The sequence below is a fragment of the Typopeltis vanoorti genome, chromosome 10 (genome assembly GCF_054136105.1).
Source record: "Typopeltis vanoorti isolate ZY-2024b chromosome 10, IOZ_Tvanoo_1.0, whole genome shotgun sequence".
NCBI classification, from domain to species: domain Eukaryota; kingdom Metazoa; phylum Arthropoda; class Arachnida; order Uropygi; family Thelyphonidae; genus Typopeltis; species Typopeltis vanoorti.
The window spans coordinates 36567363-36711541 of record NC_143558.1 but is presented as its reverse complement, the minus strand read 5'-3'; the positions used below and the strand labels follow the sequence as shown (position 1 = coordinate 36711541).

The window sequence follows — 144179 nt, the reverse complement described above, 5'->3', positions numbered from 1 at the left end:
GAAGGATTTGTTCTAGCAGCTCAAGAACAGGCATTGCGAACTAATGCAATCAAAGAAAAAATTTTCAACATCAATAATAACAGCAAATGTAGATTATGCGATCAGAAAGATGAGACTGTAGAACATCTAATCAGTGCCTGCAGCAACAAATAGCTCAAACTGACTATAAATACCGCCATGATCAAGTGGCCAAAATAGTTCATTGGCATGTATACAAAAAATATGGCTTTCGTACTTCTGATAACTGGTGGCAGCATAAAATAGAGACAGTATCGGAAAACGAAACAGCAAAAATTCTCTGGGACTTTAGAATACAAACTGATCGGCATTTGGAACACAATAGACCTGACATCACAATTATCGAACATCGACAGGTTTGGATTATCGATATCGCAGCATCCAGTGATAACAACATTAACAACAAAGAACTGGAAAAAATTACTAAATATCGAGATCTGGCGTACGAACGCAGACAACAGAGGTTGTCTGCGTTCGTACTAATGTCAGCAAAGGTTGTATTTCGGAAATGCAAGGTTTCCGAATTCATGTTTCTTAGTTTTACCTTTGTTGTTATTTATTTTTTTATTACATAGATGGTAAGCAGTTCAGATGGTTGTTCCAATTTTTTACCTGAGAATAAAAAAAAAAATAAATAAATAAACGAAACGAAACATTGAAATGGATAAAATACAGTATCATGCGGTTATAAAATTCTTTGTAAAAGAAGGTTTAACGCCAAAAGAAATTCATTCGATGTCCATAAAAGTTTATAGGCACTGTTCTCCATCGTCCTTGAAAATTAGGAAATGAGCTGATGAGTTTAAATGTGGCCGTACGAGCCTTGAATATAATCTACGCGAAGGACGTCCAAAGAGTATAGCACACCAGAAATCATTGATCAAGTGCACGGTAAGATATTGGATGACCGGCGAATCAAAAGTGAGTGAAATTGAAGAGACTATAGGCATTTGAAAAGAACGTGTAAGATATATTTTGCATGAAGAATTGCAGATGAAAAGGTTTTGCGCAAGATGGGTGCCACGTTTGCTCACAGCAGATTAAAAACACACTCGCATGAAAATATCTGAACAGTGCTCGGAGCGTTTTAACAAGAATAAAATTGATTTTGTGCATCAATTTATTACTCTGGATGAGACTTGGATTCACAATTACACACCAAAATCCAAACAGCAGTCAAAACAGTGGACAGAAGCCGGTTGTTCAGCGACAAAGAAGACAAAGTCGTTTCCATCAGGTAAATGTCATGGCATCGGTGTTTTAGGATGCTAAAGGCATTTTGTTTATTAATTATCTTCTGTAGGGTAAAACAATAACCAAGGAATATTACTCCGATCTTTTAACCAGACTAGACGAAAACATTCGTGAGAAAAGACCCGGTTTTCAGAAGAAAAAAATCATCTTTCATCAGGACAATGCACCTGCCTACAAAGGTGTTTTGACAAAGGGAAAATTAAGCGATCTGCATTATGAATTGTTGGAATATCCACCCTATTCCCCAGATTTAGTTACCTCTGTCTTCTCAAAACTAGAACTCTTCCTCGCTGGTCAGCGTTTTTCTTCGAAACAAGAGGTGATTGCAGCTGTAGAGGGGTATTTTGCAGATCTTTTGCAGATTTGGTTGATAAGCGGAAAAGGGGTGATATGATTGAGACATTCAAATGACTGAAGGGTTTCTATAAGATTAATTCATAGGAATATTTTTTTAGAACAGAACTGGTGTTAAATTAAGAAGAGTGGAACATAATCTAATTTTTCTGGATTTGGCAAAAGCACCTAACAAGTTGCTGATGTTTATATTTAGTTGTAATATATGGATATAATATCAAGCTAGTAGATTGGATTAGTAATTGATTATATGACATGACTATTGATATTTATGATATACAATATCCAGATACCCATATATGCAAAATAATAATGTTGAATAAACTAAATGATCTTTACATATATTATTTTGGTCTGAAAATAGCAGACCATCCTCATTGAAATAAGGTAAAGGAACAACTGAAACTTATAGGAATGGATTTCACCTTCATTGCACAGACTGTGAGCTAGAGATAGATAGTTTGACAAAACTTCTTAATGGTAATCCCATACTGAGCTGTGGTTTAACTTATAATACATTAGTGCCATGAATGAGTAGAAAGGTAAAAAGAAACGAAACATTGGATTTCAAGACTTGTAGATAAGGATGAGTGTTTCTAAAGACAACAGAAGAAGAAACGAAGATGATGAACAATTTGTTCTGTGAGTTTGGAGTTAAACTTTAAATGGATATTGTTATACAGTAGTTACTGCATGCATTTTAGCAGATTTCAAAGCGTGAGTGAATTATTGATGCCAGTGCAGATATACATATAAAGTGTCCGTGGAAATCTTTAGGTAGGTAGCTCTTAAGAGTGCACCCAGATGTTTTAGAGCAGTATTTAACAGTGTGACAGATTTGTGATTTGTATAGAGTTAACAAATGTTCAGAGGCAGAAGTAATGTTTTGAGCGAAAGAGAAAACCTAACTTTTTGGACGATTTGGAGATGATATTAGAGGAGCTGACCTGGTTGGTGAGTGCTCTCCAGCTCAAAGGCTGCAGATTTGAATCCTGCCATGGACATGAATGTTTGTGATTGTCTGAAAATACTAGTGGTGGTGGTGGTGGGCAGTAGATGGTCTTTGTGTAGATGATGATGGTAGTTGCGATTTGTTGTTAGTGGTGGAGACAGTTGTAAAGTAGGCACCCTCCCTCGATGAGTCTTTGGACTTCCTGGAAGTGTCATGCAATAATAATAATATTTGTAATGTGTTTTTTCCAAGAGAGATTTGAGGATAGAGTGATCCCAAGAAGAGAGATCCCATCTTGTCCAGAGATTTTGGTGGTGTCGAAAGTAAAAGTAGAAGCAAAAGAGTTATTTTTGTGAAGTAAAACATTTAGTTGTATTAGCATTGAAATTAAGAATGTTATCAGAAACCCCATTGAAGTATGGCTTGGAAATCAGAATTTACAATTGTAGAAATTGGTAATTTACAGAAGACAGATCATATGGTGGAAGCTGACTTTTGTAAATTACCAAACTTTACCACACCAATGTCCATCTGGATGAAATATATCACTCCCAAGGCACTTCATATTCATGATATATATTCACTGTAATATCAATGGTTATGGCATGTTTAATATGCACTTTGTCCAATGCAACTTTGATATATACGTGTCAGAGCCAGATGAGTTTAATAGTCTTTGCAAATCCAAACGAATGCCATAGAAATCAAGAGCAATCACTTGGGAGTTCGCAAACTTTTCTGTGGCATTTTTCTAAAGGTCGTGACATGAGCAGGGAACGTAACAAGATCTTCTGTTGATGAACAGTGGTAGAATCCATATTTGCAATAGTTTATTAGCTACGAGATTCAATGTGGTTCAGAAAATTGAGTTTTTTTTTCATTACTTTAGATAGAAAAGTGTTTGATATTAGGCAATAATTATTGTAGATGACAAAGGTATTGCACTTTTTATGAATGGATTAAGTATTGGCTAATTACAGGCTACAGGATAGAAACCACTGGAATGAGAAAAATGCAATACAGAATGGGAATCAACTCGAGAGCAGAAACTTTCAATAAAATTGGAAAAATGCTGTCAGGGCCAAGATGTATTTTGTCATCGTGTTGGACACGATCTTCTGATCTCTTGGCAAAATATCCAGGCCTTTATCAAGATGATCTATGCAAGAATTAGAAGAAAAGTAAAAATTCAGGAAACTGTTTTTTGTTTCTTCTTCTGAGGCCAGTGTATTATGCCGTTAAATGCATGTATTCTAATGGCCACTTTGCCTGTTTTTGTGGGAGGAAAAACACTGCCACATCCATATGAGACCAGCTTACTCAACTTCAGTTTAAAAGCCCTGATAAAGGTTCTTTGCATCCTAGATGGGATTTGAACCTAGGTCTTTAAAACCAAAGGACATCCTCTAAACTGACTAGTTACAATTTTTCCATAGTAATGCAATGGAATCACCCAAGTGAAAAACAGGTGGAAGCACTGTTAGGAAAAAGTCATGGGCAATAGTTTTGTTAAGAGACCAGAAAGCATGGTCTTTAGATATCATGCAAGTTCCCTGCTCTTAGCCCTTTAAAAGTCACTTCAGTGACTTTTAAAAGGGCTTGCACCAATTTTGCTTGCACAAATTTTGACTTTGAAATAAACAGAAAAGGAAGATGGAAACTTCAATGAAAATGAACTATCATTTCTTTTGAAAAACAAAACTATACTGACGGTGTTTACATGTACTATATAGAGAAGAACTGTGGTATTACAGGCTCTTTGCTGGAATCGGCTGTCAAAGAGTTACTAACGGGAGGAGAGTATGTTATTATTATCACAACCATCACACAGGTGAAAACAACACGCTACCTTGGACTTCACTTCGATGCAGATCAAAGTTGGAATAGCCATACAAACTACCTACATACCAAGCTTAGGATAATAGCAAGCAAACTATACAGATTAAAAGACATTGCCCCAACCCACATAAAAATACTAATCCATAAAGCATTATGTGAAAACATTTTAAGATATGCAATCACATCATACGCATTCTGCACAGACTACAGACTTAACAGGCTACAATGGTTGCAAGATAAAATGATAAAACTGATATTCTGGGAACAACCCACTCTTATGCAGGAAGCATGGACAAAACACAAAATATTTAAGGTGAAACACTTACGCCACTACACAGTCATGTTAAAACACTACTACAGTCCAACATATAGAGTAACCAGAACAACATATCAAATAACAAGACCACAGTCAACAAACTACATAACATATAAGTACAACAATCACAACGGCAAAGCCACCCGAAACTTCTACGTACCTGACATGATAAACAAACTGCCGTTCGACAACAGAAACCTACGAACATACAGAGAGCTGAAACAGGCACTATATAAATATTATAGCGAGAATGAAAATTAGAGCAATTCCTGTTTCTCTCTCCCCCACCACACATACACACACACACAAACCACGACAACCTCCCCTCTCAAAAAACTACCACTACAAGAACACAAAGAAACAAACACACCATGTCTAAATCCAACCCTATTTGCACAAAAAAAAAAAAAGTTAAACTGTAATAGCAGTCAAAGTCTTTCAAACACGTACCAACAAACAGTAAAATCAACACCTGGCTTGTGACCACCATAGGAACACAACCATGAAACCACCACCCTCTGTCATCTATTATCTTCCTCAGATAAGCTCTGCTAAGCTTCGAGGAAGAAAATTACTAACTTGCAAGTATCTGTTATACACACTTGTAATGCGTTATAAATATTATATACATATAATTACTCCAGCAACTATGTATGCAATTCATCTGAGACATAAAAAAAAAAAAAAAAAAAAAAAAAAAATTCTGTATAATCCGTATTGTAAATACTGTAAATATTATTATTGTATGTAACTTATACTGAGACAATAAAATGTAAAAAAAAAAAAAAAAATATTATTATTATTATTGAATTATGTGTGTATGCTGCATTACTGCATTGTATCGTGAATTGTGTGCACATTGGTGCCAATCCATATTTAGCTAGTTTAAAAAAATGTATATTCATATTTATAAAATGTACTCTGCATTTTGTATATCGAATTTTCGTACTGTACAGAAAAGATAATGTTTTTCATTGTGTGTGTGTGCAGATACTCTGTGTGATAGTAAACCTTATCATTTTCATTGTAAAAACAAATAAGTCGTTTATAAAAAAAAAAAAAAAAAAAAAAAAAAAAAAAAAAAAAATTATTATTATTATTATTATTATTATTATTATATTCTAAATTTTCAATAATTCTGTATAAACCTTATTGTAAATATTGTAAATATTATTATTGTATGTAATTTATACTGAGACATAATAAAATGTTTAAAAAAAAAAATTATTATTATTATTATTATTATTATTATTATTATTATTATTATTATCTGAGACTATCAAGAGTCAAGTATTCATTGAGAGAGGCTATAAATCACCCAAGCCAGCTGTCATACCTTCCCTTAAATTCATTCACACCAGAGATGCTCTCACTAACCCTAAACAGGGCCGTCCCATGCAAAGGTATATCTTGCACTGTCGGTAGAGCCAGCCCTGACCCTAAAGGTAAACTATTCCACTCACTGACTACTCTGTGTGAGAAAAAGCTAGCTCTTACTCCTTTCTTGACTGCACACAAACTTAACTTCCATGAAAGTCCCTGTGTTCTCTCTCTCCACCTTCCATGTAACGAAAAATTTCATCAGTTGGTATTCTATAACACCCATTCAAAAGTTTACAGACCTTTATCATATCTCTCCTCTTTCTCCTGTTAACCAGTTCTATAATCCACATACTCGCAATCTGTCCTCATAATCTAAATCCCATAATCCAATCCCATAAATATAATCTTTGTGACTCTTCTTTGCGCCCTTTCCACAGCTTCTTTATCCCCTTGGAATCCAGGAGACCAAATCTGCACACAATAATCCAGGTGTGGTCTTATCAAAGCCTGTTAAAGAGGAAAAATGACTTCCTTATCCTTACATGTCAAGGTTTACTTGAACATCGCAATTATCCTCTGAGTTGTATTCACATCTATTGCTATGTGACCTTTGAACTTCAAATTCCTATCCACCATTAGAGCAAGATTCCCTAGCATCATCAGTTTCCTGTAGCATAACCCCACTAATATAATATGCCACTGGAAATCTCATCATGCCAAAGTGCATAACTTTAGACTTACATTAAACTGATAGCATTTTCGTTTGTTCAAATTTCCAGCCTCTTAAAATCATTCTATAAGTGCTGGATATCAGTAGCATCCTTGATTGCCCTCCTATCTTCGCATCATCAGCAAACAATTGCACATCCCCTGTTAGACCCTTCCTAATGTCATTAATATATAGATTGAACAACAATGGCCGAAGGACAGAACCCTAAGGCACAAGACAACCAAATATTTCCTTCATAATCTCGAACGAACATAATTGCGATCGGAATCTGTCCTCCAAAGGATAATTTTGTAGTAACCTCGAAACCAAATATCGAAACCAATAAAATATAATTCAACTTGTAAATCGTCTGATGGAAGCACGTATAATAATCTGCAGTTTCTCAGTTGACTTTTGATAAGTTAGCAGTTTTTCTAAGCAGTGTGCAGTGTGTAATCTTGTCCAGAATTTTTTTTTTTCACATTGACGTTCTTGCTGGTAGCTTTGGATGTAATTATTCCAAAGAAAAGAGACAATGTGATCAAAGGAAAACAGATGTGAACGACAACGATTTTTATTTATTTATTTATTTATTTATTTTTAGTTTACCCCGAAAGATTGGAAACTTCATACTTCATCATGAATATAATCCCTCATTAGGGATTAAGTATTTTATGACTGTAGATCCGTGTGTGTTCACAAGCCGGTTTGTGTGTTCTGAGAGATGAAAAACCCGAGTTTCCAAGTGACAAAGCCCTCTACCACCATATGAGACTGGCTAATTCAATCATAAAAAAGATTCCTCATATCATGGATGAGAATCGCACCCAGGTTTTTCCGACCATACCGACATTTCGTCTATACCGACTGAGCTACGGAGGCTCTATATCAACCAATACATACATTTCGTATGGGTTGGATTTGTGAAAATAGAAAGATTAAAAACAAAGAACAAATCAATTAATACACACACACACACACACGCACACACACACACACACACACACACACACACACACACATACACACACACTAAAACTAGATACTAAAAATCACAAATTTAAGTTCAGATTGTCTATAATCCATTGGACTGCATCCGGGGTAGCCTGAAACAGGTCCATCACTCTGCCCTTAAAACTCTGCAGTGGGCGGTCCTGGATAGTATGATTGACGGTCTGTTGATCAGCACCACAGTCACACGTTGGGGATTGACACAAGCCCCACTTGTACACCATGGTTGCACATCTGCATAACCTGTCCTCAAGAAGTTGAGTGTACTCCATTGTCTTCTGCGAAGGTCAAAGCTAGGGGCCTCTGCTGTGGGTTTTGTATGAGGTGTCCATTTTTTATTGTCGAAGTAAGCCAGGATTAGATATAAATGCAAAAAAGACAAAATTTATGAAAATCTCAAAAGAAAGCAGATCCTAGCTAGAAATATTCATAAACAATATGAAAATTGAACATACAACAGAATACAAATATTTAGGCACCTACTTTACTACAGATGGAAAGCAAGATAAAGAAATAAAAATAAGAACAGCCATAGCTAAAGATGCATTCTGGAAAAATAAAGATCTCAGAAATTCTGTGAGTATCGAGACTAAGAAAAGAATGATAAGAACATTAGTGTGGCAAATTTCACATATGGAAGTGAGACCTGGATATTCAAGAAGAGAGCAAGGCAATAGATAAGGCCATGAATGTTCTAATGGCCTTTGAAATGTGGTGCTATAGGAAAGCTCTGAAAATCCCATGGACAGAACATGTGACAAATACAGACGTCCTACAGAGAATGAGAACACAGATCTTTATTACAGGAAATGATCCAGAGAAAGATGAGATTGGCAGGACATGTACTGAGAGGTTCAGCAGGACAGAGGATATTAACAGTTTTAGAAGGAAAAATTATGGGAAAAGGATCTAGAGATAAAAAAAACGAAGGACATGGCTTGAAGATATAAAATCATGGACAGGATCACATGGCTATGCAGAAACAAAAAAGAAAGCCACCGACAGAGAGAACTGGAAGGGCATGGTGGCGCACCCAGGATTTAATCTGGGGGGGGGGGAACCGAGTTGAATGGATAAAAATATTTTTAATACAATGATTTTGCATTAAAAATATTTTTATCCGTTCAACTAAAATTCGTTAAATTTCATTCATTCAATAAAATCCATTAAATAAAATTCAGGTAATTATAAAATTATTTAAATAATAAAATCCAGTTTTCTTTTCTTTTTACAAAGATCTTGAATTATTTCAGTCGTGGTTACATTAATCTCTCTCTGTGTGTATATATACACCAAAGCCAGTCCGTTCAATCTTGATTGTGTCATGGTAGATCTTAAATAGGTTTTTAAAAGGCGTAAATTAGAAAATGACCTTTCACTGACGCATGTTGTTACCGGAAGCGTTGCAAATATTTTTAATAAGTTATCGATGTTAGGATATATCATTTTGTCACACTTTGCAACGGCATTTTTGCATGGAGCTATTGGAAACAGTTTTTCAAATTTCTTATACCACAACTTGAATCCGGTGTTCAAAATTGCTGGATTTGTATAAAGCAAATCACCGGCATGAAATTCACATAATTGACGAAAATCTTCCATTGCACATGCTGTTGAAGCATCTTTTCCATTTGGTAGAAGAGAAAAACATTTACAGTATTTCAAAATGTTGCGGTGCTGAGTGAAACGTTTATGAAGTTGAGTCAATATTTGGTCAATAAATGGAATGAAATAGTTCTCCTGAAATATCTACAGAATCAGCTCTTCTACAGAATCAGCTGAGACATTGGCTTTTTAATGTCAATATTAAAATTATTGGCTTTTATACATGCTTCATCGTAAATATGTTTAAGTGAAGAATCTGTTTCACAAACGTTATTTAATTGAGCCATAGCATCATCAACAAAATTTAGGGCAATTAAGAGGCCACTGTCAGATTTTTGCATTATTTTAGACAATGGTAAGGTGTACGCAAATAGTTTTTGCAAGCTAAATAAGGATATTATAAATCTTAAAAGATGTTAATATTATAATATTATAAACAACAAGGACGTTCTGTCTTTTAGGGGTATTCAAGAAATTGTGTACCTCTTCAATTATGCCAATGCAATTTCTTATTTGTCACAGATATAGCATTTCCAAGTGCCAAATTCAAACTATGTGATGCACAATGAACATATAAAGCTTGTCGATATTATTATTACATAAAATCTCCAGGTAGTCCAAAGACATATCGAGGAAGGGCACCTACTCTACAACCAGGACCGGACATCTCGGGGGTACAGTGGGTGAAATGCGCCTGGGCCCCACGATCGAGTGGGCACAGTCGGTACACATTTGCGGAAACGTATTATATTTCGAATGTGTTTTTTTTTTGTTTGTTTGTTTGTTTGTTTTCCTGTGCCAAAATCATTTGCAGGTAAGAGGTTTTACAATGCGTTTATTTCGAATCCATTAATTTTTACCTTTGAAAAATATTATAGGGCCCCAAAAGGTTTCTTGCACCCGGGTCCCTTCATAGAGAAGACCGACCCTGTCTACAACTCTCCGTCTTCACCAACCAGAGCTACAATCATCATCATCATCTATACCAACACAGTCTACCGCCGACCACTACCACTAGTATTTTCACAGACAATCACAAAGATTCATGCCCACGACGGGATTCGAACTCGCAGCTTTTTGGCTGGAGAGTCTGCCAACCAGGACGGATATATAGATAAAAAATTAAATTTTGTGGATGAATTTAAAACAAAGTTTTCATTTTTATTAAACAAATAAATAAAATGATATAATTATGTTACTATTTACTTTTAATGAGATGTATGAGCTTCTCAACCTTGCAGAGGTACTGAATATCTGGCTCAATATTGGTCAACTTCAGTCGAAGATCGGCACTCACACTAAGACGAATTCTGTATTTTGTTTTTATTTGAAGGAGCGATGAAAATCGTTTCTCGCAAAGATAGGTTGTAGAAAACTGCATGACGATTTTTGACTTTTTCAAATAATTCGGGAAATTCACTTCTCACTGAAGGCGAGATCCAGAATCGAGCCAAACCACGATCACGGAATTGCATTTTAAGTCCACCGTCACTTGAAAGCTCAATTAGCTGCTCTTTTTTCGATAACGAAAGGTCGTTCTCGGGACTGCAAGCCTGAAATGGATCGTGAAATCACAGAAATTTCTTATAAATGTTATTCGGAAAATGTTTCCAAATTCTGTTTCAGAGTTTTGAGGTGGACACAAATCCTTTCCCAGTAGATAAATTCTAAACTAATAAATTTCGGGGCCCTATACAAAATAACCAATTGTATTTACCTTTTGAATACTATCTTGGGAAGCTCCACACCTTCCCGTCCCTTTCATCACGCGTTCGTAATCAGGCGACTGTTGATATTGACTTTTTATACACATTCAAAACTGTAAACAATTGTTGAATGATAACACAGTAATGTAGGCATAATTACCGTAAAGGAAGAAAAGTCACAAAACAGAAAAATATTCCTACAAACTAACCAATTGTATTTACATTTGAATGCCATCCAGCAAATCTTTCCTTTCGTTAAGCATATTAATATTATCGCATTGCAACTGATGGGAATTCTGTGTTTCTGTGGATTCGTTACAGACTTCTTTCTCTTCAGAAACTACACACAAACTGTCATTACGAACTCCTTTTGTATTATCACTGTCATCCGAGATATTTTTCCGTTTAAAGAAGGCACCATCGTACTTATCCATAATTGAAATACCGTACTTACTCGAATATAACTCGCCCTCGTACCCCTGATTTTAGTTTTCGAAAAAAAAAAGAAAATAAAACGTTTCGCATATACCTCGCAAATGAAAAAAAGCTGAATCACGTTCAGAGTGGGGAGGGGGGGGCTTAGCCGTGGGAGCAAGTTACTATGTAACTTGCTCCCACGGTAAACAACACACTTTCCCCAATAGCCATTATATTGCAGAGGCAAGAAAAACAAGTACTTTTATTATGTCAGTGAATAAGGTATAAGCAGTCGGTGTAATATATTTCTCAACAAATAGTGCAATTAGAGACAACTGGGATAAAAACGACATTGATTAATAAATCACATGTCCCCTCATACAGAAACTATGCTGTATATAAAGACTCAAGCAAAACCATATGTTGCACAGCCAAACACAGTATCTAACTAAACACTATTGTTATTAATTAGATGTGTGTGAATTCGCTTGGCAGCAATAAAATTCAACTGGAAATGTTAAAATAAAGATCTCAGAAATTCTGTGAGTATCGAGACAAAGAAAAGAATGATAAGAACATTAGTGTGGCAAACTTTCACATATGGAAGTGAGACCTGGATATTCAAGAAGAGAGTAAGGCAAGAGGAGAGGCTCTGGAACTGTCGACCTGGATAAGGGCTGGAAGCTCTACTACTCTGGTGTGAGCCCGACAATGTCTGCTCAGGCTGATGTGGGGATATTCACAAGCCCCCAGCTATCAGACTGTGTTGCTGAGTGAATCCCATTGGGGGGACGGGTGTGTGTGTTAAGGCTTCAGATGAAAAACCATGATTTGGCTGTGGTACAAGCCTATGCACCTAATCTGGATTCAGAATACTCTGCCTTGCCAGAGGAAGTGGATGCTGCTTTTGACAGGGTGGCAGACATGGAATCAGTCCTGCTAATGGGTGACTTCAATGCACATGTTGGAACAGCTGACCAGACATGGAGGGGTGTGGTTGGGAGGAACGGCGCCCCTGACCTTAACGCGAATGGGTTGAAATTATTGGACTTCTGCTGTACTAACAGCTTGTCCATAATGAATACCTTCTTACAGCACCGAGAAGTCCATAAGTATACCTGGTACAGTGATACACTAGAACAAAAGTCTCTGATTGACTTCTTTATAGTCTCAGCAGGCCTATTTTCTCAGTGTTGGACGTTCGTGTGAGAGGAGGAACAGAACTGTCATCTGACCACCACCTTGTTGTGTGCACTCTACAGCTTCAGATACCAGATGCTACCATCAACGCTAGTAGGCCTAAGCAGCTATACCGCGTGAAATGGGAGACATTGGAAAATGAGACTGTGAGGAAGAATTTTGCAGATGACATTTCCTCCAGGTTCAAAGAGATTCCCAAGCACATTGCAGATGTTGAGGAGGAGTGGAAGCTGTTCAGAACAACTGCAACTGCCTATGCACTCTCATGCTGTGGAAGAAAGCGGCTCAGCGTGGCAACGGGCAGAGAGAAAAGGACACCTTCTTGGTTCCAAGGTGGAACCAAGAAGTCCAAAAACCTGTTCGGGCAAAAAAGGAGTCCTACCTAATATGGCTTAGAGTCAAGTCATCTGAGATGAGTTTGCGGTATGCTGAGGCACGAAATGCTGCTGCTGAGACAGTAAAGACAGGAAAGCAGAAGGTTTGGGAATCCTTTGGAGTATGATTAGACTCATCCTATGCAAATGCAAACAAAGTATTGTGGCAGACCATCCGCCGCCTTCGTGGGAGGAAATCGTGCACAGCAAGGGCAATTAAGGCCTATGATGATGCACTTTTAACAACCGAGAAGGATATCCTCCACAGATGGAGGGAATACGTTGAGCCTTCTTAACCCGGGTGGCCCAGCAGTTGTGGACATCCAAGAGGTGCAGATCAGTGCAATGACTAGTCTCACAGCAGAAGAGGTCCATTTAGCAATAAAATCGCTAAAATCGGGCAAGGCTGCTGGCGATGATGAAATTCGGCCCGAAATGCTAAAAGCCTTAAATCGAGACGGTGCTCTCTGGCTGCTTGGATATCTGGGAGAGCACCAAAGCAATGGCAGACAGGCATAATAATACCAGTCTTTAAGAAGGGAGACCAGAAGGATTGCAGTAACTATCGTGGCATCTCTCTGCTCCGCCTGCCTGGGAAAGTGTATGCTAAGTGCTTGGAAAGACGGTGAAGGAGCATAGTTGAGTCAAAGTTCCAGGAAGAACAATGTGGCTTTCGTCCTGGTAGAAGCATAACTGACCAAATCTTCACTTTAAGGAAAGTCTTTGAGAAATCTTGGGAATATGCCAAGAATGTCTACACATGTTTTGTGGACTTGGAGAAGGCATATGACCGGGTTCCTCGGGATAAGCTTTGGCAAGTAGTACAGGAGCATGGAGTTGATGGCCAGCTATTAGCTGCCATCAAGTCCCTATATGAATGCCCAGAGTTTTGTGTCAGGGTAAACAGCACAAAATCTGAACCTTTCACAGTCTCCGTTGGCGTCCGCCTAGGGTGTGTTCTTTCACCTCTCCTTTTCATAATATTTATGGACCGGATTGATAGGCACAGCCGAGGCAGTGAGTGTGTCAGAATTGGAAGATGTAACATTGGACATCTGCTTTTTGCAGATGACCTAGTTCTGCTTAGCTATTCCACAGATGACCTCCAGCGGACCCTGGATAGGTTTGTAGCTGTTTGTGAAGACGCCGGAATGAAGATCAGTATGGCCAAAACTGAAATATTTTTGGTCTCAAGACAACCATCCCAGTGCACTCTAAATGTAAGTGGAGTCCCAATGAGGCAGGTGGAGAAGTTTAAATATCTTGGATCCATATTCACGAATGATGGAAAATGGGACGTAGAGTTAGATACTCGAATTGGCTTAGCAAGTGCAATATTGCGGAAGCTTGGCTGTTCAGTAGTATTGAAGCGGGAGTTAAGCCAGAAAGCAAAGCTGGCGGTCTTCAATACAGTCTATGTCCCCATCCTCACCTATGGTCATGAGAGTTGGGTAATGACCGAACGAATACGGACACGAATCCAAGCGGCTGAAATGAGGTTCCTTCGAGGGGTTGCTGGGCTGACAAGACTCGACAGAGTCAGCTCTGCAATTCGGGAACCGTCAATACTCAACCGCTGCTTCTCCGTGTTGAGAGATCATAGTTACGTTGATACGGGCTCCTGGGCAGAATGTCACAAGAGAGGCTCCCTCGGCAGGCACTCTTTGCAAAGCCAGAGGGTGGGAGGCCACATGGAAGGCCAAGGACTCGCTGGATAGATTATATCCAAAACATTGGGAGGACACGTTTGGGAATCCCACCAGAACACCTGAGCTTGGTGGCAGAGGATCGTGACCGCTGGAAGTTCCTCTTGCAGCTGCTGCCCCCACAACCCAATTAGGAAAGGTCGGTCTTGAAGATGTAGGTATGTATGTATGTATGTATTTTGTCTTGAACACCACAATTTGACAAAAAGTACCGCACAACGATTGGAAAAAGTTGGATATCTTTAAATGCTTCTTGTTTTATTCAAATCCTCTATTACTTCGCCCAATATGTGTGGTAATAAAACATTGCTAATCATTGCTTCTGATTTGTTACGTGCCGATGAAAATTTTGTATCCCAAATTATATTTGTCAATGTCTACAAGCAATCATTTGCGCGAAAACTTTGGCCCTGACGCGCCACAAGGGGTTCACTTGCTGCAAGTTTATCGCTTTCATCATCTCTCACCATAAATCAGCTGATGTTTTTAACTGAAGCCAGAGTCTTTTCAGCATTCTTATGTTTCTGGCTACGTGGATGTTGTTTGAAGTTGCTTCTGCCTCCGTGAGCAACGGAAAAATGAACAATACAATGTCAGCATACCACTTTTGTTCCATTGCTACAGTGCTTGTCCAATTTAATAATTTTGAATGCTTTCTGGAGATTGTCATTAAAACTGCAGTTTCGCATGTTTAACATTGCAAGGAGTGACTTAAAACTTTAAAAAATATGAAATTTAAACCACCGGCATTGAATAACAATGCCAATGGTTAGCATAAGGAAAAATAAAAACTAACACTGCAGTAAAACAGAAGCCGCGTCCGAAACTCTCAAGTGCCGATATGCATTTTGTTTTTATTTTATCTGAATAAACCACTGCAGATATCGATATTTGGTATCGAACAATGCGACTCTATGGTTATACAAATTACTAGGATCCGTGATATTGACGTACGATTATGGGTTATGAATAATAAGTTATGATTGTCCAATATTGAAGTATATTTACAGTTTTTATTAAAACAGGACCAAATTGACATTTTTATTAAAACAACGGGACAGACGGGAAATATGAAAAAATACCATACTGTCCCGTTCAACAAGATAGTATGTATGGTCAGCCTACATATGCTGTATGCGCAATGAAATGTTATATCAAGTCCCGATGATGTAACATTGTTTTCTCCTCTGTGCTAACTATGATAACGTGACTACATTTTTGGGTAGGAGTGATTCGGTTACCGGCAAATTCATCGAAAAACAATTAATCGAAAGACAATTCACCGAATGCAATTCATCGAACAGCAATTCATCGAAAAAGCAATTCGCCGAATAAACAATTCGCCGAACGGCAATTTAACGAATGGCAATTCGTCGAAAAGGCAATTCATCGAATGACCAATTCCTCGAATGACAATTCATCGAACGACAATTCGTCGAAAATGCAATTCATCGAAAAAACAATTCACCGAAAAATTTTCGATGAATTATGAAAGAATTCATCGAAAAGTCATTTTTCTTGCAAACTATTGTTTAGAAAATGTTCAGTAACAATGTGGAACGTTACTCATGATACAGACATCATATGGAAGCGGTCATTGAAACGTAATAATTATTTTCTTGCATTTTAGAGCATTTAATGTAAGTGTACATCCTGCTTCATTGTACAGTTAGCGATTTATCTGTAGGGAAGACAGGAGTACCGCATGCACTTATCTCCCGAATAACCTCGAAAACATGTAATTGCAGTTAATAAGGGGAGGAATAGGCTAAGAAATTCGTTCTACCAAATTTTGCACTTGACATCCTTGATAAACGTAGGATGCTGAAGTCCTTTTCAGCAATTTCATTAAATGAGCTGTAGAATTTTTCTCTTCTCGGTTTCTGCAGTTTTGATGAAAATAAGTTTAGGATGGAGAACTTTTTTTTATACATTCACGCCAAGTTTTTTGTGGTCTTCCATTTTCCAGAGATGAGATGTTTCTTAAAGTTGAGTTTTCTGATTTGGAATTTTCGAGTTGGTTCGAAAAAATGGCTCAACAATGCGATCATGCATGATCGCATTGTTGAGCCATTTTTTCCATGAGGAGACGATTACGAGAGTGGCATACCTAAATATGCTAGAGAAATTTGTGTTTCCCCAGATTGAGAATGTGTAGGGCCTCATTTTCCAACATGATGGAGCAACTCCACATTATGGTGACTGCGCGTATCCCACTGCTTGTGGCCACCGCGCAGTCCCGATTTGATTCCGATGGATTTCTTCTTTTGCGTATATTTATATTTGTGTATAAATAATTAAGTAAAAGAGTTATTTTCCCAAATGATTACTTTTTCCGATTTTTACATATGGCTATGTTCGTGTCCGAACAATTCATCGCGAGGAAAAATCAGAAAAATTCATCTCGCGAACTATTGATTGCAGAAAAAATTCGCTGAAAATGTTATTCGCTAGAAAATTGAAATGATATTGCATTGATACCGATATGAAAAGTAAATGCAGTGAAGATAAATTTCGTAAAGGCGTAAACTTTTACTAACGCATAAACTGAACAAACTTATTTGCCATCGCAATACATAAATGTCTTTTTACCGTATTCAGTGTTAAACAAAGCCACCTGTTTTCTGGCTTCTGCATTATAGCATCTGTTGAAGTGAAAGTTTCTTTAATGGTACATGGACATTTTCATCGGACAAAACAGAAGTAGTAAAAATTTATCAATTCCTGAGTAAAAATGAATACTTCTCTGTGTTATAAGAAGTTGATTTACAACAAAATATTAGCATTTTTTTATTTTTGAGATCTTCTATTATTGATAAGACATAAGCGCTGCTGACAGTAAAAAAATAAATAAATAAAATAAAAAAAACCTAATGTATTGAGATTAACAAATTGTTCAATGCTAGCAATGTTGAGTTCATTCCTCATATCATTGTTTTTAATATGATGTTGCCATTGATGCCCTCTATTCACGCTTCTAATCTTTCTCTCTAATATCTGCGGTCTCTAGACTGATAGTGTTTTTTTTTTCTAAACCAGCTTTCAGATCCATAATTTTTTAAAACTGGTTCGAACACTGTCTTGTATACAGCTAGTTTTAGTGTTTTGAATAATTTCTCTAATTCCATGAAACTTTGTTCTTTTTCCTTCCTACCATACCAGTTTTGCTAATTCTGTTGTCTATTTCCATATTTAAAATTTTAAATTTGCCAACTTTACTAAAAATTGTGCCTGAATAGCTGAAATATTATGCTTCTTCTGTAAGTTCTCCATTCAGGATGCAGTTCACATTTCGTCTTTTTATTGTTGATTGTTATACCAAATTTAATACAGCATTTATTCAGTTTATTTAGGCAAGCAGACTTATACTGGATTTATATGAGAGTATATATATATATATATATATATTTTTTTTTTCTTGTAGGATGCATATTACGATAATATCCAGTGCGTAACCATTGTAGATATGTTGAAAATATAATATGAAGGATATCATATACAGAATGATTCAAAATGTATGCTTATTTTGAAGAATTTCTAATGCTTACGCCCCTCTCCCCTCCTTATTCTCTCCTGCAATTCGATTACATAACCACTCTAAATTTCTACAGGTTTGAAAAGTTTCCAGATAGTATTCAAAATCTCTTACTTCATTTTACCATTTTGACAAAAGAAATAAGAGAATAATATTGTTGTACCGTGCAGATTCTAATTCTGTACTCTTTCTTTGCCATCTAAAATCAACTGTTCTACTGTCTGCTGAAATTATTTGAAATTTTAGAAACACTATGCTATTTTTTCAACGTGTAAAACTGCTTATATGCATACCACAAAAGAAAGTTCAGTAGAAAGTTCAGATTTTTGTTTCTTTTTCTTAAAATAATCTAAATATTTTTACTTCTACTTCAGATGCTGGTTGCTATTTCTGAAGTAAAATACGTCTTAGAAATATTTGATAGTAATCCTCTTAGCTGGAGGAAAAGGGTAAAGGCTTAGATTACTCTGGGTGCTACTGAGAAAGAAAAGAGAGGACACTTAGCCAGAAGGGACACTAAAGTGCCTCAAGCTGTAGTGCGAATTACATCAAGAATGTCGTGTTTTGTTTTCAATTGTTGATTAGTAGACATCCTAACATAGAAATAAATATAGACATTTCTTTCACAGGCTGATACAGTATTTATCTAAAATAAGTTCTTAATTTATAATGATCAGTTTCATTTTTATTATCGAAAAATTATAAATTATTTCTTTCAATTATCTTGAAAAAGAAGATTTGAATTGTTTTTGAAAGAAAAGGAACATATGCATAATCTTATTTTTTGGTGGGGCGGGGGGTTATAGACTTATTCAATCTGCAGATATTTCAGAGAATTTATTTTATAAATCGTTCGCAAAACAACTGTTACAAACGTAAATCACTTGGGGAAACATGTCCAATCATTTTAATGTAAATACAACAATGCCATGTATCTAAACTGGAAGAAAAAAATATTTATACAAGAGTAATAACGTCTAATAAATCTGCTGATGCTAGAACTCTTTCATAAATAATTTTTTTCTGACATATCTCTATTAGTTATAATGAAATCAATCTACAGATTTTTGCCCTCTTGTATTCTACCATCTTATGGGCAGTAATTTCTTCTTTGTATTACAAAAAAAAAAAAAAAAAAATCAGTCAACAAGAAAAATATGTAATATTTTCTTTTTCATTGGGTGAATTTACAATGTCCTTTCTTTGTGTTTTGGAAGGAAAGTGTAAATGATTATTTTCTTACTATTTTTGCCATTATAACATCTGATACAATTAGTATATCTGAACTAGCAGAAAATACATACATATCAATTTAAATCATAACCTTTAATTTCATTTTGTAATGACCAATTATACAGGGAAACCAAAAAGATCACAATATAAAGAAAAAAATTAGTGATATGATTAAAGAATTTCATTTTATTCTCTATAAAGCAGAGTCGCTCAAGCACGTCCTTCAGGAAATCTTCGAAACATGATTTTGAACAAAAATATAACATAATCTTGAACCTCCGCAGCCTGTTTTTTTCAAAAATAATTCAAATATATCAAATAACTATCGTGAATTATTTTTTTTCGAGAACAAAGAAAATGTTTTGTGGAGTAAGCGATTAGAAAAAAATTAGCAAAAAAATAAAAATAAATAAAAATGAAATTAGTGTTCCAAGGTAAGGCAATATTTAAATGAAGAAACTATGCAAGAACCTTTATTTTGTCCAGGCATTAAAATTGCTTTGTACAATAAAAAGAGAAAATAAAAATAATTTCTATATTTTTAGTTTATCCAATATAACTAGGATTCAGTTACCCAGCATAGAACGAGGAACTGCATTCCTTGTTATAGACAACTGAGATGCAGCTATGAGCGTGAGATAATCCCATTAACTGTTCTCTTCAGCGGGAGGGTTTATCACACCTTCTAATGGATATGCTGGCCGAATTGCACTTCTTATAACTTCAACAGATAGCATTCATCGTATCCAGATTTATCTGGACGCCTATAGACGTCCTGACCGTTGAGGGGGGGGGGGGTTAAACGAGGAGGAACTGGTACAATTAAAAGATGACGTCGAATCAAATGGCGGGGAAAGTTCTGCCAAAGATTATGATTGTGATGAGTCCGTTAAAGAATTCAGTTTAAAGAAATTAGCAATAGGATTAGACTTGGCAAGAAAGTTATTTTATGGATAATGATCTCTCAATGGAGCTTTCCAGAAAATTTACGAGACAATTGGATATTTGTTTAGTTCCGTATTATGAACTTAATAAAAAATTGTAGCATAGTGGTAAGCAAGGTCTTATTACTGACTTCTTGAATTCATAACTAAACCAGCCGAAGTATACAATAAGAACTATTGCATATATAAATAAAGAACATCTATGAAGTATACATACAATTTATAATTTTTATAATTTTTTACTATGTATTTGTTGCATAGTTTATGTTTTCTTAACTTACATGAATTACCTGAATATGTCATTGTTTATAATCTTAAAAAAAAAGAAAAAAACGATTTGGGAACCTAAACCTACTTTTTCTATGTGATTTGAGTCTCGCATAACGCGATTTATACAACGCGGTATTTTTGTGGAACCTAACATCCGCGTTATACGAGAGTTACCTGTACTTCAATTTGTATCTTACCTTCCAAGTCAGCAGACTTCATTCCTGCCCAATGTGGAACTTTAAACTATTTAAGAATATGCAAAAAAAAAAAAAAAAAAAATTGACCTCTACTGTAAGCCGAAATTGTTCTATTTTTTTTTTTTCATTTTTATGCAATTTACATAACTGTTTACTATTAATTTACAAGTATACATACACATATCATTTGTAGAGAATTAGCCAAGAACTAAAATTAGACAAGATATTTGCATGCGCATCTTAAATATTTTTTATATTATTTAAATATTTTAGTTATCATCTTTATGCTAAGATCAATATTGTAGATAAAAATTCCTATTACCAACAAATTTATCATTTTTGTCAACAAATTTATTTACCAAGTATTGAAACTAATCGATTTTCAGTAATAATAATAATCGTATGATGATACACGGCCGTGAGTCCCCTTTATGAGGAGGTACGGTACCATCTCATTCCCCCCAAAATTTTATCCGGGCTCCGGAACAGATGAGGAATCAGACCTATGGCTGGGTCAGTATTCCTGACTGTAATCCGTGTATGTTCACTGGACCGGTTTGCCTGCTTGCGGGATGAAAACTACCAGATAAACTGGTGGAAAAAACCCTGCTGTCCACGCCCAAGATCCCTCAATGGAGCTTTCCAGAAAATTTACTAGACAATTGGATATTTCCTTAAGCTCCTCACGTCATTGACGAGAATCGAACCTAGGACACTCCTTCCCCAGGAGTACGGTTGCGAAGCGCATAGCCACTAGGCTAACCGCGCGGATTGATTTTCAGTGATATGATATTACACTGTAAATGAATCATATAGTTTATATGTATGTTATCTGATTTTGCTGAACTTTTTTTTTCCAAATAACTTTTCCATTTTCATTCAGTTTAAGTGACTTATTTACACTTAGGCTGGTAGTGATGCATTTTCTCTTGCTTTTATAATATGTATAATGTAATAAACTTGCCCTACTTTTATATTCCCGTTATTTTCCATATGTAATTGCAATTACCAGCAACTTTCGTATACTGATAATAAATTAATCATATGAGAATTAGTAAGGAAATACAATTATTCAGTGACATATATTATATATATTATTATACGTATTATATTATACATTATGTTACATTTCAATTTTTGCAATAATGTGCATTTATTTTGGAATACTATTCAAAACATAACACCGCAAGTTTCTTAAGCAGTATTACTCTACATTGTAAACTGAAGACAGTCGTTTTTGTTGTTTTCTATACTTCTTTTTATTATCTATTTTTCTGAAATCTAGTCTTCTAGTTCCCGATAATCTTTGTTAGTGCATCCTTATTTATTTATTCATTTTAATTTACTCATTTTAAACAATGCATTTGTATACCAATTCTCTTTCCTGTTTTGGATTATTACATGTGGTCATTAGAGGATTATTATCATTAGGGGAGATACTAAGGGAAAGTGATCAGAGCTTACTTCACCTTTACGACGAGCTGCCTCAAACCTGAAATTACCTAAGGCGCAAACTTCACTAATCTGTCTGTATGCTTACTTGCGAAAAAGGATTAAAACCCAGTTTAGAAAATTGCTTGGTATCTTTAACATAGTATATACCCAAGTTAAAAAACTTTTCACATATATATTATTATATTATATTACATATAATTATACTATATTATATATATTATATTATAAGCTGTTGATTATCCGCCATGACAACTGGAAAGTGTAGTTCACAAGTTGAAAGTGTAGTTTTAATAATTTTACAAATTATTAAAAATCAAATCAAGCTATAAGATACAAACGGGCGTGAAATCCGTCGCATTAAATTAAACATTCAAGATTTCTGTTTGTGTTAATTATTTTGAGTTTTGTCTGCAGCTTCGTGATGCGACTTTTTTTGGTTTCTTGTTTTGTTTGTGGTTGATCGCTCTCAAACTGCTATCTTAGGGTATATTCCTAAACAACTAAATGTTTTCGAGGATGCCATATGTGTAGTTTCTTCATTTGAATTTTATGGGTTTCACACTAATGTCTTTCCATATGCAAACATCTGTGGCATAAATATGCTTCGGCCGAATGGACTAAGCCTTCGATGACTGTGTAATGTCTAAGTGAATATTAAATATGTTCTTCTGGCCTGCTTGCTTTTAATATAATAAATAAATAAATAAATAAATATATGGGCCACACTATGGAATCTGTGATGCTTGTAGCTTTCTAGTGAAAGCTCTAAGTGTATTCTACAAAAATTCTGAATTCTGAAGGAACTTCGACAATGGAAATAACTTCAACCTTAATACCCCATTAGGAGATGGAAATGAAATTAAATGTTAAATATATTAAATATCTGTGATAACTTCAGCGTTCTCCTTACGATTTCTTTTAACTGCACAGAATAGGATATGTAGTTGTATCTCATTAAAATCTCAATCTGAGCTAATTTCATAATTTTTGATTACATTTCTTTCTTAATTGCGAAAAGGCGGCATGCCCTAGGTTTCCCATTGCTATTGACACTATGGAAAACTGTGATGCTTGGAGCTATCTAGTAAAAGTTCTAAGTGCGTTCTACAAAAATTCTTTAAATTCTTCGTTTACGATGCAACTTTATATTCAATGGTGAAACTGTTGATTTCAGCCATTGATTTCAAAAATGTGATAATATAAGAACTTTTAAAAGATAAACCAGAAAGAAACACAAATAACAGTTTATGAATAATATATTATCTATTATCTACCTTTTCCGCAACATGAATAATTATTCACTTTTAAGTGAATAATTATTCATATATAAACAATTATTCATAAATAAACAATTAAGCTGACCGTCAATTATAATTGGCGGTCAGCTTAACAGCACAATGCAACTTATATCTGAGACTTCTCAACAAAACTAACGGCTCCGGGGGCCGCGCCCACAGTTTGGGAAGCGCTGGACTAAAATACTCCACATCTGTCTCAAATAATCAAAACAACCCATAACGGTCTTTCCAAAGGTCGAAGTTCTCGAGGTAGCCAGTCAGCTAAAATACCTAGGATAACAAGAGATTGAAAATTGAGATTGAGGGATTAGGCCAATGAGCCCTGAAAACAATATATACAGGAGCTATACTACCATTGATAATTGACGGTCAGCTTAACAGCACCATGCGACTTATATCTGGAACCATTAAAACAACTCCTATTTATTGGCTTACAATGCTAAGCAACATAATACCACCAAATCTAAGAAGTGATGCTTGTTCACGAGAACATGACAAAGTACTCAGAAATACTGTATTGCCTATACATAATGACATATCAGAACTATAGCTTAACAGATTGAAATCAAGAAAGCTCACTCTTCGTGAAGATAAACATCTGAGAATGATTAATTAAAATACTAAAAATTAATGGAAACGAGTGTGGAGCATAAATACTAATGCTCAACTCAAAATTTAGTTTGATAGTTGCTGCCTCAACATCCCGGCAGGGGCGCGCCAGTAGTGTCTGGCGCCTGTGTGCAAAACTTTAATTGGCGCTCCTATCCTCCCCTCCAATAAAAAAATCACTTAAAAAAAACGTTTTTTTTAAAAGTATTTCCTCCTCTTTGGCGCCTTTACTATCCTGGCGCCTGTGTGCGTGGCACACATTGCACATATGGCCGGCGTGCCCCTGTATCTCGGGTGTGGAATTGGAAAGACATGGATAACACTGAACATGATTCGTACGCAATAGAAGATGTGCAAGCTTTCTGTACAAGTGGAGGAAAATTCCCTCACCGGAGTGTGACTGTGGACACCCGAACCAATCAATCCATCATATTTGCATTGAGTGCAGTCTTCGCGCATATACAGGTCAAAGGAGCGACTTCCTAGAGGCGACACCGCCTTCTATAGACTGGATCAGAGAACATGATCTTAACTTATAAGTGCGTTGTCCGTCAAACGTGTAACTGCCTGTTTTATTGTAATTATTTATCATTTACACTTTTTTTTTATTTTACTTTTTACATATCTGTACCCATTTTTGTAAATGTACTTTTATAACTTTACACTTACACCACACATACTTAATAATCTACAGTTTATTCGACATCTGAAACAACTATCGTTCAAAGATTTGAACCATAGGTCAGATGTCCACAGAAACTGCACTTTCTCGCGATAGTTGAGGGCTCCTGTGCAGTCATTCGAAATTATCAATTTATTGTTTTTTCCCTTAACACTAGATATCACTCCTTCTAGACATGTAGAATGATGCTAAGCTGCAAACATAACTTTAACTAGGCAAAATAGCTGAAAATATCACAACATTTTCTGCAAAAATGGTATGGCGCCGTAAATGAATTCATTTTTTATATTTAGAAAGACATCCCAACTAATGTAATTCTGATTTTTATGTGTGGTCTCTTTGAGTTTACTTAGATAGGGCGATATCGATGTTTATTCTTCTTTCCGTCAATTTACTATTTCATAGCGAACACTCTCTCTCGTTTCGTTTTGGTTGCCTAAGAAATATCGATGTTTATTTTAATTTTTTAAATTTAGTAAAAAAAAAAAAAAGATTACAAGCATTTATACGTCCAGTCTATTTTTGACATCCGTGCATCATGGTACGTGAAGAAATTTCATAGTGAATGCTTTGCTTTCTCTATGTAAAAAAATGTGGCTAATATTCCTTTCTTAATTAAGTTCATGTATTTCAGTAATGTAAACTTGCGTACTACAGAACTATATATATATAACGTTTTTTAACTTGGGTATATTATGTATTCAAGATACCAAATAATTTTATATAAACTTAGTTTTAATCCTATTTCCCAAGTAAGCAAACGGACAAGAAAGTCAAGTTTGCGCCTGCAAGTAGTGCAAGTCCAAGACAACTCTTGGTAGTGCCAGTCGAGGCAACTCTTGGTAAAGGTGGATAAAGTTCTGATCACTTTTCTTAGTGTGTATAATACTAATAACTAATTAACTAATATATATATATATTATGCCTCGACTGGCACTACCAAGAGTTGCCTTGGACTTGCACTACTTACAGGCGCAAACTTGACTTTCTTGTCTGTTTGCTTACTTGGGAAATAGGATTAAAACAAAGTTAATATAAAATTACTTGGTATCTTGAATATATATATATATATATATATATATATATATATCTTCTTTCTTAGCATAAACGTTCATTTCCTGATAACATGATCAGGATATGAAACTGTCTACCAGCAATTTATTCTTACAATTCATTTATTTGTAAATATATAGGCTGTGTATTTTTTAATGCCTGGAAAAGAAACTTTTGTTTTTCCTGGAATCATTCATTCATTATTTGGTGCCACAAGTAAACATGTGGAGAGCAATTAACTTTTCTTAACAATTAACTAGAATCTACACAACTCTTAGTGACTGATCTTCAGGGCCGTTCCGTGGGTTTGCGCCGCCTGAGTGCAAAATTTTTGTGTCCCCCCCCCCTTTAAAAATTAAAAGATCCCGAAGTACAATAACACGTTTCGAATCATTTTATTATACTGCACATTAAGAGCAAATCTCTCTCTCTCTCTCTGTAAAAAATATAGTTTATGATCCTTTTTCATTAACGTATGAATTTTTATTAGCTAATGCTGCTATTTAGAATTTATGATCAGAGATGTTGAAGCCTAGATTAATATCATGGCTTTTAAGACGTCATTAAAATAGTTTTTTTTAAGGGGAAGGGGCGGAAAAATATGCTACTGCACGTGGCGACAAAATTTCTAGGGTTGGCCCTGGGGCCAGTCCTGGTGAATATGGTGTTTGAGGTAGATATTGAAATCCCAAGTCGTATATTGTCTGTTGGATTTCATAAGCAGGTGCATTATCCTGCAAAAGCAACACGCCTCTGCTTAGTTTCTCGAACCGATTTTCCTTCAGTACCTCCTTCAATTCCTTCAGAGCTGCTGTAACAGTTTCACCTTTCTTGAGGTAAGGTAAGGATTACACCATCCATATCCTAAAAGACAATGGCAAGAACTTTCCCTGCTGACTGTTTGGTTCGAAACTTCTTTGGCCATGGAGAACCTTTGTGTCTCCACTCCATTGACTGTTGTTTGTTCTCTGGGTCATAGTGACGAAGCCATGTTTCATCAACGGTTAGAATATGAGCTAAAAAATTTCACGAAGATGAAATCCCTTTATGAAATGTTCTTTTAACATCTCAACTATACCCGCCTCAGTGGATATCATTCACTGCAACCAGTATGCCCCGCCAAAAATTCGCTTTCCGAACGAAGTAGGATAAATAATAGTTATAAATAGTAGGATAATAAAAAGATATATATACCTCTCAAATAATATAAAATACCTCTCAAAATAATCCAAAACAAAAAAAAAAAAAAAAAAAAATTGCACACACATCTTTGCCCCCACACGCCTTATAATTCATTTTTCGGTGAACTGTATATTCGATGAATTGTGATTTTTCGATGAATTGTTGTTTTTCGATCAATTGCGTTTCGATGAATTGTCTTTTCGATTAACTGCTCATCGGTGAATTGCTTTTTTGGGGAATTGTCTTTCGATGAATTGCTTTTTCGATTAATTGTTGTTCGATAAACTGATTTTCGATGAATTGTTTATTCGGTGAATTGCTTTTTCGATGAATTGTTGTTCGATGAATTGGCTTCGATGAATTGTCTTTCGGTAAACTGTTTTTCGATGAACTCTCCGGATACCGAGTGATTCGTATACTGGAATCTTTCTGGATTTTGCAAAGGCATTTGAGAGACCACCACATAATACATTGGTGTGCAAGTTACCGCAAATGGATTGGATAATTAGTTGGTTGATAGGATAAGAAACTGGCTTTCTGATAGATAAAAAACGGTGGTGTACAGAGGCGCCTTGTCTCTGAGGAGGAGAATTACCAGTGGAGCCCCACGCGGTTCTATTCTACGACACACACTTGTTTATTTTGTTTGTTAATGATATCGCGAGTAGTTTGCAAGTGGATCTTCAGCTGGTCGTAGATGATAAAAAGTTGATGAAAATATAAAAATTATTAGGAATGAGGCAGATGTACTGGTGGTGGTAAAGAGCAGTTTGAAAAGATTGGCTATGTGAATTGGCTATGGGAAGAAAAGTGAAGATTTACTATACATTAAAAGTAAATGTGAATAAATGTAAGGTTTGCACCATGGAGCTCGGAAATGTAATGCTGTGTATCATATTGGAGGCACTGTAGAGAACTAAAGTCTCAAGGATATATTGCAAAAGTGATAAAAACACCACAAAAAAATTAAAATATAATTCCCACCGGCCACTGAATGAGAAACTTTTATTTAATACCGGGTTGAACTTCCTTTACCCCGAAAAACAGCACATATGCGGTTTCGCATAGAATCCACAAGGTGTTGGATTGCACCTACATCTACAACGTAGCAGGTGTTCACCATACAGTCCTTTAACTGGTTCAGATTTGACGCAAGAGGACTTGTTTGCAGATCTATTTTTCTATCATGACCAATATATTCCCAATAGGTTTCATGTCTGGGATTTGTAATAGCCAAGGAAGATGATGGAAGTCACTGTCATACTCGCCGAGTCACTGTTGCATAACTCTTGAGCCATGGATAGTATCATTCTTGTACATGACTCATACTGTACAACTCTGTCTTCATCACCACACCGAGTTCATCACTGAGCAAAGACTTTTTGTCTTCAAAAAACTCTGCAAGTATCACAAAGATCATGAAAACGTCTCAAACAGTTGCCTCTTGACAGCCAACGAACTTCACTATGGAGAGCAAACGTTCAAAATGTTCATCCTTTTCATCACAGAGCTCTCTCGACAAAGTCTGTCATTGAGAGCATGGGCTTTAATGTTATTCACTGCAGTAATGAGTGTGTAGTGAGTTGTGCAAGCGATCGCTGAGGTTTTTTAGAACCAGATGTTGCGTTGAATGACACAGTGAATAGTACATACATTTGGTACTGCTTTTTTCAAGTAGGACACAAACCCACTGTAGCGACCTGTCATTGGTGCTCCATCACTTGCACAATTGAGTATGTTAGTAAGTGTGATTTCCTTATCTTTGAAGAACTGCTCAACAACACGAAATATTGACTCCCCTTTAGTATATGTATGTAGTAGCTTTGCAAATAACAACTCTTGGACCACACTTTCTTCCTTTACAAAGTGCAAATGAGCTAAAATCAAAGATTCATTGCAACGTAAAGTTCACTCGTCCAGTTGTAATGCAAATTATGTTGTTCTTAATATGCAGCATAACGTTTCGTCAACATTAGCATCCATTCATCTACTCGCCTTTGCACAGAATTATTGCTGAGAGATTCACGATTGCTGAGAGGAATCGTCTTAATTATATCAAATGGTGACTTCTGTAAAACAGTACTCACAATCTCACTAACAGCTAGCAGGAAGAGTTCCAATAGCATGTGGTTTTCCAGACTTTGCGATTCAACAATGAATGTTGTACGACTCGCGCAAACCATCGCTGTTTTGTTGTGAAGTATTACAAAACATGCTTAGCAAACCCACTGATGAGGCCTCAATAAAGTTCGAAACAGGTCTGGTTAGTCGCCCTTCCCTTAATACACAGTATTATACATGTCCGCAAGGAGGTGTGCTTTGCATTATGGGAGATACTAAGACAAGTGATTAGAACTTACTCCACTTTTACCAGGAGTTTGCCAAGTCCCAAAACACCTCAGGTGCAAACTTTGTTTACTTACACTTGGAGAAAGGATTAAACCAAGTATATACTGTAATTGGTAGTTTTTTAGTTCTTGCAAACCTTCATATCACCCTTCTTATGTAGTGATATGAAAATCGACTTCTTCCTCTCTCTTGTCCATAATCCTGTCTCCCATATCATTGTAATCAATCTATGAAACATGCTAATCCCTCCATCTCCTGTGGCCTTAATTAACTCTGCTGGGATTCCATCTGTACCTGAGGCCTTATTGCTGCTAAGCTGCTTAACTGCTCTTTCGACTTCATGCGTAAGTGGAGGTGGTTCCGAATCGGAATTTTCCTGGTGAGAGGGCTCCTTCATATTTTATTAATCCACTCAATTGTAGAGTTCCTCACAGCATTCTTTCCATCTGTTTTTCCAATTCTTCTGTTATTAATGATATGCTGATCGGTCGGTAATTTACAACAGCAGTCTTGGAACCTCCTTTATGCAGTGGAACTATTTTCCCCTCTTTCCATCCCCTCGGGACAAACCCAAACCGAGACTCAAATTAAACAAAATGGTCAAGAGCACTGACAATTCCTTTGTCGCTTCACGTACGACACGAGCTGGTAATACCATCCAATCCCACAGATGTATTGACATTGAGGTTTCGTAATAGACTATTCACCTCCACTTCATTCACCACAATTCCCGTATAAGCTATTTGTTCATTCATTCCTGCAATGTCACCACCTGGATGATATATTCTTGCAAAGTGCTCACTCAGTAACTCAACTATCTCAACTGATTCAGTTACCTCCCTACCATCGGCATTCTTTAAAATCATTCTGCCGTATACATTTTTTCTTTTACTTGCAACATATCGAAAAAACTCTTTGGGATTCTCTTCAGCCTGCATGGTTAATGTTCTTTCATAATCCGCTTTTGCTTTTCTTACCAAACTCGTTACCTTTCTGGCCTGCGCTTTATACCGTTCAAGTGCCTTTCTCCTTAAATTCCCTCCATAGTTGTTTCTTTTTTTTTTTGCAGCTCAAGCTTAATGGCGTTATTCATCCATTTAACCCCTACTTGATTTATTATTCGGATTCTAGGTATACAGTCAGCCTACAAACACTTCTTAACCGCCTCCCATGCACTATCAACATCTAGCCCTTGCAGTTTTACATTCCATGGCACTGAACCAATCAAATTCCTGAGCTTGTCATACTTACCAGCCCGATAATTCCACATGTACCATGTCTTAATTGTAAATTCCACATCTTTAGTCACCTCCCAAGTCACGATCCTATGGTCACTGATCGCATTGCAGGTTGTCAGCGTTCGTACTACTGTTAGAAAATGCTGTATTTCGGAAATGCAAGGTTTCCGAATTCATGTTTCTTAGTTTTATATTTGTTGTTCTTTTTTTTTTTTATTTCAAAGATGGTAACAGTTCAGATGTTTGTTCCAATTTCTTACATGAGAATGAAAAAAATAAATTAATTAACGAAACCAAAATAATAACAACAACAAAAAACAGCCACCAGGTAACTAATATATATATATATATATATATATATATATATATATATATATATATATATATATATATATATATATATATATATATATATATACACGCGGGTGGTCTGAAATGTTCTCTGCCTCCACCATTGATGGCAACACTATCGGCAAGATTTTTTTTTCTACGTTGATACATCTCTCATAAGCATCCAAGTGAAATTGCAAGTCAGTCTATCAAGTATTTTTTTTTATATATATGCAGCTGCCTGAAGCAAAAGTTGTCTGTATCCCTTGAAATTAATGAAATTGAGTATAATGCGGTTATAAAATTCTTTGTAAAAGAAGGTTTAACGCCAAAAGAAATTCATTAAGTTCATAAAAGTTTATGAGCACTCATCTCCTTCGTTTACAACAATTAAAAAATGGACTGCCGAGTTTAAACGTGGCCGTACCAGCATGATCTACGTGAAGGTCGTCCCAAAAGTGTAACAACACCAGAAATCATTGATCAAGTGCACGATATGGTATTGGAAGACCGGCTAGTCAAAGTGCGTAAAATTGCTGAGACTATAGGCATTTCAAAAGAACGTGTAAGATATATTTTGCATGAAGAATTGCAAATGAAAAAGCTATGCGCAAGTTTGGTGCGAGCTTGCTCACAGCAGATCAAAAGCGCACTCGCATGAAAATCTCTGAACAGTGCTTGGAGCGCTTTAACAAAAAAAAAAAAAAAAACTGATTTTGTGCGTCGGTTTCTTACTATGGATGAGTCGTGAATTACACACCAGAATCCAAACAGCAGTCAAAACAGTGGACAGAAGCCGGTTGTTCAGCGTCAAAGAAGACAAAGTCGGTTCCATCAGCAGGAAAGGTCATGGCATCGGTGTTTTGGGATGCTAAAGGCATTTTGTTTATTAATTATCTTGGAAAGGGTAAAACAATAACCAGATAATATTATTCCGATCTTTTAACCAGACCAGAGGAAAAACGTCTTGTGAAAAGACACGGTTTGCTGAAGAAAAAATCATCTTTCATCAGGACAATGCACCTGCCCACAAAGGTGTTTTGGCAATTGGAAAATTAAGGGATCTCCACTATGAACTGTTGGAACAGCCACTCTATTCCCCATATTTGGCTTCCTCTGACTTGTATCTCTTCCAAAAATTAAAATTCTTCTTCGCTGGTCAGTGTTTTTCTTCGAATCAAGAGGTGATTGCAGTTCTAGAAGGGTATTTTGCAGATCTTACTGAGAACCACTACAGGGACGGGATGATGGTGATGGAGAATAGCTGGAATAAATGTATTTGTCTTAAAGGAGATTATGTGGAAAAATGAAAATAGTGTTGAAAATATAAATTCGTTTTGTCATTGTTAGGCCGAGAACTTTTCAGACCATCCTCATATACAGTATAAGTAATTTTTTCCATGATATAAAAGACAGAACCTCTTTTTTAACGCAATGATCTTATTTGTTATGAAGATGACTCTTTAATTACAGTTAATGAATTGCTTATTTGCAATTAAACTGTATATCAGATCGTAGTTAAAAAAAAGGAGAGTCTTCGTAGCTTAGTCGGTATAGCTCAAACCCATTGGCCGGAAAGACCTGGGTTCGATTTCCGTCCATGACGTGAAAACCTTCATCTGGTCTCTTTCGACTAAAGGTGAGTTAGCCGGTCTCATAGAGGATTTTTTCCCCGCAAACTCGAGTTTTACGTCCCACAGAACAAGCGAACCGCCACAGTGAACACACACGGATCCACAGTCAAAAATACATATTCAAATGTCCTCATTATAAATCTTAATCTCAAATCGGTCTTAAGGGGGGGGGGGAAATCCCACACGACTGACACACAAGATTCAACATTACCGAGGTAATGTTGAGTTTTCAATAGTAGAGTGCATGAATGAATCTACGATTTCCTTCCTCATCTTCTACACTTTCAATTGATATTTCACATGTTGAAACAACTATTTTCAATATTATTATTATTATTCGTGACACCTCCAAGGAGTCCGAAGACTCATCGCGGGAGGATACCTATTGTACAACTCTCCGTCTCCACCACTACACCGAACCTCTACTACCAATCGTCAACATCAGCGCTATCTACTGGCCACTACCACCAGAGCTAGTAATTTTTTTGTCTGTAAATTGCGTGTGTTCTGAAGGGCCGATTTGTCTGTATGCTGATTAAAAACCCGAGTTTTCGGGAGAAAAAACCCTGCTGCCGCAGTATGAGATCGGCTAACTCACCTTCGATTGAAAATCGTCCAGATAAAAGATTCCTCCCGTCGCGACGAGAATCGAACTTAGGCCTTTTCCAATCGAAGGTCGTTCTTCCAATTTCGCTACGGAGGCGCTTAAATTCTTCCCTGGATACCCATTTTAGTCGCCTCGTACGACATGCATGAGCTACATTGGGGCTATTCTTATCCCGGCCACCACCTTTTTGTCAGCATATTAATCGCCAATCCTTGCAATAGTAAAAATAAATGAGACAGGTTACTTGGTGAATGGGTGATGTTTAGAACGACTATTCTGAAAGTTAATTTCGTGAAGAAATGTGTAAAAATGACTAAGGTATTTTCCAATACCAAAGTGGTCTTTGTAAAATTGAAAAATAAAATGTCTTTTTATACTAATTTACAAGGAATTGGATAAAATGCCCAGAATATATCACATTTGTCATTTTTCTTTCCCCAGTTCTTCACATGGCGTTTATTATTTTTTGTTTTCCTTAATTATTACTTCAGGTCTCAGAGTACTGAAATCAAAGATCCCATTATCATGAAGTAATGATGCAATTTATGAATTAAAAGAATGGAATGTCTATTAACACTTGTAATTTTTTTTAACCACGCTACCGGCCAGGACGTATATATACGTTCAAGTTGGCATGGATGCGAAGTGGATATTAAAATTGTAATACTATTGATATTATATTGAAATATATGATGGATATGAAGCTTTTGAGGATGCGTATTTAATCCATAATGGCCGGTAAGTTGGAGTTTAATGAAAACTATATTTGTAACTTTACTGTTTTTTTATTTTTTTATATATTAAAAATTGCATAATGTTGCACATATATTTTATCTTGCGTATTAATTGACGTTTTACCCAAATTTTTACAACAGAATACAAAAGCAACTGTGGATAGAATTCATTTTGCATATTAAATATCCATCGATCTTTCTAATTTTATTTTCAATCTTTTTAACTTTCAAGGTATATAATTTTTAAACATATTAGTTAATTTGTAGATTTTTAATTGGGTTTTGTGATGGTATTTTTGAGAGTGGGGTGAAAACCTACTCATAAAAAGTTAAATGCACTCTACGGCGCTTGATCACATGAAGAAAGGATTTGGTGGTTCAAATCTAGTCACCGACTAGAGGAAATTTTTCTAAGCCTTTTTCAACCGGTTCCCGAGTTAGTCGATCTCTGGCATGGGCTAGCGGGTTTTTTCTCCCGGAAACTCGGGTTTTTCGTCCCGTAAACTCAAGAAAATCGACCGTTGAACCCACACTATTTTCAGACATTAAAAATATTATATTAGGGTTAGGGACCACGAGATGGCGGCACTAGCTTGTCGCCTTCTTCACTGCGTACCGATGAATCAGTGATAGCCTTGGGCCAGCTATCTCTCTGATTGGCTACCAGTGGAGATTGAACTGCCCACTCAGTCTCCGATTTTAGATAGGGTAAACGGCCTCGCCTACTCCCTATACGGGAACAAATAGGCGTTAGCTGATTTTTTTTTTTTTAGTTCCGTGAAATATTAAAAAAATGCAATATAATATATATTCCAGAAAATTACAAACTCTTAATTCCATCATGAAGTAAGATCGTGCGTTTTCATTAATAACTTGAATTTCACATGACGTGGTTCCTAACATCTTCTGAATACGTGAAAATACATTTCTGATTCCTGGCAAGAAGAATTGACCCCTCCTCTCATATAACGACTTGAAATAAGATAAGATTTAACATCTGAAGGTGCATTTCTTCACGAAAGGAGGTAAAATCTTTAGGATATCGCATAACATAGTAATATGAGCATAAACTGAAGTGAGCTTTAAACGCAATGGAGCACTTTTGTCTTCCTTCTGCAGAATGGGATAAAAGTTCTTGGAATCCATGGCGTTGTCTTACATTAAAAATATTCGCTATGCAGTATATTCAGTGGAGACGACAGACAAAAGATCCGTGACTTTCTTGTATTTACAATCAAACTCTGTCGTCAATGCAAAAATAGTACAAATTTCAGTTTGTCTGATAGTAATATTCAGTGGTAAAGAAAGCTTCCAAAATCCCGTCTAATAAAATGAAGAAAGTTGAACGAAAAACGTAACCGTTCTATGTCTTATTACATAGTCTACTACATTTTGGCAATTGCTGCATCTAACTCACTTCGTTATGAGCAATTGAACTGTAAACACACTTATTATGATGTGCACGAAGACAATATTGATAATCGATAACAAATATTCCAATCTCGATCATTCACACCCTTGCTTAGCAAACTAATGTTGTCAGGGACGTAGCTAGAGGGAGCGGTCTGCCCCGTGCGCGCCCCTTGCGGCACTTTGCGTTTAAGAATCTTGCCATACTGTTTATAGAACAGGAACTGAGTAATGAAATACACTTCGACAACTTTGCTAACGGAAAAGGAAGAAAATAACATTTTAGAATGTTTGAATTAAAGTTTCAATTCAAAAATAAACATAGTGTTTCTAATTTATTTCCCTATATGTCGTTTTGACTTTTTGTGGTATTATTGGTGTGTATTGAGAGGGGCGGTAAACTCAGGAATCCCCCCCCTCCATGCGGGAAAAGCTATAGCTACGGCACTTACAGGTTTCACAAAATATTATTATTAAGTGGTCATCTTCATGGAATCCATCTTTATTATGGGAAGCCTACACTAATCATGATCCACAAGATCTTGTGGATCATGATTAGTGTAGTAACTTAGCAACTTGTGACTCTATCATACTGAATTTTGTCAACATATTTCTATCTATGATTGAAATCTGTCGACTCTTGTTCTCTACACTCATATTTCTTCTTCACTCCTTCTTCAGTTATATTTCTTTTAATCTTCAGTATAGGGCATTCCTGATATCATCCCGCCTCTCAATCCCCTACAACTTTTGAACTTCTGAAATTCAATTCCCTCTTCACCATCCCCAAATCCCTGGACTCATCATCCCCATCAATATAGTACATAGATTGGAATTTTTCAATCTTAAGTGCATACTTTTATACTTTGCCACATTAGTATTTTTTTTCCTCCACAAAATCTTTTAACTATTTCTTCCTTAGCACATAGAACACGCTCTCTTCTAAATGACCCGGATGAGCTTCAAAAAGAAATTAATTACCTCTCAGATGTCTTTACATAAAATGGATATTCTGATAGAACCATTGAAAAATTCCTTCTAGATCCTCCTAGCCCGCACTGAAGAAATAACCAATATTAAGGGTAATATCTCCATCCCATACATCAGTTCTCTTTCCCAAGAATTAGCTACAGTTCTTAAGAAATACAAAATCAGGACTTTATTTACTACACTTCCAAAAATCCGTTCTCCAGTAAGCCATACGAAGCCTCATCATCATATTCTGAAATATCATGGCGTGTACAAGATATGGTGTGACTGTAATATCCCTTCTTTTGAATAAATCTATTGAATTACGTATATAGGAGCATAAGAGAGACATCTCTTACAAAAGGACACCCGCCGGTGCCTTGTCTAGTCATGTTCTTTTCTCGAACAATCCTGATGATGAACACCACGGTCATTCAGTCTGCTGGGATAGATCCAAAAACATCTTTCGTTGCCATGATGAGTTTGAAAGAAAAATTGTGCAGTCCAGAGAAATCATCCTTAATCATGAACATTTAAATAACAATTTGAGCTACAACCTCCCAGATAGCCATTCTGCTGTTGTTCAGTACTGGCGTTCACGAGAGACTGCAAGCACGCACTCACCGAACAATGCCACGATTGAAAAAACAACTTAAATGTAAATACAACGTTTTTTCGTGTCAATTATGTACTACAATTTTTTCCTATGTTTCTCAGTTTTTTTAAACTTCAGTGTTTTAATGCTGTTTCCTATTTTTAAAAGACATCTGAAGAAGGCTGTCAAAAGCCGATATATATACAGTATATATATATATATATATAAGAGCCTGTGTAGCTCAGTAGAAATGGCGTTTGTACTCTACAGCGCTTGACCGCACGAAGAAAGGATGGTGGTTCAAATCTAGTTGGGCTAGCTATCTCTCTGATTGGCTACCAGTGGAGATTGAACTGCCCACTCAGTCTCCAATAGTTAGATAGGGCAAACGGCCCCGCCTACTCCCTGTACGGGAACAACATAGGCGTTAGCTGATTTTTTTTATATATATATATATGAAAGAATGATCATTAACTCGGTTAATTCGGTTAACATACATTTGAATGATTAGAACCGAGATTTAAGTAATAAAAAGGTTTTAATATAAAAACACGACTAGTTTCGGCTTATAACAGCTTTCATCAGGTGACATTATAAAACAAAGAAAAAAGAAAAAACACTAAAACACTGAAGCTTAAATAAACTGTGAACATCATAGAGAATCTCTATACATAACTGACATTAACTCGTTGTGGTTGTATTTAAAGCTGATCTTTCGTTAGTTGTATTGTTGGGAAAGTGCGTGATGGTAGCATCTCGTGAACGCTAGTACATGATTACAGCTGAATGACTATCTGGGAGGTTGTAGCTCAAGTTATTATTTAGATAAACAGGATTGAAGATGATTTCTCTATATTCCACGAGTTTTCTCTCTATTTCATCATTGCAACGGAAGATGTTAGAAGATTTTTCCCAGCAGACTTTGTGACTTTGGCTTTCATCATTAGGATTAGCCGAGAAAAGGATATGACTGGATAATGCACTGGCTCGCTGTCTCTTGTAAGTAATGTCCCTCATGTTTTCTTCCATACGCAATTCGACAGATTTGTCTGTCTGCCCAAAATAAGGAATATCAAAATCACACAATATTTTATATACAGCAGGGTATTTGAGTTGATGATGACAAGGTTTTGGGTGGCTTATTAAGAAACGGATCTTTGGAAGTGGAGTGAACAAGGTTCTGATATTGTATTTTCTTAGAACGTTTGCTAATTTATGTGAAACTGTACTTATGTAAGGAATAGATATATTGCCTTTGAATCTATTTGTTTCTTCACTACATCAAGAACACTACAGAATTTGTTACATACATCAAGGATATGACAGTTAATCAAGATGAAATCATGGATAGCTTGGACATAACTTCTCTGTTCACTAATGTCCCAACAGATGAAGTCCTAACATTACTCAAGGACAAGTTATCCAAAAAAATGCTAGCCTTGCTTACACATTGCATCAAGTCCGGTTACTACAGATTTCAAGATACTATATACAAGCAAAATCATGGACTGTCTATGGATAATCCTTTATCCCCTGTACTCGTAAATATTTACTTAGAGGATTTTGAAAGCAAAGCTATCTCTTCCTTTATTTTAACATCTAAAGTTTGGAAACGCTATGTAGATGATGTCTTCATTATTTGGACCAATGGACATGATTCCTTTATGGATTTCCTCGAACATCTCAATAGCCAACATCAAAGTATTACGTTTACTGCCGAGCTTGAAACGGATAATTCCCTGCCTTTTCTTGATGTCAAACTGACCCGCTCTTCTGGTAAACTCAAAATATTGATATATAGAAAGCCCACACATGCCAACAGATAATTTCATAGTCAGTCCACTCACTTCCCTCCTCATAAGCATGGAATGATTTCCACCTTGGGACATAGAACCCGTTCTCTTCTGGATGCCCCAAATGAACTTCTTACAGAAATAAACCATCTCAAAACTTCTTTCAAAGTTAATGGATATTCCAAGAGAATCATTGAAAGATTCCTTCTTAATCCTCTTAGACATCACTCAGAAGAAACAAATAGATTCAAAGGCAATATATTCCTTACATAAGTACAGTTTCACATAAATTAGCAAACGTTCTAAGAAAATACAATATAAAAACCTTGTTCACTCCACTTCCAAAGATCCGTTTCTTAATAAGCCACCCAAAACCTTGTCATCATCAACTCAAATACCCTGGTGTATATAAAATATTGTGTGATTGTGATATTCCTTACTTTGAGCAGACAGACACATCTGTCGAATTGCGTATGGAAAAACACATGAGGGGACATTACTTACAAGAGACAGCGAGCCAGTCTTCTAACATCTTCCGTTGCAGTGACGAACTGGAGAGAAAAATCGTGGAATATAGAGAAATCATCTTCAATCCTGTTCATCTAAATAATAACTTGAGCTACGACCTCCGAGATAGTCATTTAGCTGCAATCATGTACTTGCGTTCACGAGATGCTACTAGCACGCACTTTCCCAACCATACAACTAACAAAAGAATAGCTTTAAATACAACCACAACGTTTTAATGTCAATTATGTATCGAGACTGTGATTTTCATAGTTTATTTAAGCTTCAGTGTTTTAGTGTTTTTTTCTTTTTTCTTTGAAAAAATGATGCTTTTCAATATGAGAGTATACACAATGGCATGTATTTTATTGAATAATATTCAGAAATTTTCTTAACTGTTAGTATGTGTATTTATTATTATTTATGTGGATCTTTGAAATATCTTTCTTCAATCACAAAGGAATGGAGAAATTTGTTTTTATAATTTAATGCATTCGCTTCCTTTCTCTCTCATTTTTTGATTCTTATACTCGTATAACCAGAAAGGTTTACAATTTACCAGAAGCATAAAACAAAATTAAAGAATTTACTGCATGGGTTTTATTTACTCTTTTATTAGAAGAATATCCAAATACTTCAAAACAATACTAGTAGTAGTATTAAAATTTTTTATTAACAGCTAATAAACCCTGATGCTATCTTCTGCTAATAACATTGATTATTATTAAAGCTGAATAAACAAACCGCAATTAAAATATCAACAAGCAAAGATTGAAGCAGTTTTTAGCATTCAATATATGTATTTTATCAAACACCAAAAACATAAATTGAAAAAACAAAACGATTACGAACAGTAAGATATTTATCTGTAAATCAAATCTAGAAAACAAAATGTTTTGTTTCTTTTTATTTTTAGCATTCACTGCTCTGTTTTCTAATCTTTTTGCTTGCAGGAAGAATCAGTCATCGTCCTGAAATGCTCCCAAGATGTTACATATACAGTGACTTTACATACTTCTGCGTGCTGTAATAAATAAACGGTTATTTTATAATATTCTTGTAGCGAACATATTAATCAGAAACACTCCGAGAAATTAATCAGAACATTTCTAATTTTAAAGAAAAATTTTAATTTCGTAAGAAAATAAGTACAAAAATTAAACTCCAACTTTACCTAATAATTTATGTGTTCCTCTGTTCTGAGAAGTTCATTTATTCACTTAGGCATGGACTCTACCAACGTAGAACATTTTTCTTATTTTTGAATCTCGAAACCATACTTTTATGATGGATTGATTAAGTTACCCTTTGTATCACAATGTAATTTCAAATCTCGTTTTCAGTATTGCCCACATATTTTCCATTGGGTTAATGTCAGGAGTGTTACCTTCCCACTGAAGCAAGTGAATGTTGTGATTTTTGAGGAACTCTTTCACATTTTTTTTAAGTGTGGCATGGAACGAGATCCCTTTTGAAGATGACTTCTTTGTTTTTCTGGATCAGTGGGACCACTCTTTTCTCTGATAATACTTTTATGTACTAATCACTTTTCATCATACCGTCGACATGCAGGAGTTAACGTGGACTGTCGTGTGTTAAACAATCCAAGAACTTTTCAGTTGGGTGTTTAGGAGCTTGTTGAATTTTTTCGAGAAGTCTTTTCAGCTGCTGCTGATTTGCGAACATAGGATACCCGCTCCACTTGGCAAAGAACTGACTCTCATCTGAGAATGTGACCATTTATGTCTCAACAGTGCAATCTTTGTACACTTACGTCAACTAGAGCCTCTTTTTCTGCATAGCGTTGGTCAATAGTTGTTTCTTTTTTGGTCTGTGAACAGTCCTCCCTGCTTCCAACAATCTTTGGCAGACTTTAATATCTGAAACATCCCAGCTGCCAAGTCTCTTATCTGCGGCAGACAATATTGGAATCGTTTTGCTTTTCCTTACGAGTAAACGATCTTGAGTAAGTGTAGTTTTCCTTTTTCTCCTTCGTTTTCCTTTTCTGATAGGAGAAAATGTACCTGTCTCTCTTAACTTCTTTAAAATCACATTACCAGTATCCAAACAACATGTATCCATGACTCAATTTGTCTTTGAGTCATGAATATGTGCTGAAAAAGAGTACATATTTTTGAATGTTTTCTTGGAGATGTATTCATTTGAGTACTACACTAAAAATGAATAAAACACTACGAATTGCAGGCTTGTATAGGCTATTAGAACGCACAACACTATTAATAAACATCGTACACAGACAGTAAGAAAAGAAGAAGCACTCAATCAAAATAGTGAACTAAAATCCAAACTGAAAATATCAAATTGAAAACAATCCTAAAATTATTATGAACTGAAATAATATCCAAACCAAAAACGTGCTGAAAATTTCGCTTGTTCGGATTAATTTGTTTCTACTGTATTATGATTCGTGACCTCTATGGAGCCACATGACTAATCGTGGGAGACCCATACTAAAAAATGCAGATTATCATTACCACATCTTAAACTCCATTAAAATAAACCACTCCTCACCCTCTTGCCAAAGACTTCCTTTTGCAATTTCCAGGGATAGTCTGTTGTCCTTGCTCCTTCTCCCTGCACCACCGAAAGAACTCTTCAACCAATCCAGTAGCTACCTGTCATCAGTTTAAAAGTGTCAATCATATCACCTCAAGTATCTACCAAACTTCGCAGCCTAATTCCTTCAGCTTACCTTCATAACTAACGTTGTATTGTCCTGATACCATCTTTGTTATCCATCTCTGCAATATGTTCCCTGAATTTTAGGTTTCTATCAATCATCACCTCAATATCCCTTGCCTCTCCCACTTTCTCCAGTAGAGTTACTGCAACAGAGTGTGCAGCCTCTCATCGATGTATCCCAAAGTTCAAGATTTTATTTAGCTGCATTAAACACAATCATCAGATTACACAGATAGCTGCTGTTTCCTTGTACACACAGTGCCCACTCAAGTTTTTATGTTGAAGCAAATGAACTGCCTCTATCACTTAGAAGGAAAGAAACAGTTGCCTGTTAACTATGCCCTAAAAATAGTCTCATTCAGATCATCTTACGTGGACTAGTATCTTTTCTAAAAAGAGTAGGCTCGATATTTTGATTATTGTGAAATATGGGAAACTGCCATACACCCCTTGGGTCTGTGTGTTAAAGAAATTAATTTCCATTCATGCCAAGCTCTTAGCATGAATGTAGACAACATTACTTGCACCAAACATAACAAACTACCTCCATATCAATCAGCACCTCAATATCCCTTACCTCTCCCACTTCCTCCAGTATAGTTTTGTCTAGTCTGGTTAAAAGATCGGAATAATATTCCCCGGTTGTTCTTTTACCCTTTTCAAGATAATTAATAAACAAAATGCCTTTAGCATCCCGAAACACCGACTGTGATCTTTCCTGCTGATGAAACCGATTTTGTCTTCTTTGGCGTTAAATAACCGGCTTCTGTCCACTGTTTTGATTGCTGTTTGAATTCCGGTGTGTGATGGTGAATCGGAGTCTCACCCAGTAATTAATCGACGCAGAAAATCAGTTTTATTCTTGTTAAAACGCTACAAGCACTCTTCAGAGATTTTCATGCGAGTGCATTTTTGATCTGCGGCACCCATCTTGCTGAAAGCGTTTTCATTTCGTTTCAATTCTTCATGCAAAATATATCCTACACGTTCTTTATAAATGCCTACAGTCTCAGCAATTTCACGAACTTTGACTCGCCGGTCATCCAATACCATATCGTGCACTTGATCAATGATTTCTGCTGTTGTTACACTTTTTGGACGTCCTTCATGTGGAACATCTTCAAGGCTGGTAGGCCACGTTTAAACTCGGCAGCCCTCTTGCTTGTCGAAAACGAAGCAGAAGAGTGCCCATGCACTTTTATGAACTTCATATGAATTAATTTTGGCATTATGTTACAAAGAATTTTATAACCACACAATATTCAATTTCAATATGGATACAGACAACTCAAGTGTGGTCCGTATCCATTTCATTGGATACAAACAACTCTTTTGCTTCAAACAACTGCATAAAACAAATTCAAGGAGTTCAAGAAGTGGTATGATAAACTTGGTATTTCCTAAGAATGACCTCCCACGATGAGTCTTTCTAATCCATGGTGATCTGGATAATAATAATAATAATAATAATAATAATAATAATAATAATAATAATAATAATAATAATAATAATAATAATAATAATAATAAAACAAATACTACTTGATAGAATGACTTGCAATTTCACATGGATGCTAATGACAGTGCTTATTCTTATGAAAGTGTGACTATAGCAATTAAGAGGAGTGAAAAGGTGGATGAGATGATTGTAATGGTAGGAACGAATGACTTGAGAGGCAATGTAAATTGGGCGGCAAGAGATATGAGATTCTTGCTTGAGGTTGTACAAAAGAAAACGCAGAGAGGAAAATTAGTGTGCGTGTTGCCTAGGAATGATAGTGATGTGCTGAGCAGAAGAGCAGTAATATTGAATAACATAATAGCTAAAATGTGTCAGAAGAGAGGATTGGAATATGTGGATGCTTGGAGGTCGTTTGAGGACAGAAAGGAATTGTATGCAAGAGACCGCTTGCATTTGAATGAGAAAGGACGTGAGCATCTGGAGAGAGTGCTGTTCTGAATGAGTCGGTGTGTCAATGCAGGGAAACTAGAATAACCAGAATGGATGGTAGCAGGGGTGGTCTCTTGGGGATGGGTACTTGGGAGAAGGGGGAACGACAAAAGGTAACTTAGGAGAAAGGGGGGACGAAATCAGGTAATGCTGAGCTTAGTGGAATCCAGAGGAGATAATGCTAGGTATAGAAATAGTGCATTTTTATGCTTTATACTAATGCCAAGAGTATCCGGTATAAAGGAGAGGAATTGGTGGCGCTAATACTGAGACGTGCTTGACAGAAGAGGATGTAATAACAGGAATTGAAGTAGAAGGGTACCGCATTTTTCGGCAGGATACGAAGGGAAAACGTGGTGGTGGAGTATCGCTTATGATAAGTGACGACTTATGTCCTGTAAGAGTGGAGGTTTTGGAAGACAGTGACACTAATGATTTTGAAAGTATATGCTGTGAGGCACAGGTGAACAAGACAGGATATTTAGTGGGGTGTTGCTACAAACCAAGGACACAGGGGTGGTGACCAGAAGATGTTTAGATAGTTGAACTTGGCAAGTGCAAGAAAAATGATTGTTATGGGAGATTTTAACTACATCAGTATACATTGGGGAGAGGTAGATGCATGTAGCAATAAGGGAATGGAATTTCTAGAATTATTGAGGGACTACTGTCTTAGGCAACATGTAATACAGGGAACAAGAGGTTCAATAGTTTTGGATTTGGTCAGAGCATCCGAAGAGTTGATAATAACTGAGATGACATCTCTCCCACCATTTGGAGAGAGAAAGTGATCATGTCGTTTTGACTTGGAAGATGAATAGACATGCAGGAGTATCAAAGAAAAGGGAACGTATGTGGAACTATAAGGCAGGTGATTATAAGTCTTAGATATCAATTTGAGGAAGTTTCATGGGGTGAGGAATGCTAGCAGCAATAGTAAGCTGTATTCCACGAGTGAAGAAGAGGACACAATTTGGAGTAAAGTGGATGACAAACAATATCAAAAAGGAGCTGCATGTGAAAAAGAGGTTATGGAATAGATATCAGGAGACAGGTGAAGAGCAGATGTAGGAGGAATATAAGACACAGGCCAGGAGAGTGACTACTATGATAAGGAAGGCGAAACTAGAATATAAAATACACTGGCCCTAAGATCAAAATAAAATCCTTGTGAATATTTTAGCTATGTGGCCAGTTGGAGGAGAAATGATTGTGGAAGAATGACATAGTGGGATAAAATGCTAATAGAGTGACTGATGCAGAGGACACAGTGGAATTGTTCAATGAATACTTTATTGGAGTATTTCATCCTGGAGGAGTAGGTTTTAATACGAAGGTATAGGACAGGTTCAAAGTTTATACGTGCAGGAGGAGAGCATGTTTCAAATACTGAGTACCCTGGATGTCAGTAAAGCTGTTAAACTGGATGGTATTTCCCCAGCTTCTTTGACCGGACTTTTCAATGAAAGTCTGGCTATGGGAAGGTGTCCATGGAATGGAAGGAAGGTAAGATAGTGTCAGTAGTAGTTGTTAAAATCTTGGAGAAATTAGTGAGGGACCATATACAACATTGGGCAGATGAGGGTAATGTTATCTGTCAGAGTCAACATAGATTTCGTAAGGGGCACTCTTCTTTTAGTAATATGCTAGCCTTTTCTAATAAAGTTACAAAGCAGTAGATAAGGGAAAGGCATATATTGCCATTTTCTTGGATTTAGCGAAGGCATTATCAATGACATTGTCAGTGGATTGCAGGGGGATATTTGGTTGTTTGCGGATGATGTGAAGCTAGGAAGGGTTATTAGTGATAGTGCAGAAGTGGTAGCCCAGCAAGAGGATTTGAATAAGTTAGACAGATGGGCAAATGAATCGGGTTTCGGTTTAATGCAGCAAACTGTAAGGTCATGAGGTTTGGGACACATCAACGGGACACTTCATACTCTGTTGGAGAGTGGTACTGGAGGAAGTAGGGAAGACAAGAAATCTGGGGGTTGATGATTAATAGAAACCAGAAATTTAGGGGACATATTGCAAAGGTGGTGAAGGTAACACAGATGATTGCTGCAATACTGCGAAGGACGCTGACCTGCAAAGATAAAAGAGTTATCATTCCCTGGCCATGGTCAGACCACACGTAGACTTTCTAGGCCTGATTTGCTAATTTCTGCTCTTATATTGTAAATTTGCTGTTCTTACCATATGAATCACCTTCCAGGTCTGCTCTTTATACTCTTCGTGCAATTGATTATTATTATTATTATTATTATTATTATTATTATTATTATTATTATTATTTGACACCTCCAGGGAGTCCAAAGACTCATCAAAGGGAAGTGTGTCAACAGCATCGAACGATTGGATCCCTTTCAACTACTAACCGCGCTCAAACTTGTTTAACTGAGCCATTAGTAGCAGAGGTTCTACCAATCGACCAACCTTTGGCGGCAAGATTGCTACCATTATTCAACATGTGGTCCCTCCACAGTATCATCTTCTTTCAGAATTCGTGATCATGCATTTGAAACGTACTTTATTCAGTCTTTTGACCTTTGGAATGCATTTGCATATTGTTGTTGTCAAATACCTTTTGGTCAGTTCTTCCTTCAGCTTAATGCCTCATTTCATGCGATACATGCTCATAGTTCCATTCTGTCTTCTAAGTTTTTCATAATTACCAACCTTCTACTTCCCCGTGTATATTTAGCTCACAGAATTCTTCATGTGGATAGCTGCAACCCAGGTTATCAATTAATAATCACTCTCACCAACTGGAGAGAAGTGCAAAACACCGCTTACAATCACATCCTCTGATGAAATTATCAGATATAAAACTATTGATCCTCATGTGCCTTCCTCCTTTACATATTGCCTAAGATAACTATCTCTCAAGAACTCAGGAAATTCATTTTCATTTATCCCAAATGTTCTCTCTTCATTCCAAACTATACTGCCATAATTAAAATCACCTATAACAATCACCCTTTCCTTGATCACTAACAGAAGTTTCTTATGTATTTCTTCATCACCACTCTCCAGATTCCCTGCCCTACAGCAGCATCCAATTAAATATTTCTTCCTGTCAACCTCCACTTCACGCCATACTGACTCGAAACTATTCCCACTATTTACATCTCGCATCTCTACTTTGTGCAGGCATAATTTGCCAGGTGCTTACAGAAAAAATCATAGAGGAAAACCAAGCAGGATTCAGGCCACATAGATCCACCATAGACCATATCTTCACCATTAATAATGTAGCAGAAAAATGTTGGGAATACAACCTGCCCATATACTGTTGTTTTAGAGATTTTAAGCAAGCATTTGATTCAGTTAATAGAAACAAATTGATCACTATACTAAAAAACATAAAAATGGATTCAGATATTTTAACATTTATTACAAATTATTATGGAGACACCAAAGCTTTTGTTAAAATGAACAACATTAAAACCGAAGATTTCAGAATCGAGAAAGGTGTAATGCAGGGATGCCCTCTCTCACCTCAACTCTTTATCATCTTCCTAGAAGAAGACTGTAAAACCATAGCTGATGAACCAGGTGTAAAAATCAATGGTACCAACGTTAATCACATAAAATACGCGGATGATATCTTTATTTTAGCAGATTCTAAACCACAGCTAGAAAAAACTATTAATATTTTAAATGACTCTTGTAAAACTTATGGTATGAAAATAAATCATCATAAACAAAAATAATGAAGATAGGCAGAGAAGAAGAAAATATTTCTATAAATCTCGAAAATCATCTGCTGGAACAAGTTAATAAATATGTTTATCTTGGCAATCTTATATCAAGTAACCTCAACAATATGGAAACAGTAAAACACAGGCTAAACCTTGGTTGAACCAACATGAATAAACTAAACAAAATATGGAAATATAAAAAAATCCCAACGAGTCTAAAATTAAAATTATATAAAACAATTATTATCCCAACGACTACTTATGCTTCATAAGCTTGGAGATTAACTCAACAAGCAATCAAGAAACTTCAAGCATTTGAAATGAAATGCCTCAGAAAAATTAATAACATCCACTGGATGGAACACAAGAATAATGATCAAGTCAGAACAGATTTAAACTTCCCAGATAATATAATAGACACAATCATTAAGCATCAACTGTGATGGTTTGGTCATATTCAGAGAATGGCCCCTCATAGACTCCCATATTTAGCTCTGAATGCATATATAGCAAGAAAAAGACCTAGAAGCAGACCAAGAAGTACTTGGATAAAGTTGCTGAGAGAACATTCCCATCTACCCAGCTATAGATTCATGAGTGAGATGGCTAAAGATTGCGATGAGTGCAGAACCTTTCTTCTTAGTGGACTCAACCCATTATCAAGTGGATGAGATGAGATGATGAATTTGTCTGCTCTCATCAACAGCCCCCCCCCCTTCTTGTCCTTTCTGTCTTCACAAAAAACATCATACCCTTCCATTTCTATTCCCGTCAGGATGTCATCTTTATCCAACCATGTTTCACTTATTCCACCAATTTTTTTGGTGAATAAACTTAATCCATAAAACCTTCCCCTTATTCCTGATGTTCTTGGCATTTGTAAATCAGCATAGCAATTCACTTTTAGGTCTATTACTAGTCCTGCCCATTCCACTTGTAGATTGCTATTACCCCACATCTAACAATTACCAATTTCCTTTATCACCACTTAACTTGATCTATCTGTTCAGACTCAACTACAACATGTACATCCGAGGCCATCCTATTCCCATACTGATCATATTCTACTACTTTCAACATCTACTCTCCTTATAATGTGTCTCCCTGATTTACCCTATGTCCTTGCCCATCTTCTATTCTCGTTCTATTACACCAGTATCCAAAAGCTAAGGACAAATTACATTTTTACCTGTATATGAAAAGATTTCATGACTACAGCCAACTCTGGACATAAATTTATCGACAGAATATAATGAATTATATTACACAAAAAATGTGTTATAAATTTTGTACAAATTAAATTGCAATGCATTTTGGGAAAAAGTTACAATTTTCCTAAGGAAATAGTTAAGGAATTAGTGTAGAGTCCTTACAGAAAATAACGAGGAGAGACATTTAAGTGTGGAATATATCCACCCTAATCTGTGATGCAGCTCTCACAATGTCATGCCATGCTTAGCACCAACTGAATCAGAAGTTCGTGAGGCAAACTGGCAACTCCTCCTGCAGAGCAAGGATAAGGCTTCGTTTGTTTTCTGGAGGAGATTTTGAGCAGTAATGCATCTCCCTGCATTCCAAACATGTTTTATGGAGTTGAGATTTGTGGAGCATGCTGGCCACTCGATTAGATTAATATCCTTGGTTTCCAGAAGTATCTCCGTTGTTTGTGTATGATATGGTATGGCATTTTCTTTCATAGAAATGAATTCTTTGCGTACAGCACCACTAACTTGTCTTACCATTTTTTGAATGAAATACTTAAATAAATTGCTATCTTTAAAATCATTTTGCTCAAGTAAATGCCAAATTTTATATATATTCTGATAATTTTAATTTTGTTTTTAACTTTAAATAGCTAACTAAATGCTAATATAAAAATTATTTCTTTTAAGTTTAAAATTATTTTACTAAATTCTAATTGTACCTTACTATCAAGGGAATCCAAATATGGTTTGCTACAACACCATAAAGTTTGCGCATGAAGTGAAGTATACTTGTATATAGAGGCCAATGACGTCACAATGTGAGGAAGAGCTGCTATCCAAACCAATTCTGACCTTTATTGAGGGCTCATGAGTAGAAGCTAAAATCTAGATTTCAGAATGGGACAAACCTATTCCTATATTGTTCAATTACGTGTTGTAATACTGGTGCAGCATTCTTTCTCTCTCTCTCCCTTAAAAGATCAGATGATCGAAGGCCTGAAGTGAAACAGTAAATTTCATTGAACAGAAAAACAATCTTATGGTAAGCCATCTTACAACATAAATACTGTATAGAACAAATCCTTTCCCGCTTTAATACTTTTGTGATTCAGATTCAGCAGTGGATTTTTTTTTTCATTTCCTCTCTGTCGCTCTCTCTAAAGATAGGATTTTACATTTTATTGAATGTAAAATATTATTCCAAAAGCCTTCCTTTTTAGATAAAGATATTCATCTAACAGGTTCCAATCTTTTAAATGGCATTCACTAATGAAAATGGATGAATTTTTGAGTGCTCACAACTCTTTCCAACTTTATCCAACATTTCATATAGCAGGCATAAACCTTTTCGTAATGAAGCAATTCCAGTCAATTATCACTCTACAGAACGCATACAGATAATAGGAATATTATTATTATTATTATTATTATTATTATTATTATTATTATTATTATTATTATTATTATTATTATTATTATTACCCTAAGACCTCACAGAGTCAAACATTCATCTGGGAGGTCCTTTTATCACACACACGCACAGCTCATCATACTGTGTCTTATACACACTCAAACTCCTTGCAGACACTAGGCTCTCAGACAAGGTATTCCAATCATTGACCACTCTGCATGCAAGACAAAATCCTGCCTCTCACTCCCCTACTCACACCTTCTTTATACAGTTTCCAGGGATGACCTCTGGTTCTCCTCCGATCTCCCACTATTTTCTGTAGAACTTCTCCAGCATTGATCCTATAACAACCCCTTACCAACTTGTAGGTCTCTATCATATCTCCCCTCTTCCTCCTGTCCACCAGCCTCTGCAAATTACATCTTCTCAATCTATCCTCTTACTCGACATTCCAGAGGTCAGAAACTACTTTAGTCAATCGCTTTTGGACCCTTTCCAACATGTCTTCATCCTTTTGAAAACCAGGTGACCAAATCTGGGCACAATAGTCCATGTCTGGCCTAATCAACGCCTTATACAATGGAATAAGAATCTTCCTACTTCTACACGTCAGTGTCCTCCACATCACTACAGGAAACCTTTGTGTTGTCTTCCCAATTTTAGCAATGTGTCCCCTAAATTTCAGTTCGTTATCCATTATCACCCCCAGATCTCTTATTTCCTCCACCTCCAACAATATATCCTAACCAAGCATAAATTCTGCATCCCATCTTTGTTTTCCAAATTTTAAACCTTACATTTTGCAACGTTGAACTCACATCCCCATTTCCGTGCCGAATCACTCAATTAATTCAAGTTTTCTTGTAAGGCCACAACATCTTCACTAATCTTCATGGTTCGTCCCAACTTTTCATCATCTGCAAACAACTGAATATCTCCATCCAAATCTTCACCTATATCGTTAATATACAAGATACCCCAAAACAGACCCCTGAGGCACTCCACTAGTGACTTTCCTTTTCCTGTGTCGTGACGGACTCTTTTCTGTCGTGTTCTAAATCTATCTAGTTTCAAGTCACTTTTATGAATAATACAACTAATTACGAAATGATCACCGATCCAAAAGTAGGGAAATTTATATTTATACTGCGCCACCCTATTCTTAGATTAGTCTATATAAATAGTAGGATCAGTTCTAAATTAAGTTAACAGTCATCTCATTAGGCCGAATCATCTATTATCATTTTTACTTGGGGTTCCCGCAAGATTCGAATATTTATGAACGGTGCAATAATAAGGAATTCAGGCAAACACAATATTTAGATCAACAAAATAAAACATTTAATATATGATATGGTTAACAAATACAAGAACTCTATTTTAAAATGGAACTATACAATTAACTTAACACTTCTTCTTAGGTCACTGATGCTAATTCAATGTTCTAACTTTCATATACTATTCACAGTCTCAAAAATACTATCTTCTTATTTCAAGTTAATATAACAATTTCACATCTTATTCAGTCTTCACAAATCTATCAGCTCAATGTTTATATTCACAGCAGGCAATAAACTACGTAAGCTATATTCCAAGCAAATATATTCCCGGACCTTGAGCATCGGAGGTATATTACAGTTAATGCTAGAATAGAGAAACTTATACAACTACTCTTACCAGACAAATTCTTCAATACATCAAATTATTGAGAGAGCACTTATGAATTAACTTAATTAACATTAGCGGAACACACATAACAAATATTCTCCATAGTTTAAACTGTATTACTGTAAGTCGCACTTCACTATTCCAAACAACAGTAATTAGGTACTAATATCTTTTCCTGTTCACTTTTCTCCAAGTAACCAATATAACCTTTTCCTAGGGCAACATAGAATTTAATCGTAATCCAGATTAACTAGAACTAATCAGAATTTTCGCATTGACTGTCCGGTTTCCTTTTATCTGATTACGGCATCAACCTTTCTTCATAACAACAGCAGTTTTCGCTTATAACATTAAACTTTATGTTTCACTACTTATAGGTTCACTTCCGAACACTATACTCATAAATCTCTGCCCTGAGGATTATATAATCTTGGTTCCGCAAAACTCTCTCCTCACTCTTAATAATAATTCTTCTCTATCCTTTCTCTTATCTATGACCTTCCCTCTTCTCTATATATCTCTCTATCTCCTATCTATATATGACCTTCCTTCCCACCTTACGTTCGAACGCCACGCTCTACTCCACTCGTGGTTGTTTACGCGTGCGTCTCCATGACAACAGACTGCACGTAAACATTTCGCTAATGTAATGTATGGTCTAATATTATTCATGAGTGATTACATAACATTAAATATTTCACAAAATAAAAACAACAGAATATTCAAGCTACTTCTTTAACTTTTTGATTACGTATACAGTTAAATATAAATTAACACTTTACGTTACACCATATATATTTAGTTATACAAAATTCTAAACATATTATTATTTTATAAACTAATAATAGGTCAAGTTTTGAATAAATATTTAATTAGTAATTCTTAATTAAGGAATAATAAACAATTTTATATAAACCATGATTAATATTTAATAAGCCATGTTAAATGTGAATGAAAAATAATAAATTACATAACATAGCTTCATTCACAATTTAACACCTGGATATCACTCCCCCATACACAACTTGTTGATACCTATCAGATAGCCAGTCTCCAATCCAATGCACTAATCTAATATTCAACCCCATCTGCTCTAGTTTGATTATCAATTTATCATGAGGTACTGTATCAAAAGCATTTGCAAAATCTAAGTATATTACTGTGTATCCTTCTCCTCTGTCCAAGAATGCAGTCACTATATCGTAATAAGTAAGTAGATTACTAAGACATGATCTCCCTTTAGCAAATCCATGCTGTCCATCAAAGATAATAATTGTTATCAACCCAATTCTGGATCCCAGTTCTCACAATCTTCTCCAACAACTTAACCAAAACACCTGATACACACACAGATAGGCCTGTAGTTTGATGCTTGAGTTCGATCACCTTCTTTAGAAAGTGGCACTATCTGGCCCTCCTTCCATTCCTTAGGAACTTGATCTAGTGCAAGACTCATATTAAAAAAATATGTCAAGGTCGGCATCAATTCCCTTGCACATTCCTTCAGAATACATGGTGATATATTATCCAGTCCAACAGCTTTGTTAACATCTAGTTTACTCAACTCCCCATTCACTTCTTGCTCACTTACAGTCAGTCTCTACTCCCCATCATCAACTGCTCTCAATCTCTCCATGAAGTCATATTCACAAGATTGAAATACCTTTATGAACTGCTTATTAAGTACCTCCACCACATTCCACAACAGCTGTCTTTATACCATTTTCTCAAATCAATGTTATCCTTCCATAATCATTCTTTCTTTTGCTGGCTACATATTGAAAGAACTCCTTAGGATTCTTTTTGGCGTCATTATCTAACTGCTGATCATACCTTCCTTTAGATACCCTCACCCTCCTTGCCTGATCTTTGTAGACTTCATGGAATTGGTTATTTCTTCTTCTCTTATGCCACCTCCACAATGCCCTTTTTCTCTGTATCGCATGCTTAATCTCTTTATTCATCCATCTCACACCTACCTTATTTAACCCTCTCACCCTTGGAATACATTTAGACATTGCATCTACTAGATAGTTTTTGAAAATCACCCAAGCTGCATTGATCTCTTTTTCAGCTAACTCCTCATTCCATGCTACACATGCAAGCTGTCTTCTGAACTTTTCATAATCATCCCTCCTCCCCCTTGTAGTTCCACATACACCCTTTTTTCACAGTGGTACTCGCACTGCTGGCAACCACCCAGGTAATCACCTCATGGTCACTCTCACCAATTGGTGGATGATTTGACACCTCATTTATAATTACATCCTCTGATCAGATGACCAAATCCAAGACCCTCAAATCTTGCGTGCCCTCTGTTACATACTGTCTGAGGTAGTTATCCCTCAAAAACTCAAGAAACTCATTTTCTTTAATTCCAGTTGCTATCTCATCATTCCAGTCTGTATTGCCATAATTAAAATTGCCCATAATGATCACCCTTTTCTTATTTCCTTGGCTAATTTGATTATACAATTTATTATCACCACCATCCACATTACTTGGTCAACAACAACATCCAACCAAGTATTTCATTCCATTCACCTCTATCTCACACCATACTGCCTCAAAACCACTGGCACTATTTCCTTCTTGTATCTCTACTTTGTATGGACATAACTCTTTCTCTATCATCAATAGCACTCCCCGTCCCTTTTTACCGCCTTCTATCCTCACAAAACACACCATACCCTTCCATCTCTATTCCTGGCAGGATGTCGTACTCTTCTAACCATATCTCACTTATTCCAACAATCTTTGGGTGAACAGACGCAACTAATGCAACCATTTCATCTGCCTTGTTTCTTATACTTCTAGCATTTGTATACAAACACAACAGCTCATTCCTTGATCTACAGCTAGTTCCACTGATACCACTCACTCGATGTGATCTCTCCCTGCTCGACTGGGGCCATTTCCCTTTCTGCTTCTTCATTTTAGAACCCTTTCCAATTCCAACTGTTTCCTCTTGATCCCAGGTCATCCCATTCCTTTCCTTCTGTCTACATATACTCTCACCTCCTCTTGGAGCATCCACCTTTCTCACGCTGTGTACCCCTGTCCACCCTGAGCCTCCCCGTTTCCCTTCTCCTCTTGAACACCCATTCTCTCATTTTCTATACTCATACCACTCACTTCCCCATTCGTAACCACGTCTTCAATCTCTCGTCTTACTCTCCTGCTCTTCCACATCACTTATATTGGATGCCTTTCTAAAGTGAGTTATCTTTAGAAGAGCATTGTACTTAAGTGTGTTTGTTATAATGTTATAGCGAGAGTCAATGCATTTGCATTATACTGCGATGTATTTGCATTATACTGACAATCCATTCAGCATTGGAATAAAAGTAAGGAGCTCTTATGAGATCTAATGGTAGGAATTGTGTCAGAATATATGCCCACTAGCAGGTAAAGAGCAAGATGAATTGTAAAATGAGGTGAAAAGAAAAAAATTAGTAATAATTATTAGGGATTTTATTCCAAATTTAGAGTTAATTTAATCTGAGTTGGTAAGACTGTGTATGGAATGTTGTGTTTTGAAGTATTTGGGTATGAAGTATTTGGGTATGAAGTATTTTTCTGACATAAATTTCATTTACAGTGACTACCTTATATGTGTTAACTAAGCGCATTGGTTTCCCTAGCCTACGACTGATTAAAGATTATATATTGCGCGTATCATACATGATTTGCTAGCACATTGCACCCATAGCGTGTATGCTCATCATTTAAAAGTGCAGCAAGGAAGAGACGACTTGAAGATAAAGTGAGAGAACAAGGAGGAAGAGATAAAGAGAGAGAGAGGGCGATCCATTTGAGAAAGGACAAAATGGATTTTTTTTTGGAGGGGAGGGGGGTGATATACGGAGATTCAGTGATTTGTGGTGTGCAGAATAGAATATTAGAGGAGTGCTTGTCTGGTAAAACAATGCTTTAATTTTCACAATCTTCATTACCATGGTAATGAAACAATGTGAGAATGTGGATGAGATGATAGAGATGGTTGGCACAAATGACCTGAGAGTTATAGTGAATCAGGTGGCTAGAGATCTGAGGTTATTAGGAATTGTGCAGCAAAAAGGCGTAAAGAAATATAGTGAACACAAATATAATAATGTAGAATTGACATGAAGAGCATCAATAATGAATAACATGAAACAGAAATTTGCCAAAAGAGAAGTCTGGAATATATGGAGGATGATAGAAGAGAGCTGTGTGCAAGAAATAGGCTACATTTGAACATAGAGGGATGCAGGTATCTGGAGAAATTATTATTCTCTGGGGAGGTGAGTGTTGTGTAGGAAACTGGTTGCTGGGTAGGGGGGCGATGGCAACCAGAGTGGACTCTTGATAGCTGCTTGGGAGATGTGAGAATGTGTGGAAAGGAGAGGAACTAATAATAGGTATAGGAAGACTGATAATGCAGTAATGTTTCCTTATACAGATGTAAGGTATCAGGAATCACGGGAAAGAATAGATGGGTCTGATAGCCTCAACTACTCCAAAGATGATTTAGAATCAGTGAAACATTGTGTACAGAAGAAGAAGAGGTTTTTCTGAATCAGAACAGAAATAGAAGTGTGGCATATTTTGGCAAGATGGTGGGGGTAATTGTGGTGGAGTGTTACTTATGAGTTGAGTCCTCTCAGAGTAGAGAATTTTGTAGGAGATGACATTGATGGTTATGAGAGTGTAAGGTGTGAGATGGAGGTATATACAGAAAATGACAGGCACGGAATGTTTAGGGAAAGTATTGACAAGTGCAAAGAGAGAAATAATTATAGTAGATAGGAGCATAAACTGGGCATAGGAAACAGCAACATACAGTAGTAAGGGAATGGAAATTCTAGAACTCTTAAGGAACAAATCCCATTGGCAACAAATAGTAGAGGGAACATAAGAATCATGTTTTGGAGTTTTGGCAGAATAGTATCTGATTGTAATTGAGATGCTATTCTTCCTACACCCTATTAGAGACAGTGTAGACCATGTAATCTACATTGTCTCTAATAGGGTGAACTTGGAGGATGAAAAGACACAGAGAAGTATCAAGGGGAAAGAAATTCATGTAGAATTATAAGGCAGGTGACTATAATAATCTTAGAAACTAGCTTTGGAACAGTTCCATGGGTGGGATAATTTGAAGGGAGAAGTACCAAAAATACAGGGTGTTTCAAATTAAATTACCCCTATTCAGAGCAATCTGTAAAGAGAACCAGTATGACAGCCCTTTGTGACAAAATGTCACATACAGCTGTCATTTAGGTTGACAACAACGGTATTATCTTTGATGGACGGCGTGGATCTGCTAAAAGGAGGTCATGTTTAGTAATCTACATACTTATTACAATAAGGTGACTGCTTCCTTGGACAGAGGAGAGTGATATACTTAGATTTTGTAAAGGCTTTTGATAGATTACCGCACGATAAATTGATAGTCAAACTAGAGGGAATGGAGACTGGATATCTGATAGATATTAGCAAGTTGTGTATGGGGGAGCAATATCCAGGAAAAGGAAAGTCACTAATAATGTGCCTCGGGGGTCTGTTTTAGGACTATTACTGTTTAACTTGTATATTAATGATATTGGCGAAGATTTGGATGGAGATATTCAGTTGTTTGCAGATGATGCAAAGTTGAGACGAACCATGAAGAGTAGAGAAGATGTTGTGGCCTTACATGTTGCAAAATGTAAGGTTTTAAATTTGGGAAACAAAGATTGTTATTATTATTGTTATTACATAACACCTCCAGGGAGTCCAAAGACTAATCGAGGGAGGGTACCTGCTCTACAACTCTACGTTTCCACCACTTCACCAGCGGCAACTACCTTCATCATCACACGAACGCAATCTTCCGCCGACCAACACCACCACTCGTATTGTTACAAACAAATATCTATGCCCACGGCGGGATTCCAACCCGTAGTTTTTTAACTGGAGAGTGGATACGCTAACCACTCGGCCAACCAAGCTGGCATGGTTAGCAGATGGAATGTAGAATTTATGTTTGGTGAAGATATACTGTCAGAGGTGGAGGAAATAAGAGATCTTGGAGTGATAGTGGATAAGGATCTGAAATTTAGAGGACACATTGCCAAAATTGTGTAGACAACACAAAGCCTTCTGGGAATAATGCGGAAGACGCTGACTTGTAGATTCTTGTAGATTGGGGAGATTCTTGTTCCATTGTATAAGGCTTTGATTAGGACACATATGGACTACCGTGGCCAGATTTGGTCACCTGGTTTTCAGAAGGACGAAGACATGTTGGAAAGGTCCCAGAGGTGACTAACTAAGATAGTTTCTGACCTCTGGAATGTCGAGTATGAGGAAAGATTGAGAAGATCCAGTTTGCAGAGTCTGGTGGATATAAGGATGAGGGGATATATGATAGAGACTTACAAGTAGGATCAATGTTGGAAGGGGTTTACAGAAAACGGTGGGAGATCAGGGGAGAAGCAGAGGTTATCCCTGGTAACTATATAAAGAAGGTGTGAGCAGGGGGGAGTGAGAAACGGGTTTTTTGCATGCGGAGCTGTGAATCATTGGATTGCCTTGTCTGAGAGTGTGGTGTCTGCAGAGAATTTGAGTGTGTTTAAAGCACAGTATGATGAGCTGTGTGTAGGATAATAGGACCACCTGGATGAGTCTCCGACTCCATGGGTCTTGGGTGATAATAATAATAATAATAATAATAATAATAATAATAATAATAATAATAATAATTTCCTCACAGAGGAAATATATGATCAAGGGAAGTGATGTTCAACGTGTTGGGCTTTGTGCAAGACCAATAGCCAATACTATTATACAGCATTGTCTACAGCAAAAATGCAACTGATCTATTGAAAGGTTTCATGTACAATTTTGTCTTTGAAATCTGCCAAGTGAAGAATTTTGTCCTCATACACCATGCTTTTGAAGTAATCCCAAACCTAAAAGTCACAAGGGTTAAGGTCTGGTGAATACAGTGGTCATTTCATAGAACATGAGTGACTAATTAATCTATCCTCTGTGAAATGTTAACACAATAATTGTTGAACGTCATGATCTACGTGGGGAGGTACTCTATCTTGCAATCAAGACTGTTGTGTACAGGCACCCTCTTTGATGCAACTGTATGATGATGAAACTGTGCAACATGTCCTAATAGTGTGCTGCGATGACCATGCAGGTGACAGGTCCGGTTTGATAGATTTCGAAGAAAAATGGCCGAATAATGAACTTAGCTGTAAATCGTATCCATAACCTTCAGTGAATGTAAGGGAACTTGTTGAAATGCATGGGAATTCTTTATAGTCATATGCAGCAGATCCGCTTACCATAACCTGCTGTTCCACATACATCAAAATGCTTCATCACTCCACAGAATGTTCCAAAGCCAATCCTCATCAATCTCCATGCATGCCAGAAATATTAACGCAAAATTTTCTCCGATGTTGGTGTAACAATATGCTGTCTGCTTCGTTATTGTTATATCTTCTTTTATTCATTATTATTATTAATTAGCAGTGCGTGTTTTCTCTCTTGTAACCTTTCTCACTTACTCTATTGCACACTATGTTTATCCACCTTCCGTATTTACTAGTCGTATGCCTATGAACACTGGAAAATTTATTTGTAAGACTGCACCATCTAATATATGAATATTCGGCATAAGACTCAATAAAACGTCCAGTAGATCTCTTTCTCTCTCTCTTACTGGCGTAAATTCCTTCAACAAAGTTTATATAAACAGTCGTGGTTCTTAAGTAATTAAACTGCGCTTTTAATGCCTTAGTTGTTTCCCCGCTCACAAGTCCGATCATTTTCAGAAACAGTGCATTGTAAAATAAAAGATCAGGCAGCAGCACTCTTTTAACAAATAATTAAAACGCATTTATTTACATTAGTATGAAATATACATGAATCAAACGACAGGGAGGTTGCTTTCTCTACCCATCTAAAAATATTTAGCATAAAATTAGAATCCTTTCACTTCAATACTAAATAATCTCTTTAACTCAAAACCTTATTTACTCTCTGCTTACAAATTCAAATTATTAAACTTCTAGTTTACTCGCAAAAAGGTTAACTAACTCTCTGCTAAGTTATTTTTACAAATTTGATATCAACTTCTAATATGCCAATTGGTTCTCTTATGGACATTTCTTATTACTATTAAACTAATTTTTAACAGTCCGTCTACAACATATCTCCTAGATTATATAAGAAAATGTACAAAAGGATGGAACTTACAAAGGCTCTGTATCGCCCATTCAGTCAAGAGTCTTGCATATGCTTTTCATGGCATTTCTTTCATCTGAAGTATTAGGCTTCCTTCAGGAGTGTCTTGCTTCAGCGGTATCACGTCGGGATATTGGCGGGCTTTTGGACTGCAATCTGCGATACTCGAATAGCACATGCAAGAGGTTTCAGCATACGGGCAAATGCTCCTCTGGATCCTACTTCGGGAACTTCTACTTCTAATTGCCGACTTCTCTGCTTCTAACTGCCGCCACGTCTGTTATTAATTGCCGATGACTGTGCCTCTAACGGCCGATCGCCGATGACTGTAACTGCCGCCCACTGGCTCTGACTCTCTTCGGTAACTGGATCTCAGCTCTCCTCTGTCGGCAACTGGACCTGGACTCTCCTGCTTAGCAACTGGGGCCTTGCCTCTCCACTTTTCTCTGCCGTCACTGCTCCGGTTCCAACCTCCTCTGGTTCTGACTGTCCTCTGTTGTGGTTCTGACTTTCTCTCCTCTTCCGACGACTGGAAGTCACCTTATGCTCGGCTCAGTCCCGTTTTATTTTGCCATCTCGGGTCCTTTCACTAAGGGTAGTAAACCCCGAAGAATTCGGCATGACTCTTTCATATTCTTTAAAGTTCGACCCACACTTTGTTCTCCTTTGAGCACTCCCTTTTTTTTTTTATCTTCCCGGTCAGCAGAAACTTGTGTGAACCTAGCGGCACTCTTAGATAATAACTATAAAGGTGTTATGCGCAGAGCTCGCAAATAACTTTCTCACACACATAACTGTAAACAACTTTCTTATGCCCTCATATAGAGCTATTATATAAAGTGCCGGAGGCAAAGCATTGCCTTTGTTTTTGACGTTAAAACAGTAAATACAATCACTTCCCATAGGATTAGCTACATTAATATTTAGCAAAATATATACAAAAACAAACAAGGTTATTTACAGTTCTCATGAGATTGACCTATGCAAAAATCGATGTAAAGCGCTTTGGCATTTTTAATCTCTATCGAATTTTACACTGGCATCTGTAGTTTTCAACTCTTGGCTGTGGCTGAGTTTATACGAGTAGCATTCTCATTTGATTGTTCAACTGCAGTTGAAACATTTTCAGTCATTTGTGAATTTCAGATTTACATCCTCTTCCCGGTGTCTGTCTCTTCAAATCAACAAATTATGTATCACACTGCATTTAGTGTCATTTGGCCTTTTTGAAAATTCTTTAGGACATCTGAATACTCGCAAAGTACTGCTGCAGCATTTTCCCCATTCCCATAATAACATTTAAACAAAAAGGCAGGTTTAAGTAAAGTGGGACCCATCAAGCACGTCAGATAACTGTAAAATCATCATTCGTAAAATTATCTTACAGCTCACAGTATGTAAAATTCAGTCTATTTTTGCTTAGATATTTTCCCCCATTTTTTTGAACGGATTTTGTTTTCTTGTCAAAATCTCTTCTCCATGATCTAGCTAGGGTACCCACCACGTCTGAGGGTAATTTGTCTTCTGGTTTTCTCTCTACACTTTGCTTTGAATAGGGGTACTTTAATTTGAAATTAGTTAAGAAATATTTACCACTAGAAATGACAAATTGAGTGAAAAATATAACATGAATTGTTTTAAAGTGAAGGATTAATGCAATCGAACAAGAACTGCAAATGAAAAAAGTAGTTATGCAAATAAAGTATAAAAAATGGGAAGGAGAGTAGATGCGATTTTCTGCTCTCATATTCCAAAAATGGAATATGAGAAGAAACGTTTTTTTAAATAATCCTCTCATTCATAACCTGCTACAGCCATAAGTACTCGGGTTCTCTGGCTGATTTATCTGTTTTGTGAAAACACGAAACTTCAATTTCAAGAACAAAAAAAACTTAATTTTTGATAAGACTAGCTAATTCACCTGCAGTCGATAAGGGTCTTAAAATAGATATTACCATAAATTTCTTACTCTAAAGAGATTCATCATTACTGACAACACATGCAGTTGCCGTTCATGTTAAGAACACAAAGACACAGAGATGCATATTTCTACTATTTCTACAATGAATGAAACTCTTCAAATTAAAAACTTGAAGAGTTTCCTCCCCCTTAGGATGGAGAAGGAAAGGAGGGAAACCCCGTACGAAATATATTGTAGTTGGTGGTTTGAATGGTGGAGGCAGAGAGTTGTAGAGCAGGTGCCCTCCTCCCTCGTGACTATTACGTCACTCCCTGGAGGTGTCACGTAATAAGAATAATAATAAGAATTTCTATCTTGATTATACTCTAATTATTACTTATGCTTAGATGGGCTGTATTCTTTCAGAGTGAAGAACTGAGATGAAAATGGTGACAAATGGTGATTAAGCTTTGAAAGAGTATGGTGTAAAGTGGAAGATGAAATACAGAATACTCAGTCAGGTGTTGCTATAGATCACGGAATGAAGATGAAAGATGTGCATGAGATGTTTTCGAAGATTAGGTCTGGTAGTGCAAAGCAGGTAATGTAGAGATGCTGAGACCTCATTCTCAGAATAAGAAAAACTGAAATTCTTGAGGGATAATTAACTCAATCAAGATGTGGTCGAGAGAACATTATGATGAACAGTTTTAAATTTGGTCAATGAATCAGAGGATAATATTGTGAAAAAGATGTAATCTCCAAATCAATTGTAGAGAGAGAGCAACTGTGCGGTCCTAACATATGGACAGTCATTAAGAATGATGTGAGTAGACATATGAAAGTTTCTATAAGAAAGGAATCCATGTTGAATTACAAGGCAAGTGATTATAATTGGTTTAGAAGCCAAACCATTGAAAAAACACGAAGAAAAAATATCAGTAGCATTTGGGACATAGTTAACAGATATTTGATAACTTAATTAATGTGGGGTTCCAAGGCTGGATTATGATGTTTAAAAGTTAAGAGATATGTCAATGTGGAACATTATTGAAGGAAAAGAAACTAGCAGTGATGGAAGTTAATTGAAAGACTGTGGGATCTATTGCAAACTTCCTGCAACGAGTGTCTTGACTTAATGGAGATCCAGTAATCATAATGGTAATATCTCGAAGAGAGAATAAAACTGAATTCAGATGTGATATTTAACTTATTCAACATTAATTACTCAGTATTTCAAATCCTACTCAAATCTTATCGATCAATCAAATTTCAAATCTCAGAAGCATCACATAAAAGAAAAAAAAATAATGTTATTCACTTTACTCATGTATGTAAAATAATATCTATTTGTTCAGATATGCAAATGATGAAGTGTGGCATCAAAATATATATTTAGAAATATAATAATATATTATTAACTGGAAAGAAATATGCTTACTGCGTCTTTCATAACAGCACAGTTTTTTGCTTTATCATAAGGGACATCACTTTTCTTACAAGTTGTTTCGATAATTTCCAAGGTTATGTAGTAGTTCGTTCCGTCTTTCACCACCTGTAATAATAATATATATATGTATGTATATATATATGTATATATATATATATTATATATTAAAATCCACCGTATTTTTCAGTGAGTCATTAATTAAAAATAAATCTGTTTCCCTATCTTCCTTAGATATATGCTTCTTGTGCATTGCGTCATGAGTTTGGAATGTTTGGAATTTTTCTGGAGTCCATCTGTGTGTGTGTGTGTGTGTGTGTGTGTGTGTGTGTGTGTGTGTGTGTGTGTGTGTGTGTGTGTGTGTGTGTGTGTGTGTGTGTGTGTGTGTGTGTGTGTGTGTGTGTGTGTGTGTGTCATGGTGTGACGTCACGATGTTTGTTTTGTTTTCTTTTTGTTGGAATTATGCGTGATAATTAGAGATAAGGATTCGTGTCGTGATTGGTGGGGCACTTTGTACAAGATCAAGATCAAGATAAGGTAAGGAATCGTGACGTGAATGTTTGTTGTTATCAGATGAAGATAAGTGACATCATTTGTTAATTGTAAATAAGTGACGTAATTGTTTTGAATGGAAAAGGGAGATATATTACTGGATAAGGATTCGTGGCGTGATTGGTGGGACACTCTGAACAAAATAGGGGTAGGTAGGGGTGAATGGGGGCAGCACATCCGTGTCCTGAATGTGTAGATAAGTAAATGGTTTGCGTATGGAATTGTGGGTAATGGTAGTGATAAGACAGAGTTTGGGATGTTTGGAATTTCGCTGGGGCACCCTTCTGTCAGGGACATCACGTGGTGTGTTGGCTCGCGTAAAGCATTGTGGATGTTTTTAGAGATAAGGAATCGTGATGTTATTTGTTTGGAAATTTCTGGGGAACATATGCCTCTCTGTGATATCACATGGTGTTTTGGTTTGCCTATGGAATTGTGGGTGATGTTTTTGAGATACGATATCTTGGAATTTTCCCAGGGTGACACACATTCGTCATTGTCGTTATGTTTTGTCTTTGGTTGTATATAGATAGATGGCTGTACTAATTTTCAAATACATTTTGGGGTATTTTTTTCCTGTTAAAAGACTGGGAATTCTTAGGGTATAGCAGAGTCTAGTGGTGGAAGCGTTTAGGCTTTTCTGAATAATTTAATTATATGCTGGTGTCCCCTCAAACGCACACTTTTTTTTTCTCATATACATAACTCATCGGAATATTTTGATTTGTCTACATTTAAGATCTTAAACTTCATTACTTTTCTAATTAACGTTATCTTTTTTACAAAATGCTTGGCTACTGGAATTTTTTACTTTACAGTCAAGAGAAAAACTAAATAGCATTTAAAAAATAAATTTAAAAAAACGGACAGTTAAATGGATTACATCACCTTTTATATGTAGTCTAGAAATTCTAATGAAAATTTAAATTACTTACAGTCTTTCCAGAATAGCTCTTCTAAATGCGAATATTCCAAAAAAGATATTCCAAAATAGTTGAATTTTATATCTGCAGCACAACACACACTCACACATGGTTTGAAAGAACAATATTTCTGTAAATAACCAGAAAGTCTAGTTGACTACATCCTTTAGATTTTCATTCGTTTGGTTCTGTTCCTTAATTCCTTCACACGGTTCTCATGCTATGTTTTTCCCAAGCTATCCATCCCCAATGACCTCATAGTGTTGAGCTTGCTAGCTACTTCGTGTTTTTGGAATTCTGGTAGATTTGTTATTAAGACTCGTAATTTTTTTTTCTCTATTTCATTTTAAAAATCAGTTAACTACATTTTTCTAGCTAGAATAACTGAGTAATAAATAAATAAATAACTGTGTGCGAATTTTTTCTCCCCCACAGTGTTTATGTTTTCATTAGTCTTTCTTGAAGATTAGACATTAATTTCCGGATCTTAGTTTTCTGTCCTCTTTCAGTTCCCACGGTGACTAGGTGATTTAGCATTCACACGAGTTTAACTATAGTTTTTAATGTCTTTTCCTCACTAAGATCCAACAAATTTGCTCAGGTATGACATACTCTGATTAGGTTTGGAATTCTCTGTTAGTGTTTTCTTTTTGCCACCACAAAAAAATAGTTATTTCTTATTATTTCAAATGAATATCAGCTCTGTAATAGAGTTTGTTAATTTCTATTACACTACAACACACAAAGGTTTAACTTTTTTTTTAAAACCAATACATATAATTCTAATCAATAAATAAATTGTGTGAATTTGTTAGAATTTGGCAGTTTTACACAGAGACAGTAGATAATTTAACCCAAAAACGTGACTTAAACTCCTAAAGTTTGGTATAGAAAAAAGGTTTGCACTCTCCAGATAACACAAATATAAATTTTACCTTATCCCACACAAAGTAAGATAAAAACACATCATCAGTATATCCAGCAGCATGTGAAAACATGTTGTTGAGTCATCTGCACGAAAGGTTCATTTTTGAAGGAACGGTCAGGATAGGGTTGGGTCAGGTAAACAGTACTACAAGGAAAAACGATCAAGTTGAGTGACTTTGGACTTAATCGTTCATCCAGTGCAGCTGCTGTATTGTGTTGTGGTGTTTTGTGTCTGGTAATGTAAAAATAAAGGGTGAGCCACAAAATTCTTCGAAAGTATCTTTGTGAAAAGTTCTAATTGTTTAGAATTTTGTAACAGAAAGTTAAAATAAAATATAAGATCAGGGCTTAATAATCAGCGAAATAATAATTAACTATTAATTTGTGGTGCCATATGAAGTAATGTAAGAAGAATGAAGGAAAACGAATGTGAAAATTCGACAGCTGGTGAAAATACGAATCTTCAGTTATCATTGGTATAATTGATTGTCAATATTTTTTCAATAAGACTTCAAATTTATTTCCTAAAGAAATTTGTATTTCTTATGGAATTATTTTAAGATATGCGTTGACAAAATCACCTTGTAGTTGGAATGAATTACTTGAAAGAGTTAAAAAACAAAATTCTTGGTTAATAAAATATAACCATCAGCTGAAGTGGGAAATTGATTCACTATCTTTGGAAAAACTAAGAAATTGGATGATAGAATCAACATGCAAATATCATATATTACTTGCCAAAGGAAGAGAAAAATCAAAAATATTAACGATGTTAATAAGGAGGCCTGTTCTTGATTTAAATGAAATTGGATGCCCAAAACGTGAAAACATAACGTGTACTTTTAAATGCTTTGGGGAACATAGAGAATGTTTCTGTGCTTTTAATAATTCTCAGAAGTATACGTATTGGATTCAAAGAAATAAATACACAACCCTTAATTTTACTACAGTAATAAATTCCCAACGATCACCAAATGAAGAAATTTGCAGACGATAGTCACATTGTCGAAAACCAGATGATGGCAGTTCCTCAACCATGGGAAGAACCTTTGAACAACAGCACAAAATTAACAATGAGCATATTAAGGACCAAACAATAAGATGGTCTTTTTTACTTTATTAATTTTTTGTATGTTAGATTCAGTAAATACATTGTAAATAATATTTAACTCTAATAAAATGTGTAAAAAGGGTGTCGTTGATGTGTTATGCATTTTAAATAAGACCTGAAAAGTGACAATTTGTTACTATATCTGTAGATACCTCCACCAGTCTAGAAAAAAACAGTCGTACTGAAAGTATGACTGTTAGAATTTGGTTATTTTACAGAGAGAAAGTAGATAGTTAAACCCATCACCTTTCCCAAACTCGTAAAAAAAAAGTTTGGTTTAGAAAAAAAAACCTGATGTGATAGCGAATAATGTAATTGTGTTTTTGGATTCTAAAAGAAAATGCTAACGGTGAGTTCAAAACCTTGTTTGTCTCAATATCAGTTACTCTTAAGAGCACAAGGAATCGAAGGTAAAATTAATAGTCAGAGAAGGACACTCAGTTATTTATTTATTTATTGCTCAGTTATTCTGACTAGAAAAGTGTAGTTAACTGAAATTTAAAGTAAAATAGAGATAAAAAAAATTACGAGGCTTAATAACAAATCTACCAGAATTCCATACTCTAGCCGCACCCTGAATTCCAAACAAAACGGCGTTAAGACTTCAAACCTATGATGTCATTTTGGACAGAACCCAAAACGTACAGTAACTATAAGGAAAAATAGTCAACTGCCTTTTTGTTATTTTACACAGACTTTTTTTTCTCTTTTTTTTCTTGTGAAATTTCTTGCCACAAACTAACCAGAGACTTTTCTTTCTTTCTTTCTTTTTTTTTTCGAAAATCCACTCGGTGAATTAAAAGTCTTATTTGTTCATGCAAGCCCTCAAATATTTCAAGAAACTGTGTCAACTCTTGCAAGCAAAAGGACACAGTTTTAAGATAACACATTTGAAAAATCTACACTGAAGAAATTCACACGATTTATTTATTGATTAGAATTATATGTATTGGTTTAAAAAAAAAAAGTTAAACCTTTGTGTGTTGTACTGTAATAGAAAATAACAAACTCTATTACAGAGCTAATATTCATTTGAAATAATAAGAAATAACTATTTATTTGTGGTAGCAAAAAGAAAATGCTCATAGAGAATTCCAAACCTATTCAGAGGATGTCACACGTGTGCGAATTTGTCGGATCTTAGTCAGGAAAAAACTAACGCTGTAGCGTTAGTTTTTTGTTTTGCTCGTATGCTAACTTTAAAGCTTTTTTTAAACTTTTAAGTCTTATTTTTTAAAGCTTTAAGTCTATCCTTGCAATGTCAAAGAGGCGAAACTGCAGTTTTAATGATCATCTGCAGAAAGAATTCAAATTTATTCAACTGGACAAGCTGTGTAGTGATTGAACACAAGTAGTATGCCAAAATCATAATATCCATTTTTCCGTTCATCATGGAGGCAGAAGCGACATCAACCATCATCTATATAGGCAGAAACATAAGGATGCCGTGGGTCTCGGCCAAAGTTTTCGCGCAAGTGACCGTTTGTCGACATTAATCAATAAAATTTATGAACCAAACTTTTCTTCAGCACGTACCAAATCAGAAGCAATAATTACCGATGTGTTGAAGTTCTATTGTTGGGCATCTGCATGCGTCTGACTTCACGAGTGTGCCAATATCGGATGGCAGAGCTGAAAGAGTCCGGTAGATTATAACTAAGGTTATTATTTATATGATGAGGGTCCATAACAATTTCCTCACACTCGACTATGCGGCCCTCCACCTCGTCACGGCATATATGATGTTAGAAATTGTTGTCCAGTTTATCTCATGTTGACGGCCTTCGTCATTTGTGTTTACTGAAAACAGTAGATGGCATGACAGGGCACTTGCTCTAGTTCTTTTGTAGGCAATGTCCCTCTGGTGTTCTTCCAGACGTAGGAGGATGGATTTTTCAGTTTGGCCATAGTATTGTTTCCCGCAGTCACACGTGATTTTGTACACTCCTGGGAATTGTAGAGGGTTGTGAGCTTGTTAGTCTTTGCTTAAAATCAATCTTAGTTTAGGAAGAGTAGAGAAGCAAGGTTTTATGTTGAACTTTCGTAAAATTCTTCATAGTTTCGTGGAGAGCGAGCTGATGTATGGTAAAGAGATATAACCTTTGGGGTTGTCTTGTGCTTCTGAGTTTTTTTGATGGCGGCGGTATAGATGCTTATTAATAGTTTTGGACGAGTAGCCATTACTTGTGAAGGTTCTTTGTAGATGTTGTAGTTCATTTTTTAGCTCTTCATCATCTGACAGTATAGACCTGGCACGATGTGCTAGAGTTGAGATGATACCCACTTTCTGTGCAGGATAGTGATGGGACGCATGCCGGTATTTATCTGTGTGTGTGTGTGTAGATTTTCTAAAGATCGAGATATTTATAGAATCAGATGTCTGAGTAAGTCGTACGTCCAGGAAGGGAAGAGATCCATTTTCTTCAACCTCCATTGTTAATTTGATGTCTTGTGGAAGTTATTTAAATGAATTAAAAAAGACTGAAGGTTATCGGTGCCGTGATCTCAGATAAGAAATATGTCATCTACAAATCTCAGCCCAATTTTTGGTTTACGAGTAGCTGAGGAGATTGCCTTTTGTTCGAAATCTTCAAAAAAGATGTTAGCTAATATAGAAGACGGGGGGGGCTGCCCACTGCCAATCCCCTATTTTGTTTGTAAACGTTTTTTGAATGTAGCCTTTTTTGTAACGTTTTTGTGTCACGTTTTTTGTGAAGGTATTTGAAACATTTTGAAACTCAGGGGCTAACCTGAGTGTCGAGTCTTCAAAATTCGAGTCATTTGAATTCAAGGAGAACTGGTCTACTAGTCCGTAACTCGGGTGGAGGGGGGGGGCTTCCTCTTCTGCATTTAAAAAGCTCAGATTGTGCAAATTTTTAATTAAAATCAGTCATATTTCTAATGAATGACATTCATTTGTAGATGGTAAAAATAAATAAATAAAAACAATTTTTCATTTAACCTTTAGCAGGTGGAGTTTCTGTAGTGCTAATAACGTTTGAAGACGAGTAGGCAGCCAGACTCCATCCTTCAGGCATTTACTTATAGTGAGTAAAATCTATCAACAAATCAAAATTCTTTGAGAACTTAAGGGGGGGGGAAGGAAAAAAACAAGATTTTCACTAGTTATTCCTTGAATCAAATATCTCCGGAACCAGTGAGAGAAATGCTTAGAAGAAGCTCATCTAATCAGTGACCAGAATCGAACCTGGAACGATCTTTCTGTGAGCTTCCTAGTTCTATGGATTCAAATGCTGTTTCTTCAAGGCTACACAGGCACCTGTTGAAATTGAACAGTCTTGTATTGCATCCAATACAAAAAACGTTTCTAACCGGAAAGTGTTGATGAAACAGCAATTACTAGCTTTAATTGCTTCCACTAATCTAGTAAATACTCTAGCTCACTCATAATATTAAAAGATAGGACAGATTATATGCATAATTGAGCATGAATCTTGACCCTAAAAATTTACAGTTTAAAAATAGACACATTCGTTAAAATTAAAGATAGGGAAAAAGAAATAGAGAGAGGAAGGCTTCTGAGACTTCAGCACTCATGAAAGTGTCACTAATATAACCAGATTCCACCAATTGAAGATATGATGATGATGATGATGATGATGATGATGATGATGATGATGATGATGATGATGATGATGATGATGATGATGATGATGATGATGTTTCTTTCGGAATCAATAGATGAATTGTCAAAAATGTTAAATGCACTTCACTAAGAATTATTATTATTATTGTCTCTATAGAGCCGAAAGAATCTTTGCAGGTCTCTACTGCCGCATGAAAAGATTACTGAACTGTACATTAAAACTCAATTGTTTCTGCATTCGCCACACTTGCATGCAATGCATTCCACTCAAAAACCATTCTCCATGAAACAAAACTTGCCCTTCACCTTCCCTCTAACTCCGCCTTTCTTATTCAGTTTCCATCTGTTCTATGAAAAATATCTCTGATGTCTTCATCGAGTTAAAACTAGTCAACTTATACAACCCAACAACTTATGTCTCAATTATATTCACTGCGTCGTCCTAGTCATGAAACTCTGCAGATGGCATTCATTAAATCGGTTTTCATAACCAACATTCCGGAGACCAGACATTACTTTATGCAATCGTCCTAAGTTCCAAGATATTATCACCATGAAACCAAGTTGCGGAAATCATCTCATCCATATTATCCATATAGTAATCCATTTTCTGCCTAATTCTGCCTTATACAATGGAACCGAAGGTCTTCATTTTTATGCGTCGGTAGATACTCTTCATCAATAATCCATTGTGATGTCTTCACAAATTTAGCAATATGACCACTAACATCCATCAATCCTCTCCACCACCATTCCAGGATCTCTCATTTCCTCACTCACAATTTCCTAAATTCGATGATGGTCAGAAAAGTTCTCCGCTTCGACCATAGATGGCAACACTATCAGCAAGAATTTTTTTTCTAAGTTGGAACATCTTAGTTGTACCAATAAGCATCCATTTGAAATTGCAAATCACTCTAACAAATAGTTTCTTTTATACAATTGTCTGAAGCAGAAGTGTTGTCGCATCCCTCGAAGTGGATACAATTGAGTATCGTGCGGTTATAAAATTCTTTGTAAAAGAAGGTTTAACGCCAAAAGAAATTCATTCGAAGTTCATAAAAGTTTATGGGCACTCTTCTCCTTCGTTTTCGACAATTAAGAAATGGGCTGCGTAGTTTAAACGTTGCCGTACCAGCCTTGAAGATGATCCACATGAAGGACGTCCAAAAAGTGTAACAACAACAGAAATCATTGATCAAGTGCACGATATGGGATTGCATGACCGGCGAGTCAAAGTGCGTGGAATTGCTGAGACTATAGGCATTTAAAAAAAAAAACGTGTAGGATATATTTTGCATGAAGAATTGCAAATGAAAAAGCTTTGCGCAAGGTGGGTGTCGCGCTTGCTCACAGCAGATCAAAAACGTACTCGCATGAAAATCTCTGAATAGTGCTCGGAGCATTTTAACAAGAATAAAACTGATTTTGTGCGCCGATTAATTATTATGGATGAGAGTTGGATTTACCATTACACATCAGAATCCAAACAGGTCAAAACAGTGGACAGAAGCCGGTTGTTCAGCACCAAAGAAGACAAAGTCGGTTTCATCAGCAGGAAAGGTCATAATCAGTGATTTGGGTGATGCTAAACGCATATCGATTATTAATTATCTTAAAAAGGGTAAAACAACAACAACCGGGGAACATTATTCCGATTTTTAACCAGACTACAAGAAAACAATTCATGAGAAAAAAACTCGGTTTGCAGAAGAAAAATCATCTTTCACCAGGACAATGCACCTGCCCACAAAGGTGTTTTGGCAATAGAAAAATTAAGGGATCTGCACTATGAATTGTTGGAACATCCACCCTGTTCCGCAGATTTGGCTTCCTCTGACTTCTAACTCTTCCCAAAACTAAAAATCTTCCTCACTGGTCCGTTTTTCATCGAATCAAGGGGTGATTGGAGCTGTAAAGAGGTATTTTGCAGATCTTACTGAGAACCACTACAAGGACGGGATAATGGTGCTGGAGAATAGCTGAAATAAATGTATTAGTCATAATTGAGATTATGTTTAAAAATAAAAATAGTTTTGAAATTATAAATTCGTTTTTTCATTGTTAGGCCGAGAACTTTTCAGACCACTCTCGGAAGTGTATATTTCGCATCCGAACACTCCCGTCTACCTAATTCTAAAGCTTAACAAGGCGATGTTGCAAAACCTTTGCAACACTGAATGTACAATGTGTAAAAGAATACAAATCTCTTTGATAAAATAAATTTTCAGTGGAAGATTTCAATTTGAAAAAGATCAAAGACTAAATAAATCTTGCCGAAGATACTGAAAGTCAAAATGCCAGTGCCAGGACAATCTTCCCGAAAATTTAATATATATATACACTAGCGTCCGAAACTTAAGGACAAACACTATTTCTGAGGATTGCAAATTCAAACGATTCATCTTGTGGCAATTTGTGTAACTAATGATTTCGAGTACAAAACGGGTACACGTTGAAATTTTTGAATAGAGCCAAAGGAGTGATGTACGGCCGGCCTGGTTGGCTAAATGTTTACTGTATCTACGGTACTCTCCGGCAAAAACACTGTGCGTTTGAATCCCGCCGTGGGCATGGATTTTTTTGATTTTATGTGGATATACTACTGTTCGTGAGTGATAGATGGCGTTGGTGTGGATGATGATGGTAGTTACAGTTCGGTGTAGTTGGTGGATTGAGTGGTGGAGATGGAAAATTGTAGTGTAGTAACCCTCACTCGATGAATCTTTGGACTCCCTGGAGGTGTCACGTAATAATAATAATGTTAAATATCAACAGGATAAAAGGCTTTGCTGAGCGAATTGTGTTTGAAGGAAGCTCTTTTCGTAAAGGAATAAAGTTGCAAACTTGGATGCCTTGTAGTGTCTCAAAGATATCTAAATGATATCACGCGGGGAATAATTAAGTGAAAGCTTGAATACTGCAGAATTACTGATGTTGCCAGACAGTTTGTAATCTCACATAGCATTGTAGCCAGGCTCAGGGGTAGCGTTTCAAACCAATGTAGCATGTTCCAGACGTTTGCTAAGAGGGTCGTTCTCGTTCTACGACAGATCTTTGGCTATAACAGCAATCGACGCATCACGGGAGGGCAGCTTGCAAGTCGGCTTGATTAAAGCACAGGTGCGCCAATCTCTCGACAGACTGTGGTAAGACATCTGCAAAATGTAGGCCTATACACTGAGGGGCTTGTAGTGTGTGTGTGTGTGTGTGTGTGTGTGTGTGTGTGTGTGTGTGTGTGTGTGTGTGTGTGTGTGTGTGTGTGTGTGTGTGTGTGTGTGTGTGTGTGTGTGTGTGTGTGTGTGTGTGTGTGTGTGTGTGTTCGTTTATCCAAAGCTCACCGTAGAGCACATTTTCTGTGGCGTGTGTATTCATAAAAATTGGACAAGTCACCGATTGGTTAATGTACTCTTTACACACAAGGTCGTTTTAGTCTATCATCCGAATTCTCAGACGGAACTTGATCTGGCGTAAAAGTGGTACTACATATGATCGCAAGAAAGTTCTTGAAAGGAATAGATACAGCGGCGCTGGGGTCATTGTGTGCTGAGGCATTATGTTTAATAGACGCACCTGGCTACAAGTGATGAGAAAACCAAGTTTGACTGGTTGACGATATTGTAACGAAGTTCGTCAATGTCATGTTCGATTGTTCCGTGATGCTGTCTGCGAATAATTCATTTTTAACAATGACAATGCGACGCCACGCCACAATGTAGTGGAGTACACGATAGTGGAGATACTTCTGTGACCAAGGATATTAATCGAATCGAGTGTCTACCACGCTCCCCAGATCTGAATTCTATAGAGCAGGTTTAGGATGCATTGCTGCTGGAAATTATCGAATCAGAAAAACAAGGCATTATCCTTGCTCTGAAGGAGTGGTCCAATATGCCTGAAGAACTCCTGAATCATTTGGTGGCAAGCACGGTACGACGTTGTGAGAGATGCATCGCAGTGTGGGGTGGACGTATTCCATACTGCAATGTCTCTCTGCATAGTTTTCTATAAGCACTATATATTCATTCCTTAACTACGTATTTAGCAAATTTTAACAAATTTGTGACTTTTGCAAAAAAACGTATTGCAATTTAATTTGTACGAAATTTATAACACATTTTTAGTAACATAATTTATTAGTAAGCTGCAATAAATTGATGTCCACATTTGGCAGCGGGCTTGAACATTTTTTCATGTAAAAATATGATTTGTCGTTTGATTTTGGATACCAATATATATATAACTATTAGACACTGCAATATAATGTATGGAGGCTGATTTCTTGTCCTAACAATTCATAATTAAATTACTATTCCTGTGTCGAAGAACAGGGCAAAAGATAACGTTTGGAGTAAAAATAAATAAAATAAAATAAAAATAGAAGCAGAAAATAAAATACAATGAAAATGTAACAAACCGAGACAATGAAACATTCGTCGAATTGCACAGAAGTTTCCAGATGAATTGCAATTTTTGAGAAGAACCGTCGAAAAATGCTAAATGAAATCAGAAAAGAACTTCGGATTGTCTGAAAATGAATTCATTTTAACAAAAATTAAGAAAAACTACTCAACAAACATGGATGAGAGTTGGCATAGAAAGAGAACATTGGGGGAGAAATAGGATGGGGGGATATGTATTGAAGTGAGAGAGAGAGAGAGAGAGAGAGAGAGAGAGAGATGTTAGCAGCTAAAAACAATTACATGTAGGCTGATACTTTCGACAAATTACATTCTAACAATAAATGATATCGTACCTCAGATTTTATATCCTTCATCTCTACCATTTTCTTCCAATATAATAACTCTGATTGCTCATTGAGTTTTAGCATAGCAAATTCAATTGCTCTTCGTTCTTGGTCGTCAGTTTTTATAGTTTTCATTCCGTCTGACTTTGTAGATAAACTGAGCGGTAAAAGACTCAGCAATACTATAAAAAGCATGCTGAAATCGTGAATGTTAACCAGAAACAATAACCACACTTATTGCTAAGAGCTTACTCAACTCGAATCTAGTAACTTAACCAGAATTAAACTATTAAACTCGCTTCATGTAAACTAAGCGACTGGATGCAGTGACTTATTCAGTATTAAATGATCCACTGCAGTCAACCAAAAAATGTAACTTGATATGTTACTGAGGTGGCAACATCTCAAGTGAGTTCTTGAATAAGTGCAATCCCCAAGGGAGAGCACTCATTTAAGCGGCACGAACTGAAGAGCGCGGTAACAAGTGCTGCCATCTCGTGGTCTCTAACTCTAACACAATAATTTTAATGTCTGAAAAATAGTTTTGGTTCTACGGTCGATTTTTTTGAGTTTACGGGACGAAAATCAGAGTAACATCGAGAAAACACAGGGAGAAAAAAACCCGCTTGCCACTGTCAGAGATCGACTAATTCAGGAACCGGTCGAAAATAGACTGAAAAAGTTCCTCTACTCGGCGACTAGAATCGAACTATCTCCAAACGTACGATAGGGCAAAAAACGGCCCCGCCTATTCACTATAAGAGAATAAAAGGTGTTAGCTAGTTTAAAATAAATAAAAATAAAAAAATAATAAAATAAATAAAAAACAGTCACGTGTTCACTCACCGTCGACAAGCATCTTCGTAGTAACAATTTTAATCAATGAAACGTTATTATTTATACTTATATACTATGTACGTTTATTATTCATGTATATAATGGCGTGTTTTACATCAAAGTACGTAGGTTATTATGCATCTACTTTGTAATATTGTATATACGTAGGCTGATCATATTTCCTTGAGACAAAAAGGGGACATTGCGATGGCTAAAACGGGACGGAGGGTTACGTAATATTTTGTATTCTGAAAACGTTAGACGATAAAAAAAATTATTACATAAACATATTGAGCTTACCATTATTCTTCAGTGACAGAACTCATACAAATATTTAGGTGGACTCAGAAGGGGACTGCATTTCAGGTAAGGAAATAAAGTCTATAATTTTGTCTTAAACACCACAATTTGGCAAAATGTACCGCACAACGATTGGAAAACGTTTGATGTCTTTAAATGCTTCTTCTTTTTTTTTCTTTTTTTTTTTTCAAATCCTGTATTACTTCGCCCATTATGTGTGGTGATAAACATAGCTAATCATTGCTTCTGATTAGTTACGTGCTGATGAAAATTTGGTTCATAAATTTTATTTTTCAATGTCTACCAGCAATCATTTGTGCTAAAACTTTGGCCGTGATGCACAGTAGGATACGTAATAAAAGCTTCACTTGCTGCAAGTTTATCGCTTTCACTATCATCTCTCACCATAAATGAGTTGATGTTGTTAACTGAAGCCAGAGTCTTTTCAGCTTTCTTATGTTTCTGGCTACGTGGATGTTGTTTGAAGTTGCTTCTGCCTCCGTGAGCAACGGAAAAATGAACAACAATATCGGCATATCGCTTTAGTTTCATTGCTACACAGATTGTCCAATTTATTAATTTTGAGTGCTTTCTGGAGATTTTCATTAAAACTGCAGTTTCGCCTGTTTAACATTGCCAGGATAGACTTAAAACTTTAATAAAAAATATGAAATTAAAACACAGCATTGAATAACAAAGCCAACAGTTAACATACAGGAAAAACAAAAACTAACACTACAGCAAAACAGACGCCGCTTCCGAAACGCGCAAGTGTTCCCGACATGCATTTTTTTTTTTTTTTTAATTTTCTCTGAATAAATCACTGCCGATATCGATATTTGATATCGAACAAAGCGACTCCATGGTTATACAAATTACTGGGATCCGTGATATTTTCTTACGATTATGGGTTATGAATATTAAGTTATGATTGTCCAATATCAAAGTATATTTATAGCTTTTATTAAAAAGGGACAAAATTGACATTTTTATTAAAACGACGGGAAGGCCAGGAAATACGAAAAAAAAAAACGGTTTAACAATATATAGGCTGACCATACTATGTATGGTCAGCCTATATATTCACAATGTACAATGAAAAATTATATCAAGTCCCGATGTTATTTTTTTTATTCCTCTGTGCTAATTATAATAACGTGACTATATTTTTGGGATGGAGTGATTCGTATACTGGAATCGTTCTGGATTTTGCAAAGACATTTGACAGACAACCACATAATAAAGGTGTGAAAGTTATCGCAAATGGATTGGATAATTAGTTGATTGATTGGTAAAGAGCAGTTTGAAAAGATTGGCTATGTGGGAAGAAAAATGTAGATTTACTATACATTTAAAGTAAATGTGAATAAATGGAAGGTTTGCGCCATGGATCTCGGAAATGCAATGCTGTGTATCATATTGAAGGCATTGTATTACAGGAGGAGAAGGGGAGAGGGATTTGAGGATATTAGTGAATAGAGAACTGAAGTTTCAAGGATATATTGCAAAAGTGATAAAACACCACAAAAAATGAAAATATAATTCCCACCGGCCACTGAATTAGAAACTTTTATTTAATACCGGGTTGAACCTCCTTTACCCCGAAAAACAGCACATATGCGGTTTTGCATTGATTCCACAAGGGTTCGATTGCACCTACATCTACAACGTAGCAAGTGTTCACCATACAGTCCTTTAACTGGTTCAGATTTGACGCAAGAGGACTTGTTTCCAGACCTGTTTTCTATCATGACCCCTACATTCTCAATAGGTTTCAGATCTGGGATTTGAATTAGCCTGGGAAGATGGTGAAAGTCACTGTCATACTAGCTAAGTCATTGTTGCATAACTCTTGCGCCATGGATAGTATCATTCTTGTACATGACTCATACTGTACAACTCTGTCTTCACCACCACACCGAACCTCTACTACCATCTACACAACGCCATCTACTGCCCACCACTAACAAAACTAGAATTTTTTGTTATCTATAAATTGCGTGTGTTCTGAAGGGTCGATTTGTCTGTGATGAAAAACTTGAGTTTCCGTGAGAGAAAACCCTGCTACCTGCATATGAGATCGGCTAACTAACCATCGATTGAAAAATTCCATATAAAGATTCCTCCCTTTACGACGAGAATCGAAATTAGTCCTTTGCTAATCGAAGGGCGCAACGTACCATCGTTCTTCCAATTGCGCTGCGGAGGCGCTTATTTTCCACTATCTGAAAAATCTCTCTGGCATCCATCCATTGAATACATCTCAACAGCTAAAACGCGTCAATCTATCCTCATAGCTAACATTCCACAGTCCTGAAATAATTTTTGTCAACTGCCTCTGCACCCTCTCCAAAGTATCTTCGTCCCCCTCTGAACCCGGTCACCAGATTGGAGCAGTAATCCAGATGTTGCCCTGTTCAGGACCTTGTACACGTGGAATCATTATCATTTTATCTTTGCTGATTAATGTTCGTCTTAATACTGCAGCAATCCTCTGAGTTGTCTTAATCACGTCTGTAACACGTCCCGTAAATTTCAAATTTCTATCCACTATAACTCAAAGATTCCGTGCTTCTTCGACTTCCTCCAGCATACTTCCACATATAGAGTATTCAGTATCCCATCTGCAGTTTCCAAAATTCAAAATTTACTTATATGCATTTTTGTTCTGAAATATTTATTAATAGTGAAAAAAAAATCGTAACAAGTATCCAATTAGGTGTGTTATACGACTTTTGCTGCTGCACTTGCTCAGCGAGACTTTCAACATCAGACGAGTATGCCATAATTTTCATAGCGTATTTTATTTTTATTTTTATTTATTTATTTTGAATAACGGCTTCACACATGTAAGAGAAAACTAAATATAATTGATTTCTCCTATATACTGCGCTCTATATGTCATGAGTTTCAGGCAGAAAAAAAAAACAAGTATTTCTCAATGTTACGTCGTTGCTTTCTCCTATATTTTACTTTTATTATGCTTTTTTTTTTCACTATTCTTCTATTCTAAATCGGACCTAAGAATTATCTATTTTGGGGCTATCTCCTCTTCGGATATTGACAAATTTATATTTTTGAGCTGCGCCAGCCAATATCCTATAATAGAAGGGACTCTTATTCAGAGAGACATTCCCAGAATTTTATGCATATGCTCATTAACAAAACTCCTTACTACGGCTATGTAAATTTCAGCTAACAGTCGTGACCTCTAATCTAACTTCATAAACCTTCAATTTCCTTCCGCTTAGGTTCAGATTTTATGAGTGGTAGTTTTCAGGCAAAACTCAGGTACAAAATGAAACATGTTTATTTGGATCTTAAGACACATACACCTATAATATATCACGCATTCAATGGATTCAAGGTCATGCAAAATTACTTCTAAAATCATACTAAACAATACTAGACAAAGGAAACAAGCACAGTGCTATATTAGGCAATAATTCTCTTCCATAAGTTACTCATTAATTACACGGATTTTAACGTTAAAGAAATTCCGATCAGATTTTATCTGCTACACTAATCTTATATTTTGAACTCTGTCACACACACATATGATCTGCGTTGTCCTTGATTAGCTGCCGGACATACTCGTATCTGCTGCCGCTTCAAGTGGAAACGTTTGCCATTCCTTTTTTAACTGCCGATGCCAACATCTCACGCTCAGCTCCGTCTGAAATCTATCAAACATCTTTAGGAATAGGCCGGCAGTCCGACATCGCTGACCCGTCTCAGGTCCGTCTCGAACCGAAAAAGACCCAAATCCCAGGAGTCAAAAGCCTCGAAAAACGGCGCGCAACGCCTTTTATTCTTAATTCTTGCGCCCTCTTTTTTTTTCCTTGCGTTTTTTTTCACACGGCACCTCTCGATCTGCAACTCCGGTTGATCCCGTATTCTCCTTCTGCTCTATGAGGGCTCTTTTACTGGAAAGCGAACTAAAGTTACCTTCCCGTCTGCCATTGCCTCAGGCGCTACGCTCAACCTGCGCCGCTCGAACGCGACCTTTCGACTACTGTTTACAACTTACTCAGTGATTTACGGTATACAAAATTGTCTTAATGAAATTAATATTTACACACTGATTCTCTACTTGATAATTTTGAATAGACAACATTCAAACATTATAATTTACATGAAAGGAACATATACTCTTACACACACTTTACTTGTTACTTTAGCACACAAGCAAACTTTACATGTTATTTATTTTTTTTTTTGCTGTGTTAGGATGATACGGGATCTATGATTGAGAAATTCGCGCGCGCGCGCACGCACACACACACACACACACACACACACACACACACACACACACACACACACACACACACACACACACACACACACACACACACACACACACACACACACACACACACACACACACACACACACAATAACTTGGAATGTATTGATGCGTCGCTGAACTGGAAGCCTGAGCGAATATATTGTGTTTCATTAAGTTTGTATGGTATTTTGGGTGCGTGTTTCTTGTTCATAGTATGTCCTGAGAGCTCTTTTCAGGCTATTGTAGTTTGTAAGGTTTCTGAATTCAAAATGTAATTTGTTTATCAAGTCTGGGATGTAGAAGTTTCGCGTGGCCTTTCCGTAGTGATTATTGTATTTATATGTGATAGAATTAGTAGTCTGAGGTCTTGTTATGCGGTATGTATTTCTGACTGTCCTGTAGTTGGCATCAAAATGTTTTAGCAGGGCTGCATAGTGACATAAATGTTTTGCTGTCAGTATTTTGTGTTCTGCCATTGCAATGTTTATAAGGTCGTGATTTTCTCTTTGTTCCCGAAAGATGAGTTTTGTCATTTTGTACTGTAGCGACATTAATATGTTTAATTTGTAGGGTGCACAGAAAGCATACGTTGTTATAGCGTATCTTAGAATATTTTGGCATAGTGCTTTGTATATTAGTGTTTATAGGCGTATGGGAACTATATCTTTTAACCTGCAGAGTTTGCCACTTATTATTCGGAGTTTGTTGAGTAGATGGTTTATGTGGCTATTCCAGTTCATATCTGCATCGAGGTAAATTCCAAGGTATCGTATTGTTTCAACCTGAGTGATTGTAGTGGTTTTGCTGTTCTGTGTGTTTTATATGTTGGAAAGGGGATGTTGGATGGTTATATATTTGTTATCAACTGGTCGAGTCAGTGGATTTCTGAATATCATTAATTTTGTCTTTTCTGAGTTTAGGTGTATGGAGTTTTTCGTGAGCCAGTCTATGATCAGATTTATGTCATGTTGCATATTTGTTTGGGCTATGCTTGCGTTATTATGGATGGATATTATTGCTGTATCGTCTGCGTATTGGAATATCTTACCTTTGAGTGGTAACTGATTAATATCGTGCGTGTAAATGTTGAATAGAGTTGGGGAGAGTACGGCTCCCTGTGGTACTCCACAGGTTACTGGTAGCTCTCTGCTTCGGTTTGACCCGATACGTGTGATATGCTTTCTATTTTGAAGGTAGTTTGTAAACCACCTGTGAAGAGGCCCGTCTATTCCAACATGCCTCAGCTTTTCTAACAAGGTTTGATGTGTAAGTGTATCGAATGCTTTAGTTAGATCAATAAAGACTACCATGGCAATTTTGTTTTTGTCTAAGGGTATTAATTACGTCTGTAAAGTCTTCCAAGAGAGATGTTGTTTCCTTATTTTTCTGAAAACTATATTTTGTTTTGGGGATAATATGAAAGATCTCAGTGTATGCTGTGAGTTTCTTCAGTGTGATCCGCTCCATAATTTGATTGATAATTGGTAATGTTGCTATGGGTCTGTAATTGCTGATTACATTTCTTTTTCCATGTTTGTATATGGGTGTGATTATGGCAGTCTTCAGCATACTTGGTATCTGTCCTGTTTTAAATATTTTATTTATTAGTTTTAGTAGGATAGGACTTAAACTAGTTGCATGTTGCTTTATATCTTTAGGTCTGATACTATCTATTTCTGGGCCTTTGTTTGGTTTGATTTGATTTATTGCAGAGCGAAGTTCTGCTTCTTTTATGGTTGGGAACCATAATGCCTGTTTTGATTGTGGTCCAAGTGGAGGGTCTCGTTTTGTGATTGGGGGAATATTTTGCACACTCTTGGATGGAGTCTGCAAAAGTATTGGTTAAAGTCATTTGCTAGTTGTTGGATAGGTTTTGCGTCTTTCGTGAAGCTGTGTTTTATGGTTTCGGAGGCGGTGGTATTGGGAACAAAATCTAGCATCTCATTGATCAGATGCCAGGTTTGTTTCATGTTGTTTTGTGCACAGGTTAGTTTGTCTCTGTAGTAGCTTCTTTTTGCATTTCTGATTTGTGCTGTAAGGGCGATTCCTTGTTATCTTATATTCAGTTTTTAAAGCTGTGTTATTTGGATATCGCTTTAATTCTTTCCATAAAGCGTCCTTTCTGTGTATTTCTATGATTAAGTTTTGTGTTATCCAAGTATTTTGTGTTGTTTGAACGAATTCTGACTTTCTTTGTAGCTTTCTTATATATTTCCTCCAGTGTGAGTTTAATGTTGTTGTATAAGATATCTGCTGAATCTGATGTCAGGTGTTCCCAGTTTGTTTTTGTTATTTCGTGGTTGACTATTTCTTCGTCTATTATTGTTTTCTGTCGCTTTTCTTCTGTGGGACATTGCATGGATATTGTCTTGGTGTGCAGGTTTAGACCGGTGAAGTAATGGTCTGCTACTTTGCATTTTATGACTGATGCAGTGTAACTATTTGGTGGTGCTCGGACGTTTATATGATCTAGACAGGAGGCAGTGATGGTATTTCCGAATATTTCTTCTCTAGTATATGATGTTATTGTTAGTATTAGATTGTACATGGATAGTGTGTCTAGGTATTGTACAGTGTTGTTCTGGTTTTCATTTGCAATATTTATGTTTATGTCGCCAATTATCATTAGGTTCGGTTGAGTATATTTCTTGGCTTGAAAGCCAGCAATTGAGTTCGTTCAAGAATTTTATCATGTTTTGGTTTGGTGGCCTGTAAATAGCATTTAGTATTATGGGATGCTGTGTATTAGTGGTATTAGTGATTTCGAGGCAGAGGGTTTCAGCATGCTCAAACTGATTGGCCGTTTCTTTGTTTGGCGACATGATCTATGTTGTTGGAAGCCTGGAATTTGGAAAGCAGTCACTTCGTCATTAGTTATGGATACTTCTGTAAGAACCATTATATCAATAATATCAGTGTAATTCCTCAGATAAGCCTGTAACAATAACCAATGTTTTCGGATGCTTCTGATGTTAATATGCAAGATTGAGAGACCTTTCGCTTGTACTGTGTTTTGTTTCCATGCATCAAGCGATTCGAAAGTACAATTACTGATGTATTCTGGTGTAATTACATCTATCTGATGGTTCACATTCATTTTTGTTGTGTTGAGATCTTCTTTTTGGACTAAGTTGAAGTCTTTTGTTTCACTCTGGTTATCGCCTCGTTTGTGTAGCCTTTGTTGCTTTTTTGTATATTTCTGTGAACTTTAGTTGAAAATTCTCATATAATGTTAGAGGATTATTTATTTTAAGTAGGCAATTCCAGTCTATATTTTCTACAAGTTTGTAGACAATGCTCTTCAATATGGTCGAGTTTTGTCGCATTTTGTGGTGTTGGGAAGGGGGAGGGGGTAGGTAACGTAATAAAACGAAGTTGAGACAAAGTAGTGATCCACAATTTTGACGTCAATTACTGATGATATATACGTACGGATGGGAGCCTGTATGGTGATATGATCAATGCATGACTGTGGTAGTGAGTTATTGAGTATTTCTTCTCTTGTTGGGGAGTTAATGGTAGGCTTTATGTTGTACTGACTTAGTATATCAAGGTATGTTAGTAGTTGAATAAGCCTGATAAAGAGTATTTATATAAATGTCTCCTATTAGGATGAGCCTATGCATTGTACGGTATTTGATGCCGCTTAGCCATGCTTCTAACTCATGCAGAAAGCTGAGTGGATTATTATCTCGGGTTCTTCATACTATGTTTGTCGCTATTTGTGATTTCCAAAATAGTGTTTCTGCATGTTCGAAATGAGTTTTTTTTTTTTTTTTTTTCAGTCACATTGTATTTTTCTTTGATAAATGCAACCTCCTCTTTTGTTTGGTCTACATAAGTTGTAGGTTTGGTAATTATTAATGTTGTATGTATACATTTCTGTGTTGTTTATTGCAACTTCGGTCAGTATTAGCATATCTGTGTTTGTCATGGTGTAGTTGAGCAGTGGTATCAATGTAAGCCAGTGTTTTTTTATACTTCTTATTTGTGTGTACGATAAGTCGGTATTGGTGGAAATGTTGTCTGACGATTTCTTCAGCGTCAAAGACCTTGAAGTTTTTATTGTCTGACTGGACATATTCGCCTATCTTTGAGATCTCCATTATATAGTTTTTAAGTGATTTCTAATTTTGTTCTTTGGGATGTGAAGAGTTGGCGTTTTATATTGGTAAGCTGTATAGGTCAGAGTCTCTTGCAATTGTATAAACTCGAGGGTTGTCATTCTTTCTCAAAAATATCTGCGAATCCTTAGTCCACAGGAACTTGTAGATTTTCTCTGTTTTTGACTTCCTTGCTTGGTATAAAAGATTTCTAAAGTATGGAGTCCAGTGTTCAGATATATAGATTGGTGTTGGGAGTTTCATGTCAGTTAGGATCGATTTTGCTGGCCTTGTTTTCTTGCTTGCTGCAAGAATGGAGTCACTCAGACTTCTGCTAGTAAATAAAGATAATAATTTTTTAACACTTTATTCTGTCTTGCATATATATATAATCATTGCTTTTTTTCTGGAAAAAAAGGGTGCCGGAACTCACATCTTGTTAAGCTTTTTATTAAAGAAAATGATATTCAAATATTAATTTAAATGAAATATAAAGCAGCTGTTGCTGTCACGGAGTCGCATAAATGAATTAAATATAATTAATCTTCATTATTTTTTATTTTAGATATAATCAAATGTAAAATTAAACAAACAAATGAAAATATACAACCAAAGACCAAATATAAAAGTAAAAGTAAATTTGTAAAAACATTATATAATTTAAGAGAAGTTCATAGTATTTTCCAAAATTTTGTTCAATTCTTCAAACAAATCACCTCGACTCCTTTTTTTGCTCTTAATATCTAAGGCTGAATGTCGTCCTCTAAATAACCACAGATCAACATACTTTGAAGGATCGAAAAGGCTTCAAGGTGGTCCAACGAGTTTGATGAATAAAAGTGCCGAAACTGTTTTAGTCTTCAACGAAGCCCTTGTTGGGGTGATAATTAAATTCATCTGCGAAAATCCGCGTTCACATTCACTTGATGAAATGGGAATGGTATTCAGAGCATGTACCAAACGCAACAGTTTTTCTGGATATGTCTTATCGAGAATATATTCACGGAATCCACGGATCATTTCTCTTTCATTTAGTTGCAGTTTGTTTGACAAATTTATAATTTCCGCCTCTCCGAATGTTAGCCGAACATCAATATCTTCAAGACAATGTTTTTGGTCAAGCACGCGAGCCCAAAGTGCTAGCTCAACACTACCTAAACCGCAACGACGTTCTTACTATTCCTAAAGTATGGGAAAATATCATACAAAACTGTGTTAAATAATTAACGTTTTTTTTTTTTTTTGTACTACTTTAGCACGTTATGCACGTTTTCATGAGATTCTATTGTAATCATGCGCCACTGTATGTTATTCCTAATTTTTGTTTAAACACTGTACTGATGATGTCCTAAAGATACTTAGGATGAAATATTTACAATTAAATAATTTTCACTGTGGTTTATACGTGTGTTTGTTTTAATTATTCATAGTTACAGTTGAATAAGATTACATTTTTAAGTATTTATAATAACAATAAGTTATATATATATATATTATAATTTTTGCATTTAATGTATTTGAGCACTGTAACAACAACACTTGAATGTAATAATGGATTTTTTTTTCTTTCTGTTGATCTCATTTGAGATGTAAAGTCTCAGCTTGCATCCTCGAAGCTTTATACTAAGCTTATCTGAGGATAACACCGGTTAGATATCTTTTGTTATTTGATTACTGTGGTGGAAGTAGGCTGATGTTTGGGAGGTCAAATGAATGATCTGAAAGGTCTGATCAAAGTTAAATTGCCGATATTTTCTGGTGTTATTGCATTGCATTGATGATTCACATTCATTTTTATTGTGGTCTTATCTTTGAACTGATTAGGAGACTTTCTTTTTTATTTCAATATGGTAGCCTTTCTATGTCTTCTGAGCTTTTAATTGTATCGTCTTTGAAGTTTTCGATTTCCTCAAGAATATCTTGGCATCTCCGATCCACAAAAATTGGTAATTTTTTTCTGTTTTTGCTTTTCTTGATTGGTACAACAGATTCTGGTTGAACAGTGTTAAATATTCTGATAGGAAGATTGCTGTATTGTCTTGCAATGCGTTCAAGTCCTTGGGAATTGGATTTTTCTGTCTGCTGGCTTTTATGAGATTGTCTTTGGTGTACTTGGTTCTAAGACGAATAATGGTGGGTAAGGATCGTGGCAGACCTTGTTTTTTTACTCTTCTTGGGAATCTGATTTATGGTCTCAGTGTCGTTATATTGTAGAGGGATATCGATTACATGGCCTAATTTTAAAACTACGTTTCTGAGGTTTTCTGTAGGTGCAGTTTCAGGAAGACCATTTATAACAAGATCTCCTTTATGTTGATGCTGATTTAAATGTTCGTATTGCAGTTTAAGGGAATTAAGTTCTTGATGGAGTTCGGATGTCTCTTTCATCAAACTGTTGCCTGTCAGTTAGTGAGTTAATGCTGATGTTAATATCTTTTACCGTTTGCAAGACTTCTTTCACTGCTAAATTATTATGTTTAACCAAATCCTCATATTCACTAGATTTATTTGTTATTTGTTCTTTCTGTTTATCAAAGAGTTCTTGCACAAGATCTTCTATGCTGGCTTTTATAGTCTCTAGACCGTTTTCTATTAGTATATTTAAGGACTTCAAATTATAGGACTCACCTGTATTTTTTTGTGTTCAGTTAGTCATCTGATTTTGCCTCTGGTATGATCATCTGTGCCATAGATGGCTATCTTAGGTGCGTTTCTTTGTTCTCCTTGCAGAGTAGGCACTACCGTTTCTTGCTTGTTGCATTGGATTTACATTGCCAGGTTGTTTCTGAAAGGCCAGCACTGTAGAATCCTATGACATTTCCTACAGGTTATATGATTTCCGTCGTACAATAAATAATTCAGGCATTTGATGCACTTCATGACTCACCTTTCTTCCCTTGAGCAACTGTAGTGTGATTGCAAAGATAGCGACGTCCTTTCTCTTCGTTCGTTGTTGACCACGGTCCTCTCTGTTCACTTTTCACCACTTCAAAATTTCGTTTCTTCTTAGCCGATTTCCGTGAATTTTATATCACTGTTTTTGGCCTGACATGTAGAGTTACTTAGGAACACTTTCAAATTAAAAAACAGCAGTTAGAACCATTTTAAAACTATAAAAAACGGGAGCAGCGATAACGCCGTGTGCGCGTTTGTATGTCTACACAATGTCCCCTCAAGAAAAAAAAAATGCACCCTCTCTTTTGGAGACTGAGTGGGCAGTTCAGTTTACACTGGTATCCAATCAGAGATAGCTGGCCCATGTCTATTACTAATTATAGGCGGATCCGATGAAGAGACGGGCAAACAACTACTGATCTCCTGGTACCTAACCGTATTTTTTAACACTTTATTATGTCTTGTATACATATAATAATTACATTATAAAATTATAGAAATTACCAAATTTAAAAATTATAAAAATTACTTACATATAATAATAAGAAGAAGATCGATGTTGGTAAATAATGGATTGGATTGCTGCAAGAATAAAGTCTCTCAGATTTCTGCTGGTAATTTTTTTAACTAGAGTGTATTATCTTTCAAGGAAATTACACGAGTGAAGCTACATTTTGTTTCGTGTTATTAAAATTATTATGATTAGGACAATATAATTTTTTAAAACTTTATATTGTTGAATACATATGATAATCACATTATAAATCAGAGAAATTACAATATTTAAAAAACATAAAATTACATTGATTTCAGAAATCTTTTTTACACAATTACAATAATCGTGTTTAATGACATTCCAGTTTGTAATTTTTACAAAATTCAGCAATGAGTGCTGCATATGTGATTCATTTTCTACATTGCATTTCGATTAAGATGCGGTGTCATTTGGTATAAAGACAGCTGTTGCAGAACGCTTGGTGGAGATACTTAATGAGCAGTTCATACAGGTCTTACAATCTTGTGAATGTGACTTCATGGAGAGATTGAGAGCAGTAGATGATGGGGGAGGAGAGACTGACTGTAAGTGAGCAAGAGGTGTATGGGGAGTTGAGTAAATTAGATGTTAATAAGGCTGTAGGATTTGATAATATATCCTCATGTATTCTGAAGGAATGTGCCAGAGAGTTAACACCTGTCTTGACATATTTTTGTTTTAATACAAGTCTTGCACTCGGTCAAGTCCCTAAGGAGTGGAAGGAGGGCAAGATTGTGCCACTTCATAAAGGTGATCGAACTCAAGCATTAAACTACAAGCCTATCTGTGTGTAAGGTGTTATGGTTAAGTTGTTGTAGATGCTTGTGAAAACTAGGATCCAGAATTGGGTTAACAACAATGGCATTATCTTTGATGGACAGCATGGATTTGCTAAAGTGAGGTCAGGTCTTAGTAATCTACTTACTTATTACAATAAAGTTACTGCTTCCTTGGACAGAGGAGAAGGATACAAAGTGATATATTTGGATTTCGCAAAGGCTTTTGATAAAGTACCTCATGATGAATTGATAGTCAAACTAGAGCGGATGGGGGTTGGATATTAGATTGGTGCATTGGATTGGAGATTGGCTGTCTGATAGATATCAACAAGTTGTGTATGGGGGAGCGATGTCGAGGAAAATGAAAATCACTAGCGGAGTGCCTCAGGGATCTGTTCTAGGGCCATTACTGTTTAACTTGTATGTTAATGATATAGGTGAAGATTTCGATGAAGATATTCAGTTGTTTGCAGATGATGCAAAGTTGGGACAAACCATGAAGAGTAGTCAAGATGTTATGGTCTTACAAGAAGACATGAATAAATTGAGTGATTGGGCAGGGAAATGGGGATATGAGTTCAATGTCACAAAATATAAAGTTTTAAAATTTGGAAAACAAAGATGGGATGCAGAATTTATGCTTGGTGAGAATACATTGTTGGAGGTGGAAGAAATAAGAGATCTGGGGGTGATTTATCAAAAGTGGATAAGGATCTGAAATTTAGGGGACACATAGCCAAAATTGTGAAGACAACACAAAGGCTTCCTGGAGTGATGTACAGGACACTGACGTGTAGAAGTAGGGAGATTCTTGTTCCCTTGTATAAGGCTTTAATTAAGCCACACATGGACTATTGTGCCCAGATTTGGTCACCTGGTTTTCAAAAGAGATGTTGGAAAGGGTCCAGAGGTGACTGACTAAGGTAGTTTCTGACCTCTGGAATATCGAGTATGAGGAAAGATTGAGAAGATGTAATTTGCAGAGTTTGGTCTACAGGAGGAAAAGGGGAGATGTGATAGAGACCTACAAGTTGATAAGGGGTAGGATCAATGCTGGAGAAGTTCTACAGAAAATAGTGGGAGATCGGGGGAGAACCAGTGGTCATCCCTGGAAACTGTATAAAGAAGTTGTGAGTAGGGAAGTGAGAGGCAGGTTTATTTTCGTGCAGAGTTGTAAATGATTGGAATGTCTTGCCTGAGAGTGTGATGTCTGCAGGGAGTTTGAATATGTTCAAAGCACGGTAGGATGAGCTGTATGTGTGTGATAAAAGGACCTCCCAGATGAGTCTTTGACTGCATGAGGTCTTGGGTAGTAATAATAATAATCAGAAAAAAAAAAAATCAGCTAACGCCTTTTTTATTCCCGTATATACGGGAGTAGGCGAGGCCATTTAGCCCTATCTAACTTTTGGAGACTGAGTGGGCAGTTCAATCTCCACTGGTACCCAATCAGAGACAGATGGCCCAAGGCTATCACTAATTAAGCGGTACGCAGTGAAGAGAGACGGCTCAAATGTGCCGCCATCTCGTGGTCTCTAACCCTAACACAATATATTTAATGTCTGAAATAATGTGGGTTCTACGGTCGATTTTCTTGAGTTTACAGGACGAAAAACCCGAGTTTCCGGGAGGAAAAACCTGCTTGCCCGTGCCAGAGATCGACTAACTCGGGAACCAGTCGAAAAAAGGCTTAGAAAAATTTCCTCTAGTCGCCGACTAGACTCGAAACCAAGACTTCCTTCGTGCGGCCTAGCGCGGTGGTGTGCAAACGCCACATCCACTGAGCTACACAGGCTAATAATAATATGTAAAATTTTGATAATAATACTTTTTTGCATATATATTTTTAAACACGTGTTCTTCTAATATAACATTGAAGATTATATGGAATGTTTGAGTAATGGGTAAAAAAAAAAATAATAATATGATAATGTCTCAGGTAAATTACATACATATTACAGATATTTTTTGCATGTTTACACATTATGTATAAAATAACAATTTTTCTATTTTCATCGTACAAATTATTTACATATTTACAATTAATGAATATTATACTTGAATAAACCCTCTGTACATTATACTGTACGCAGTTTATGGCACGTTATTTCTTTTCAGTATTTTTTTTTATTTGGATACAAATTCATGCACTTTTTTCTTTTGTTTTATATCTATATCTTCGTTATTATTATATACCGTACTGACTCTTTTGTAACATCATTTGTAGTCTTTGATTATGAGGATTATGTGTGGATGAGTGGGTCGATTTAATCCCATCTACTTCGAAGCTTGGGTTAGCATTTATGAAGAGAGTGGTATTAGTCTTCACTGTTTTTATTGTTGTTACTGTTTATGAATGACATGTAGGCATTGGATGCTGGTGATTTGTTGTGTGTATGTTAACTTTAATGGTATATTAACTTTGTGGGTAGCTTGTTGAATTGCGAGGGTATCTGATGTAATCTCACAAAAGAACCGTATGAGTTGTTGAAGGGTGTGGGGATGTAGAGAGTTGTTGTAGGTCGTGTTATACGATATGTTTCTCTGTTGTTTCGATAGGTGATGTTGAAGTAATTCCTTATTAACGTTATGTAGTGTTTCAGATTTTTAATGCTGAGGATTCTGTGTATCGCCTGTGCTGGTCGGATATTGGTTGTTGCGTATAAAGTGTCCAGATCACTGTTGACACCATTTTCCTGTGTAATATTTCTAATTTTTTTAGGTGGGGTATAACCGTCTACATACATAAGAGCAGGGATTTGCAGATACCGTGATATAGAAGTTTTTTTTTTTTTATGTTAGATAGAATAATGTCTTTTACTTGGAAGAGTTTTGCTGCGATGATCCGGAGTTTGGTATATAAGTATTCTATATGTTTTGTTCCATTTAAGATTGAAATCTATATAGAGACCAAGGTATTTTGCATGTGTTACCGGTTTGATTTACAGGATATTGGCAGTTTTTTTGTTTTTGTTGGTAATGAAAGGGGGGTATGTGTGACAGTGTATCGATTGTAGTGCGGAACGCATGATTCTTGGGTTGTGTATTATCAACATCTGTGTTTTGGTGCCGTTGATTACAATTGCATTTTGGTAGAAGTATGTTGTGATTTCATTTAGGTCATGCTGTGCTTTGGAGAGAGTCATGTTGATGTCAGTGTGGATTGTGCGGTGTCATCCGCGTACTGAAATATGTGACTTCTTATGGCCATGGTTAATGTATATGTTGAATAGAGTGGGTGATAATATGGCGCCTTGAGGTACACCGTGTTTTATTTGTATACCCCGACTGTGACATGTACCTATTTTTGTTACTTGTGTTCTGTTTGAGAGGTAGTTCCTGAACCATGTATGCAGTGGTCCTCTTATATCTATTGAGAATTGTTTGGTGAGTAGTATGTCAACTTCAAGTATATCAAATGCTTTGGTTAAGTCAAGCAGTATGAGGAGAGCGTACTTGTTTTTGTCGAGAGCTTTGTTTATTGCGTTGGCGAAGTCTTCTAATAAAGGAATGGTGCTTTTTGTGTTCTGAAAGCCGTATTGGTTTTGTGAGATGATGTTCTACTTCTGTAGATGGTTCTGTAGTCTGGTGTGTATGTTATTTTTTCTATAATTTTAGAAATGACTGGCAGGATGACTATTGGTCTGTAGTTCTGAGTATCGTTTATTTTTCTGAGTTTGTAAATTGGCGTAATTATTGCAGTTTTTAGTTGTTGTGGAATAATGCCTGTGTCGAATATTATGTTCACGAGTCTCAAAAGTATTGGATTTATTTGTTCAAAGTGTGTTAAAAGGTCTGCGAGTCTTATTTTGTCTATTACTCGAGTGGTCTTTGGTTTTATTTGTAAGAGTGCTTCTTTCAGTTCCTGTTTTGTTACTGGTGAAAAATACATTGCTCTTTGTTGATTTTGTGTCGGTAGTTTTTTGTTAATCGTTGGCAGATTATCTTTTTTGAGTTGTGTGATATTGTTTGTGAAGGAATGGTTGAATGAGTCTGCTAGTTCCTGTTGGTTTGTGTTCTGACGGAAAGCTTTTCCAGTAAAATCTTGTGCTGAAGTTTTCTTTTTTCGAGTTACTAATTCGTTGAGTGTAACCAATGTTTGCTTCATGTTGTCGTTATATTCCCTGAATTTTTGGAAGTAATACCGTCTTTTTGCTCTACGAATTTTTGTTGTTAGTTGATTTCTTGTGTTTTTGTATAAGGTTTGTAAATGTGTATTACCAGGAGACTTTTTTAGTTTTTTCAATAGATTTTCTTTTACAGTAATACTATTTAGTGTGGTGCCATTTATCCATGGATTGTTGTCTGTTTGTGGCCTCGTTTGTGTAGTCTTTGTTGCTTTTTGGTATATTTCTCGGAACTTTAGTTGGAAATTCTCATATAATGTTACAGGATCATTTATTTTAAGTTGGCAATTCCAACCTGTATTTTTTACAAGTTTGTCGACAATGCTGTTTAATATGATCGAGTTTTGTCGCATTTTGTGGTGTTGGGAGGAGGGGGGGGCAGGTAACGTAATAAACCGAAGTTGAGACAAAGTAGTGATCCACAATTTTGACGTCAATTACTCATGATATATACGTATGGATGGGAGCCCGTATGATCAATGCATGATTATGTTAGTGAAATGTTGAGTATTTCTTCTCTTGTTGGGGAGTTAATGGTAGGCTTCATGTTGTACTGACTTATTATATTGATGTATGTGTTAGTGGCTGATCCAAATGGGAGACATTTATATTAATGTCTCCTATTAGGATCAGCCTATGTGTTTTATGGGGTTCGATGCCGCTTAGCTGTGCTTCTAACTCATGAAGAAAACTGAGTGGATTATTATCTGGGGGTTTGTATACTATGTTTATTGTGTATTTGATGCGCTATTTGTGATTTCCGAAATTAGTGTTTCCGCATCTTCTAAATGACTTTGTTTTTCAGTCACACTGTATTTTTCTTTGCTAAGTGTCACGATGCCACTTCCTCTTTTGTTTGGTCTACATGTGTAGACCAAACAAAATGTTTGGTAAATATTAATGTTGTATACATAAATTTCTGTGTTGTTTATTGCAACTTCGGTCAGTATTAGCATATCTGTGTTTGTCATGGTGTAGTTGAGCAGTGTTATCAATGTAAGCCAGTATTTTTTTATACTTATTTGTGTGTACGATAGTGAAGTCGGTATTGGTGGAAATGTTGTCTGACGATTTCTTCAAAGAGTCAAAGACCTTGAAGTTTATATTGTCTGACTGGACATGCTCGCCTATGTTTGAGATCTCCATTATATAATTTTTAAGTGATTTCTAATTTTCTTCTTAAGGATGTGAAGAGTTAGTGTTTTATATTGGTAGGCTGTGTAGGTCAGAGTCTCTTGCAATTATATAAACTCGAGTGTTGTCATTCTTTCTCAAAAATATCTGTGAATCCTTAGTCCATAGGAACTTGTAGATTTTCTCTGTTTTTGACTTCCTTGCTTGGTATAAAAGATTTTTAAAGTATGGAGTCTAGTGCTCAGTAGATTGGTGTCGAGAGTTTCTTGTCAGTTAGGATCGATGCTGTCGACCTTGTTTTCTTGCTTGCTGCAAGAATGGAGTCTCTCAATTTTCTGCTGGTAAAACGAGCGATAATTGGTGGTGGTCTCTCTTTTTTTTTTCTTTTTTTTTTCTTTCTGGGCCTCGTTAATAGAGGCGATGTCTGTCGTTGCGACTTGAATGCCAATTTTGCTGCCAATCAGTTAAATAATGTTGCTTAAATCTTCTGCCTTTTCTTTTGTTATTCCCTCCATTTGAAATTCCTTTTTTTTTTCTTTCTTTTTGTAGCATGTGCTTCATTTGACACTTGAGTTTGTTTACCTCTTTTGGCAGTTCATTTCTGCACTTGAGTGTTTCTTGTGTTTCTATCGCTACCGTTAATTTTGTCTTTATTTCTCACACGGTTCCTAACATTTCTTCAGAGGTCACGTTATTAAACTGTATGTAATGTTCATACTCCTCAAATTTTTTGTTGATTTGTTCCATGTGTGTATTTAGCAAGTCTTTAACCATGAGTTTGAATGAATCAAAGTTATCTGTAATTTTAGGATCAGGAAGCGGCTTACGTTTATGTGCGGCGTTGCTTTTCTTTGGTGTCTGTTCTTTGTTCTTCATTTTCTCACGGCTTTGTAGACAAAGCCATTCGGTCCGTTTCGTGGCTCCTTTTGCTTTTCACGTGCTTTCTGGGATTACAGAACCTTAGTAGTGTTGTCTTTTTCCACATTCTGAACAATGCGGTCCGTCCCCTTCTTCGCTTAATGGCTTATTGCTGCACTTGTTACAGCTCATTGTGCTTGACTTTTGCTGTCTCAGTGTCCCTTAGACTTTCTTCCCGTTAGCGAATGTAGTGCGACTTTTAATATGGCAACGTCCTTTGTTCTTTGTCGGTTGGTAACAGCAGTTCACGCTATGACTTTCAGCACTGAAAATTTGGATATTACTTAGCCGATTTTGATGATTTAAACGTCCCTGTCTTCAGTGTGGCTAGACGAATTAAATAACAGCATTTTCAAATTAAAACATGAGTTAGAACCACTTTTAACCTATAAAAACGGGAGCAGCAATAACAGCGTGTGTGCATTCATCTCAATAATAACAATAATCTTAATATTAAGAATCCTAAATAATAATAATGTGTAGTTCAGTGGATGTGGCGTTTGCCAACCACCGCGCTTGGCCACACGAAGGAAGACTTGGTTTCGAGTCTAGTCGGCGACTAGAGGAAATTTTTCTAAGCCTTTTTTCGACCGGTTCCCGAGTTAGTCGATCTCTGGCACGGGCAAGCAGGTTTTTCCTCCCGGAAACTCGGGTTTTTCGTCCTGTAAACTCAAGAAAATCGACCGTAGAACCCACATTATTTCAGACATTAAATATATTGTGTTAGGGTTAGAGACCACGAGATGGCGGCACATTTGAGCCGTCTCTCTTCACTGAATACCGCTTAATTAGTGATAGCCTTGGGCCATCTATCTCTGATTGGTACCAGTGGAGATTGAACTGCCCACTCAGTCTCCAAAAGTTAGATAGGGCTAAATGGCCTCGCCTACTCCCCGTATACGGGGAATAAAAAGGCGTTAGCTGATTTATAATAAAATAAATCAAGTAATGCCTTTTATTCCCTTATAGGGAGAGGGGAGGCCTTTCTAGCTCTTGGAGACTGAGTGGGCAGTTCAGTTTCCACCAGTAGCCAATCAGAGATAGCTGGCCCATGTCTATTACTGATTATAGGCGGCTCTGATGAAGAGACGGGCAAACAAGTGCTGCCATCTCTTGGTACTTAATCCTAACAAGTTATGTTACTGGCTGAAATAATGTGGGTACTGTTGATATCACGTTTTCAGATTTTCTTGAGTTTATGGGTCAAAAATGCCGTGTTTCCTGGAGGGAAAAAACCCGCTTGCTCGTATCGGAGATCGACTAACTCGCAAGCTGGTTGAAGATTGACTTAGAAAAAGTTCCTCCAGTCAGCAACTAGACTTATACATAAGTCTACCTTCGGGAGGTTTAGCGCAGCAGATGTAAGCATCACTTCTACACAGGCCTTTTCCAGACATTTTACTTCCTCATATACATATCTTTAATTAGGATATATCCATTAACCATCTATAACATGTTTGAATGTGTTATAGATAGCTAAGTATATGGTATCACATTATCAGATTACTTTCCACAGAACTATTGGGAGGAGGGATTTATGATTAAAACTTCGGATTTTGAGAACAGGTATCTCCTCAGTGATGTTCTACGCATGTGATTCATATCCAGCGATTTTGTAGGTTATTTTAATATGTGGAAGTGGCTATCTGTTTGATATACCATTCTCAAACGACATCGGCAACGTGGTGTGGTTTAATGGGGGGACATTAAATGGTGTTTACTTCTCTCGCACATATGGAATTGGGTATTTGGAACGTGGTCGAGTAAACACCCCACTATTCCCCTGCTTACATAAAATTCTATAGTTTTTCGTCTATGGATTCATAACATGTGGAACATTGAATATCAATAATGCATGAAAACCAGACACTGGCTTCCAAACTGCTGATCTGCCAACATCCACCTAAAATACAGCATTCGTGGAGCAGCAGCCCATATAGAAATTTCCTACATACTCCTACCCTTCACCCAGTGCCTTATAGTCATGCTTTTTTCAAAGCCCATCACATCTCAACCCTTTTCTCTGTCGAACAGAAAAGGGTTGAGATGTGATCGTCAAATAAAGAATATGTTACACATTCTTCTTATGTATACTGGATTTACCATAATAGCGCTATCTTGATGTTTGTAATATTATTTTTATTACATGACACCTCATTGGAGTCCAAGGACTCTTCACAGGAGGGTTTTTTTACTTAATTCTCCAACTACACACAATGATACTACTATCACCATGACGCCAACAACTACCTACCGCCACCACGACCAACAAAAGATGTTAGTCTTTAATTTGAACGTGTTCTCATGGCCGAGTTGCCAATATCTGATTGTAATAATGGAATAGCCATAATATAATGGGCGGTAGATGGCGATGATGTAGATGATTGGTAGTAGAGGATCAGTTAAGTCATGGAGACGAAGAGTTGTACAATAGGCGTCCTCCCGCAATGAGTCTTGGGACTCCTTGGAGGTGTCACGAATAATAATAATAATAATAATAATAATAATAATAATAATAATAATAATAATAATAATAATAATAATAATAATAATAATAATAAGCATGAGGAAATTCTTCTACCATCTAAGAAATGCTGCATTTTGTAAATATTCCTATTTTATCGATCCAGGTTTGAATTTTAAAATGTCATCAATTTCTGCATTTGCAATTCCAAACCTCAAAAACATAATGGAGTGCATTGCACTTTACTTCAGCCCATGTAGTCAATCCTATGGATGAGCAGAGTTTCTCCTCCCTAAACGCGGATATTTCTTCAAGCACACAATCACACGAGACGGCAGAAAACACGACATTTTCTGCCGATAGTGAATTGAGGATTTAGTTAATTTTTTCATAATTTTACCTAATCTATTTCAATTTGATTCCCTTATTTAGTGGCACTATATGCCTTTTCTTCCTATTTTCAAAAATTCTTCCGGTTCTCATTGAACTACCAAAGTTAGAAGTGCTGCTTGCAAATGTCATATTTCTGAACTTGTTCTCTTCCAGACTATTCATATTATTTAGTAATATTTAGTGGCATTATCATAACTATCATAATTTGCCTTAAACGTATTCAATCTTGGAGCCTTCAGTGTTCACTCTGGCAATGCATTCTACTCATTGGTCACTTGCCATGAAAAACATCTTTTCACTTTCTGCTCACATAACTTTTGTGCACTTTCTAGGGATTACCTCTCATTTTTATATTACCTATTATCCTGTGCAATAATTCCCTGTATTTATCTGATATTCCCTTCTCACCAACTTATGTCTCAATCGTATTGCTTTTCCTCCTCTGTATTTACCAAGCCTTGTATGCTATATTCCTTTAATATCTTCCCACAATCAGGCATTCCAGTCTTGAGACAGTTCTTAGTTGCTCACTGCCCTGCACCCTCTAATGTTCCCTTATCGCCAATATAACTAGGTAACAATATCTGTGCTCAGAAATCGAAAATATCTTGATAAATGCTATATACAGTAGGTTGGAATTATCACCGAGTAACCTTTATAATTTTTGTGATGTCTCCCAATTTCATTTCCCTATTCAGTTAAATTGCCAGATTTCTTACCTCCTCATGCCCATCCTGGAGCAAAATTGTTCCAATATGATAAACATTGTTTCATCTTCTGTGACCAAAGTTCTTAACTTGATGCTTATGCATATTGACGTGACATTCCCGTCTTCAGCTAAAACTATACCTGTTAAAATCCCCTTAAATACTTAAAACATCACATCAAAACTTTCTATCACTGCTCTCCTAATTTAGTATCATCAGAAAACAATTGAATTTTTTCTCCTCTAACCATATCTTTTGACAGTTAAATTAAACAACATTCAACAGAATGTTGAATGTTTTTACTTTACCAGGGATTGACGACTCATTGCATCCCACACACAACCTGTTGGCTCCAAAAAGTTGTACGTCCCTGTAACACGCCTACTACACTTATTATCCGTACTGTTCAGTTGCAATAGCTTTAGCAAAAGTTGATAAAAATATTGCGAAATTCACGTATAAGCATCTTCTCTGTCCAATTGACTAGTCAAGCTTTTCTGCTGCATGAAATACATCTAAAATTGTTGCTAAACGTTTTAACACTTTAGTTGGGAGTTACTTGTTACTATCTTCAACAAACGAAATCAATCAGGGTGTTTCATGCTCAACTTTCTTTAATTACCTGCTTAACTGTAAAATTCATCATTATTCTTACTTTCTGTTAACTTCATTTTACTCTCACTGATTTATTCTTTTTCACTACACTTTTCACTTTCATGGTCTGCATCTTATACCACTGTAGTATACCCTCCTCCTCTTTTTAATATCAGGCTGCATTCTTAAAGTTAGAAGCAGAAAAATATGTGGATGCGAAAGGGATGAATCATGAAATTAACTAGGAACTCCAAAGGAAGAGCGCATCAAAGGTTTTTCGCAGAAATTCGAGTTTATGACTAATCTGAGAAAAAATCGATCATTTAGCTCAGACTTAACAGTGTCGTTACAGACTACAAATAGGAGTGCAAAGAGTTTAGGATTGTAAGATGGTATCATCTGCCGTTTTATTTCACGAGATGTCTCTAAAGTCGTGAATAGCCACAGGCTTATTTAAAAGTTAGGATTAAAAGAGCTTCTCCCTTTTATGCATGATATCATTATAGGATTTATTTCATACTGTTCTTCCTCAGTGAAACTTACCTAACCTAACCATTTGTAAGTGAAAACTGCACAGTTATTCTTACCAATGACTGTGCAGTTTTCACTTACAAATGGTTACCAGCATCGTGATAAGTTCTGTTCTCATCTTTTCAGACATTACTAAATCCAATATTTGTATTGTTTACTTTGTTTCCTTCATCTAATGAAACGTTAAACAATTAGTATATAGGTTTTTATTTTCGATTACAAATATCAATTTTCTGCCAACGCCTGTAAAGTAATATAACCTTAGCCATTCCGAGATAGTGACCCATGAATATCAGTGATTTTAATTGGCATCCAGTGAAAAATGTATGACAGACAACTCTCTGTTGATTTTGTTATGGTTTCACATTGATTAACTATGAAATGAGTTAAATTAAAGATATTAGAAATTATTTTATTATTATTATTAAGTGACATCTCTAAAGAGTCCAAGAACTCATCGTGGGAGGCAGTCTAGTCGCATAATGGAGGAACTTTTTATAAGCCTTTCTACGACCGGTTCCCGAGTTAGTCGATCTCTGACACAGGCAAGCGGGTTTTTCCTCCCGGAAACTAGGGGTTTTCATCCCGTAAACTCAAACAAATCGACCGTAATACTCCCATTATTTCAGACAGTAACATATCTTGTTAGGGTTAGGTGCCAAGAGATGGCAGCACTTGTTTGCCAGCCTCTTTATTGGTGATTGCTATAATTAGTGATAGACATGGGCCGGCTATCTCTAATTGGCTACCGATGGAGATTGAACTGCCCACTCAGTCTCCAAAAACTAGATAGGGTATAAAGGCCTTGCCTACTCACTATAAGGGAATAAAAATATAGATTCCTCTGTCTCCCCAATGAAAAGGTGCCCCAGTCATCCTAAGGGAAAAGCAGAGATGGACAGCCTTAAGAACCATCATGCCAACCTGCCGATAAACTACTTCACTGCCAAAAACATAGACGAGGGCATCAAAATTCAGCCTGCTATGGTGACAGACTACAGAAACTTAACTAAAGAGATAGAAATCAGAGTATTCAGTATCATACCTTCTCACTTACCTCGGAAAAAAAAATTTGAAAGTGCTCCGAGGAGTATCCGAAGACATTGACCCAGATGAAATAGCTGCTGACCTCAACTTGCAGGATCTGCCTCCTATAAAAGTTAGCAGAATGTCTAGATCAAATAAGACCCCTATGCTTCTAGTTCTTGTAGAGATCCATAATATTTATAAAAACATATAGAACTTGAAGTCAATCTGTGGACTTAAAATCACGCCAGAACCACTAAGGAAAACAGCTTCTTCTGGGCAGTGCCACAGGTGCCAAAAATTTGGTCATGACCAGAAGTTGTTCAAAGTTCAGTAAAGATTAAATTGTGGTGAGACCCACCTCACACAAACCTGCACCAAGCCAAAAACCACCCCAGCTAAATGCACTAATTGCAGCAGCCCTCACCCTGCTAAATATAGAGGGTGTATTTACCACTTTGAAAACAGGCAGGCTGAGTCAATCAGCCAATCTGCCTCATTATCCAAAACGAGAGCTCCAGAAACTCAACTCAGCAGTCTTTCACCAGTTCGAACAGGGCATGGGTGCTCACCCACCATTAACTGAGCCCCCTCTCCCCCAAGAAGATGAACCCACAACATCAAACAAGGACATATGCCGATTTGGCCCGCTCCAAAAAGACAATCCAGGACCAGAATCTGCCTAATCCACATTCAAATATAACAGCTGTCATCGCCTCCTCTCTTGCAAATATGCTACAGGATTTTCAGTAACTCAAATCCATCACTAAACACTACAAAAAGGGTTTTACAGCAAACCCAGTTCAATTTATCAGCACTCTCTGATGTATAAGAAAAAACTCACCTCAGCTTCTCTAATGATTATTGCTTGGAATGCAAATGGTCTCAAAAACAAAATACTAGAAATACAAGAATTCAATGATAGGGACCAGAATCTGCGTAATCCACATTCAAATATAACAGCGGTCATCACCTCCTCACTTGCAAATATGCTACAGGATTTCAGTAACTCAAATGCATCACTATGCACTACAAAAAGGTTTTTACAGAAAACCCAGTTCAATTTATCAGCACTTTCTGATGTATAAGAAAAAACACACCCCAGATTCTCTAAAGATTATTGCAAAAACAAAAACAAAATATTAGAAATACAAGAATTAAATTATAGATACAATCGGGATATATTATTAATTAACGAAACTCACCTGAGATCTGCAGACAACCCCAAAATCAGAGAACATCAGCTCTATAGGTATCGAGAGACTCGAATATAGAGGTGGTGGTATAGCCATTCTCATCAAAAATTACATCACCCAACATTCTGCAGCCAACCCAACAACCACATCTTGAAATCATAGGTATTAATGTCATCATTTACTCCGTTTGGAAACCTAAAAATCTATGCTGCTTACAACTAACCATCAAAAACATTGCTAACCTCAGATCTGGATGCCATCCTCGGAATTAAAGTACTGGTCATTATCGCTGGCTAAACACAAAATATCATGCTGGAGCAGTAAGGCTATTAATAAGAATGGCCGCATCCATTTTAACTACTCAAGTTCCACTTGCGCAGCTGTGGCTGGCCCTTTAGCACCAACTCATTAGATTCCGACTGGTTCCTCTGACATCTTGAATAGAATTGTCCTCCATAATGTTAAATTACAGTACAATCTGGAATCACTGAACAAATTATCTTCAGTCCACAACCCTATTCTGCTCCAACTGGGTAATCAGAAGGGACTGACCCCTTCGCTTCACACCTTCATACCTTGGAATAAATTATCCAAATTGCTCCCAGACTGCATTGGCCCTGTTCCTCATATTAATTCCAAGGAAGAAGGCGAATGTGAAGTCAATAAACTTAATCGTCAAATTAACAGCCTTATCATCTATCACCTCATATTCAACTGCTTCTAAGCCTGAACGACTACCAGAAGTTATCAGGAACTTAATCAGGGGAAAATATAAGGCAAGAAAGAGATAGCATAACACCAGGGCACCTAAACATAAAACGTTACTCAACAAACTGAATAGTACAGTGAGAGATGCACCTAAAGCCCAGAGAATTAAATTTGGGAAAACAAATTAGTCTCCATATCACCCAATGATCAAACCATCTGGAAGTTGCTGAGAAATATCAAAAACAAAAATAAATCTCTTCCCTCCTCTCAAATTGATCTAGGCATTGTTCACACAGATGCAGAAAAGGCCGAAACTATAGTTAAAAATTTAGAAAAACAGTGCAGCCCTTCATACGATAACCTAAACTTCAATCATATTTATAAAGTCCACCGCCACGTCAGACACGTGCTAAAACGGTCTGATACCTGTACCAGCCAACTCACCCTGAACTTTATGATATTATACAGAATTTAAAGAATAAAAAAGATCCTGAGTCTGACGGCATGCCTAATAAAGTTATTAAACTGCTGCCCCGAAAGCGCATCGTATATCTAACCACGATAATAAATGCTGTTCAGATTTAAATACTTACCCTCAGGATGGAAGCTGGCAGACGTGGTCCTTATTTATAAGCCTGGCAAGGATCCACAGCTTCCTCAAAGTTATCATCCCATCAGTCTGATTTTTAATTTGCGCAAAATTGCAGAAAAAGTTTTCCTTTCAGAATTCAAGTCTTTGTAAACCAGTCAAATATCCTTCCCAAAGAACAGTTTGGCTTCTGTCAGCTTCACAGCACTACTTAAGAAATCCACAGACTAATTGAGTTCATTACCACAAGCTACAATTGGCGCCAATACACCTGAGCAGTTTTTCTTGATTTAGAAAAGGCATTCGACAAAGTATGGCATTTTGGAATACTTTACAAGCTAATTTTAGCTGGCATTCCATTGAATCTGGTCTACCTTATAAAGCCATTTCTTTATGGCAGACGAATGCAAGTCAAAGTAAACGGTGCATTATCTACCCAGTGAAGAATCTTGGCAGGAGTGCCTCAAGGGTTCCTTCTGGCACCGATACGCTTCTCGATTTACATGGCGGACATACCTCACAATCCAATGTCATTTATCATTGCCCTCTATGCTGACGACACAGCTATACTATCCAGATCTATTAAACTCCATCTTGTCACCAAGAAACTGCAAGAAAACTTAATGAAACTAGAGCACTGGTTCTCCAATTGGAGATTGCAAGTAAACCCTCATAAGTGTCGCCATGCTTTTCACTAAAAACTCAATATCTGCTAAAGCTGACATCTTCCTATTTAATATCAAGATTCCCTTGAGAGTAGAAGCCAAATATCTCGGTGTACTGCAATATTCACTCATGGCAGGAGTGAATCAAGGGTCCCTTCTGGCAGCACCGATACTTTTCTGGATTTACATGGTGGACATATCTCACAATCCAATGCCATTTATCATTGCCCTCTATGCTGATGACAGCTATACTATCTAGGTCTATTAAACTTCATCTTGTCACCAAGAAACTGCAAGAAAACTTGCTGAAACTGGAGCACTGGTTCTCCAATTGGAGATTGCAAGTAAACCCTCAGAAGTGCATTGCCCTGCTTTTCACTAAAAACCCAATTACACTGCGATACTCCACGTTGGCCTTAGTCTACTCTGCAGCAGAATATTGTTCACCAGTATGGCTAAACAGTCCTCATATCAAGAAAATCGACACACAAATAAATGCAGCGATGAGGACAATAACAGGTTGTGTCAAATCCACCCCCCTCTTCTGGCTTCCAACTTTGAGCAATAGTGCACCACCGAACTTATGCAGACAAAATGCTCTAGTAAAAGAATATAAAAAAATAAACCGCAATCCCCTGTTGCCAATACATGAAGACCTCCCATATATAAACATGAATCGCCTTAAATCCTGATGGTCTCCACTAATACTGGCTGAAGAACTAGTCAATAGCAATTTGAATGTTAATTCAAAATGGCGCTAGAAACTTGGAAAGAAAAATCGCCACCAGACTTAAACAAGTATATCCTTCCCAACCAAAATAGGAAAGGGATTGAGCTTCCACGTCACCTATGGAAAAGCCTAAATAGCATAAGCACAGGGCATGGTATCTGTGCAAACAGCTTATACAAGTGGGGAGGACCATCTATACCCCAATATGACTGTGGGGCCATAAATCAAACCATCTAGCATATTGTGGAGAACTGCAGCATAAGAGCCTACCCTGGTGACCTGAAAGACTTGTTTGAAGCAGATCCTTCAGCTCTTGATTGGCTATCTGAACTAGAGTTAAAATTTTAGAACTTTTTTTACCTCATATTTGTATATGTGCATTATTTGTTTCATTTTTATTGTCTGCACAAATATTTATTTATATATTCTGATGTCATATTTCTCTATTATGCCATATGCTAAATAAATAAATAAATCTTCTAAAAACGATATCTTCCTATTTAATATCAAGATTCCCTTGAGAGCAGAAGTCAAGTATCTCGACGTACTGCTGGACAGAAAACTAACCTTCAGTCCGCATACAAAAGCCTCATGTACAAAGGCATCAAAAGTCATAGCACAGCTTTACCCTCTTATCAATAGGAACAGTAAGCTGGATACCAAAATCAAATTGCTCCTCTATCAGTTGATGATTTGTTCCATTATTACTTAAGCATCCCCAGCCTTAAGCCACACTTCAAGCACAAATATCCTCAAACTGCAGAGAGTACAAAACAAATGCCTACGCATGATTTTAAATGCGCCATGGTATATCAGAAATGTTCAACTTCATCCGGACACAAATATCCCTTATATCTACTCGTTCCTGCAATCTTTAACAGTAAAGTTCTTCTCAACATCGTCTTCACATCCAAATGAACTAGTACAACAAGCAGCAAATTATGATGAATCAGATTTCTCCAAATATAGGAGACCTAAGGCCATCCTAATCCTAACCTGGATCTATAACTCGCATCTACTTGGACAGAGGCACTTAGCTCATAAACTTCCCCCTACACAGTAACCTTATCGGATAGCAGGGATTATAAAAGCATTTTGCTTCACCCTTATAGGCAGTAACGTTTTGCGTTTTTTGCATAGGGGAATAAAAGGAGTTAGCTGATTTAGATTTTTTTTATAATTTCTTCAAAAAAAAATCAGATAACGCCTTTTTGTTCCCGTATAGGGAGTAGGCGAGGCCGTTTTTTTTTAGTGCTATCTGGCATCTTTAATTTAATTTATAACCAAGTGTAAAAAATTTTAATGAAACGAGTTAATTTCCTTTGAAACTTATTTTGGAAATCTACCTGAATGTTTTCTGTATAAAGTTCGCAAATCTTATAAGCTAACTGTTATTATAAAACATACCTCAAAGTTGAGACATTATTTAAATTATGTATACTGGCGATGTAAGTAGGAAACCACCCTTAAAAAATAATAGGGAATAAAATACCCTGGTGGAATTCTAATCAATTACTGCTATTGTAAACAAGCATGGCCGGTGTGGGAGAATGCGATAGTACAACTACGATTGATTGTTTTTCTCATACTGTGTTTAGAAATGACCCTATTGCATTTAAGAGTCTTTTATACAAACACGTTCAAGTTGCTGCAACAGATGGCAACATTTATGTTGGTTGGGTAAAGACAATAGATCCTGTTTCGGAAAGGTAAGTTTCTTTGAAATGCTAAATAAACCCGACTATTTCAACATTTGAAGAAGTTTATATATATATGAGAGAGAGATTTAAGTGTGTGCTTTTAAGCATGTTAATAGGAGAAGGTTTCCTTATAAGCAAATTGGCGAGATAACCATTAAGAGAACAAAATACTATGCGGTAGGTGGTAAATGATGTACCGTTTGATGGGATTACTTTGCTCCACTTTTCTTACCTTTTTTTAGTAATTTGAAAAAAAAATTGTTTACAGAGGTTTTTATTTTCTTAAATATATATTATGCCGAATACTCTTAAGTAAAATTTCTGTGAAAACAGTTGTTTTATTCCTTCTTTTATTTTGCACTAACTAGTAAAAACTGCTAATTTAGATGGAATAATGGAATGGAGCAAAGTAAGACTATTCACAAAATAAGAATGCACAACCTTTATTTATTATAACATAAAATAACATACAAAATTGTTGAAATTGCTTTTTTTAAGACAAATTGGAAATGAAAATATAAAAAAATTGAAAAATTTAGAATTCACTGTAAAAATTAATGCAAAATTAATATATAGTAAGTTTAAAAATCAGATACATAAACTGTGGCAAAAAAAAAAAAAAAAAAAAAATCATTGGAATTAAGAACTTTAGGCCCAGGGATTCCAAATGTTTTCCAATTCTGGGACAGAAAACATGCCTCTACGATTCATCATTTTTGGGTGTTTAATAGGACAAATTATGTCCTCTAAAGGATAAAATATTTCATCTTTTGGTGTAGGTCATTTCCAGGACTTGAAGATTTCTGCATTGCGCATATTTTTGCTTCTTCCTTATTTATTTCTGAAATTTGTCCCAGAAAATATTCGCCTTAATACATGAATATAACATACTGCCCAACTGATGAAACAAAATTATTTTTTGTACCTCTTTTAACTTTGTTGAACAAGTTGCTATTTCCTCATCATCATCAGATATGGAAGCAAGCTGTTTTTCACAGTAATTTTCGACCTCGTTTTCGGATGAGGCAGATTTAAGAGAAATATCAGAATTCTCATCTGAGCTATTTTCATCCTGATTTCTGTTTAATACACTTTTTCCAGGAATTGAAAAAATTTTCTTTTTACCCCTTTTACTACTGGCACCAGATGTCCATTTAGGTCTTGCATTTTGTAATGCTTCAACAAAAGAATCTTGTATTGCAGCTGAACTGCATCCTCTACCTTTGGAGACAAGAGAGAGAGAGAGAGAAGCTTATGTAATGAGGAATTCAGGATGTCTTTTAGTAAAAGCTCTCGCCCAATTATTTCCTGGACATAAGTTAAAGGGATAAAAATCCCTTATTGTTTTTCAGCCAGTAAGCGAAACTAAGATCGAAAACTACGATCTGTAACGTTTCAGGCATGAAACGTTACAGATCGTAGTTTTCGATCTTAGTTTCGCTTACTGGCTGAAAAACAATAAGGGGATTTTTATCCCTTTAACTTATATCAACCTCGCCAGGAAAAAAAAAAAAAAATAGCCGTTTTGGCTTTTCATCTTAGTTATATTTCCTGGACAGTTTTTAAATCGCTTAACAGTATGTCCTGTTCTGCTGAGATATGATTTTACAATAAATCGAAGTTCTAATGGAGTGACTGAAAAACCATATTCACTAAGCTGAATAACACATTTAACAAACTCAGCTTCCTCATCATCTGTGAATATCTGTGGATAACCAGGATGCCGATGTTCATTGCCCTCTTTACATATTAATTTATTTATGATAGTTCTTGGTATGTTGTAGTATTCAGTTGTGACCCTTTGGGACATTTCCTTATTCTGATTTGCTGCCAAAGATTCTTGTAACTTATCCTTGTAATAATCAGCATATCGGCAACTTCCGACTTTTCGTTTATATTCTCTAGGCATTTTGTTAACCTGGAAAAACCATAGAATCGAACAAGTCTAAATCTAGCAAATTAATTAATTAATGAAATGAAATGAAATGATAAATAAGAGCCTGAAATGAATCAAATGATTAAAAATAATGTTGAGGGGATATTTTGCTCCACTTGTAAACTCAAAAACAGGTGGAGCAAAGTATCCCCCAGAAAATTAAAATTTCGCTATGAAGTAAATTAATGTTCTATAAAGTCAATAAATGTTAATAAAATAAGAAAAAACTTAGATATTATAAAACTAGAGGAATTAAGGAAAATAATTATGTATGCCTTACCTTAAAAAAAAAAATGGTAATAAATTGCTGAGGCAAGCAAATTTTTCTAGTTAACCAAACACACAATTCTGCTATGTTTGAGAATTAGAGCTCCTGTAGAAGCTAACATGAGCAGGGAGAGTATGGTACAGCAGTTTTGGCAATACTAATAGAATACTTAAAAAAAAAAAAAAATGCTACCTCATTTCAAAATAGTAAATGTTTCCAATGTCGATTGAAAACTTTTTGCCAATTGGAGCAGCATCTTACGGTAGTGATGACAGTGGGCCCAGGGTGATCACCCAGCAAAAATATTTAGTACCAACTTATGCAGGAAAAAAGTTCTAGATCTGAATAATAAAAAAAATGTATTAAATTTTTATTTGCTTTCATTTCACTCTATTTAGGGCATTTTACGATATTACTACCTTATTGTCATAGATGAACTCAATGTAAAACTGCTAAATTAACATACGTATGACAAATATGAAAGAAAAAAGTCAAATTTAACCTCACTGTAAAAATATTTAGTCATCTATGAGTCCAAGAGCTGCAGTTGTCAATCATCATAACAAAAGTCCCAAATGTAACTCTAGCACTTAATGTGTATTAATTTACCATATAATTTTCAGTCTCATTTTAGTGTTTAAAATAATGTAACATTAAAGTTTCAGTTATTTAATATGCTATTTACGTATATATGGGGGTTCCTACTCACAAGAAAAACACTGGAAGTATTTATTCATTATTTTTAGCAGATTTTGCTAAATTAATTAACTCTTCAGAAATAGTAAAATCTGTGGCTGATGAATGTTTAGATTTTTCTTTTCTCAAAAGGAGTCCATTCATCAAGAGAGTTGATATTTTATTTTATTCTTATTTGTTGTCACTGCTGAATATATTCTTTCAGTTGCTGCTGATGAATGAGGGAGGCACAGTACAGCTTTAACTAATGTTGCTAAATTAGGAAACATTTTGTTCTACAGCATGAATGTGACATATGGAGAGGTGGGAGAAGAGAAAATTATTAAACTTATATGTCTAACTCTCATGTTGTTGTTGTTGTTGTTGTTATTATTCGGAAGGAAGAAAGTACTTGATCTGTTGGTGAATGTACTAGAACACTAAAAATTTATAAAAAGTACTAGATCTAGTATATGAAAGTACTAGTGGTTGGGCATGGTGAAACAGCAATCATCCACTAGGAAGTCATTTTTAAAAATACAAAATTAAAAACTACAAAAAATAAATAATACCAAATTTTTACCCATAGTTCTAATAGTCTATATTTATTCCTCTGTTCTTCAGCATTTCTCATGGGGAAAAAAAAAAAAACAAAACAAAAAACTTTGTCCTCTAAATTTACTTAGTATGATATGATTTACCTAAATTTACATGTTCATTGAATAAATATCAGAGCATCAAGTCATATAAGTGGAATCAATTACGCAGTTAGAGATTTTTATTACTGTGTTAGGGTATAGTTAATATAAACATATGTATTAAATGCTTTTCTTTTTTTTTTTTTTTTTTTGAAATACATATATGTTTACTAGAAATTTTGAAAAAAAAAAAAAAACACCACCGCCACACAATAACTAATCAAGTTGTTAAAGGAAAAGAGTAGCAATTTTACATGCAACACTACATATATATTTAAATAATACCTCACATGAACTCTTAATTATCTGACCAGTGAATTGATTAGCTTGTTGCAGCAGTGTTCTCTGATCAGGCATTCGGTTAACTGACACCAGAAAGTTGATTTTCCAATGCAGTGAATAATTGAGAGAATACAGTAGTAATTGCACAGTTATTATTATGTGACACCTCCAGGGAGTCCAAAGACTCATCGAGGGAGGGCATGTACTCTACAGTTCTCTGTCTCCACTGCTACTACCATCATCATCTACACCACATATGGGCGGGCCGGATCTGCACCTCTGCTACTTTTGATCCGGCCCTAATCTATTTCTGCAAAGTTTTTCTGATTCATGGTGGGAGAAAACATGGTGTGTTTCTACTAACTCGCATTAAGCTGATGTCATATGACTTGCGCAGAACTCACTGTTTTCTCCAACCAAGGTCTCTTTCTCACTTTGACTAGCAGCGTGTGTTGAATGAGTTACAACGTGTCATTTTGGTACTTGCGTTGGTGTTGTGCTTTGTTCAGTGCCTGCATTGATGTTATGTTCTGTTCGGTGCCTGCATTGATGTTGTGTTCTGTTCAGTGCCTGCGGTGTAGAAGACAGTTTTGTTTGACAGTTCTGAATATCGCTTATAAATTTGGGACAATGTCAGGGGTTATTGTAAAAAAAAGAAAAGTAGATGCAGAGAATCGTCAATTTCAAGACAACTGGGTAGAGGATTATTATTTTATTCTGAATAAAGATTTACCTGTATGTTTGCTGTGCAACAAATCCGTATCCATCAACAAAGAATACAAATTGAAGAGACACTTTACTTCGAGACATGCAGATCACCCAAAAATTGATGGACAACTATGAAAAGATGAAATACAGAAGTTGAAGAAGAACTTGGATACCCAGCAGCAAATGTTCAACAAGCAAAGAATGCAGCACCACAGCATTGTCAAAGCCAGCTTTGTGGTAAACGAAAAATTCGCTAACCATTCTAAGTCATTTGGTGAAGGAGAATTTATCAAAGAATGTCTGCTGGATGTTGCAAGTATAATACGTCCTGAAAAGACAAAAGACTTTGAGAATATTCGTTTGTGAAGACGTACTGTTGTCTGACAGATAGAAATTATGGCTGATGATATCAAAAAAAAGTTTAAAAGATTGCTAGATTGGAAGCATATTCAATTGCTTTGGATGACAGCACCGATGCCTCCGAAACAGCACAACTAGCAATATTTATTCGAGGAGTTGATGCGGATTTCAACATCACAGATGAATTATTGGCACTTCGCTGTTAAAAGGAACAACTACCGGTGTAGATATATTTGAAACAGTCAACACAGTCTCCGAGAGATTTGGGAGTTCACTATCTGGCATATGCACTGATGGAGCCCCTGCAATGGTTGGTGCACAGAAGGGATTTATTGGAATAGTTCATGAAAGAGCAATTCCCCGTAAGATTTAATTTGAAAATCGATTAATTTGTTCCGGCTCCTCCCCACAACCATAATACATATTAAAAATGCAGATAAAACTCATTTAAAATGTCATAAAAATATGGTAAATATCATTTATTTATTATATATGTATTTGCTACAAAAAAAAATTAACATTAATAAAATGAATTGTTCAAGAAAACAGTTTTTAATTATCAATCTTCGCCAGAAGGACAATTTGGCTCACTTCGGAGTTTTTTGACAAATGGACCTGTAAAAAACATGTCTAGGGTTGTTTGCTTCTGCCTCTTTTTTAAAATGTTTCTGAAAAACTGCATGAACTTTTCATTAAATAGATCTGCAGTTCTGATAATCTCAGATTTGTTTGGATTCCATTTCATGGCATCATTTTGAACTTCCTCCCACTTTGCCAAAACATTTTTGATTTCAGCAGTCATAATTTGTTCTTTCTCTCCATCCTCATCTTCAGGTGAAATTTCCTTTTCTTCACATTGCTGCTTGAAAAGTTCTTTTAGCTCGTCAGTAGTCAGTTCTCGGTCATGCATCTCCAATAATTCTTCAACATCTTCTTCCTCTACTTCCAAGTTAAGATCATGAGCAGTTGCCACAATATCCTTTACCAATTTGCGTCCTTCATCTGAAGTTTCTTCGTTACCAAAGGAAGGACATGGTTTCCTCCACGCAGCTTTGAGACATTTCATTGTTACTTTACCAAGCCTTTACAATTAGCCTAATTGCTATGACAATGTTGAATTCTTCTTTCCAAAATTTTCTTAGGGTTATGTTGGTAGCTTCACACATTTCAAAGCACCTGGTAAAAAGTGCCCTTGTGTAAAGTTTTTTAAAATTTACAATTACCAGCTGATCCATAGGTTGAATCAGAGATGTAGTCTTGGAAGAGGAAGAAAAATCACTTTGATAAAATCTAATTCCTCTGGTAGCTCTTATTTTTATGCCCGTTGGATGGCCAGGTTCATTATCCAAGTTTAAAATGGCATTTAGAGGCAGATTGTTTTGCTCAAGATTGGCTTTGACAGTTGGTCCAAACACTTAATGAATCCAGTCTCTAAATTCTATTCTGACCCAGGCTTTGCTGTTAGACTTCCACAAAACACTGAGATTGGATTTAGAGACATTGAACTTTTTGAATGCTTGGGGATTCTCTGAGTGGTAGATTAACATTGGTTTTACCTTGCAGTCTCCACTTGTATTTGCTGCTAAAAGCAATGCTAACCTATCATTCATTGGTTTGTGCCCAGGAAGTGTTTTTTCTTCTTTTGTGATAAATGTCCTGTTGGGCATTTTCTTCCAAAATAACCCAGTCTCATTACAATTGAAGACTTGTCGAGGTAGGTATTCTCCTTCTTCTATAATTCTTGTAAAGCTATTGACAAATTTATCTGCTGCTGCTTTGTCAACACTAGCTGCCTTTCTGTGTCTGACCACACTATGAATTCCTGTTCTTTTTTTAAAGTTGTCAAACCAACCTCTGCTAACTTTTGAAATCATCATCATCTACCTCAGAACTTGATCCCAAAGTCTTCTTTTTCAAATCTTGATAAATCTGTTTAGCTTTCTGACAGATTGCATTTTGAGATGTAGTATCGCCCGACATTTCTCTTTCTTTGATCCAAATTAGTAATAGATTTTCCATTTGCTCAAAAAAGAAGCCCTCTGACATTCAACCTTGAAGTTCCCTTAGCAACCTTAGCTACCATAAGTTCTTCTTTCTTAGCCAAAATGGTTGATATTGTAGAATGACTGATTTCATTTGTTTAAGTTAAGGGATATTACATCCCATATCATTTCTTAGCCGAATAAGAAACTCAAGGAGTTTCATGCCGAATATAGTAGAAACTATATAAAGTTCGGCGATTCCAAGCGTAAGCAAATACCTGGATACTGCAGCAAGTGACCCTTAAGGTTGTGCAAGCTGAGGCAACTCATGTCAAAGGTGGAGCAAGCTCCAATCACTATTCTTGATATTTACCCATAATGTGAACTTAGCTCCTAGGAGCTGTATTACTGTTCTACATTATGAGAGAAGGTCACTACCCAGACCGGTTTCAACCTTTATTGACGTCTCATCAGTGAGTAGGTAGACCTAGTCAATATCAAGTTTGTAGCGAACAGAACTTACAACCCTTCTATGAGTATTGCCGAGAGGTGTCCTAATAAATTATTAGATATATGAAGAGCCAAAGGCTTCAATTCAGCGACATATGACTTGTTTAAGTTAAGGGATATTACATCCCATATCGTTTCTTAGCCGAATAAGAAACTCAAGGAGTTTCATGTCGAATATAGTAGAAACTATATAAAGTTTGGTGATGCTTACGCTTGGAATCACCGAACTTTATATAGTTTCTACTATATTCGACATGAAACTCCTTGAGTTTCTTATTCGGCTAAGAAATGATATGGGATGTAATATCCCTTAACTTAAACAAGTCATATGTCGCTGAATTGAAGCCTTTGGCTCTTCATATATCTAATAATTTATTAGGACACCTCTCGGCAATACTCATAGAAGGGTTGCAAGTTCTGTTCACTACAAACTTGATATTAACTAGGTCTACCTACTCACTGATGAGACATCAATAAAGGTTGAAACCGGTCTGGGTAGTGACCTTCTCTCATAATGTAGAAGAGTAATACAGCTCCTAGGAGCTAAGTTCACATTATGGGTAATTTGTACTTGCACTACCTTAAGGGTCAGTTGCTGCAGTATCCAGGTATTTGCTTACGCTTGGAATCGCCGAACTTTATATAGTTTCTACTATATTCTATTCGGCATGAAACTCCTTGAGTTTCTTATTCGGCTAAGAAACGATATGGGATGTAATATCCCTTAAATTAAAGAAATCAGAAGCCTTTGGCTGTTCATATATCTAATGACTGATTTCATATATTCAAGCTAGCTGCATAACTTTCACACCTTCATGATGTTTTGCTATTATTTCTTTCTTCTGTTTAATAGAGAATTTTTCTTTTTTTTTTTTTTTTTTTCCCTCATTAGCTTTCTTTTTGGGACCCATTTTGTCACACGGTAAAAAAAATTCACTCTATAAAAAAAAAAAAAGATACGCAAAATACGGTATTATTATTACAAATTGTACAACACTAAGACAAGGGATATAAAGAACATATCAAGGATTTAGGCCTAGCATGGCCTGTTCCGGCCTTAGAAGTTATCGTTTAAGAGGACGTCCTGTTTTCTTTTTCCTAATGGCTTGTACTTTAAGGCTTGTTTTGGTAATCTTTCTGTTTTCATTCTTTGAACGTGTTCCATCCATTTATGTTTATATTTTTAAATTTTTTCTATTACTGGTTCTTGGTTTAATTCTTTCATAATTTCTTCGTTTCTTTTGTGATCAAATAGGGCATACTTTGCAGTTTTTCTCATAAACTTCATTTCTGCTGTTGTCAACCTTTGTTTGTCTTTTTGTTTTATTGTCCAGATTTCGCTTCCATACATTAAGACTGGTAGGGCTAATGTATTGTATACTTTTAGTCCGGTTTGTTTTTGAACTAGGTTTAGTTTAAATATAGAGTTAATTACACCTGTTATTTTTAAATATTTTGCAATTTTTACGTTTATATCTTTTTCATTTTCATATGATCATACATCCTAGGTAGTAAAATGAATTCACCTGTTCTAAGATCTTGTTATCTATTACTATTTTAGTTCTTGCTGGATCTTGTCCTTTAAAGGCCATAGTTTTTGATTTTTCTGTTGATATTATCATACCATAATCTTTGGATATCTCATTTAGATCTAAAATAGCTTTCTGTTTATCTTCAGAATTTGTAATTATTATTTGGTCGTCAGCAAAGAGAAGAGTGTTTAAGTTTACTGTAGAAGAAAGTTTAATTCCTTGATGTAAATTTTTATTCCATTTTATTATTATTGCATTTAGATAAATAGTAAAAAGAATTGCTGAGAGGGGACATCCCTGTCAGACCTCTTGGTTTATCTCTCTCGTATATGATAGCTCATGATTTAATCTTATTTGTATTTGATTATTTTCATATATACTTGTGATAGCTTTTAGGATATTATTTGATGTTTGTCTTTCTTTTAATATGTTAAATAATATTTCTTTTAACTTTGTCAAAAAGTTAAAAATAACTTTATCAAAAAAAAGAAGAACATAACATCACCTGAAAATAAAAGTAAAAGTTAAAAAAAAAAAACTTTTTGAAATAAAAATTAACAGTTAAATTTGAAACCTGCAATTTTTGACTTAGTGCATTTTGCTTGTAAGGTGACAATATTAGATACAGCACTTATCGTAACATACACTGATTAGCAGCTTATAGATACAACGATTATTATACAGATGAGATTTGAATTTGCCTTTTGATGGCGAACGAACAGTGACATGCACCCGCCGATTTATTGTCTATATGAACCAACACATAAGAAATAAATGCTTAAATAGTCATTTTCATCATAAAATGCATTTATAACCACAAATTTTAAAATAAAGCATACTCAGTACACTACAAGAAAAGAAACAATAAACGGAAAATGTCAACAGCTGGCTATGATGGGTCAAACATATCAAAGCTTCACTTCTATTCGACAGTGTCTTCGAACGCGTGGCTGAGTGCGATCGGAAAATTCCGGTTTTTTAGATCAGATAGAGGTTCACATAATCGAGAGTTGTTAACCAAGAGATTTTTTTTCTTACAGCCACTTGTTGTTAACCAAGGCACCACTGTCTTTGTGAAATTTCCCCCCCCCCCTTCATATCCCAGAAATATAATAGTCTCCTGCAGAGACTATTATATTTCAGGTATCTTAATGAAAGTCATTCTGATATACTGCTAGAAAATTAAGGTGCAGAGTTCTCATATCACTGGTCGCTCAACTTATAGATAATTAACTTTTTTAAGGAAAAAGAAAAATTATCCTTAACATTGATGTCTCATTTGACAGAATGACACATGCCTTTTAGTTGAAAGAAAATCTGAACATGAGTCCTATAAAGCAGTGCTTCCCAAACTGTGGTCAGCAGTCCCCTTGGGGGCCTTTAGTTTTGTTGAGGGGGCCATGAAACAATGAAAACAAATTTAAAATGTTTTAAGACTAAGTGTGCCATGTGAAATGTGTATGTAAAATCATAAAAATGTAATATTTCATTTGATTTTTGCGATATTCGCTGTGTATGTTTTGTATTGAATATAAGTACAATGAATATTATAATAATATGTCTGTGTTACGATTTTTTTTTTTTCGATGGGGGCCATGAAATATTTAAATTTTTCCAAGGGAGACCTTTACATCCATAACTTTGGGAAGCACTGCTATAAAGGATGCAGAGAACATTTACCCTCTTTTCAAGCAGAGCAACACCTTCATTATAGGAATTCTCAGCATTATTTTTCCTCTAAGTGAGCACATTTCTTATGAAGATGGGCACAAGCACATAGGTATATAAAGGTAGATTAGTACATATTATCAATCTGCATGACTTCATGCACTCTAAATCCAGAAGTTTGACAAATATATGGGTTCTTTTAATAAGTCCAACACATATACTCAATTATTATTATTATGGGTAACTCCAAGGAGTCCTTAGACTCATCGAGGGAGGCCCTAACATCATGTCAAGAACAACTATTCGACATTCACACAGTATCTATCATACCTCGCCTTGAACTCATTCACAGTCATGGCACACACAACAGACTCTGGCAGCTTATTCCACTCATTCACCACTCTCCAAGTAAAAAACCTAGCTCTAACAGACCTGCCAACCACATTCTTGCCCAGCTTCCATGTATGGCCTTAGTCCTCCCACCACCAGTCCTATTCTCAAAAATATCTTCTGAATTAATCTTATAGAAATCCTTCAGTAATTTGAATGTCTCAATCATATCACTCCTTTTCCATCTATCAACCAATTTCTGCAACCCACAAATCTTCAACTTGTTCTCATAAGGTTCATTCCATAGACCTACTATCATCTTGGTCACTCGTCTCTGGATCCTCTCCACCTCCCTCCATCAAGAAGAAACCCTGGCACCCAAATCTGGGCACAATAGTCTAGTCGGGTCTTGTCAAGGCTCTATACAGAGGAACAATAACCTGTTTGTCTCTGTTTGTTAAAGTATTTTTCAGCAACCAAGTGATTTGATGAGCTGATTTAGCCACTTTTGCAATGTGCCCCCTAAACTTCACCTCCCTATCCACCAACACACCCAAATTCCTGGCCTTGTCAATCTCCTGGAGTACTGTTCCACCAATGTGATATACTGCTACTAATCTTTCACCCCAAAATGCATAACCTTACAATTTGTCACATTAAATTGACATCCATTCTCCTTAGCCCAGTCCTCCAAACTATCCAAATCATCTTGCAAAATTTTGACATCCTGTGCACTCACTATTGCTCTACCCAACTTTGCATCATCAGCAAACAAGTAAACACTTCCTCTCAGATCCTTTCCTATATCGTTAATGGACAAATTGAAAAGTAGTAGTCCAAGAACAGAACCCTGTGGCACATCACTAGTCACAGGCTGTCTTTTGGACTCCACTCCTGAATAAACCACTCTCTGATATCTCTCCATTAACCACCCTCCTCTCCATCTCACCAACCCAATATCCATCCCCATATGCTGCAGCTTACTGATTAGAATTCCATGTGGTATCCTGTCAAAGGCCTTAGCAAGGTCCAGTAGAATCACTGTAAACCCATTACCATTATCCAGTTCAGCCATTACTGTGTTATAAAACGTGAGCAAGTTACTGAGGCATGATCTACCCTTCACAAAGCCATGCTGTCCTCCTCACAGTATCCCATTTTCATCTATCCAATCCTGTATTTTTCTCTTGACTATTTTCTCCAAGACCTTGACAACGATTCCTGATATGCTGATCGGTCGGTAACTTAGAACAGCAGTCTTGGAACCTCCTTTATGCAGTTGAACTATTTTCCCCTCTTCCCACCCCCTCGGGACCAACCCAGACATGAGACTCAAATTAAACAAAATGGTCAAGGGCATTGACAATTCTTTAGCCTATTCACGTATGACACAAGCTGGTATAATATCCAATCCCACAGATGTATTGACATTGAGGTTTTGTAATAGACTATTCACCTCCACTTCACTCACCACAATTCCTCATTCATTCCTGCAATGTGACCACCTGAGTGATATACTCTTGCAAAGTGCTCGCTCAGTAATTCAACTATATCAACTGATTCGGTTACCTCCCTACCATCGGCATTCTTTAAAATCATTCTGCCATATACATTTTTTCTTTTACTTGCAACATATCGAAAACACTCTTTGGGATTCTCTTTAGCCTGCATGATTAATGTTCTTTCATAATCCGCTTTTGCTTTTCTTACCACACTCGTTACCCTTCTGGCCTGCGCTTTATACTGTTCATGTGCCTGCCGGTCACCTTTCTCATTAAATTCCCTCCACAGTTGTTCTTTTTCAGGTCAAGCTTAATGGTGTTATTCATCCATTTAACCCCTACTTGATTTATTATTTGGTCTTGAGCTATACAGTCAGCCTCATGCAAACACTTCTTAACCACCTCCCATGCACTATCAACATCCAGCCCTTCCAGTTTTGCATGACATGGCACTGAACCAATCAAACTACTAAGATTGTCATACTTACCAGCCCGATAATTCATGTACCCTTCTTAATTGTAAATTCCACACCTTTAGCCACCTCCCAAATCAAGATCCTATCATCACGCTCACCAATTGGTGGCAACGTGGTCATATTCGTTACTGCCAAATTCTCAGATGCAGTACTAGGTCAAGCACTTTCTGACCCCTAGTGTTTTCCATTACATGCGGTCGCAGATAGTTATCCTTTAATAACTGCATAAAATCCAATTCCTTCCTCTCATGTGTCCTCTCCTCCTTCCAATCAATGTTACCATAGCAACACCAACTGTATATTTTGTTCTGCTAGCCTCAATCTCACACCAAATAGCCTGAAATGTGCTCTTTTCTTTATGCTGCAGTTCCACTTCTATTCTCCTTGGCTGTAGCTCATCAGCTATCATCAATAACACTCCTCCCCCCATTTTATTCTCCCTGTCACTCCTGAACACACCATACCCCTCACATTCAATCCCACTAGCTATATCATCTTCTGTCAGCCATGTTTCACAATAACCTGTGGCCTGGAAGTGCCATCCAAGGCCAAAAAGTCTTCCTTCTTGTCCTAATACTTCTGGCATTAGTATACATGAATTGCAGAAACCTATTTGTCCCATCCTTATTTTGATGCCTTATACTAACTATCCCATTATGATTCGTAGTCTTTCCTACTCGCTTGGGCATATTACACACATTCATACACTCAACTGTCTTCCTAAAGTCTTCATATCTATTCCCCCCCCCTTAATAACTCTAGTTTCCCTGATTCTGCACATCCACTTCCACTACATTCAACAACATCTTTTCAAGTCTCCGTACACCATATTCATTTAAATGTAAACCATCCATCTTATGTAAATCCTTTTGCCCATCAAATTCACTCCACACATCCACAAATTCCACACCACTACTCCTGCATAATCCACGCATAAAGTCATTAGCAATTTCGGCCCTCCTTCTATACTCTTCACTGTCATACCGCAGCTACAGACTCACCATCCTAACTCTCTCACTTTTCTCTTTTGCTACCTCAAGTAATTCCTTCAAATCCTCTCTCATAGCCATTTTGTCTCCTTTCAAATCATTCGTTCCTGCATGTCATTCTGTCAAATGAGACATCGATGTTAAGGATGATTTTTCTTTTTCCTAATTATATCTGGACATTAATTATCTAAGTCAGTGTGTTTAATAATCATCCAGGTTATCTAGATAAAGATATTGCACTGACAAATGTGAGTAGAATTGATATGAGAATAGAGGTTAATGAATTGGAAATACTTAGAATACTATAGAATCTCAGTGCAAATATAATCTTGGGATATCAGCCTACTTATTACAAAAATCTGTAAAAAAAAATTGGTGTTGCCTCTGACAAGGCAGGTTAACTTTCTGACCAAAATGCATAACTTTACTGTTATATAGTTTGGTTAGAAAAGATCACAAGTTTTATACTACACTGACAGTGGTAGGTGTGTGTGTACTCCAGAAAATTGATGAAACTAGAGATTTAGGGGTGCTGGTGGGTAGGAAGACTATGTTGCAGAATTGACTTGGTTAGCTCATAGAATTACTTGGTTATTACAAGGTGGTCTCAGCCCTTGGAGAAGTTCCATTGGAGAAGAAGGAATGAAAAACAGATCTGTTACATAAAGGATGCTCCAATAGCAAACTATAGAACCTAATAAGTATTTCGGAAGTGTTTGTGAAGTTATTGGAGAAGTTGGTTAAAGACAAAATTCTGTAATGGGCAGATAAGAATATAATGATTTTGCAAAAAAAGGTATTAGACAGGATATCACATGGAACTGTTACATAAAATTGGAGCAAATAGACATGGATATGAAGCTGAGAGTATGAATATAGGGGTGGCTGGTATATGGAAGAGCAGAATTCTGAAGGTAGATTATTAATAGTATGGCACTGGACTCTGTGTTTGGACCGCTGTTATTTAATTTGTACATTAATTATACAGAAAATGATTTGAAGGGAAATATTCAGTTGTTTATTGCTGATGACGTTGATGCCGAATGGGATAGTGTAATAATTAATCAAGGTGGAATGCTTTAAATAGGCTGACGTTATAGGCAAAAGATAATGGATGCTAATTTAATGTGGAAAAGTAAAGTAATGCATTTTTGTCAGAAAAGATCACAAGTTTTGTACTACACTGACAGAGATATGCACTCCTGAAAATTGATGAAACTTGAGATTTTAGGGATGCTGGTGGCTAGGGAAACTATATTGCCAACTTGGCTTAGTTAACTCATAAAATTGCTTAGTTATTGAAGAAAACACTAGTAAGTAGATAAGGAAGTTACTATTTTCTTTTTAATAAAGTTTTGATAGGGCTACATCTAGATAACTATGCACAAGTCTGGTCATCTAGGTTTTTTGGGGGATGAGGATAGAGTGAGGATTTATGGATTGCAGAACTTAGTTGATAGAACTAATAATTTTGAAAAAAAAAAAAAAAGGGGGGATGAAAAGAGTTTTATAGGACTGATACAGAGGAAACTTTTCAGCATTTGAAAAGTTTTCTCATACTCAATTTCTTATTATTATTATGGCCTAAAGATTTCACAGAGCGTATCCTTGTACCAATTGAAAAGAAAAGCAATCCTGCTAAGTGCAGTGACTACAGAACTATAAGCATACTCTCACATGCCTCCAAAGTATTGCTAAGAATATTAAATCAAAGATTGTATAATAGAGTGTAGTATTTTCTGGGGGGATGATCAATTTGGATTTAGAAAAGACAGAGGAACCAGAGATGCAATTGGGGTAATGAGGACCATATGCGAAACGAATATAGAAGTTTATATTTGTTTCATCGACCTTGAAAAAGCATTTGACATGATGGAATGGGAAAATCTGATGGAAATATTACCCAAAATAGGTTTAGATTGGAGAGACCGAAGGTTAATAGATGAATTATATATGAACCAGACGGCCATAATAAAGACAAAAGTAGGAAAAACTAAAAAAAGTGTGATTGGTAGAGGTGAAAGACAGGGATGCTGCCTGTCACCGATGCTCTTCAATATATTTGCAGAAGAAATGATAAAAGAAGCATTTTATGAAGAGAAAAGAGGAATCACTATTGGAGGAAGAACAATACAAAATGTTAAGTTTGCAGATGATCAAGCAATATTAGCTAATACCGAAGATGAACTACAGCACCTAATGCAAAAATTTGAAAATATATGCAAGAAATATGGTATGAAAATTAACGCAAAGAAAACGAAAGTGATTAGAGTCTCCAGGAAACCAGGAAGTATCAAGGTGATGATGAATGGAGAAAGTGTAGAGCTAGTGAGACAATACAAATACCTTGGTAGTATAATACAAGAAAATGGAAAATATGACATGGAAATAAAAGAAAGAATTAACAAAGGAAAATATGCCTTTTATAACAAGAAAAATGTGTTTATTAATAAAATGAATAAAAATCTAAAGAAAAGGCTTATTAACTGCTATATTTGGAGTATAACCTTATATGGATCAGAAACATGGACAATTAGGAAGAAAGAAGCTAAAAGGTTGGAGGCGTTTGAAATGTGGTTATGGAGAAGAATGGAGAAAATAAAGTGGACTGAAAAAATCACCAATGAAGAAGTATTACAAAGAATTGAAGAAGAAAGGAATTTACTAAAGACCATAAGAAGAAGAAGAAAGCATAATTGGATAGGACATGTATTAAGAGGAGACAGCCTACTGAAAAGAATGATAGAAGGGAAAATTGAAGGAAAGTGACCAAGAGGAAGAAGACGACTAACGATGCTTGATGATATAATGGGAACAAGAAGATATCAGGAAATGAAGGAGGAAGCAAGAGACAGAGGAAATTGGAGAAAGAGAATCTGCTGAGTTATATATACCATTGGACCTGTCAAGAGACAGCACACTAATGATGATGATGATTATTATGGGCGACTCCAAGGAGTCCTTAGATTCATTGAGGCTCAATGCTCATACTCAATTTCCACAGAACCATCTGTGGAAATTGAGTATGAGCATGTCCTAGGCTTGTGGACTAGATTTTTTTGCTCAGAGAGTGGTGAATGAGTGGAATGGGTTGCCAGAATTTAATGGGAGTACTTTGTTGGTGAATGCATTCAAGGAGTGTCTTTGAACTCCATGGAGATTTCCATGCAATAATAATAATAATTGGTCTCTTTTAATTTTGCATTTAGAAAGTCGGTTTTAAAATATTTGAAATATTATTTGCATTGACATATTGTTAATTGAAAGATAAAATATTAAATATCATAAACATATATCTAACAGATAAGCTTAGGCGTTGATGGTTATTCATGACTTATTTTTCACGGTATTAATAACACCACAAACACTTTTATCAACAAAGATGTTTTATTAACGCTAATATTTCGCTGATTTTCAACTCACTCAACATCATCATTGATGATGCCGAGTTGAAAATCAGCGAAATATTAGCGTTAATAAAACATCTTTGTTGATAAAAGTGTTTGTGGTGTTGTTAATACCGTGAAAAATAAGTCATGAAGAATCATAAACATATGCTAATTTGAGTCTCAGATATATTATAGGAATTAATCCCCCTGACATATTTATATCTTTCAAGACAGATCAGCAGACTCTGTTAGGTTACAAAATAATAGCAAATGTTATTTTATGACATTTATTAATACTTTTTCTATTGTAGAATGGAAATCTCCATGGAGTTCAAAGACTCTCCTTGAATGCATTCACTATAAAACTAACATATTTTGGTGTCATGAAAATAGTAATTTTCATGACACCAAAATATGTTAGTTTTATAGTGAAATATATTTTATGTCATGAAAATTTAGTAAAGTAATAATAATATTTTTTCTTTACAGTATTATCCTTGTTACATTTGAAGATGAAAAAATAAAGCATGTGGAAATTGTGATGGGCCATGCAGTGAAAGCAATTGAAATCTTAAGTGAAGATGAAAAGTACAAATCACAACTGGAAGCATTATTTAGTAGACCTATACAGAAAGGCGATTCAGAAGAAAATAGTAAAAGAAAAGCTAACTTAATGTCTTGGCTTTTGAAAAACAGACTACCTGTAAAAGAAAATGGAGATGATATATTGGTGGCAGAAGCTTTGACAATAATCCCACCTTACGGAACTGAACAGTGTCTCAGTACAAACGAAATAATCTTGGGGAAAATTCAAGAACTTATTTTATCAATGCCAGATAATACTCCCGAATGAAATCAGTTATTTGATTTGCATTTCTGTAACTTAATTGATAAGTGAATAAAGAATTTGTACATAATGGATTAATTAAATTTGGTTAATAATTGAAATAATATTTCACAAAAAAAATTGTCATTCTATTTAATGTTTATTTTGCTTTGAATATGGATACCTATTTATGAAAACACTGTTTTACATATTGATTTGAAGTGTTTAGTTTTACAAGATTATATTTATTATAATTAAAGCAAATTTTATATAGCAATCCTTCAATACAACATGGGATAATTGGTTATTATAAGATTTTTAAAATATGTGCTACATTTTTTAAAAATGTTTTTTTTTATTGAATGATTGCATAGGATAATAATGTTTTCTTTATTCAAAGCAAAAGTATATGTAAAAAACAGTTTGAATTATTATATAATTTATGTTTTGAAAGAATTCTTCAATAGTGAAGTTCAAACTGTGTTGTTTTTCTTTTTCTCATAATATTTTTCTCCATGTTTTGGTGGATTTGCATGCTTCATTTAATGTTGGGATTGCTATCCATACTTTAATGCTTTAAAGTTTCAATAATACAAAACGTTTTGTCGAATTATTTTAAAATGAACACCTTTGATGGTATGTTTCATCTGCTTCACAATTGTCCTCATCTTCAAATGCATGTTGTTATTTTAAATTAAACTAAATTTTAATGAGCAGAAGGCACTACTCGTCCGCGCGGTTAGCCTAGTGGCTTTGCGCTTCGCAACCATATGCCTGGGGAAGGAGTGTCCTAGGTTCGATTCCCGTCGGAGACGTGAGGAGCTGAAGGATCTTCCTCAGTCATAGCCAAGTTAGCCGGTCTTGGGCGCGGGCAGTAGGGTTTTTTCCGCCAGTTTATCTGGTGTTTTTCATCCCGCAAGCAGGCAAACCGGCCCCTTGAACACACAGGGATACAGCCAAGAATACCTTGAGGCATAGGAGTGACCATTCTATCCTCGTATTTCGGTTACGAAATCCAAGCATGCTTGGAAGGTTGTGGGCCTTAAAAAGGCCTGTTAAAACCATTGAGATAGATAGAAGGCGCTACTCTGAATTTGAACTAGTCTGAAATGTGGAGTCAAATTAGTGTGGCAAATTGAAAATTGCATTAATCAAAACTATCTAATTGAAGGATTGTTGCATCATGAACAAATGGAAAAGGGGAATGGGTTACACAAATATTTTTTGTTTCTTGCTTTTTCTGAGAAAAGAAAATATGTAAACAGATAAAGATTTGTACCATACCTCCCCCCTTCAAAAAAAAACTGTTATTGTGCATTTATGTAAAATAATTTTGTTCAGTAAATACCCCAGAAACATTGCCATGATTTAATTTGAAAGCTACGTTTCTTTTGACTATACAGCAATCCCCCGATTAATGCATTCTTTAAAACAGGCGCACTAATCAAATATAATAACCTATTGGAAAATGTATAATTCGTTCCTCAGATTTCTTTTTTGATCCTTATAATAAATTTAGTTTAATCCTTTATCCAAGTGTGAGCAAACAAAGTTTGCACCTGAAAGTATCTTCAGGACTGGGGTAAGGTGGTACAACACCAGGGCAACTCGTTGCAAAGGTGGAGCAAGCTACCAACACTCCTGTCTCAGTATCTCCTATAATGCAAAACACATCTCCTTGCGGATATGTCTAATGTTATGCATTAAGGGAAGGGCCACTACCCAGACTAGTTTCGACCTTTATTGAGGTCTCTTCAGTGGGAGCTAGGCCCAAGTTGAGATACCAAGCAGAAGCTTTAGCAGGTCATCTCCACCTATAGGAGTTGCCAAATGGTGTGCCACCCTTTTTTAATAAATTACTCTGGATTTAGAGAAAGATGTTGAAATTTTGCATTATAGGAGATACTGAGACAGGAGTGTTGGTAGCTTGCTCCACCTTTGCAACGAGTTGCCCTGGTGTTGTACCACCTTACCCCAGTCCTGAAGATACATTCAGGCGCAAACTTTGTTTGCTCACACTTGGATAAAGGATTAAACTAAATTTATTATACTCTAACCAAGTGAAAAATAAACTTTCAACTTTTTGATCCTTAATTTTTTTTATAAAAGAATTAAGGTATTCTCAGGGCCTAGTTAAAGGAAAACCATGAAGCTGAAAGACAATAAAACATATTCAGGATATAAATTTATTATTCTGCTTAACAAAGAATTGAGCTAACATAGTTTGGCGGGCATTCTGTTTCTTTTTTTCATACAACTGACGGTATGGCCCTGTTACCTCTTCTGCTAATTTTACTGGTTCTCTCTTCACCTGGGTCAGTCTCTAAGCATTGCTGCTTAAAAACTTCGATTGTACGTAAACTATTTTCAAATTGTTTCTGTGAAACCTCTTTGGGCTTGGCTTGTCAGTGATTAAATTTTCTTCATATTCTTCAGGAGCTTCCAAGATCTAAAATTAGCAGGTCAGAATCACTCAACTTCTCAGAATGAGATTTAATTAACTTAGATTCATTTGAAAAGCCTCTAAAATCATTTGCACAATGTGGAAGAATGTGCTTCCAAACAACTCGCAGATTGCTAGCAGCAATTTCATTTGACTTTGCGACTTTATAACGGCTGAGATTTCTCTGATTTGGCTAGAAAAGTCTTGGAAGACATTCATTTCCAAAAAAAGGCTGGTTTCATCAACACTAAGAAGGGGACAATAATCCCCTTCTTACACAATTTTCTTCAAAATTTCTGGATATCTCTATCTGCACTTGCATCTTCGCCTGTGATCAGAACATTATGTAGGCTATTTCTCTTTTTGAAACGCTCAAATCACCCAACACTAATGTGGAATTCTTCTTCTTTTCAATCATTGATAGCCCTTTCTTTCCAGGTTACAAAAGAGACAATGCCTTTGATTTTATAAGGCCAGTGTTTAGCGGGATCTGTTTTTGCTTACAATCTTCAATCCATGTAAAATGAAGTCTCTCTAATTCAATCATTATAATACTTTGATTTTCAGTTCATGCATGATGAACTTCAAGCAGCCTTACCTTTCTCTTTGTATTCAGCAGTTGATTCAGCCATTTTTGTGTTCTTGTCCTATCTTTGCTCTCTGGACTCGCCTTGTTCATTTTTCTTTATTATTTCAAGTTTTTCTTTTCCAATCAGATTACTTTTTGAATCGTTTTCACACTTCTGTTTTTTGCTCACTAATTCTTTTACTCATGATTTTAAAGGTTAGGAAAATAATTTAAAATAAAAAAGTACGGAACACAATTGCATGAGATATAATCAGCAAAATGCTATGTAAAGCAGACGACATAAATTTTTGGCGTATTTGGCGGTAAATTTGGAACATAGTGTACATGGAAATAGTGCTACCATTAAAAAATAACTGTAAAACGGTAACTAAATTATTTCATCCTGGTGAGTGATTTTTTTAAAATAGTTAGCCATAAAAAATGTATAAATCGAAAATTTTTTTAAATCTGTAACATTTATTTTTAAGATGTATATAGGCGCACTCATCGAATTGGGTATCAAAAAAAATGACACTAATCGGGGACACATTAATCGAGGGATTGCTGTACAAATTTGTTAATGTATGGTTCCATCATGAAACACAACAGCAATCCATTTTTCAATTATGATTGTTTTTGTTATTCTCACTAGATTTGAGAATCCTAACTCACAAATGTTTTATATTGCAGAAGGTAACAGATTTCTTGAAACTTCTAAAGCTACTTTATTCTTTTGTATCATCTAAAGTCTATTCAGTGCCAGCTTGAAGAGAATTTTAAGTGCAATATTTTATTTGAAGCGAATTCAGTTAATTAACTCTACACTCACTTATGTGCATCTTCATGTTGATGTTCACAATACTATCATCTGGAACTTAGAAGGGAGAAATGGGGAAAATGTGCATGAAAATTCAGCTATGGTATGCAAACATGATAAAGATATGAATGTCTTCGAACATGGTTATGTATGTGGTGAAGAGGTGGAAAAATATGCTTTGGGTTAAGATCTTTTAAGTATGTCTGGGGAGGGAAAAGAAAAAATTCTAGAAGACCAAATAGATTGCATATCTAATTATAAGAATAGACTCGGTGGTAATTTATTATGTGTATACACAAATGCCAGGAGCATTAGAAACAAAGGGATTGAATTCGTTGCTTTATTGAATACGATGTGGCATAAGATTGTTGTCATTGCGAAACCTGGCTATCAGAATCAGATATGGTAAGTGGGATCAAGTGTAATCGGTACACTATTTTTAGGAATGACAAGAGATAGGAGAGGAGGAGTACTACTAATGATATCAAATGACTTAAGTCCAGTTAGGGTACAAACAAGAAAACAATGATGGTAACAGTGTCCAATGTAACAGTGAGTTTGAGTCTGTCTTTTGTGAAGTGGAGGTTAACAGAATGAAATATATGGTGAGGGTGTTGCTACAGACCTGGCGGCTCAGTTGCAGGGGATGAAGAAATGCATCACCAATTTAGCCTTATGGATACCAAAAGAATGATCATTATTGGGTGACTTTAATTTTCCAGACATTGATTGAGTAGAAGAGAAATCTCATGGTAAGAAAGAATAGTAATTTATTGAATTGTTGTGAGACAACATTTTCAAGCAGCATGTGAAAGAAGGAACTCAAGGTTAAAGAGTGTTGGATTTGCTCATAGCGTCAGAAAGAGGGTCTGTCAAGAATATAGCTATTTTACCACCAACCAATTGGTGACAGTGATCATGCTGTTCTTTCTTTGGAAGTATATATTTGTATTGAAGCTCCGATTAAAACAGGTTACATGCTGAACTACAAAGCTGGAAATTATGATCGACTTAGGAGAATACTATCTTTGGTCCCATTGTATCATTTACTGAATGAGAAAAATGTCAGCAATGCATGGGAATCTGAAAATGTGCTTAAATGAGATGGTATCTGAATGTATCCCTAGCGTTCAAAGAATAAATAGGTTGGGAGTGAAATGGATGTGCAACCTTATTAAGCAAGAGATCCACAAGAAGATTATGTGGAAAGAATATCGTGAGAATAAAAGTGAGAGGAGTTATAAATATATACAGCTCAGGCCAGAAAAGTAGAGTATTATGAGGAAAGCTAAATCGGAGAATGAAAAGAAATTGGCCATGCAAGCTAAAGGCAATCCAAAAAAATTTTATCTTTATGCCACAAGCAAAAGTATGAATGTTGAAAAATAACTTTATTGAATGCAGATGGTACTCAAGTGCTGGAAGCTAGTGAGAATGTTCAGTTATGCCCACTTTGCTAAGATATATCAACCAGGTGTATGTAACATGGTGGACAGTGCTATTGCCACATTGGATGAAGAGTTAGAGGTTCGTGAAAATGAGATTGAAGAGCTGTTGCATAACCTGGAATTTGTCTATAGATTATGGAATATCAGTCCGTTTGCTAAAGTAATGTTCAGCTGAATTGGCTATGCCTTTCACAAGTTTGTATATAATATTTCCATTGTACAAGGGTGGTGCAAAAATGAATGTATCTAACTACTGATCTATCAGTATCTCCGGTGTGGTAATGAAGATTTTAGAGACGTTGATAAGAACTCATATAGAAATGGGTAGACAAACATGCTTTCTCTGCAAGGAGCAGCATGGGTTTACTAAAGGAAGGTTATGTTTTAGCAATTTGCTCATATTTTATAACAATAATATAGTGTATCCATATTTTCTAAGGCACTTGATAGGATACTACATGAAAGGCTGTTGCATAAACTGGAGAATATGGGATTGGAATATAAACTCTTGACTTGGATCAAGAGATGGTTGACAGACAGATATCAAAAAGTGGTATACAGTGGGTGTGAATCTGCCCAATTTAAGGTGACCAGTGGTGTACCTCACTGCCATTATTATTCAATCTATACATTAATGACATCAGGCAGGGGTCTAGCATCAGATGCACAATTGTTTGCCGACAATGCAAAGATAGGCAGGTCAATCAGGGATACTACTGATATCCAGCACTTACAGAATGATTTGAAGAGGCTGGAAATTTGGGCAAACGAAAATGGCTGTCAGTTTAATGCTAGTAAGCATAAAGTTAACACAATTTGGCATGATTAGATTTCCAGCAGCATATTATATTAGTGGTGGTATGCTACAAGAAATGCAGAGGCAAGGGATCTTGGCATATTGGTGGATAGGAATTTGAAGTTCAAAGTTCGCATAGCAAAAGTTGCAAATGCAACTCAGAGGATAAGTGCAATGATGAAGCAAACCTTGACATGTAAGAATGTCATTTTGCCTCTTTATAAGGCTTTGATAAGACCATAACTGGATTATTATGCACAGATTTGGTCTCTCTAGTTCCAAGGGGATAAAGAAGTTTTGGAAAAGGTGCAAAGAAGGGTTACAAAGATTATATCTGGATTATGGAATTTAGATTATGAGGACAGATTGTGAGTAGGTGAATTGCAGACTGGTTAATAGGAGAAAGAGGGGGGTGATATGATAAAGGTCTATAAAATTTTGAATGGGTGTTATAGGATATCAGCTGATGAAATGTTTTGTTATATAGAAGGTGGGGCATCCATGGAAGTTAAGTTTGTTCACAGTCAAAGGGGTAAGTGCTAAGTTTTTCTCCCAGAGAGCAGTGAGTGAGTGGAATAATTGCCCTTTGGGGTAGTGAGTGCATCTAGTGTGAATGAATTTAAGGGAAGGTATGATAGCTGGTTTGGGTGATTTATAGCCTCCCTTGATGAGTCCTTGACTCCCTTGAGGTATCCATAATAATCTGGTCAGTACCATGTCAGCATACTTGAGGTAACAGTGTGACTGCTTGATGCCAGATGGCAAATATACTTATTTCTAAAAAAAATTTGATCATGGTATGACATTACACATTGTAACTGATAATACTTTTTTTTCATAAAAAGTGAATTCTACTTCCCATATAGGTTTTGCACAATACTGATGCATAGAAATAGAAAGTTATTTAGAGTATATAAAGGTGTAGCTGGAAGCTTTATTTAATTTTTGATATCTGCCCACAAAAGGTTATAAATCTAGTAAGCCAAGGGTTAAGGTAATCTGGAAACTTTGCTCCAGAAACCAAACATGGAATTTTTCAAGTAATTTCGAGCCTCGGTAATTTGAGCGATGGTGTCACACTGAGCAATGAAATTCATCTCCCTCCTAAACAGGGGAAGCTCATGCTTAGACACTGCGGAACCGCAGCACCCCCAATTTTCTCGATACATAAATATATTTATTAATTTATATTTGCTTGTAATGTTTAATTATCATCCACAATCCTATACAATTCTTTTATTTTGTATAAAAAATAATAAAAATCCATCTTGTAGCACTTAGGAGGGGGGGGAAGGACGCTAGCAGCACTGTGTTTACCACAGTTCCATATTGCTATGCGCACAAGCATATGCATGTCATAGTGAGATGCAAGCTATTAGCGTAATGCGGCACTGTCTGTCGTGCAGTTCCACTGTTGTTTATGTGCAGTTTGCCCCAGTAGTAGAGTGTTCATAGTGTGTATTGTGTTTACTCCGTCTCTTTAAATATTTGGACATTACAATTAAAGATGTAACGTTTGTTATAGTTTTTATTTTAGAACATTATTGGGTTATGATAATGGATTTTATTTTTAAGTAATTTTGAATTATACTAAACTGTAATTTTATTGATAATAAACAATAATTTTTCATGTTTAATTTTTTTTACCATAATTTTGATATTTTATCAAAGCATATACGCTGTACTTACAGTGTGTATGTATATTTCGAAAGTTGCAGCACCCCCACGATTTTATTAAAATATCTTGTTTTTTTTAATTAAAACGTCTTATTAAAATCTTTTATTATATCTTATTTTCTCTTATTAAAATCTTCCTTTAAATTCCTACTTTATCTCACTTAAACTTTCCTTCTTTACCTTGTTATACATCTGACTTATGGCCGCAAATAATAAAGCTCACGTGTGCAAAACTTACAGAACAAAGAAATTGCCTCTAGCTTGACCCAATCTCTTTGTCTGACCTCATGTTTATTCTTAACTGAATTTCGAAAATTTATTTAGTTTTCAGCTGCGCCACCAAATTCGTGGGTGGGAGTTGAATCTCCCTTTGAAAAATAACACAGTAAACCACACGAAACTTTTTTCTCTTAATTCTAAGTAAATTTATCAACTTAAATTTTCTGTTATGCAGTCATGACAATATCTACCTTAAGGCTCACAGATTTGAATTAATGAATAGTACATTGGAAATAGAAATCAGGCAAGTTATTTAAACAAAAATACAATTTATTTAACATCAATGAAATGTACAATGGGTCAATTTTAAGCACTAAGTAAATTAGCTTTTATGCTTCAAATCACAACTGACTACGTTTATAATTTAGTTCCTTATCATAATCAATTCTAGTAAGACCTCATGTCTATCTATAATTTTCTCTCGTTAAACTTGGTAATACTCAGATCAATTTTTACATAACATTCTACAGGTTTAGGCAATAGCTATAACATTAAATACACGATGTTTCACCTTAATTTTTAGCCAGACCTTCTCTCACATATAACAAAATACTTAAATATCAGCATAAGGCCTAAAGTCCTCAACTATCACTATAAAACAAGTCCCTTAATTAAATCACCATCACAGTCTTCTTATTACTTTTCCTGAAATCACTTCCTTCTATTACCATCCAACTTTAGTACTGCACTTGGATATCATCTCCTCTTAATATCGGCGAACATTTGTTGGCAGCATGAAAACTTGGCGTCTAATTTCTTCTAAAATGGCTTATCTTAGTCGTGTTGGTCCCTCGGCTATTTTCTATCTGGAACGCAGGTTTCCGATGACGATTACAAATTAACACCCACGATGTTAGCAAAACTCTGCTGCCGTAGCGTACATTGTAACTTCAGGTCGGAACCCCCACGTGACCTCGAAACTTCTCGCTGATCCGGGAACGGGACCGGATGAACTCGAACTGTCCTGAGAGGAACCAAACTGAATCGCTGCACAGAACTCCCTTTCTCACCATCGCAACCTGCTATTTATCTGGCTCTGATGACCTTGGTACTTCGTTGGTCTGCACCCGTCACCCTTCTCGGTCGTTGTGTTCAGACGCGGAAACCCCCCCTGCACACTTTTGACCCTCGAGGTTGCAGTTGCCCCAGGTCATTTGTTAATACCGGTAATCCATCTGGGATTACCGATGACTAAGAGGTTTCTTTAGACACAAGCTTACACTTATTTTTCTGTTCTTTTACAAAACCCTTTGAGATGACAATATTTTCATCATCAACACAAACCATGGGCTTGCTGCCTGTTGAATAAAAAACTGATGATAATAAACTGATGCCTGCTTCACCATCTTCTTCCACCTTTCTTTGTCCAGTGCACAGAGTCGCAGTTTTTGTACACCCATTACACACCAGTCTTTTATATCGTCTATCCATTCCCTGTATGGTCTTCCTCTTCTGTTTAAACCATCCAAAATACCACACATAAATGTCTTTATCTTCCAGTCCTCACTCATTCTACAAATGTGTCCAAATAATTGCAGCTTCCGTTTTATAATCTTCTGCATTAAATTTTATTTTGATTGTATCTTCTGATAGAGCTCTTTATTGGTGATTTTCTGTACCCATCCTATTCTTAGAATCTTCCTGTAACAAGTTCTTTCAAATGCCAAAATTCTTTTTCTTGATTCCTTATTTATTACCCACGTTTCAGATCCGTACAGTACACCACTGAAGATGCATGTTTCCAGTACTCTTAGATTTGTTTGCTGGCTGATCACTACTTTTCCAGATGTTATCCATGGCCTTCAGATTTGTTCTTCCCTTTGCAATCCTGATCTTTATTTCTTTTTTACAGTCCAAGTCATATGTCAGTTTACTTCCCAAATATGTGAACTGTTCTACATTTTCTAAATCAGTTCCATCCACTTGTATCTTTTGTTTCATGTTCTTCTCACCAAATACTATTGTCTTTGTTTTTTCCAAGTTTATAACAAGTCCAAATTTCTTCCCTACCTCATTTAACAGTTTCAGTGTTTTTTGTAGTTCTCTTCTGTCTTCTTCAATAATAACAATGTCATCTGCAAATATATATATCAAAGTATGGTATATGGGGGATGTAAGTCTGCAAAGATTTAAAGTAGCTAGTGGACCAAGGACTGATCCTTGGTCCATTATTATTCAATCTGTACATTGATATTGAGAAAAATTTGACAGGCAACATACAGCTATTTGCTGATGATGCAAAGATAGACAGGGTAATCAGGAATGAGAGTGATATGCAGTACTTGTAGAATGATTTGAATAGGCTGGAATTGTGGGCATTTGAAAATGGCTGTCAGTTCACTGTTAGTAAATGTAAAGTCATGCACTTTGGTGTGTTGTACCCTGGGTGGACTAATCCACTGTCATATTATATTGGTGGGATCAGACTAGGGATCTTTAAGCTTTAGTAGATAGGAAGTTGAAGTTCATGGGCCATATAACAAAGATTGCAAATACAACTCAGAAGATAATTGCAATGCTGAAACAAATCTTCACGTTTTTTTTTTTTAATGTGGTTTCCATCTATAAAAGGTTATTAGCAAACCTATAGTACATTTGTGCTGTGGGTGGGCTAAGGATTTTTTTTTAAAATCAAATTTATATATATTTTTTATAATTTTCCCTACATTTTTATAGTCTGGAAACCCTGCTCTAGAGACCAAACATGGAACTTTTTCAAGCCACTTCAGACTTCCAATAAGCAGGGTGGTGGTCTCACACTTGGCGATAAAATTCATCTCCCACCTAAAGACAATCACAAACATCCATGCCCATGGTGGGATTTGAACCAATGATTGGTTGGAGAGCAGGTACGCTAACCATTCGGCCAACCAGGCCATCAAAATATAAGGAGGTAAAAGATAAGGAAGTCAATTTTCCTCTGACTTTGATAAGATCTCACCTGGATTATTGCGTGCAGGTCTAGTCTGCCGGCTTCAGTGATGATTCTGATACAATGGAGAGAACTCAAAGGAGAGTGTTAAAAATGATATCAGGATTATGGAATATTATAATCAGTGATAAAGATTGCAGACAAGAGAAAGGAGGGTGATATGATTGTGACTTATAAATTTCTGAAAGGATCATACATGATTTCAGTAGATGGATTTTTTCATTTTATGGAGGGTCAGGAAAGGATGAGAGGTTAGTCTTGGAAATTGAGAATGAATGTTGTCAAGAAGGGGTTGAGAGATTTTTCTCTCACAGTGGTGTGTGATTGGAATAGATTGCCATTGAATGTTGCATGTGCAAGTAGTGTGAATGAATTCAAAAACAAGTGTGACAGCTGGTGCGGGTAGTATGTGGCCTCTCGAGTCCATGACTCTCAGGAGGTCACTCTCAATAATAATAATAATAATAATAATAATAATAATAAACCACAATAATTAGTGTGCCGATGTACTGAGAAAATAAGTCTTATAATAGCATATTGCAAAATCAATAAAAATGGCAGGTTGAAAAGAAACTGATTGTTGAATTTGAAGAGGTGATTATTTTTTGTGTCCAGCTTGTGGTGATAGTGAAAGTAATGTGGATATCTAGTAGTAAAGCAATAATAAGATAAAGAAGAGGTAAATATCCTTTATCCAAGTGTAAGCAAACAAAGTTTGTGCCTGAAGTATTTTCAGGACTGGGGAAACTCATGGTAAAGGTGGTATGACTTCACATCACTTGCCTTAGTAAACAAAGTTTGCACCTGAAGTATTTTCAGGACTGGGATAACTTGTGGTAAAAGTGGTATGAATTCACATTGCCTTAGTATCCCATAGTGCAAAGCACATCTCCTTGCAGACATGTATAATGCTATGCATTATGGGAAGGGTCACTACCCTGACCTTTGCTTGCTTACACTTGGATAAAGGATTAAACCAAGTATATAATTTCTTGGTATCTTTAATTTATAGTATAACCAAGTGGAAAAACTTTCAACTAACTATCTAATCCAGAGTATTTTAATAATAAGGTGTGACGCCTTTTGACAACTTGTACATGGAAATATGACTTCTGCGTTATTACTTTAACCTTAGTAACACCTCTGGGTCTGGCTCCCACTGATGAGACCTCAATAAAGGTCAAAACCGATCTGGGTGACCCTTCCCATAATGCATAGCATTATACATGTCTGCAAGGAGATGTGCTTTGCATTATATAGGATACTAAGGCAATGTGAATTCATACCACTTTTACCACACGTTATCCCAGTCCTGAAAATACTTCAGGTGCAAACTTTGTTTCCTTACACTTGAATAAAGGATTAAACCAAGTATATGTAATTTCTTGGTATATTTAATTTAGGGTATTATCTTTATTGATATTTCCTAAACATTGTGACAAGCAAGCTTCAGACCATATAAGTTGCCAGGACCTGATTTTTACTTCAAAGTAATATTTGAAATAAAAATAAAATAAAAAATAAAAAAAAGAGCCTTGGGAAGATAATCTCTAAATATGTAAGAATCTTGAAAATTCATGTAAGGGGAAAAGCTGTTCCAACAAATTAAAGCTGTACCGTAATCCTTCGATTAGTGTGTCATTTTTTTTCGATACCCAAATTCGATTAGTGCGTCTATATACATCTTAAAAATAAATGTTACAGATTTGAAAAAATTTTCCATCTATACATTTTTATGGCTAACTTTTAAAAAATCACTCACTAGAATGAAATAATTTAGTTAACTATTTAAAACATTTTACAAAGTTATTTTTAATGGCCTACTACACCACTTCCATGTACACTATGTTCCAAAATTTACCGCCAATATTTATGTCGTCTGCTATAGTATGTCCACAGATTCGACACTTCTGCGCATGTCACAAAAAGGAGAATCCATTCCGATAATAGGGTAATCAATCCGTCTTCTGGGATGAGTTGCTTATTAATGTTAACTATGTATTAACTAAGTATTAACTTCTCTTTTATGATCATTGTAGTTTTTAAAGTGGTAACTATTTTGCATGTATACAGCTTTGCTTGTCTTAAGCAAAGCTGTACAAAAATGTGGGCGTGCTATAATTACTTAGCGCTTTGATGGTCTTATCTCGTGCCTCCTTTGCAATGTTATATGAGTGTGTTTTCCTTATTTTTTTTTTTTAAAGTATTTTCCCAAGCTTTAATCATGAGTAAAAGAATTAGTGAGCAAGAAAGTGGATGTGTGAAAAAGATTCGATGATGAAGAGAGAAGCAGTAAAATTTGAGTAGAAGATGCAATAGGGCCATGCCGTCGGTTGTATGAAATAAAGAAACAAAAAAACAAAATGCCTGCCAAACTACGTTAGCTCAATTCTTTGTTAAGTAGAATAATAAAATTTATATTCTGAATATGTTTTATTGTTTTTCAGTTTCATGGTTTTTCTTTAACTAGGCCCTGAGAGGTTAAAAAATGAAATTTGAAGAACGAATTATACTATTTCCTATAGGTTACGTGACCTTTATTAAATACTAAATATTAAATATTAAATACTTTTACAAAGGACACCATAGCATGAGTAACAAACAACCATAGCGCTCACCTTAATCTTATTGAAATACAGTAATAATTTTTTTTTGTTGTACTTTAGACAGTAAATTAGAAACAAAATTGTATACCCTGGCGACTGCTATGCAATATATATATATATATATATATTCGATTAGATTAGTTTTAAAGAACTCATTAGGCGCACTAATCGAGGGATTGCTGTACTTGATACTCAGTGAGATGTGCGTGTGTATATATATATATATATATATAATTATTATTAACACTAGACCTCCATGGAGCGAAAATATTCTTTACAAGAGGCAAACAGTGTTACAGACAAGACCATCAAACTGTGCTTTAAACTTATTCAATGTATTTGCATTCACCACAATGTCAGGCAATGCATTCCACTGACCAACCACTCTCCATGCAAAAAAGTTACTCCTTATGCGCCTTCTTATACAGCTTCCAGGTATATTCCCTTGTTCTACCACAAAAAATGTCTTCCACATTAACCTTGTAACAACCCTTTACCAATTTAAATGTCTCAATTATATTCTCTCTCTTTTCCTCCTATTCACAAGGCTTTGCAAACGGCATTCCCTCAATCTGTCCTCATATCCCACGTCCTAAAGACGAGTTAAGACCTTAGTCTTCTCTGGACATATTTCAATATATCCTCACCACCATGGGACCAAATCTGTGCACAATAATCCATACGAGGCCTGATCAAAGTCTTATACAATGGAACCAGAACCTCTTTATTTCTACAAGTTAAGGTCCTCTGCATCATTGCCATAATCTAATATGATGACTTCACAACTTGTGCATGTGACTTTTGAACTTCAGATCCTTGTCCACTGCCACTCCAAGGTCTCTTATCTCCTCAGCTTCCTCCAGAATTTCCCCACCAAGTGTATACTTTGCAAGGTCGAACCAGAGACAATCACAAACTTCCATTCCCACGATGGAATGTTTGCGAACGCTAATGGATGTTTATAAACAAAATAAATTTGTTTTGTTTGCGATAGAAGTTTTTATGACAAACAATCTATAAATAATACATAAATAGCATGTATTATTTATTGTGAAGGGTAGATCATGCCTCAGTAACTTGCTCACGTTTTATAACACGGTGACGGCTGAACCGGATAGGGATAATGGGTTTACAGTGATAGTACTGGAACTTGCCAAGGCCTTTGACAGGATACCATATAGAACCCTAATCAGTAAACTGGAGCAGATGGGGATAGATATAGGGTTGGTGAGATGGATATGAGGGTGGTTGAGGGAGAGATACCAGAGAGTGGTTTATGCAGGAGTGGAGGCTAAAAGACGGCTTGTGACTAGTGGTGTGCCCTGCAGCACACCACTAGTCACAAGTTCTTGGACCACTGCTTTTCAATTTGTTTATCAATGATATAGGAAAGGATTTGAGAGGAAGTGTTCACTTGTTTGCTGATGATGCAAAGTTGGGTAGAGCAATTGTGAGTGCACAGGATGTCAAAATTTTACAGGATGATTTGGATAGTTTGGAGGACTCGGCTAGGAAAAATGGATGTCAATTTAATGTAGCAAAGTGTAAGGTTAGGCACTTTGGGGTGAAAAGAATAGCAGCAGTATATCGCATTGGTGGAACCGTACTCCAGGAGATTGATGAGGCCAGGGATTTGGGAGTGTTGGCGGATAGAGAATTGAAGTTTAGGGGGTACATTGCAAAAGTGACTAAATCAGCTCATCAAATCACTTGGCTTCTGAAAAATACTTTAACATGCAGAGACAAACAAGTTGTTCCTCTATATCGAGCCTTGATAAGACCCCATCTGGACTACTGTGTCCAGTTATGGGCACCAGGGTTTCTTCGTGATGGGGAGGAAGTGGAGAGGATCCAGAGATGAGTGACCAAGATGATGGAAGGTCTGTGGAATGAACTTTATGAGAATAGGTTGAAGATTTGTGGGTTGCAGAGATTGGACGATAGGCGAAGGAGGGGTGATATGATTGAGACATTCAAATTACTGAAGGATTTCTATAAGCTTGATCCAGAAGATATTTTTGAAAATATGACTGGTGGTGGGAGGACTAGGGACCATGCATGGAAGCTGGGCAAGAGCGTGGTTGGCAAGGGAGTTAGAGCTAGGTTTTTTACTTGGAGAGTGAATGAGTGGAATAAGTTTCCAGAGTCTATTGTGGATGCTACGACTGTGAATGAGTTCAAGGCAAGGTATATGATAGATACTGTGTGAATGTCGAATAGTTTTTCTTGACATGATGTTAGGGCCTCCTTCGATGAGTCTGTCGACTCCTTGGAGTTGCCAGGAACAATAATAAAATAATAATAACAATTATCTAAAGACAATAATATTGAAATACGTTATTTGTTTTTATGCTTCAAGTGATAATTAACGGTACCAATCAAGGGACATTATTTTATAGTCCTATTTATTTACATGAGACTACCAAAAGTGAATTCTTATTTGTAAAATGATAGTAACATTAACTATAATATTTTATTTAATAAAATCACTTTCGAAACTATGAGACAATTTTACATGAAAAATAAAAATAAAATCACTGTCTGGTGCACTTTTACCCAGAAAAAACTCTCTCCTTTAGAGGTTAACATTTACAAATAATTACTTTAAGGAAATACTTTTGACAACAGCTGCCACACCTTATTTCCTCCTTCACGTTTTGTGTTCTTCTAGGAGGATCTATAGCCGAGCGATGATTTTCTAGAAAAGATTTGACATAGGGATTCGGATTAAATTCATTGAAGGGTTTCCCATTTATACATATTGTCATTGAATCCGAAATATGTTATAGTGAGAGAAGATCTCTTCGTCATTACGATATTATTCATCACACTAAAAGCTCGTTGGGCTTCAGCGCTGCAAACTGCAATTGTTGCCATAATCGCTTTGGCTTTTTTTGCCGTGCTGGGAATTTCGTTTTGTAACTTTCCAGTCAAAGCCATTTCCACTAAATCTCTAAAATCATTAATTTTAATTTCATATTTCAAAATAAAATTTAAAGATCTTATCTTTTTTTTTTTTTGATCTTTTTTTTTTTTCTTTCTAACCATAGACACGTAACTTCTTCCATACTCCATGTTTCAGGATAACATACATTTAAAATGTTTTTGAGTTCTTCATCTTCCAAATCCTCATAATTTTCATTTTTAAGTTTAAAATTTCTTTGCTGTATTAATCTATCCTTTAAAGACATTATAAGAGAGTTTAGTAATGTTTCTCGCGGTAGTTTGCGAAATCTGATTTTGCTTTCAATTGCTATTCCTTCAGATTGTTTTGATTTTAACATTGTATCAATTTTAGATTCACGGACCGCGCGGTTAGCCTAGAAAAGAGCACTTCGTTCAAGAGTACTTAGAATATTCTGCAGAGATTTGTGGTGATATTGGCTGCTTTGAGCACATTTATATTTACAATGATTTCTTTGCTGCGTACGATTTCACGTCAGAATAACCAGATTTTAAGAAACGTTTGTCTCCAGAAGCGAGGAATAATTTCTGGTCCTCCACAAGTTAGAATTAATTTCTATGAGAAAGCCGTCCACGGCGTAATAATTTTTGTCTCTATATTTGCAGTTCCTGCTTGGGTAATGGTTCACCTGGATGACTACAAGGGTGTTCGTAAATAAGATCTTTGCATAAGAAATGAGGAATCACCATATGATATGGAGTTCATTTAGATTGAAAAGAAGTTATGAATTTAAAAAGTATAAATACAAATGAATAGCTTTAAAGTTGTAGATATTCAGATGTACTCAAATAAAATTATTTAAACTGTAAAAAAAAAAAAAAGTTAGCCTAGTGGCTTTGCGCTTCGCAACTATATGACTGGGGAAGGAGTGTCCCAAGTTCGATTCCCGTTGTAGACGTGAGGAATTTGAGGATCTTCCTCAGGCATAGCCAAGTTAGCCGGTCTTGGGTGCGGTCAGTAGGGTTTTTTCCGCCAGTTTATCTGGCGTTTTTCATCCCGCAAACAGGCAAACCGGCCCCGTGAACATACACCTCTACAGTCAAAAATATATCTCCCCCAGCGGCAGACCAGGCGACGGGTCGGTTGGGAGTAGTACTAACAAGTAGTCGCATCTAAGTAACACGCGGACCCTGCATATGAAGCGGGAATAACGCGAAGAAGAAGATCAATTTTAGATTCACGAGAACCTACAGAATTTTTAAAATCATTAATTATTCGCATGATCGCATTCGGTATTATGAACATCAAAAAAGTTCGTTAAAAAACTGAATAACAGATCTATACGACCGTTAATACGTGTTAGCTGGAAACAATACTTCTATTGCCTTTGATGCTATCTGTTCATGCCTCTCATCTTTCTCAGGACTCTCATATCTGCAGTCTCTAGTCTTTGGTCAAGTGTTTTACTTCTGACCCAGCAATCGGATCCATAAGTTAAAACTGGCTTGAACACTGTCTTAAAGCTAATTTAGTGCTCTGACTAATTTCTCTCTTATTCCATATGAATTTATTCAATTGACTTCCCACCATACCAGCTTTGCTGATTCTGTTGTCTATTTCTATACTGAATTTACCATCTTCACTAAAAATCGTGCCTAAGTAGCTGAAATGTTTTACTTGTTCCACAAGTTCTCCATTCACAACACAGTTGACATTTTCAATGATTCTGCCTATTTTCATTCTTTTTCTTTTTATTGCTGACCTTCATAACATATCGATTACAAAACAGTTATTCAATTTAGTCAGGGAATCTTGCAAACTTGTAGCGGATTTATTTAGAAGTATAACATCGTCCACATAAAGCAAAGAGCTGACATTAACATCTCCAATTCTGATATCATGTTTAATACCACTTTCCTTCATAATGTGATCCATATAGATAATGAATAACAGAGGGGATAATGTACATCCTTCTCTCACACCAGATTTAATTAAACCATCTTCCTGTACTTCCTTCAATTCTAACTGCTGACTTACAACTCAAATAAAGACTAAGTATTGCTTGATATAATTTTCCATTGACACCATATAACTGTAGCATATTGAATAGCTTCTCTCTTGGCACCCTGTCATATGCCTTTTCCAGATCGACAAAAACTTAAATACAGACCCTTGTTATATTCCCATGCTTTCTCAACTATTTGTCGTAAAGTGAAGATCTGATCCTGACAGCCTCACCAAGTTTTTCTTCCACAATTCTTCTCAACTGTTTTTCTCAAGTATACTTGCATAAATCTTGACAGGAACGTCAGTAGGGAAATATCACTGTAATTCTCATATTCAGTTTGATTTCCTTTTTATATATGGGTACTATGAGAGCTCTACTCCAATCATTGGGAATTTGTCCCTCTGTCCAGGCCTTTTAAACTATGCAGTGCTATACAGGGACTGTAAGACTTTTATACCACCATACTTCAGCATTTCTGGTCGAATATTATCTACTCCTGCTGCCTTTCCACATTTCAGGCCTTTGATGGCTTTTTCTACTTCAAGTATGGATATGTATTCCTGACTGTATGCATGGCATGCTAAGTGTTTTTTACCACTGTGCTATCACTGCTTGTTTCATTTAGCAATTTTTCAAAGTAATTACTCCATACCTCAAGGATATCTTTTTTCTCGTGTTTTCATGTCACCTTTATGATCTCTAACTCCTTTTACAGCACTCTTTCCTCCATTTCTAAGCTTCTCCAACACACTCCAGAATATTTTGCCACTTTGTTGATATTTATTTTCTAAGTTCTTGCCAAAGTCCTCCCATGACTTTTGTTTAGCTTTACATTTTTCTTACATTTGTCTCTG

The 144179-nt window shown here is 36.1% G+C and overlaps 2 protein-coding genes across 2 annotated transcripts; one reads left to right on the top strand and one right to left on the bottom strand.

Moving 5' to 3' along the window:
- Window positions 1–40002: 40002 nt before the first annotated feature.
- LOC150102338 (cystatin-1-like) lies at window positions 40003–75900 on the bottom strand. Its single transcript, XM_090399220.1, has 3 exons — window positions 75503–75900; window positions 63621–63734; window positions 40003–40432 (listed from the first exon to the last, which is right to left on the bottom strand). Exons 1-3 carry the CDS (start codon window positions 75686–75688, stop codon window positions 40343–40345), a joined length of 390 nt encoding a protein of 129 aa, XP_090255346.1. The 5' UTR covers window positions 75689–75900; the 3' UTR covers window positions 40003–40342.
- Window positions 75901–106548: 30648 nt separating this feature from the next.
- LOC150102337 (gem-associated protein 6-like) lies at window positions 106549–124950 on the top strand. Its single transcript, XM_090399414.1, has 2 exons — window positions 106549–106724; window positions 124510–124950. The coding sequence occupies exons 1-2, from the start codon at window positions 106549–106551 to the stop codon at window positions 124871–124873; spliced, it is 540 nt and encodes a 179-aa protein (XP_090255540.1). The 3' UTR covers window positions 124874–124950.
- The last annotated feature ends 19229 nt before the right edge of the window (window positions 124951–144179 follow it).

Coding starts and splice junctions, on each gene's coding strand:
- LOC150102338 (XM_090399220.1), bottom strand. CDS start 75,688: ATGCTTTTTATAGTATTGCTGAGTCTTTTACCGCTCAGTTTATCTACA. Junction 63,735..75,502: donor TGAAGGATATAAAATCTGAG/GTACGATATCAT, acceptor TTATTATTACAG/GTGGTGAAAGACGGAACGAA. Junction 40,433..63,620: donor GTGCTGTTATGAAAGACGCA/GTAAGCATATTT, acceptor TATTTATTACAG/CACGCAGAAGTATGTAAAGT.
- LOC150102337 (XM_090399414.1), top strand. CDS start 106,549: ATGGCCGGTGTGGGAGAATGCGATAGTACAACTACGATTGATTGTTTT. Junction 106,725..124,509: donor ATAGATCCTGTTTCGGAAAG/GTAAGTTTCTTT, acceptor TTTTCTTTACAG/TATTATCCTTGTTACATTTG.